We start from the raw sequence: 144,179 nt of genomic DNA on the forward strand, positions 1-144,179 counted from the left end.
TGTAGAAGTTCACTGAGTTGAAATAAAGAAAGCTCTGGAAATCTTATAGAAAACACCCTAGAACTTTTTAGATTTAAGCAATTAAGTCCCTGGTCGGGGAAAACAAAGAATAGGAAGATAACGACGATATTCCGGCAAAGGAGTCGCCGGCATTAGGAAGATTCAGTGGATCAGGGCAAACCTTGGGGTAGCCTTGATTGTGAAGAAAAACAGACGGAAAGTGAACTCCCGTGGCGAACAGGTTCGGTGATAGGAAGTGCTCGACGGTGACGAGGTTCCGTGGGTGACGAAGAAGTTTGTCGGGGAGGGTTGCCGTGGGTGGAAGATGGCCGAAGGAGTAGTCTCCGTGGTGACTCGTGGTGATAGCGGTTGAGCGATCCACGAGGGGTGAGCACTGTTGGATGTCGTGGATCATGGGACGAGACGATAGAGCCGGGTTGGTTCGCTAAGCCGACTTCTCCGTGAACCTCAGGGTTTTCCTGCTCACGGGTTGAACTTCCTCTGCCCACGCACATGCGATGCCAAAGCATGGCCGACCGAACACCTCTGCTCGCACAAGAAGAAACCCTCCTTGACCTGACTGCTCCGGTGCGTGCACTGCCGGCATACTTGCGCAACCATTCGCAAGGCCGCCGCTCCCATTCTGCTCCCACACCATCGGCCTCCAACTTGCTTGCGCGTGGTCCGTTGCTTTGCATACGCACGCGCCTCTGCAAGGGTGAAGGGAGCTCGCCGTGCCTGGCTACTCCGTGGCTCCTCCGAGCTTGTTACGCCCAGCCATCGCCTTCGTTCCGCAGCTTCTCCTTCTGACTCGCCATGCTACACTCCCACCTCCGCCTTCGCGGGGCCCGTGGTCTGCCTGTATTAGGGCCGTGCCTTCCGCTGCTTTCTCCTCGATGGCCTCCAACGTCCATCACGCGCGACCCCGCTGCTCCCGTACGGATCCGCCCGCAGCCGCCGTACTGTAGCTCCTCCCACACCGCGCGTGACCTCCCTGCACACCGTCGTCCTACACGCCGCGCAACTGCTCCTCCTCTTCGTGCTGCTGGACACGCGCTCGCTTCGGCCTCGCCGTGTCACATCTGTACATGTCCGAGCCGCGCGCATCCTTGACCCGCTCCCACTTCGCAGGCTTGGCTTCACTTCTCCCGCAGCTAGCATTTCGTCGAACACCTTGGCTGCGTCCTCGATACGGCCACCGCGTTCCCGCATCCGCACACGCATGCCTGTACGTCGTCGTCCTGCTCGGCCACCTCTCCTGGCGCACAGCCCCTGCACGCACCGCCTGTGTGCCGCTCACGCCGCCAGTTCGGGCCGCCAAGTCCTGCACCTACACACACGCCTACTCAACACCGCGCTGCCCACGTGCTCCATTCGCTGCCTGCTGCGCCCACTCCAGCACCTGCCGCGCGCGCCAATCCCGCGCGCCCACGCTTCTGCTCCGGCTGCCCAACACCTGCACACGCCACCAGCTTCCGCACGCCCGCTCGCTGCTGCCGTCTGAGCCAGCGCCTCCTGGGCTCGCACGCCGCGCCGCCCTGCGCCAGCGCCCGCAGCTAGAGCCGCCCCCGTGCGCGCCGCCTGTGCCGCCGGCTTCCGCGCGCACTTGCCCTGCGTGCCCGCGAGCTCCTGCCGTCGCCTGGGGCTCACCCGAGCGCCCTGTACCAGTGGAAGGAAGAGAGAGGGAGGGGAAAAGAGGATTTGCTAGAGCTGCTGCCGGTGGGGGGAAGGAAAAAGAAGGGAAACGTCAGGATAAGGAAGAGGAGAGAAGAAGAACAGATGGACTTTCCTAAGGGCCTAAATGCAATTTCAGAAAACTGTAGGGTCTTGTTTGTAAAGAAAAATTTCCCATCAATCTAAAACCCGAATGAAGAAATGTCCAAAACGAAAGTTGGAGAGTTTTTCAAACTCTACAACATTGCTTTAGGGCTCAAGTTCAAAAACTCAAAACTTATATTTTCACACGTGAATCTTTGAACAAAAGTCGGATTTGAATTGCTTTTGTCCTAAAGAATGAAACTTTATAAAATCTAGGACCTAAATGCAAGCATTTATGAGACGTCATGATGACAGGGTAGACTCGTCATAATGGTTGGATAGTCATGTCATGATGACTTGCACTTTTTACACTTTTGTCCTGAGTAATTTTGAAAGTTACTTTTGTAAATCAAATACTTACACAAAAGGATTTATACTTTTATAAAATTACATAAACACCCTTATTTTTTTACCATTTTACCCAAAATTTTTACACACTTCAACACACACATTTCTAATACAACTTTTTGGATAAAGATATATTTTTACAAGATATAAAATAAGAAAAACATATTTGCAAAACTACCCTTCACTCATTTTGAGATTACCTCCCATCCAAATACATTTTGCAAAAACAACCCTAGGTTTTTCTATAATTACAAAAATACCCTTTTTACTTGCACTTTTAAATTTTCAAAAGCTTCACATAAACACACACAAGCTTTACACTAACAAACACATATTTCACACTAACAAAATACATGTCTAGCATTACAAGTACACGAACTGTCACATTATAGCCTTCCCCCCTTAAAAAGAATCTCGTCCCGAGATTCGGATAAGTACGCCTAGTGTGGAAAGTGCGTGTACCTTTGGGCGAAGTTAGAAAACCACAGAAATTTTGATTTAGATAGCTTTCAGTTTCCCATGTAGCTTCCTCTTCGGTGTGATGGCTCTATTGGATTTTATACGTTTTAACCACTTTTCTTCTAGTGACCCTTTCCTTTTGATCAAGAACTTTGATAGGATATTCAACATAAGAGAGGTCCGGTTCTACCAATATTTCCTTTTGTTCAATAATTTCTGTTGGAACTCGAATACACTTCTTGAGTTGAGAGACATGAAAGATACCATGGATGGCTGCAAGCGGAGGGGGTAGTCGCAATCTATAGGCCAGGGGTCCGCAAATTTCGGTAATTTCATAAGGACCAACATATCGGGGAGCTAACTTTCCTCTCACTCCAAACCTTTGCACACCCTTGGTTGGTGAAACCCGAAGCCAGACATGATCACCAACTACAAATTGCAAAGGCTTTCTCCTTTTATCAAAATAGCTCTTTTGTCTAGACTGTGCAACTCTTAGATTCTCTTGTATTACTCTTACTTTTTCCTCTGCCTCGATTACCAAGTCTGGTCCAAATATTTTATATTCTCCGGTTTGGGACCAACTCAAAGGAGTTCGACACCTTCAACCATAAAAGGCCTCAAATGGTGCCATTTTCAAACTTGCTTGATAGCTATTGTTGTATGAGAACTCTGCTAGAGGTAAGCATTTGCCCCAACTTTTGTCATAATGGATGACACAAGCTCTAAGCATGTCTTCAAGTATTTCATTTACTCTCTTGGTTTGCCCATCCATTTAAGGATGGTAGGCTGAGCTTCGAATCAGTTTGGTGCCAAGAGAAGCTTGTAAGTGTTCCCAAAAACATGCTACGAATTGAGCACCACGATCTGAAATAATTGTCTTGGGTACTCCATGTAAGCAAACGATGCGATCGAGGTAAATCTTGGTATATTTCTTGGCAATGAAGGTAGTGTGTACCGGAATAAAATGTGCCGTTTTCATGAGTCTATCCACAATAACCCATATGGAATCGTACTTTTGGGAGGTGTTGGGTAATCCAACAATAAAATCCATACTTATGTCTTCCCATTTCCATGATGGTATAGGCAAGGGTTGAAGTGTACTAGCTACTTTCAAGTGGCTAGCTTTAACCCTCTGACATGTGTCACATTCCGAGACATACTTGGCAATTTCCCTTTTCATTCTAGTCCACCAAAAGTTTTGCCTAAGATCTTGATACATTTTGCTACTACCCGGGTGAATAGAGAACTTGGAAAGATGTGCCTCATCAAGAATTTGTTTTCGGAGCTCATGATTCTTTGGAACCACTATGCGAGATTCAAACCATAGAACTCCATTCTTGTCTTGGTGAAAACATTTATATTTCTCCTCTCCTTGAGAGAGTATTTGCTTGATGATTTTAACACCTTTATCATGTAATTGTGCCATGATGATTTGATCATGAAGGGTTGGTTCAACGGAGATATGATTTAAAGTGCCTTGGGGAATCATTTCCAAATTGAGTTTTCTCATCTCATGACATAACGTTCCATTATATAATTCTGTAGTCAAGCAATTGCAATGAACCTTGCGGCTTAGCGGATCTACGACTACATTAGCCTTTCCTGGGTGATAGTGTACCTCAAGATCATAATCTTTGATCAATTCCAACCATCTTCTTTGTCTCATATTCAGTTTGGCTTGGGTGAAGATATATTTGAGACTTTTATGGTCGGTGTAAATATTGCAATGAGTGCCCATAAGATAGTGTCTCCATATCTTTAGAGCATGAGTGACAACTGCTAGCTCGAGATCATGTGTTAGATAATTTTGCTCATGAGGTCAAAGAGCTCTTGAAGCATAGGCAATGACTCGATTGTCTTGCATAAGCACACAACCAAGACCAGGGATGCGTCACAATAAATATTGAATGGCTTGGTGTTATCAGGTTGAGCTAAGACTGGGGCTGTAGTCAGATGTTCCTGAAGAGTGTGAAAAGCTTTTTCACATTTCTCATTCCATAGAAAGTTTACTCCTCTCTTCAATAGTTCATTCATAGGCTTAGCAATTCTGGAGAAGTCCGAAATAAACTGGTGATAATAACTAGCTAAACCAAGAAAATTGCAAATCTGATGGATGGAGATGGGAGGTTTCCAATCCATCACCTCTTGTACTTTGCTAGGATCAACGGCTATGCCTTCGTTGGAAATAGTGTGGCCCAAAAATTTTACACTATCCAGCCAGAATTCACACTTGGAAAACTTAGCATAGATCTGATGGTCTCTGAGACGTTGGAGAACAATGCACAGGTGCTCCGCATGCTCTTCCTCATTTTTGGAATATATCAAGATGTCGTCAATGAAAACCACAATGACTTGTCAAGTTTGGGCATGAATATCGAATTCATAAGATACATGAAGTAGGTAGGAGCATTTGTGAGCCCGAAAGACATGATCAGATACTCATATAGCCCGTATCGTGTGGAAAAGGCAGTCTTAGGGATATCACATGGACGAATCTTCATCTGATGATAGCCAGAGCGAAGATCAATTTTTGAGAAGACTCTAGCTCCCACTAATTGATCGAAGAGAACATCAATGCGGGAAAGTGGATATTTATTTTGATTGTCACTGCATTGAGAGGTCGGTAGTCCACACATAGCTGCTAACTATCATCCTTCTTCTTCACAAATAGGGCTGGGCAACCCCAAGGTGATGCACTAGGACGAATGAAACCTTTATCTAAAAGTTCCTGCAGTTGTAGTTTCAATACGGCCAACTCCTTGGGTGGCATTCTATAGGGTCTTTTTGAGATAGGTGCAGTGCCTGGCTGCAGTTCGATAATGAACTCAATGTCTCTATCCGGTGGCATTCTTGGCAAGTCATCCGGAAAAACATCGGCGAACTCGCGTACCACTGGAATATTTTCTGGTTTGACTCCTTCCATCATTAAAGCACAGGAATTTATGCATTCCCAAGAAGGTAGGTAACGAGTAGTAGCTCCGTGACTGCGTGAGTTTATTTCCACAGCTCGGGAGGAAATATCTAATGTAACACCGTGCAGAGCCATCCAATTCATCCCGAAAATAATGTCCACGCCTTCAAGTGCCGAAAGGATAAGGTCGGTTTTGATAGTTTTACTACCCAACTTGATCAGTATGTGCCTTATTATTTGGTTGGAAGCAATTTTACCACCCGGTGTTGATATCATGTATGACCCTTTTGTGTGACAAAAATCCAAGCCCACTTTTGCACCAAATTTTGCACTAATAAAACTATGGGATGCACCAGAATCAAATAATATAATTGCAGGCTTGTTAGAGAATGTACCCGACATCATTGGTGCACCTTCTGGAAGATCAGCAAGTGTAGTCAAATTGATCCTTCCCTGCTGAACATGAACATTCTATCTTTTGCCCTGTTCTTATTGTTCTGGTTAGAAACTTGCCCTTGATTTGGCTGTCTAGGCTGTGGGCATTCTAGTGCAAAGTGGTTAGAACTCCCACAATTGAAGCAATGACTTGCATTGCTCGGATAAGCTAGCTGCTGAGCAATCGGCCTTAGGCCACTCTACTAAGGCATAGGCGGTCGGGCAACGCCCTGCTGCTGTGGGGGCCTGAAAACCCAACACCCTTGTTGAGGGGCCTTCTGAGGAGCTTTAGAATTAGCATTATGCACCAAATGATACCTCTATGGCAGAGCACTAGAGGGTCCAGCTTGTGCCTTCCTCTTCTTCTCAGCACGGTGAGCCAACATACAGTCTTCCTGAGTGATTGCCAGATTGACTAGCTCATTATAAGTGTCTACCTTGATGGGGTTTAAGCGGTCCTTGAGCTTGGTACTAAAGCCTCTGTGGAAGCGATCACGCTTCTTAGCATCGGAATCAGCGTGATAGCCCATGTACTGACAATGGTTATTGAAAGCCTGGGCATACTGGAGTACAGTACGGGTACTCTGAGTAAGAGCTAGAAATTCATTCAACTTCCTCTCTAGAAGCCCTTCTAAAATATGGTGGGCTCTAAATGCATTCTTGAATTCCTCCCAAGTGACAACATGATCGGTTGGGAGCATGGTGAAATAGTTATCCCACCAAAGGCGCGTGGTACTACGAAGTTGTTGCGCGGCAAAATGAGCCTTATTTGTATCAGAACATGGCACCACAAGTAGAGAAAACTTGGACTTGATTGTGCGAATCCAACCATCCACATCCAAGGGCTCCTCCGTCTTGTGAAACAGAGGGGGCTGAGTGCCCAAGAAGTCCAGGTAGCCAGCAGTCTGAGGTTGGTAGACATTGTGGCCACCCCGCTTCTGCAGAAATTGCTGAAATGCTTGCTTCCCTTGAACAAGCTGGTGGAGCAATTCTGATGTGAACCTACTAGGGTTTGTTCCTGATCTTTCGATGAGAGGCATGGAATAACTCGATTGATGGAGGAGTCAATGTTCACGGCCTGACTACAGCCTCCCAAGGATGCTGCGCCTTAGCAACCGATACACCACCTCCTATGGTTGCCGCGATTTTGTGGAGCGCGACACCCGACCACTAGGGTACTCGTCCTGCAAGCAATCGAAGAACTAGCAAGAACAAGTAGAACAAGTACTAAAAATATGAGATATAATTGAAGGTCTTAAACTGAATCTCAAATATGGTAGGGTTTCGGAAACAAGTAGACGGACGGCTGGATCAACACGCGCGCCTACAAGGAAGTAGCAAAAGCTAAACTTGCATCTAAAAAAACCCGAGTGTTCTTGGCGGCGGCTAAAGGTTATAAAGAAGTCGGAGAACGACCACAAGGGTACTGGTGTCATGTTCCAACCCTAGGATGCGTCCACATTGGACTCAACTTGATACACGGGCCATTGGGCCAAAATAGAGTGACGCAGCACCGTGACTGAAAAGGACTCTGTAGTAAATCGACGATTGCGGTTGACTCCAAATAGATATGGAGGTGATTCTGTATCCTTTGGAAAGTAGATTTGATAAGCTTTCCAAGAAGTACTTGAATGGCCAAAACGGATCCGAATGAAGTCGTGGCGGCCGTCACAAGTTGTGTCTATCCTGCAGTCCGAATCCAGCCTGCGTGATGCCTCTTCCCTTTTGATCCAATCCTTGTTCCTGAGTAAAACAAGAGTGCACATGTCTCCATTGTCTAAATATGATGAACCTGAGCTTAAGAGTGAACTTACTTGATGGGTAAGCCGATGAGCATGAGTGAGAGTAATAGGACCAAGTGGTGTTATCGAACTAGATACCGATGTAGGTGTGGATGTATCGTTGGTGGTGATGTCTTCATCAAACTCGGTCTGCGGCCATTACTTCAGGAGAGATTTGTCTGTGGAACACTAGAAAACCGTGGTTTTGTGTGGAGGACACCGCAATCGATCTGTATTCGTGCGGCACACTACAAAACTGCGGCACCTTGTCTGCAACACACCGCAACCCATTTTTGGCAAGGATGGTGAGAGAAGCTTTCGTAAATGACGGTCATGACCCTGGTCGACCCGCTTGGTCCGTTGCAGCGAACGGGGTCCAGTACGCGGCAGCCCTAGCCTTATCCGCTCACTCCAGCGCTGATGTGAACCCGTTAGGGTTTGTTCCTGATCTTTCGATGAGAGGCGTGGAATAACTCGATTGATAGAGGAGACGACGTTCACGGCCCGACTACAGCCTTCCAAGGATGCTGCGCCTTAGCAACCGATACACCACCTCCTTTGGTTGCCGCGATCTTGTGGAGCGCGACACCCGGCCACTAGGGCACTTGTCCTGCAAGCAATCGAAGAACTAGCAAGAACAAGTAGAACAAGTACTGAAAATTACGAGATGTAATTGAAGGTCTCAAACCGAATCTCAATTATGGAGGGGTTCCGAAAACAAGTGGACGGGCGGCTGGATCAGCACGCGCGTCTACAAGGAAGTAGCAAAAGCTAAACTTGCATCTAACAAAACCCGAGTGTTCTTGACAGCGGCTAAAGGTTATAAAGAAGTGGGAGAACGACCACAAAGGTGCTGGGGTCGTATTCCAACCCTAGGACTCATCCGTCTTGGACTCTACTTGATACACGGCCCGTTGGGCCAAATTAGGGTGACGCAGCACCGTGGCTGAAAAGGACTCTATAGTAAATCTAGGATTGCGGTTGATTCCGAATAGATATTGAGGTGATTCCGGATCCGTTGGAAAGTAGATTTGATAAGCTTTCCAGAAAGTACTTGACCGACCAAAACGGAGTCCGGATGAAGTCGTGGCGGCTGTTACAAGTCGTGTCTGTCCTGCAGTCCGAATCCAGCCTGCGCGATGCCTCTTCCCTTTTGATCCAATCCATGGTTCCTGAGTAAAACAAGAGTGCACGTGTCTCCATTCTCTAAATATGATGAACCTGAGCTTAAGAGTGAACTTACTTGATGGGTAAGCCGACGAGCACGAGCGCGAGTAATAGGTCCAAGAGGTGTTGTTGAAGTAGATACTGGTGTAGGTGTGGATGTATCGTTAGTGGCGATGTCCTCATCATCCTCCCCTTCTTGCATTTGAGTTGTCCTCGACTCAAGCTCATCATCCTCTCCCAAATATGGCTTCAAATCTGCAATGTTAAATGTGGGACTAACCCCAAAATCCACAGGCAGGTCTAGCTTATATGCATTATCATTAATTCGTTCTAGCACTTTAAACGGTCCTTCAGCCTGAGGCATCAACTTAGATTTTCGCAAAGTAGGAAACCTATCCTTTCTCAAGTGCAACCAAACCAAGTCACCAGGTTCAAAAATCAATTGCTTTCTACCTTTATCACCAGCAAGCTTATACTTAGAATTCATGCGCTCAATATTTTCTTTAGTTGTTTCATGCAGTTTTAACATCAGTTCAGCACGTTGCTTAGCATCAAAGTTCAATTTTTCAGAAGTGGGCAAAGGCATTAAATCAATAGGAGCACGAGGAATCAAGCCATAAACAATCTCAAAAGGGCACATCTTTGTAGTAGAATGCATGGAACGATTATAAGCAAACTCAACATGAGGCAAACATTCTTCCCACAACTTAATATTCTTCTTTAAAACAGCCCTTAACATGGTAGACAAGGTTCGATTAAACACTTCAGTTTGACCATCAGTTTGGGGATGACAAGTGGTAGAAAATAGAAGCTTAGTTCCCAATTGTGCCCATAAAGTTCTCCAAAAGTGGCTAAGAAATTTGGCATCACGATCAGAAACAATTGTGTTTGGCACACCATGCAAACGAACAATTTCTCGAAAGAATAAATCAGCAACATGTGTAGCATCATCAGTTTTATGACATGGAATAAAGTGTGCCATCTTGGAAAATCTATCCACAACCACAAAAATGCTATCACGTCCCTTCCTAGTTCTAGGCAATCCCAACACGAAATCCATAGAAATATCCTCCCAAGGAGCACTAGGAACTGGTAAAGGCATATACAAACCATGCGGATTTAAACGGGACTTAGCTTTCTGACATGTAGTGCAGCGTGCAACAAATCGCTCCACATCTCTTCTCATTTTTGGCCAAAAGAAATGACCAGCAAGTACATCCTCTGTCTTCTTTGCTCCAAAATGCCCCATCAAGCCACCACCATGCGCTTCCTGTAACAACAACAAACGAACGGAGCTAGCTGGAATGCATAGCTTGTTAGCTTGAAACACAAACCCATCATTGACGATGAATTTGTTCCATGCTTTTCCATCCTTACAATGCAGCAAAACATCCTTAAAATCAGCATCATTCACATATTGTGTTTTAATTGTGTCCAAACCAAAAATCTTGCAATCAAGTTGTGTCAACAAAGTATATCGCCTAGACAAAGCATCAGCAATGATATTCTCTTTCCCTTTCTTGTGTTTGATGACATAAGGAAAAGATTCAATAAATTCAACCCACTTAGCATGTCTACGGTTCAGTTTTCCTTGACTACGAATATGTTTCAAAGATTCATGATCAGAATGGATAACAAACTCTTTGGGCCACAAATAATGCTGCCATGTTTCTAATGTGCGCACAAGAGCATACAATTCCTTGTCATAAGTAGAATAATTCAGAACAGGTCCGCTCAATTTCTCACTAAAATATGCAACAGGTTTACCATCTTGTAACAAAACACCACCCAAACCAATTCCACTAGCATCACATTCAAGCTCAAAGGTCTTATTAAAATCAGGAAGTTGGAGGAGAGGTGCATGTGTCAACTTATCTTTCAACATGGTGAACGCATTCTCTTGTGTGGTGCCCCAAGAAAAGGGCACCCCCTTCTTCGTAAGCGCATTCAACGGTGCCGCAATGGTGCTGAAATCCTTCACGAAGCGACGATAGAACCCAGCAAGTCCTAGAAAACTCCGCACCTGTGTGATGGTCTTTGGTACAGGCCATCCCTGAATAGCTTCCACCTTAGCTTGATCAACTTCAATTCCCTATGGAGTGACAACATAGCCAAGAAAAGATACTCGATCTGTGCAAAAGACGCACTTCTCAAGGTTACCAAATAAACGTGCATCACGTAAAGCAGTAAAAACAGCACGTAGATGATCAAGATGTGCCTCCATAGATTTGCTGTAAATCAATATATCATCAAAGTAGACCACAACAAATTTGCCAATGAAAGCACGCAGAACCTCGTTCATTAATCGCATGAAGGTGCTAGGTGCATTAGTTAACCCAAAAGGCATGACTAACCACTCATATAACCCGAACTTAGTTTTGAAAGCAGTTTTCCATTCATCTCCCAATTTCATGCGAATCTGGTGGTACCCACTACGCAAATCAACTTTGGTAAACACAACAGCACCACTCAATTCATCAAGCATATCATCCAAACGTGGAATAGGATGTCGGTATCGAATTGTGATATTGTTAATAGCTCTACAATCGACACACATACGCCAAGTTCCATCTTTCTTGGGGACTAAAATAACCGGAACAGCACAAGGACTAAGGGACTCACGTACATAACCTTTGTCGAGTAGTTCTTGCACTTGTCGCTGAATCTCTTTCGTTTCTTCCGGATTGGTCCTGTACGGCGCACGGTTGGGCAGCGATGCACCTGGAATCAGATCAATTTGGTGCTCAATCCCTCGTATTGGTGGCAGCCCCGCTGGTATTTCACTTGGAAACACATCAGAATACTCCTGCAAAACGTTAGCGACAGCAGGGGGCAAAGAGTGCTGCATATCATGAATGGAAATCAAAGTATCTTTGCACACCAAAGCATAGGCAACAGAAGTGGTAGCAATCAAGTCATTAATATCAGATTTAGTAGCAAGCAAGCAAGTCCCTTTCAAGCGTATCTCATCTTGCTTATTAGCAACCGACTTGACAATTTTATTGGTCTCACTTTTAGCTTTGGCAGCTCTAGCAGTATCATCACGCACAATAGCTTCAGGAGACATAGGAAGCAACACAATTTTCTTATCATGGTGCAAGTGCGAAAACTGATTTGATCTACCATAATGCACACAATCCGTATCAAATTGCCAAGGCCTACCGAGCAGAATATGGCAAGCTTGCATAGGCACAACATCGCACTCAACAACATCATGATATGCTCCGATTGCAAAATTAATGCGCACCAGCCTCGTTACCTTAGCCTTACCACTGTTGTTTAGCCATTGAATGTGATATGGGTGTGGGTGTGGTTTGGTGCTGAGTGCAAGCTTCTCCACCAGTTCGCTGCTAGCCAAATTGTTGCAACTACCTCCATCAATAATCATACGACAAGAACGCTCTTTAATGACACACTTAGTTTGAAACAGCGTGTGTCGCTGATTTTGCTCCGCCTTCTCCATTTGTGCACTAAGCACACGCTGCACAATGAGACTCTCGTAGTGTTCGGCTGCCCCTGCATCAATATGTTCGTCTGGTGGTCCCTCATTACCTGCATGGTCAGCAGCAAACAACGCAAGTGTATCGTCATCAAAATCACTAGCAGAGGAATACGCACCATCATCTTTGACCACCGAAACGCGCTTGGTAGGACAGTCACGCTGCACGTGCCCAAAGCCCTTGCACCGATGACACTGGACATCCCTTGTTCTACCCGTGGATGCAACCGAGGAAGCACTAGCGGCTGGTTTCTGGACAGCCTTGGTTGCTGAAGTGATGGGAGGAGTGCGTGGCTTGTCGCTGGATGGAGAAGACGCTGCTGTACGACTCGGTGAAGGAGCTGGTAGAGGTGCACGTCCGCTCATAGAAGTAGTCGTGCGTGGCTGCCATGATGTAGATTTACCTGCAGAAACATTAGACCTAGCACTAGTACGTCGTCCCTGTACCTCCCTTTCAGCTTTACAAGTAAGATGGAACAAACGGGTTACGTTAGTATAATCTTTATACGCAAGAATGTCCTGAATTTCTCTATTTAACCCGCCCAAAAATCTAGCCATAGCAGGTTCCTCACCCTCCACTAAATTACAACGTAGCATTCCCATTTGCAATTCCTGATAATATTCTTCTACAATTCTAGTGCCCTGCCTCAATTGTTGTAACTTATGTAACAGATCACGTGCATAGTAAGAAGGAATGAATCTAGCCCGCATGACCCGTTTCAAAGCATCCCAAGTTTGTGGCATGTCATCAGCATTTTTCTTGCCATGTTCTATCCACCAAACAGAAGCAAAATCAGTGAACTCACTAGTAGCAGCCCTAACACGTGCATTCTCAGGAAAATCATGGCATGCAAACTTTTGATCAACAGCAATTTCCCAAGTAATGTATGCATCAGGGTCATATGTACCATCAAAAGGAGGTATCTTAAATTTAATCTTGCTGAAAGCATCATCATTGTTGCGTACCTCACGGTGGCGAAAACCACCCATACCTCTACGATTAGTGCGTAGCCGGCGGCGATGGCGAGCGTCTTGTTCATCCTGTTCAGTATCAGCAATATATTCATCCGCCCAATCATCACGCTGTTCGTTGGTCTTCGCATGGAGCTCATCAAAACGCCGCAAAAGAGCAGCGAGACTCTTGTCAATGTTGCCGACCGCTGTCTCCAGGCCCGTAAGCTTGGTGTTGGTGGCAATCTGCGTAGCCTCCAATTGTCCAATCTTGTCATTCGTCACCTGCATATCATTATCAAGTCCCTCTGTGTGCCGCTGCACTTGCCTTTCAAAATGTTGTATGATGCCCCTGGTACGTGGAGACTGATGCAAGCTATGATCCTCCTCCTCGGAGCCTGCCATGGTGAGAAAGACAAGGACAACAAGAAAACAAGTGAAGTAGTAAAATCCCTACAGCTAATAGGGTGTAGCTACAGCAAGGCGCTCACTCTCAACCTGTTGCACAAGCTCTTACCAATTCTTACCTTGCTGCTAGGAGGGGACGGCAACCAACAAGTCCGCAACCATGGAATGAAGTGTATCAACGCGGCAGCAACAAGACCTGTGGAGCTGTAGTCGGATATGTGGAGCTGTAGGTGGGCTTGAACAAGGAAGTACTAGCACCACGTTAGTCACAAAGGCAAGCTGAATAATCGTTCATCAGTGGTACTGTGCTGGTCCTAGTCTAGACCGTGCTAGAGACGCGAGCCTGGACACAAAGGAAGTCACAAAGCACCACTCCGAACAGAAGGGAAAAACAAACACAATGAATTAGCCCCTTGCTTCTTTTTTTTCTTTTTTTTTAACAATGATCCTTTTTTTCTTCTTTTTTTTTCTTTTTTTTTCTTTTTTTCAGGGGAACCTCAAAAACAGATGCTATGAACAAAGGAGTACAAGTGAGCAAGTCACCACACACGCTTTTTCCAGAAAGAGTAGGGGTATACAGGTAATTAAAAGATACTCTCTCGCTCTCTCTCTCTCTGGAGTAGGCCGAGACTTAAATATATGTGTGAAGTGTTATTGCTTCTGGTGCACAGTTCGGACTCAGATGCAACCAGCACCGAATTCAACTCAGACTTGATAACAAAGAGGCACTCAGATTCGGCAACCACAAGATGAATAGGCTACCCGAATTCAAATCGGTCTCGGCCAACACGCGCTTAACCGATTCCAAGTCGAACTTGACAACCAAAGTGGTTTCTGATTCGGCCGAAATAGTGATGAAAAAGGTAACGTACGTGACCAAACGTGACAAGAACTCGAAACTCTAAAGGACTACAACTAAGACCAGCAACTCGACACAACCGATGCAACCGAAAACTCAACAAGCCCTAACTAAGCAGTACCAGTAAAGGCTCAAAAGGGTCTATAGGATTGCGGTGGGGGAAAAACAATTCTACTATTTTTGGCTTTTTCTGGACTGTAGGAAAATAAAAATAGCGAAGGATTGGAAGTCTCTCACCGAACAACCTTGCTCTGATTACCAACTGATGTGAACCCGTTAGGGTTTGTTCCTGATCTTTCGATGAGAGGCGTGGAATAACTCGATTGATAGAGGAGACGACGTTCACGGCCCGACTACAGCCTTCCAAGGATGCTGCGCCTTAGCAACCGATACACCACCTCCTTTGGTTGCTGCGATCTTGTGGAGCGCGACACCCGGCCACTAGGGCACTTGTCCTGCAAGCAATCGAAGAACTAGCAAGAACAAGTAGAACAAGTACTGAAAATTATGAGATGTAATTGAAGGTCTCAAACCGAATCTCAATTATGGAGGGGTTCCGAAAATAAGTGGACGGGCGGCTGGATCAGCACGCGCGTCTACAAAGAAGTAGCAAAAGCTAAACTTGCATCTAACAAAACCCGAGTGTTCTTGACAGCGGCTAAAGGTTATAAAGAAGTGGGAGAACGACCACAAGGGTGCTGGGGTCATATTCCAACCCTAGGACTCATCCGTCTTGGACTCTACTTGATACATGGCCCGTTGGGCCAAATTAGGGTGACGCAGCACCGTGGCTGAAAAGGACTCTATAGTAAATCTAGGATTGCGGTTGATTCCGAATATATATTGAGGTGATTCCGGATCCGTTGGAAAGTAGATTTGATAAGCTTTCCAGAAAGTACTTGACCGACCAAAATGGAATCCGGATGAAGTCGTGGCGGCTGTTACAAGTCGTGTCTATCCTGCAGTCCGAATCCAGCCTGCGCGATGCCTCTTCCCTTTTGATCCAATCCATGGTTCCTGAGTAAAACAAGAGTGCACGTGTCTCCATTCTCTAAATATGATGAACCTGAGCTTAAGAGTGAACTTACTTGATGGGTAAGCCGACGAGCACGAGCGCGAGTAATAGGTCCAAGAGGTGTTGTTGAAGTAGATACTGGTGTAGGTGTGGATGTATCGTTAGTGGCGATGTCCTCATCAAGCGCCACCCATCGTCAGCTCGCGTCTGCCGCCCCCCTTCTCCATCTATTCCGCCTCCCCTTCTCCATCGCCACACCCAGCGACTCCACCCATCCTGCCCCCATCTTTCGTTGCACTTTGGGCAATGGTGGAGGAAGGGGGCAACTTCGGTGCTCGCTTGTCAAGCTTCGGGTCCCCGTCGAAGCTGCAGGTAGGGGGCAACTCCGGTGCTCGCTTGTCAAGCTTTGGGTCCCCATCAATGCTGCTGGTAGAGGGCAACTCTGATGGTCGTCTTACAAGCCTGGGCTCCCCATTGAAGCTGGATCTATCATGGGTTCCTGATGGGTAAGCATGATTCTGTTACAGTAGATGTGATATTTTCTCACATAATCTGACTTGAATTCCCTTTTCCATTGGGATTAGAATGGATTCTAGCACTGCTTGCAGAGTTTTAATTCAAGTTCCTAGTTTTTGGGGTGGAGAGGGTGCCGATTGGAATGCAACCAGAGATATTCTATGGATTCGGGACACTAACATTGTATGTTGGATTGATTTCTATTCTGACTTGTGTGAGGAAGTTAAGGTTCGTGCCAATCAGAAGGTATCCATCACTTATTGGGACAAGAATGAAAGGGTGTACAAGGAAATAGAGTCAGATTCAACTTTAATGTTTGCATTTGGCATGTATTGGGATATTAGGAGGCTACCTCTCTATTGCAGTATCGTAGAACCTGTCAAACAACATGAACCATCGAGTGCTAACACTGAAGTGGACCAAAGTGCTAACAATCTGCCAGAGCAACCTGATGAACAGTCTCACAAAGAATCTGACAAAGAACCTGAACCATCGAGTCCTAACATTGAAGTGGACCAAAGCGCTAACAATGTGCCAGAGCAACCTGATGAACAGTCTCACAAAGAACCTGAACCATCGAGTGCTAACTCAGAGCCAGAAAATATATGGGGAGAGGACAATGAAGTGGAGTATGTTGGTGCAGATGATGAGCAGAAGATGTACAAGGCCATGTTGTCAGATGATGAGCAGAGTGATTCTGAGTTCATTCCTGATCCAGATGAGGAGGATCATGATGATTGTGTTAGTGCTGATGAAAAACCTGAGGATGATGTTCTTGTCACTATAACTGACTTAGATAATCCAAAAATTGTTGTGGGTGTTAAATTTGAGAGTGGAGTAATATTTAAGAAGGCTATTAGGCAGTATGGTATTTTACATGAGGTACAAATTGAATCTTATTATAGTGAATCAACTAGGTACAGAGGGTCTTGCAAGGCAAATAAGTACCCCTGGAAGATACATGCATCATAATTGCCGGATGGAAGAACTTGGCAGGTATTTTATTTGTGTGTGGTTATGTTTTTTTGATTCTAGTACTATTCTTGTACTCATACTCATATTCACACTTGAATGCAGATAAAGAACATGGGGAAGCACTACTGCAGCAGTACAGGCAAATTGGAGAAAAATTGCATGGCAAATCAGTTCTGGGTCAGAGATCAGGTTTTGCCGTTGCTAGCAGAGACTCCCACACTAGGTGCTGTCGCCCTCCTTAAGGAGCTAGAAAAGAAGTATCTGATCAAGATTTCTTACAATATAGTTTGGAAAAGAAAACTAGCACTTGATGAGTTGAATGGGAAATGGGATGATGCATTTGCTCATGCATTTGCTTACAAGGCTGAATTAGAGAAGAGATCTCCTGGGAGTGTAGTTGAAATTTAGATAGAGTTGATTGGTTCTAAGATGAGGTTCTCAAAGTTTTTTGTTGCTTTCAAGGCTTGCATTGATGGATTCTTGACAGGTTGCAGACCGTATCTTGGGATTGACTCAACAGTACTAACAGGCACATGGAAGGGTCAACTAGCTTGTGCAGTGGCAATTGATGGACACAATTGGATGTATCGTGTAGCATATGGATTGTTTGAGTCTAAAACCAAATACAACTGGAAGTGGTTCATGGAAAACCTACACAAGGCTATAGGCTCTCCTCCTGGTTTAGTCATCTCAATTGATGCTGGGAAAGGTATCGACCATGCAGTTACTAATGTATTCAACAATGGGGTTGAGCGCCGGGAATGCATGAGGCATTTGTGGAAGAATTTCCAGGCAGATTCCGTGGAGAAGTGTTTAAGAGAAACCTTTATCCGGCTTCAAGGACATATAGAAAGACAGTTCATCTGAGGCATTACAATGAAATGAAAGCAGCATGTCCTGTAGCAATAAAGTGGATTGAAAACACTCACAAGCATGTGTGGGCCAGATGCTATTTCTCAACAACAAGCAAGTGTGATTATGTCACTAATAACATAGCAGAAGTTTTTAATAATTGGATTAAAGATCTCAAGTCTCTGCCACCAAATTGAGTTACTAGATGCCTTCAGGCTGAAGATTTTTGACAAGTTTTATGTCAGAAGGAAGCTTGCTGATAAGTTAGACGGTAAAGTGCTCCCATCTGTTATGAAACAACTATATGCAGATAGTAGGGGACTTGTTGGCTATGTTGTCCACAAGGGTACACAACTCACAGCAGGGATTAGTGGTGGGCACAAGAACCTCACTCCATGGAAACACAGTGTTGATTTAGCTAAGAAGGAGTGCAGCTGCAACAAATGGTCATTAACTGGTTTGCCTTACACTCATGCACTCTGTGCTATAGGTGGTTACAGAAATTTAGAGATTGCTGATTTTGTGGATAAATTTTATTCTGTGGAAAAATTCAAAGCTGCTTATGCTGGGAACATACCTACAATGACAGATAAAAGTGAGTGGGAATAGGTTGATGTTGGTTACAAGTTGTGCCCTCCAATGCTTAACAGATCTGCTGGTAGACCAAGGACAAGAAGGTTCAAGGGGTTTGAGGAAGGCGGCATAGGGAAGAAGATGCACAGATGCAGGAGGTGTGGTCAATTTGGACACCAACAGAGAACTTGTAATGAACCAGTGTATGACTCTGATGACACCACCACCGGCTCCTCCAAAGCCTAAAAGGGTCAGGAACAAGAAAAAAGAGGTAGTGATAGCAGAACCATCAGGTCAACTTTTGATGCTAGAAGAAGCACCACCACCACCCTCCCCTTCTTTCAACAGTCCTGGTGCACTAACAAGAGGGTAAGTAATGTTCTGTCTAGTCTGTTCTTTATTACATACTTTATTACATACTACATGTTCTTGTCCTTTAACAATTGTAACAGTCGGAAAAGAGCACTTATGGAGGAGGGCAGCCCTGCACCAACCAATTTCAGTGGACACCAAAATGTAGCAGTGCACAAGGACAAGAAATGCAAGAGAGGAAACCAGAAGAAAGATGGAAGCAAGTAGTTTACCCAGCCTATGATCTTGGTTAAAGACTTGTGTTATTTCTGTGTACTTTGCTATCTATGGTTCGGAACAACATTCTCTAGGTTTAGAACTTTGTTATCTAAGGGTCAGAAAATTTACCTATGCTATCTATGCGTGTGATGACTATGTATTGTGACGACCGTGTGTCATGACTATGTTATCTTTGCTATCTATGGGTCAGAACATTGTTCATTCAACTTGTTTTCAGACAGACATAACTTAACAATCTTCTCATCCATTTCATTCCATTCAACCAGCAATGACAACATAACATACATTTCACTTCCACAACACCAGTGCCACTATCACAGCTAAAACAAACAAAAGTACATTGAAAGCTTGTTGGTTCATTACAGCAATTTGTTGTCTCAAATCTTTAATATCTTCTTGCAGCTGATTAACCTTCATCTTTATCTCTATGCCAACCTAGACATCAGGATCATGCTGACGATAGCCAATGTTGAAATCTGCTAGGAAACCATTATCACCCAAATACTCCATGAATTCCTCTTCCCACATGAAGAACTTACACTCTGTTGGCAACTACAAAGTGGAGGAAACAAAACTCGTATTAGAACAGAAACTAGAACATAAGGATCGACATCTAAAAATATGAACCAAAACTTCATGAGTACTCAAGCATCGTACCCTCGCATCCTTGGAGGACCGGTAGAACCTTCGGCCTGGGTTGTTGGCTGTGTTTGAGGTGTGCGCAACTACCCTCAAATCAGGGTGGTGTGGGCACTGAATCAACGGCAAGTGGGGGATCTAAACGCTCATAGCCGACCTGCTCTAGTGAGATGAGGTAGCTCGACAAGTGGCCTCCGTCATTTGCGCCGTCAATGGAGTCGAGGGAGCCCGCAGTGGGGTACTTCCTGACGGAGAGGAGATGATTCAGGGCGCCAACCAGGTGGTTCTCGATGTGGAAGAGATGAGGCCGCCGGCGAGATCTGTTGTCGACGTGGAAGAGACGAGGCCGCCAGCGAGATCCGTTGTCGACGTGGAGGAGACGAGGTAGCTGATGAGATCTTGGGTTCGCGGAGAGGAGAAGAGGCAGCCGGTGTCAGGGATAGATCCCCTGGGTACCGCAAGGAAGCTACCCGTAAGGAAAAAGAAGTCTGATTCCTAGTAGAATTCCACTGTAATCCTGTTAGGACTCATACCTTGTAATCCTACTAGGACTCCTACCTTGTAATCCTACTAGGAACCCTGTCCCTTGGGATATATAAAGGAGGGCAGGGATACCTAGATAGGCGAAGAACCAACAGAGAGCAGCCAATAGGCAACTCAACACCCAAACGCAGGGCGCAATATACAACACCCCAAAACAGGACGTAGGGTATTACGCTACTCTAGCGGCCCGAACCTGTCTAAATTTGTGTCTTGTGTCCTTGCGTTCACCTTCAAGTTCCAGATCCAGCGATCCCTCACCAAATAATCACCTACCTTAGGGTATCCCTAGGTAGGCCGACGGTAAAAACACCGATAGCTGGCGCCCACCATGGGGCCGATCATCGTGATCATTGGGCAAATTTGAAGGACCTCTTCATCAATATCAATCCACTCAATGTGGCGGATTGCTACTTCGTACATATGCATCAGCAGATCGATTCATCGAGTTCGAGATCGGATCCTTCAGCGAACGGCTACATCGACCTTGACTCTCGGCTCGACTTCACCTCGCGCTACAACGTCGATGCACCGCAGCCGCCGACCTCAACGACCCGGTTCAACTTCGGCTTGTGCCGCAATGTCCGCACGCAACAGCGATGAGTTCGACTACTTCAACTTCGCGAGGAGGCTCGACGGTCCACCAGCGACTACTTTGACTTCATGAGAAGGCTCGGCGGCCCACTGGCGATCACTTCAACTTTGCGAGGATGATCGGCGGCCCGCCGACGACTACTTCGACTACTCATCTCGACTAGAAACTAGTAGAGGGTGAGCCTCACAGCAACGACTACATCAACTACTCATCTCGACTTGTAAACTAGTCGGAATCGACTTCGACTAGTCGAGCTTCATCAACAAACCATCGTAGCTCCATCAACGAGCTCCACGGCTTCGTTGACATTCGTCCACGAATCAAGCTAAGTGACTTATACCTTTTCCGACTTGTTCTTCACAAGATCGGCTACCTTTTTGGGTACGCCACTCGACGGGCATGAAACCCTTAGGGGCTACACCATGATCGACTACCTATCTGTGTACGTCTCTCAACGAGCATTGAAACCCTCCAAGCTACACATCGCTGACTACTTATCCATGTACATCTCTCGACGGGCATTGAAACCCTCCAGAGCTACACTTCGCCGACTACTTATCCGTGTACATCTCTCGATGGGCATGAAACCCTCCAGAGCTACACTTCGCTGACTACTTATCCGTGTATGACTCTCTATGGGCATTGAAACCCTCCAGAGCTACACTTCGTTGACTACCTTTTGCGCACTGCGCATCCTCTTTGTCGCATGATGACTACTTTCTGCTCATTGTCTCCTCTTAACGGTCGGTAATCTACTCAAGTAGCAAATGCCTTAATCCGTGAAACCTCAACTCTCTAGTCATGACCTAAACGACCCGTCCTGTATGAACGAAGTCTAGCGACCTAAGCGACTTGTACATGCTATGGGCGAAGGCTACACTGGGACCGGGTGAATGTAAAGGGTGGACTACTCGGGAGATTTAAATGGCCTAAAAAAGGGCTCGACACAGCAATTTTACACCGAATAAATTTTGGTGTCTTCACATTATTACTGAGTACTACTCGGTATCTTCGCATTATGCTACATAATGCATGCATTATCTTTTTTTAGATCAAGCTTCGGCAACAACCCTCCAGGCAGCATGGCGTGCCATCACAGTTCTGCTAGTTCCCAGGCTCGGGGGCTGGGCGATGCACACTACTCGACATGGCTCCTTCGGCTCTCCTGGCTCATAAGCTCGGGGGCTGGACGCTGCAAAACTACTCGAAGATAACTCATATGAAGACTGAGAGTGTAGAAGAAACCCTAAGTCACCGCGCGGTTAAATAAACCAACGGGAGGCTCAATTTTGCTGTGTAGAAGGCGAAGAGTTTTTCTCGGGATTTCAGAGTAACACCAATGCCACGATTCTTGGATCCTTTTTCCGAACCTAAGGGTTTTGAATTCAAGGCTCGGGGATTGCAGGATACGTGTCATCGACTATTTATTTTTCGAATATACTCGAAGGATAAGAAAAGAAGATTCAAGACTAATTTGACCCTCAGATTGATTCTTTGATTCAACCTAGGGCTTGGGGGCTACTCCATATGGAGTGCGATTTTCCATCGCACCCCATACGAAAGAAGACTTGAAGCTATTCGGGGCATGAGCACCTCATAGCCTCAATGCAACCGAGAAAGTACTCAAAGAAGACCTTCGAGACGGAGTTTCAGAAGAAGCTGAAGACTACTTCAGAAATACTCGAAATGCTTGCAGTACTCGGCTATGAAGAGCTCGGGGGCTTGTCAGGGATAGATCCCCTGGGTACCGCAAGGAAGCTACCCGTGAGGAAAAAGAAGTCTGATTCCTACTAGGATTCCGCTGTAATCTTATTAGGACTCATACCTTGTAATCCTACTAGGACTCCTACCTTGTAATCCTACTAGGAAATCCATCCCCTGGGATATATAAAGGAGGGCAGGAATACCTAGATAGATGAAGAACCAACAGAGAGCAGCCAACAGGTAACTCAACACCCAAGCGCAGGGCGCAATATACAACCCCCAAAATAGGACATAGGGTATTACGCTACTCTAGCGGCCCGAACCTGTCTAAATTTGTGTCTTGTGTCCTTGCGTTCACCTTCAAGTTCCAGATCCGGCGATCCCTCACCAAATAATCACCTACCTTAGGGTATCCCTAGGTAGGCCGACGGTAAAAACACCGACAGCTGGCGCCCACCATGGGGCCGATCGTCGCGATCATTGGGTGAATTTGAAGGACCTCTTTATCAACATCAATCCACTCAAGGTGGCGGATTGCTACTTCGTACATATGCATCGGCGGTGTCCTCCACACAAAACCACGATTTTCTAGTGTCCCACAGACAAATCTCTCTTACTTTAGCCATGTTGGGCGGTGGTGGCGGCTGCTACGGTTGTCTGCTATCACTAGCACCAAAATCGCTCGAGGTGTAGCGGGTCCCTTGAACCATCTGCAAGGTCCAAATTTTTCATTAGTTTGGGAATCCACAATACCACCAAGGCCGAGTGTCATAAGTGAGGAAGATTTAGAACTCAAGGATTCATAGGTAAACTATGGACAGAATACTGCTGGTTCCAAGAAAAATCATAACTTCGGGTCTGTTCATCCGAACTCGTACAAAACTATGCAGTGATTAGGAAATTTGGTGGCCTACAACTTTGTTATTCAAATACACCTCCTATTACTACATCTCCGATTACTTCAACTACATTTCCGACTACCACGACTACTTCTCCAACTACTACGGCTACATCATCGACTACTTCATCTACATTTTTGGATACAGTCAGACCCGAGCACACGGGACTACCCACATGGCACACTTCTCCTAGGACACGGGATGGGACATGACCCACGCCCCACATATATTGTAACTACTCATAATGCAGTAGGATTACTCGTACAGTAGTTAGACTAGTCGGACTCGGTAGGAAGCTACCCGAGAAGTACTCGGGTAGGACTCCTGGGCCTATACCCTACTAGGACTTCCATGTAAACCTATCCCCCAAGACTATATAAGGGTGGACAGGGACCCCCTCGGGGACAATCACAATCAAAGGCAATACAAACCACACAGGACGTAGGGTATTACGCTCTCGGCGGCCCGAACCTATCTAAAACCTTGTGTTCCTTTGCATCTTTGAGTTCCTGATCTCGGCGACACCCTACCTACAAACTCACCACCTCGGGGGTATCCCTCGGTGGGCGTGGCGATAAAACACCAACAGCTGGTGCGCCAGGTAGGGGTGCTCATCGAAGATCCACTGGAGAACTTGATGGCGTCGATCAACTTCACCAGCGTTGTGCTCGACGAGGGCACGACTTTCATCTTTGGCTCCTAGATCTGCGTCGCCAACGGTTCGGGTGGCTTCAACAACCACCTGACCAACTCCAAGGAGCCGGAGGCTTCTCCATCAACTTCAAGAAGCGATCTAGACGACTTGATCGACAACCTCGACGACATGCTGCTTCCCGATCTGGCCCAGCAGATCGTAAAGATGTCCGTTTTCAACAAGACTTCCACTTGTGATGCACCAGATCAACTCGGGTTGGATTCAACCCGATCTAAAATGACCTCATGATCCAAGTCCCTCAAGATTAAGGATGTGGGTGCCACCGCTTGCTGGGAGGCCCCCATCTACTCAGATTCCGATGAAGAGTACTCCCCGTGCAGTACTACAACTTCAAGCCGGACCTGAAAAGGACTTGGAGATGAGGGAGCCACCGTTTGTGGGGCAGCCCCCACCCTTGAAAACCACTCGCAACCCAATGGTCACACCGAATCTTTTTCGGGTAGCTTTCTGGGTTTAACCATCACTTCAATACCACAAGGACGCTTCATGTACTGGAAGGGCTTTGAGCCCTCCGAACTACTCGATTACGAGTCTCGCCTTGTGGCCTTCACGTAGGAACTACCATTCCAAGAGGGTAGACCTCTTTCTCCTATCACTGAAGAAGGAGAGGGTAGCACAGAGCTACTCGAGTACAGCCTTAGGGCTAACCACTCGCCGGATCATCAAGTCTGCATGGTCTCCCTTTGCAATGTGGAGGAAGATGAGCTGGGCACCCAGTACGACAACGAACAACTCGCGGACATCTCAGCCGATGAGCCCACAGCAGACGTTCCCCAAGATGAAGACGAGGAGCACAGAAAGATCCGGCAGGCAAAAAGCGCCAAGTGCGCTCAATGCAGGCGCAACGCGCAGAACTGCGCCCGCGAACCAAGTGATCTCAACAATGCTTTTGCAGCAGTTGTGGATCATGAGTATAGTATGCCGATTGGAGCCATAGCAGAAGTAGCACTACTAGCTCAACAACTCCCATCTAATCCCCAGATACAAAGGCTCCAGTACTTGACCCAGCGCGCGCTCGTGCAACTCGATGGGCAACATCTAGTGTCCTCCACTCGGAATAAGCTCTCGAGATCTGAGCACCACGATGATACAGTGCCGGTTAGTCGTACCCCTGGTGGAGGCCACGGGAGTCGGAGGAACGACAACCGCCAGCGCAATAAGGGCCCCCCGTCCGCGTGTGGCAACACCGAACAAGAAGTGCAACAACCCCCTCGCAATAAGCGTGGGGCAAAGCACCACGGCCAAGATCCAGTCGAGGCCAACCTCCATGATGCTCCCACGATCGACCTCAGGCAGAAAATTAACAAAGGCCGCGACGCGCAGCTTGTTATTGAAGCAAGGTGAAGGGACCATCCCGGCAGGTACCACAACAATGACGACAGTAACCGATTCCCCGCCTTCACCACCAGCATCACCTACAAGTCCTACCCCAAGGACTTCAAACCAGTCGGAATCCAAAAGTATGACGGTAAGCGGGACCCACGCTAGTGGCTTTGTTGCTACTCCATCGCTATTGAAGTTTCAGTGGATCCAACTCTACAAAAGCTCTCTACTTCCTGGTGGCTCAAGAGCCCGCGCCCCTCACGTGGCTTGAAAGCCTCAAGACAAACTCCATCGACTTGTGGGAAGACCTCAAGTGGGCCTTCATCGACAACTTCCAGGGATCCATGATCAGGGCGGGCACCCGCCATGACTTGTCCCAAGTGAAGCAGAAGATGAACGAGACCCTGAGGTCTTACACACGGTGCTTCTTTGAGACGCGCGCTACCGTCGCCGACATCACCAATGAGGACATCAACCATTGCTTCAACACGGCATCTTCTCAAAAAACACGCACCACGACTTCAGGCGCAACCGCCTGACTACTGCCGTGGAGCTGCGTGACATGATGGCAAGATGGGCTGATCAGGAGGATGAGGAAAATGATCGCTTCCCCAAGCGCAACCATGACAAGCAAGGCAATGGCAATGGCCACTACGACTAAAGCTAGCGGAACCGCTCGGGGAAAACCCAAAAGCGCAAGCCAGACCACGAAGTCGCGGCTGTCGAGCGCAATCCGCATGGCAAGAAGTCGGGGGACAACCACTCGGACTACGAGCAAGTCATGCATAAACAATGCCTAATACACCCGAAGTCGCGGCACATGCTCTTCGAGTGTGTCACCATCCGAAAATCAGTCATGCACCACCCCTCCCCCAAACAGGAAAGTGAAAGGCAAAGGAGGATGATGAAGAAGGGGGTGACAAGTCGGGGGCTCAAGACTTCCAGGATCCGAAAAACGTCATCAATGTCATCTTTGATGGAGACGGGGATTCCCTTCCAAGAGCGCGCAGAAGCTAACCCTGCGCGAAATACTCTCCGTAGAGCCAGCCACAACAAGGCCTCTAAGATACGGCGAGGCCCCAATCTCCTTTTCCACGAACAATCAATGGACCAGCTTCTCCGAGTCGGGAAAATTCCCGCTCGTCCTAGACCCTGTCTTGGCGGGCTCATAACTCACCCAAGTACTCATCGACAGTGGGAGCGGCCTCAACCTGCTTTTCACGAGTACTCTTAAGAAGATAGGACTCGACATCTCCAAGATGCTCAGTCCCAGCAAAGCTCCTTTCTACGGGATCATCCCGAGTAACACGACTACACCACTCGGGTCAGTGATCCTGCCGGTCACCTTCGGGACAAAAGACAACTACTGCACTGAGTACATTAAGTTCAAGGTGGCGGATTTTGACTCATCATACCATGCCATCCTTGGCAGACCGGCATTGGCCAAATTCATGGCCGTGCCCCACTACATCTATCTACTACTCAAGATGCCAGGCGAGACAAGCGTACTCACACTTCGTGGTGACCTGAAGAAGTCATACGATTGAGTATGCCACGACTTCACGCATGCCAGAGCCGTCTATAGAAGTACTCACAGCCGCGCTGAAGCTGACCAACACAGAGATGGAGCTCTCTAACCAACGACCAAGCTAGTCGAGGGTTAAACCTAACCCCAGCGACACTGGCATCAGTACCATCCAGCTGGAAGAAGGCGACCCGTCCAAGACTGCTCTGATTGGAGGCGGCTTAGGCGACAAATAGGAAAGCGCGCTCATCAGCTTCCTTAGGGCCAACCATGACATATTCGCGTGGAAACTAGCGGATATGCTAGGGGTGCCCAAGGAGTTGATCGAGCATTGCTTGAAAGTCGATCCTAAAGCCACTCCAAAGAAGCAATGACTGCGACGTTTCACCCCCAACAAGAGGGAGGCCATCAAGAAAGAATTAGCAAAACTATTCGCGGCTAGTTTTTATTAAGGAAGTATACCACCTCGAGTGGTTAGCTAACCCTGTACTTGTACTCAAAAAGAATAACAATGAATGGAGGATGTGTGTCAATTATAGTGATCTCAATAAACATTGACCGAAGGACCCCTTCACGCTCCCACGCATCAACGAAGTCATCGACTCCATGGCTGGCTGCGTCTTGCTCTCCTTCCTCGATTGCTACTCGGGCTATCATCAAATAGCTCTCAAGGAGGAGGACCAAATCAAAATGGCATTCATCACCCCCTTGAAGAAAACTACCCGAGTAGTACTCGGGTAGGACACCTGAGCTTGTATTTGGCTAGGACTTCCATGTAACCTTGTCCCCCAAGACTATAAAAGGGCGGGCAGGGACCCCCTCCAAACATCACAACACCTAAGGCAATACAAACCACCACAAAGGACGTAGGGTATTACGCTCTCGGTGGCCCGAACCTGTTTAAAGTTTCATGTTCCATGCACCTTTGAGTTCCTAATCTCGGTGACACCCAACCTACAATCTACCACCTCGGGAGTATCCCTCGGTGGGCTTGGATGTTAAACTCTGATAACCTTAGAGTGGTAAGTAGCTGGGAGGACAACGAGCGAGGAAGACTTCTAAAACACTTCTAAACTAACGAGCTAGCCTCACTAGACTAAACCTTGCTTCTAACTTGATATTGGGAACCAAGAGCTTACTTCAGCAGCCAGAGAGAGGAAGGACTGCAGAAAGGGGTGAGAAGGGAGTTTGACAGCAAATAACAACTACTGCTATAAAACACCTGAACGTGGTGTTCTACAAGGGACGGACAGGGCTGTCACCACCTGCTGCCTACCACAACATTCCATGGGGTGGAACAAACTTCCTAGCTAACACTAAGCCAGACACCACGTCTACACTCGGTAGTAGAATTTCTCTTGAGGCCTTCAAGAGAAATCCCCTTCAACCTAGGGAACTGACTTGAGCCCCCTAGTCCGGGCGTGAAAACCCGCAAGGTAAGATCCCGATAAACAAGAAAGAAAACAAAGCCTAAGTTAGTGGAAAGAACTTCCGCACACAAGTTGGATAACTTGGAAAGATAAATGAATGCAAAAAGTAAAGCTAACTCAAAAAGTAAAGGAGATAAATTATATTGATAAAATGTCAAAGGGAAAGATACAAGAGCTTATACCAGACTTTCGATGATGACTCCGGAATCCCAAGACAAGCTCGACTCGACTCTTACTCCTAGACTACTAAACCTAACTCTAGAAAGTGAAACGAGTGAAGAGAACTCCGTGGTGTGTGTGTTACAAGATGATGTGCACCCTATTTATAGTGTAGGAGGACTGATGATGAAGTCATGAAGCGGTTGTCGAAGTTGCATCAATCCTAAGCCGGCCAACCTCATCCAGGCCGGCTGGCCTGGGATGGTGGCCGCGTATCACCGTCTTTCTCCTGGACAATCCCAATGCTCTCCTAGAGGCGGTGGAGGTGGCATTTATCCAAAGCAGATGAGTTGGAGGCCAGCCGGCCTGGTCAAGGCTGGTCGGCCTGACTCCGGCACATTTCGTCCCTCTGTTGCAATGACTTGATGACCAACGCTTGCATGTTGTCCAGGGAGGTGGTTCTTAGAAGTTTGCCCGAGTTTTGCAAGCACGTCGGCCCTTCAATCAATGGGTTAAGCCTTTCGGGTCATTGGATCAAACCAACTTCAAGTGCATGGCTCAGGAGCAAGGTAAGTGTGTTTCCTCACCCCTGGATCAGTGATGTGGCAATCCAAGGAGGTGCCTGGCCAGCCGGCCTATGAGAGGCCGGTTGGCCTGGGATTTTCCCCATTTTGCCTTATTTTTGGTTCACCTGTTCCTGCATTCACAACTCATCCAAAACTTATAGAACTTGTTAGAAATAAATAAAATATGTATGGTACATGGTGCAAAGCTCTATTTATTGCCGAGAAGTTGATGGACAAAGTGTGATTCAATGGCCACCAACACCATCCCTCTCAGGATCCCATCTATCCTGTTCTTTAGTGTGCTGGGCCGTCTGATGTTGGGCAACATGTTGGTCGGAGATCTCGAATGAGTTTGCACCTGGTGAGTTTGAGAGATCTCCCCCACACATGTCCTTGTACCTATTTTTATTTGACAAAGAAAACAAAAAGGGTGGAAACAAAGACTACAGGTTTGAATACCGTGCAGTTCAAATCTTTACTAACTCAAGGCGCATGAAGAGAGTGTGGCGCCTCAAATTTCTTTTTGTTACTATAGTCAATATTTCATTTATTTCTATTTTTCTTTTGTCATGGCAAACTGGGGATGATGGGTAACTTAAACCTAAGCTTAAACAAACTCAAACAACTCAAAAGCATGGACCCCAACATGTTTGCCAATTTTTATTTTCTCATCATTTTTTTCAAAAGATCCTTTTATTTCAAAAAGTTTTTTTATTGTTCACCAAATTTTTATCAGGTAAAGTCGTTTCTTGCTGTCCAAACAAGTTATTCTCCGAATGGGGTGCTACTAAAGCCTTGTGATGACTTTCTTATCATTAGGAACTTAAAAGCCGAATCAGATTGGAGAAAGAACTACAATGACAACAAACAAGTGGGAGGCATGAGGAAATGAAGGATCGGACCAAAGAATTAGACTGCAAATTCGAACAGCCTGTTCGGACCTCCAGGAACTGACAACTTCCACGGGACATAATTCTTTGCTCCGAAGGATGTTGGAGGCTCATGAGCACTTAATGAAAGCACTTGAAGCATACTTTCAGATGGATTAAGAAACACTACTAGATTCCATCGGAGTCACCCAGCAACTATAGAGAGATGTTCGAACCTCCAGTCTTGGGCTGACAGCCTTGTATCAAGTGAAGCCCACTAGGGGCCCATTCTATGTTAGGGTTTCCACCCTCCCACGCCTCCTGTCTGTCTCCCATGTATAAATACATGCTCCAGCAGCCAAGAGAATGTGGGGTTTTGTTTTGTTTTAAGTTTACCTTCAGGTACTTCCTGGTGAGCGTGTGTGTCGATTAGACCACCCGTTTGCTTGATTCAAGACCCCACTTGTGATTCAGTTTTAGCCTTTGGCTTGATTTTCATAAGTTATTTGCTTGTTCATCTTGTTCTTGCTTGTTCTCGGTTGCTAGTAGGTTCAAAGGCATTCTTGGCATAACAAAAACATCACAATCAGAGACGGTGCACCTATTGCTAAGGAGCAGCCCTTGTGGGGGTTGTAGTCGGACAGACAATATCGAATCCACCACGAAATCGAGTTATCCCTATCTCTCATCGAAGATTAGGAACATACCCTAGCGGGTTCTATCATGTGGTACCAGAGCAAGGTTTTTGGTGAGAGTTTCTACCCATACTTTACATTACCTACAGTCCAGAAATCCCAAAAATAGGTTAGATTCAAAAATCCCAGCAACCACTTTGAGCCTTTTCCATCCTACGTGGTTTTTTGCTTGTTGAGTTTTCAGTTGCATGGTTTGGACTAGTAGCCAGTTCCTAATGGTTATTCTTTAGAGTTTTGAATCCTGGTCACATTTTTAGTCACTATGAAATCCACCAGAACCATTCATATTTCCTCTGCCATTTTTCCACAACGAATCCATCTTCCCCAATTAAGCACCAAAAGAAAATAGCTATACATTTTGTGTTTGATGTCCAATTCAAGAGTTTAAATACAATCTGGAAAGCTTATCTTGTGGTCTTTCTAACGGATCTGATCTTGTCTCAAAATTCCTTTTGAGTACTTCACAGTAGTGCTGGATATTAGCGATCTGCTATGTGAAAGAAAGAAAGAGAGAAAGAAAGAGAAATATTTTGGTTGTTGCAACACTTTGAAATATTCAAAGTGTTGAGCTATTTCATCATTTTTTTCAATCTTTGGGACCTTCAAATAAATTCTTATTGTCTTTAAAACACTTCAAATTTGGTTCCATTGCAATGTACATACCTTGCACTCTATTTTCATGCTGACCATGGGCTGACTTTCTTAGCAATATTTCAAAATGTAAGTTGTTGAACATTGTTATGTAGTCACGTTTGTCAATTCATGTGACCCTTCACATTCAATTTCTTTCTTATGGAATTTGAATTCCGTACTTTAAATTTGAGTGCCTTTTGTCGATATCTACTGTTTGACACTCTTCAGAGAGTTTGATATTCAAACTTTTCAAATTTGGTCGAAGTTTCACCAAATTTGACCCAGCTTCACCTTTCTTCACTCTTTTTCCTTTCCACTTTATCTTCTTAACTCTAATTAATTATATTTAATCCATGCTTTTAATAATGTGTGTTGTCACATCTAGTTTGTCAAAGTGAGCTTGCTGGGGGTGCAGAACCAAGTGAGCAACAACCTCTTCTTCGTTTTCTCCATCTGACCGATTTTGATACTCTGTGGGCAAGAAGAAGACCATGTTTATATCGGCTGATGCTCTGGGCTTATTGGCCTTTTTCTTAGGGTACCATATTTTGGTGGCCTCAGCTTCCTGCTCAAGCTGTTCATACGGCCTGAGACGCTGCACTCTCCTTTTTTGGACCTGCTCAAACCTCCAGGACACTACTATGGATTTGATTCAAGAATATACTCGCGACGATACAAAGGCTCATCTGATTCTTCAACTTGGCTATGCTTTCCTGGTCATTCTTTTGGAAAGCTTATCTTTTCATGTACGGAAACCGTTTTTTGTGGCCGATCACGATTATTGTACTCTTCGGACCGCCTATCACGTATCGGCCTTTCTCCTTCCCGAGATCGATACTCGATCCGATCATGGATGGAGCGGTACTGCTTCTCATGGCGATGAGATCTTCCCTGATGTTTGTTCCATTCTGGACGATCCTGAATCGAAGTTAATCTTAGCCCCTGGTTCCAGCAGTAGGCGAAAATGGACAATGCCATTGTGACTCATGATTTCGCCGTTCCACCCCCTGGCATCTCTGATCCCTCTCCTACTGACATTTGTATTTGTTCAACACCATTTGCAACGTTACCCTCGGGTGTCGTGGACCTCTGGAAACTCATTGTCTCATATCGACTATTATTATTAGCATGATAATTGTTGCTCTTGGCTTCATCAACTGAGATTTGAACATCAAGATCAACCGACCCGAACTCTTTGGCAATCTGTTACGTCAATACCTTAGCTTTCCCTTTCTCGAGCTCCATCATGTTGATGTTTGCCGTTGGGAATGAGTGCTGATCAATCATCATCGGCTTCTTGTTTTCATCTATCTAGATCCGTCGGGCATTGCCCGCCACATGGCACGTGCGAGCTGGGCGCCGGGATTGCTTCGGGGTGAAGGGAGATGTGCGGTCGAGGGCTGGTCGGGCGGAGGCTCTTGGCGGCTTGTGGCCGACAGGCATCAGCAGCGACATGGCAATGCCACTCTACCATGGTCAGGAGAGGGAGGAGGAAGGAGAGAGAAGAGAGAGAGAAAGAGTGAGGCTACGGGTTCAAACAAATGTTTCTCAAAAGTTTGCATGGAAACATTGAAATCTACCAACATAAAAGTTGTAGGGAATTTTAAACTCTATGACTTTTGTTTTGGATAAAAGTTCATTTGAGCTTTAGTTTAGAAGTTATTTTCAATTTAAGAATACTAGGATTTCAATTCCTGTTCATCTCATGTGTTTAAAATTTGAATTTGCAAATGGTGTTTGAAGTACACTTTGTAAGGTACTAAAATATGAGTGTGTTTTTTTATACTACATTTGTCATGAAAAGTGAAGCATGAAAGGTTATAAACAATAAAGGAAAAATTCTCACATACACACATACATACACATGCACATACACATTCATACACATGCATATGCACACACATAATTAAATGCATTGTTTCAATGATTCTTGGTTATTATGCATGATGCTATGTTTATATTTTCTTGCTTAGTATTTTAAACATCTAGGGTGTTATAGCCTTCCCCCTTAAAAAGAATCTTGTCCCGAAATTCGGATAAGTACGCCTAGTGTGGAAAGTGCGTGTACCTTTGGGTGAATTTAGAAAACCGTGGAAATTTTGACTTAGATAACTTTCGGTTTCCCAAGTCGCTTCCTCTTTGGTGTGATAGCTCCATTGGATTCTATACATTTTAACGACTTTTCTTCTAGTGATCCTTTCCTTTTGATCAAGAACATTGATAGGGTATTCAACATAAGAGAGGTCCGGTTCTACAAATATTTCCTTTTGTTCAACAATTTCGGTCGAAACACGAATACACTTCTTGAGTTGAGAGACATGAAAGATATCATGGATGGCTGCAAGCGGAGGGGGTAGTCGCACGCTGTAGGCCACGGATCCACAAATTTCCTTGATTTCGTAAGGACTAACAGATCGGGGAGCTAAATTCCCTCTCACTCCAAACCTTTGCACACCCTTGGTTGATGAAACCCGAAGGTAGACATGATCACCAACTTCAAATTGCAAAGGCTTTCTCCTTTTATCAAAACAGCTCTTTTGCCTAGACTATACAACTCTTAGATTCTCTTGTATTACTCTTACTTTTTCCTCCGCCTCGATTACCCAGTCTAGTTCAAATATTTTATGTTCTCCGATTCGGGACCAACTCAAAGGAGTTCGACACCTTCGTCCACACAAGGCCTCAAACGGTGCCATTTTCAAACTTGCTTCATAACTATTGTTATATGAGAACTCTGCTAGAGGTAAGCATTTATCCCAACTTTTGTCATAAAGGATTGTGGCAGAACCGTGTGAATTATTCCGGCTCATGTGCGCTAGTCATCGCTATACAGCCGATACTAACTCAACGCACTTCAAACGGAACAACCCATTGGTCTGTCGGGTCTCCGGCCGATGCAACCACGGTTCAACAGGATCGAAGCAGGTTTACCTCACGCGAAGGCGAGTTTGCAATCACATCACAGCTCACCAACTTTTAATTTATAGAATATTGAACATTATTACAAACCATTTCAAACTTAAGTATACTTATACAAATATTGTTTCGAACGACAAGCTAAACAGCTTCTCCAGGTTCACAGCGGAAGAGAAATTTACGTGCGACTACACACGTCGCGGAGGTTGACACCACACTCAGCCCGAAGTATGACGTCATTCAGGAGGGTCACTGCCAGCCGGGGACAGATCCCACTCCACGGACCAGCCAAACAGAACAGAAGTTGGCCACGCGGAACTATCCGTGGGGTTTCAAAGGTCATACCTGAAAAATAGACTAGCAAGACTGAGTATACTAATACTCAGCAAGACTTAACCGCTTCATGGTATACTGTGGCAGAACCAACCTGAATTATACCGGCTCAAGTACGTGAGTCCACTTACGAGGGCTCCAACGTGCTTCAAACGGTATAATCCCTTGGCCTGTCGGGTAACGTCCCGATAAACCACCGATTTCAGGATCAAACAAGGTACCCTACACGAAGGCGAGTCCAGAGATACAAGGGCCGTCACATTTTACATCACAGGCAGATATATTACATGAGTGTTTAAAAGTAACATAACCTTTCTCACTGGGAAATTATTACAGAACAGCCATAAGTTTTAGTTTAAACAGCGGAAATTAAAGTACGGTATTATACACGTCGTTAGTGCAGATGTCATGCTTGCCCTTGCATGACATCACTCGGAGGGGTCTGCGTTGGCCGGGGACGGGTCCCACTCCACGGACCAACCATCAGGCAGAGGATAGGGCCACGATACAGGCAGAGCTGAGTCGTCAGGAGGATTACCTGAACAAAAGTTATGAAGCAAGACTGAGTATTCTAATACTCAGCAAGACTTACCCGGTCATGGTATACTTAGCCATGTATCTAGACTTATGAAGGTTTATAATGGTTCTGGGTTTAGTTTCAGCTGAAAAGCAACAAAGAGTAGATCCTTATTTTCAGCTTTTAGCTTTCAGATTCTAGTTAATTATCCATCCTAGGTAAGCACCTATAACTACCCAAGCATGGTAAGATCTTTAGCCAAACATCATCTTTGATATTCATGGCATTGCTCTTGTTACTCTATGTGCCAAAGGGATCAAGCAGTCTCAATCTTCGTGAGAAGCGGACGATTCTGAATTGAATTTAACCTTGCAAGGTAAACCTAACTCACACGCTTGGAACATCCAACGATTGTTCCGAAGCAACCGTTTGCCTTTCATTCCGACTCGTGGACAGGTCCACCACAAGCGACTGCAGGACCATACGCACTACCAAAGTGCAGGACATACGTCTGTAGCGCGACTACAAAACCCGTATTCCTAGTTGCCCTTGCAACACGTATTCCCACACATCGAATCAAGTAACCGAAAGAACCAAATACATGTGGTGGGAGGTATGTCCATTCCTCGGGCCGATTGGCTACTAGGCTTACCGTTTACCCATAACTCACGGCATGTGGTTAGTACTTTCAAACGCTTAACCCCGATCACCACACACTACGACCTTATCAAAATTTTAACAACACAGATGGGGTATCATTCCCTTTTAAGATATTGCACATAACCCCGTCCGTGATCCTTATAGTGGTAACAGGAATGTAAGCATTACAACTCCTATATCGCACGAGTGACAGGAAATCACCCGACTTCTACCGGTCCTATTAGCAGAGCATTTACACGGTAAGGACTCAGGTACAGTACATTGGTTCCTAGGATTTATGCGTCTAGGGTTCCAAGCAATTCCTAAGAACGTAATGCAAAGATAGATATAAATAACATAGGTGCAGTGTAAATAAAATAGGGTTTATGTCCGGGGCTTGCCTTCTTGCGTAGAGTTGGGGGCAGTAGGGTCAGGGTTTCCCGAACTTTGGTTCGGAGCTTCAGTTAGATCTTCGACGGTGTCTCCGGGATCTTCAGAAACTCCTGTGACTTGATCTGGGATAAGCTCGTAGTCACCGTCGGCGAGAGTAGTCGAGTCTACATGATATGCAAAGTTGTGAGTTAAGGGATGCAGACTCTTTCATTTTATTTCACAATAAAGTTGCAATCCAAACAATTATCACATAGAAACTCATGAAACAATACGGGTTTAGGCTTGAGTTGTCATTTTTATGTAAATCATGACCATATCATAGTGTTGGGTTTATTAAAAACAGGACTAGCTCATTTGAATTTGAATACAAATATCAAATTTAAATTCAAATCCTAGGTAAAAAGAATTATAAAGTTTTGAAAATTTAAGCATAGATCAATTGCATACTTAATAGATCATGATCAAGAGATCTAATTAGTTAAGCTTTAATAGGTATACTTAGCTAATTCTATTTCAAAACAAATTGAAATGATCAACTTAAAAGGATTCAAGTAATGAAATTAGGTGTAAAAATTTCACATCAATTCATACATCATCTATAGAAATTGTATACCAAAAATCATAATCAACAAAGTCAACATGTAGGAGCTAAGGATATAATAATCCCTTATCTTAGATTTAAAATAGATTCGAAACTATTTAGTTTCATATTAAACTCACTTAACAAAAGTTGTAGAGTTTAAAATCTAGTTTTCAACAAAACTGGTTTTGCAATTTTTGGAATTTTCTATGATTTGTTATGAGTTTTACAAGGCAGCTTGAGCATCACATGAAATAATAGACGCGTTCACACAGAGGCCCCTCCAGGGTACTATTTCATTGAGTCACAGGCTTTGCAAAAACCCTCCTGGAAGTTTGTATCTTCTAACCCGAGGTCCTTACTCCCGGTCAAAGAGGGGGATAGAAGGATTGGCCGGCGTGATTCGTCATCGGCGATCGCCGGCGGTGAGGATGGAGAGGTGGGGAGACACGACCACGTCGGAGCGCACCTGTGGGCAACTGGAATCGGACCGAGGCAAGCTGTGGCGGTGGCTCGACGGAGATCGTGCGGCCGGCGACGGGGAAGAACGGCGGGAAGGGTACTCCGGCGGTCGGAAGGGGCAAGGGAGGAGTCAAGGAGCTTCAGGGTGAGTCGAGGAAGCTCGGAGTGCAAACAATTAAGGTCGGGGGTGGCTGGATGCAGGTGTTCCACGGTGGACAGAACGCGGCGGCGATGGGAATCTTGGGGAGCTCGTCGGGGAGTCAATGTAATGCTTTAGGGATCGAATTGATGGGTCGGAGAGCTTCGTAGCGGTGATGTAGTGCTGGCTAGGGTGCTGTGGTGGCGTGGGAAGGCCTGGGGCGAGCTGCCCACGGTGAGGCCGTGTGTTGCCGGAGTAGGGAACGACGGCGGCAATGGGGAGTGGGGCGGGAACTCAGGGAATGCTAGGGAAAATAGGGAAAAAGAATGTAGGAATGCTGGCGGAGCTAATGCGCGCGAAGGATAAGAGCTTCGAGGCTTGCCCGGGGGCTCTCCACGGCGGCGATGCGGTGGCGGCCGACGGGCACTCGGGCAACCGTGGCGCGCACAGAAGGGGACAGCGGGGAGGAGCTACGGCGGCGGCCAGAAGTAGGATGACGCGTGGGGGATAGGGTGGGCCAGGGATGACCGGCGGCGAGGGCGGAGCAGAGGCCAGGGGAGATGGCCTGCACCGGCGACAGAGCAGAAGCAGAGGGAGCAGAGGGGGTGCAGAGGAAGAAGAAGGGAGGAAAAGGATCCAGGGACCCGTTTGCAAAACTCAAAAATTACAGGGACCCTGTGGTAATCTAATTTTTCCCACTGATCTAGAGGTTTTCTGAGAAAAAGCCCAACATGAAAGTTGTAGAGTTTTTCAAGTTCTACTTATTTGCTTTAAGGCTCAAATTCAAAAACTCAAAGTTTGCAACCTTATAAATTGAATTTTAAGCAAGGTAAAATTTAAATCACCCCTGTCCTTAACAAATGAGATTTTAACCAAAATTTTGATATGTTTGTAAATATTCATGAAATATCATGATGAAAAGTAATTTTACAAATAAACCCTCAGGTAAGCATGAAAGTTACTTTTATTCCTCAACTATTTGCACAAAAGACCCTATAACCTATATTTATTTACACATAGGCCCTTATCCTTACTTAAGGGCTTATTTATCCTTATGATCATATCCAAAGCACACACCTTGCACTTAAAGACCTATAGTGCATGGAAATTTTCAAATACACCCCTAGCCTTATTACAACCCTTAACAACCCTGTCTATTTCACCCAAGGTTTAGTATTTATGAATCTTGTTACCTGGATGTCACATATACTTAGCCATGTAACTAGACTCATGAAGGCTTGAAATGGTTCTGGGTTTAATTTCAGCTGAAAAGCAACAAAGAGTATGATCTAACTTTCATATTTTAGCTTTCGGATTCTAGTTTCATCAACCATTCTAGGTAAGCACCTATACTAGACAAACAGGGTAGAGATTAACATCCATCCAGATTATTCCATGATGGTTACTGTTCTTACTCTATGTGGCAGAAGGAATAAGCAGTCTCAATCTCCACGAGAAACGGACGATTCTGAATCGAATTTCCAAACCTTGCAAGGCAAACCTAACTCAGATGCTTGGAACACCCAATGATCGTTCCGAAGCAACCGTTTGCCTTTCATTCCGACTCGTGGAACAGGGCCACCACAAGCGACTATAGGGCCATACGCATATCCAATGTGCAGGACGTACGTCTGTAGCGCGACTACATGACCGTACTCTTGTCCGCTGTGTGGAACGTACTCCCGCACGTCGGTGCGTGAGAAAAACCAAATTATGAGTGGTGGGAGGTATGTCCACTCCTCAGGCCGATTGGTTACTAGGCTTACCGCTTTACCATATTTCACGGCATGTGGCTAGTACTTTCAAATGCTTAGCCACCACTACCACACACTACGACCTTATCAACTTTTATCAGCATAGACAGGGTAACCTTCCGAGTCATGATACTGCACATGACCCCGTCCATCATCCTTATAGTGATTGCAGAATAGTAAACATTCAACTCCTATATCGCGCGAGTGACAGGAAATCACTCGACTTCTACCGGTCCTATTAGCAAAGCATCTATCCGATAAGGACTCAGGTACAATACATAGGTTCCTAGTATCAATGCATCTAGGGTTCCATTTCAACTCCTAGACTTAATGCAAGATATAACATATACATATAGGATTGCATAAATGTAGTAATTTGAAATACTGGGTTATGCACCGGGGCTTGCCTTCTTGAGCGGGGCTGGGGGCAGAAGTGTCAAAGATTTTCGAACTTTGGTTTGGAGCTTCAGTTAGAGTCTCGATGACGCTCACTGGGTCTTCAGAAAACCCTTGCTCAGTTTCCGGGACTAGCTCGTAGTCTCCGTCGTTGAGTGTCGTTGACTCTACATGATATGCAATGATTTGATTTAGATGGTTCTCGAGTTAAGAGTTTTATTTCACGATAAAGTTGCAATCCAACAGATTAATTCATATAAATTTATGAAGCAAGAGGTTTAAATATAAACTTATTATTGGTATCCTAATTCAATTATCCCAATTAGTTGAATTAATTGAATTAGGTTAACAAGTTTGATTTTTAAATTGAAATTTATAAAGGCTATGGCCTTGAATTTATATGGATAAGCTTATTCCTAGTGGATAAGATTACTATAAATTTTTCATAATTTTCTGAAAATAGACACTAGGGTATTTGAATTTAGTTCAAATGTTAGGTTTAAATTCAAATCTTAGGTAAAACAGTGTTGTAAATCCCTAACATATTCACTATGGACTACTCTATTGTAGATCATCACATGGTAAAAAGATCTATGTATAAAAACCTTAACAACAGGCTTAATTAAATCTAAACTCTTTCAAGCTTGATTTGCATAAGTTTAAATTAACTTAAGCTAGAGTTCAGTACTGTAGTTGAAAATTGCACACAAGCTCACACATAACATTACCAGGTTACACACCAAAAATCACACTCAATAGAGCTAACATGCAAAAGTTATGCTCAAACTACCCTTTTGTTAAACTTTAAAATAACTCAAAAAGCATTTAGTTTTAAACCAAACTTTAGTTACAAAAGTAGTCGAGTTCAACTTCTAGAGTACAACAAAACTAGTTTGACAATTTTTGGAATTTTCTATGTATTCCTATGGATTTTACAAGTGGGCTGATTTGAATTAGAGAGGGGGTACTGCTTTCCTACAGATAGGCCCTTGGAAACATTTGAATTGTTACAAATAGGTCCTTGGCCGGGTGTTACAGATGGGGCAGATCGACGGCGACCAAATCCGGCGAGGGGGCTCACCAGCGGCGAGGGGCGAGTGAGGGGAAATGTTCAGGGACTCACAGCGGTCTCGGGGGTGGCCGGTGTCGGGGAAGAGAGGGGCCGAGGCGGCGTAACGACGACGAACAGGGGCGGGCGGCGGAGGTCCGAGGGATGTCGTCGATGTTCCGGTGACCGGAGGGCAGGAGGGCAGCGGGGAAGTGGCTAGACAGCTTCCACGTGATGATGTGGTGCTAGTGGTGTGCTTGGTCGGGGCTAGGGAGCAGTGGATCGCCAGGACGACGGCAAGGCCGAGCGGCGGCGGGAGCTCGAGCTCACCGGCGTAGCGGTCCGGTCGTTCTGGTGCAGGAGAGTGAAGTTGGGCGGGTTGGTGAGCTTCAGTGGGTGACGGGGATGCTGTTTGTGCACTGGATCGGGGAGGAGAAACGGCGTGGGCGGCTGACGACGGCGGCCAGAGGTTGCGGCGGAGGTCCGGTGAGGTGCGGTGGTCGGGAAAGGAAATGGCAGTGGGAATGTGGGTGCGGGAACGTAAGAGGGAGTGCATTGGGAGCTCCAGGATGCGCTTCAAGTTGAGGAGAGGGCACAGCGAGCGAGAGCTGGTGCTGGCGACCGGCGGCGTGCGTGGCGGCCGCGGGCGGAGCTCGGGCAGAGGCAGGGGCAGCGTGGCGCGTGCAGGAGAAGACAGCGGGGAGAACTAGAGCGGCGGTCGACCGGGGAGCGACGCGTGGGGGCTGCCAGGAATAGGAGGTGACGCCGGTCGGGCTGCAACGACGGCGAGCAGCGGCGGAGAGCAGTTCGGGCGGGTGGCAGAGCGGCGTGGCAAGGCGAGGAGAGGGCCAGCGTGGGGTGGGGATCGGCGGCGCAAACGCTAGTGCGGCACGTGGCGCGGCTTAGAGCGGCGCGGAGGCGGCAGGTGCACAGCACATGGCCGGCGAGGGCGGCGAGGCGTCGGGCGCAGAGAAACAGAGGAGCCGAGGGCTGGAGGTAGATGAAGGGGACCTGTTTGCAATTTCCTGAAAATGCAGGGACCCCACTGTAAAGCCTAGATAACTTTCAAACCATAGCTCAAATGAAAATATGCCCAGAAGCAAAAGTGTAGGGTTTAACAAGATTTACAACTTCGCTTTAAGGTTCAGTTGCAAAAGAGCTAAGGATTTGGAACTAACATAAAACTTGGCAAAGTTTTAAACTTTAATTAAATCCTATTTAAAAACTACACTACACTTGCATCCTTTGAGTAGTTTCACCTATATTTGCGATTTAAAAGCAAGTTCTTGAATTTGGCAAAACAACCTCCGTATATTTTGATTTTTACCTCCCCTTCTCACCCTTTTAACACTTAAGGACCTAATTTTTTTAGAATTGCATAAATATACTTTTTCCCTTTGCATTCAAATTTGAACACACATACACAAGATTAAACATGCACACTTTATACTAGAATTTAGTGTGTTTATAATCCTAATACCTGAATATCATAGCCTTCCCCCCTAAAAAGAATCTCGTCCCGAGATTCCAGAATAGAATGGAATTGGACGATTAGATTTGGGAGTTGGCTTGAAGGAAATCTGGGAAATTTCGTCGAAGATAGGATTCGGTTTCCCAAGTCGCTTCTTCTTCAGTATGATGATCCCACTGAATTTTGAACATCTTGATGGTTTCTCTTCTAGTGCTTCTTTCTTTAGTGTCTAGCACTCTGATTGGATGTTCTGTATAGGTTAGATCAGATTCGATTTCGATGGCTTGGGAATTGATGATTTCAGTAGGAACTTTGACACATTTCCTAAGTTGAGATACATGGAAGATGTCATTGTCAGACCCGGGGCCACGGGGCTGTGTACATCAAGGAGTCCATATTGGGCTAGGGGATAGGACATGTCCTGTACCTTATTTATGTTATATTCTACCCGCATGCGGAGTAGAACTAGTCGATACAGAAGGAAACTACTCGAGTTGTACTTCAGTACGATTCCTAAGCTAGTATCAGGCTAGGATTCATGTAACTCTGTCCCCCCGGATATATAAGGGCGGGCAGGGACCCCCTCAAAACCAAGATCACCAGATCAACATCAAGGCAATACAAACCATCATACAGGACGTAGGGCATTACGCATATTGCAGCCTGAACGTGTCTAAATCTTGTGTTGTCTGCACCTTCGAGTTCCTGATCTCGGCGCATCCCAATCCAAAACCTACCACCTTGGGTATATGTGGCAGAACCAACCTGAATTACACCGGCTCAAGTACGCGAGTCCTCTCTTGAGGGCTACCTCATGCTTCAAACGGTATAATCCCTTGGCCTGTCGGGTAACGTCCTGATAAACCACCGAAAGCAGGATCCAACAAGGTACCTCGCACGAAGGCGAGTCCAGAGATATAAATGCCATTACACTTTACATCACAGGCAGATATATTACATAAGGATATAAAAGTAACATTAGTGTCCAACGAGGGACATTATTACAAAACGGTTTAAGTTTTAAGTCACAGCAGCGGAATTTGAAAACACGAACACTGTACACGTCGTTATTACGGATATCATGCTAGCCCTGGCATGATATCACTCGGCGGAATCTGTGTTGGCCGGGGACGGATCCCACTCCACGGACCAACCATCAGGCAGGGGGTAGGGCCACGGTGTAATGAAAGCTGTCTCATCTGGGAGATTACCTGAAGTAGATAGTCACAAGCAAGATTGAATATGCTAATACTCAGCAAGACTTACCCGCTCATGGTATACTTAGCCATGTACCTAGACTTATGCAGGCTTTTCAGGTTTTGGTTAGAGTTTTCAGCTGAAAAGCAACAAAGAGTAGATCCTTAATTTTAACTTTTAGTTTTCAGGATTCTAGTTGATTAACCATTCTAGGTAAGCACCTATATCTACTCAAACATGGTAGTATCTTTAATCAAATCATCATCTTTGACAATCACATAGTTGCTCTTGTTACTCTATGTGGCAAATGGATTAAGCAGTCTCAATCTCCGCGAGAAACGGACGATTCCTGAATCGAATTTCAAAACCTTGCAAGGGTAAACCTAACACACACGCTTGGAACACCAAAGGGTCGTTCCGTAGCAACCGTTTGCCTTTCATTCCAACTCGTGGATCAGATCCACCACAAGCAACTGTAGGGCCATACGCACTTCCAAAGTGCAGGACGTACGTCTGTAGCGCGACTACAAAACCCGTACTCCTGGTTGCCCAGCAACACGTATTCCTACACGTCGAACCAAGTAACCAAAAGAACCAAATACATGTGGTGGGGGGTATGTCCACTCCTCGGGCCGATTGGTTACTAGGCTTACCGCTTACCATATTTCACGGCATGTGGCTAGTACTTTCAAATGCTTAACCACCGCTACCACACACTGCGGCCTTATCCAGTTCAACAACACAGACGGGGTATCATCTCAAATATGATACTCCACATAATTCCCGTCCATCATCCTTATAGTGATAACAGTAATGTAAACAGTACAGTTCCTATATCGCGCGAGTGACAGGGAATCACCCGACTTTTACCGGTCCTATAAGCAGAGCAGTTATTCGGACTCAAGTTCTAGTGTTCAATACATCGGTTTCCTGGAATTATGCAACTAAGGTTTCCAAACAACTCCTAAGAACTTAATGCATAAAAATATATAAATAGATATAAATTGCAGTATAAATAAAATAGTGGGTTATGTCCGGGGCTTGCCTTCGGAAGCAAAGCTAGGGTCAGACGAGTTAAAAGTTTCCGAACCTTGGTTCGGGGCTTCAGTCACTTCCTCAGTAACTTGGACAGAGTCTTCAGATAGTCCGGGTTCGGGTTCCAAGATCAACTCGTAGTTTCCATCTTCAAGTATCGGCGAGTCTATATGATATGCAAAACTATAAGTTGAAGAATGCGTATTCTTTTATGTTATTTCACAATAAAGTTGCAATCCAAACAAAAGAACATTACATTTTAACAAACAACCTAACTACCCTGTACTGGGCAGTCATTTATCGAGTATCAACCAAACTAACTAGTTACGTTAAGCAACAGGGTGGGTTACCCTAAACATCTATACTAACTTCATTAGGTAGCATGTTTGGTTATTTTAAGCAGGTAACTAATTACACTTTGTACTACGCTTATTTCAACTAATTATTATAAACACCCCTAGGTTTTACTTAATTATGGCTTATTTTGATTAATTAGACAAACTCTAAATTAGGAATATAAACTAAATTAACCTAAGTGGGTTTAATTGAGATAACATTACCCTAATTAATTTTTTTTAAATATTTTGTGCAATAGATAAATCAGAACAAATCACTTAATTAAACAATATGTTTAACTTGAAAGAATTTTTACAAAGCAAGATATTTCAAAACAGGGGCTACAAAAATTACTGAGCATAGATTTGTATTAGATATATTTACTGCGGTTTTATTAAAATTTTATTCTAAAAGGAACTAAGCCACAAAATTAAACAAGATCAAAATTGAAATTTCAAGATGCAATTATAACTGGAGTTTTACACTAAAGTAGGGTTCAAAATTTAAGGACATCATAAACTACTCAAGATTAGTATTCCAGAAAAGTTTCATAATTTTTCATGCATAATAATTATTATTTATGAATTACTTTTGAATTTAAGCTTGAAACTTATAACTCAAGTTATATCAAATTTCTGATTCTCAAATTTTTATGATGGATCATACTTATAAAGATCAAGTTATGGTAGAAATTTCATCCATAAATATGAACAGATGCTTTTGAAATTAACTTGTGAAGGTTTTATTAACATACAACAAAGGTAGCAAAACATTCTAGCTAGAGGGCTGATCCAAGCCTCAAAAATTTACACAAGGCTACTCAAGCCATATGCAACACATGCTCCAAAAATCAACAGCCGGAAGGCTATGGATCACAAGATTTAATTAAAGCATCCCTTTACTTGTATTTAAAATACAGCACAAACTATATATTTTCATAGCATGATTATGAAACAAAATTGTAGAATTCATCACAAGGATCCTAACCCAACAAGTTTGGTATTTTTATGATTTTTCTACACATTCCTATGATTTTCCAAAGGTCAGGTTTTAAATCCATGAAAAAGGACTGAAATCTTGCGTTTAAGCCCTTAGAAAAATTTGAATCCATACAATCGAGTCCATGCTGCCATGGCCGTCGGGGAGAGCTTAGCTCCGGCCGAAATTCGGCGATCCCCGTGGTCGGTGGCGAGGGGCAAGGGAAGAGGAAGTATCAGGGGGCCAAGGGCTACCTGTAGAGGGCCTTGGGTGGAGTGGGGAAGGGCGGTGGCGGTCTGCCCATGGGAGCAGTAGCTCCGGCGAGCGGCGGCCGAGATTCCGGCGAGCTCGGGTGAGGAAGGGTGATGGCGCCTGGCCTAGAAGCTTCAGGGCGAGGAGGGGACCCAATTCCGAGGGTCAATTCTAGGAGAGGGAGGTCGAAGGGGTGAGCTCGGCGTGGAGCAGAAGGGCGGCAGCAATGGAGGGGGCGGCGGTCGTCGGGCACACACGCAGGGGGAGGCTGAGCTGCCGTTTATAGGCCATCAGGAAGGGAAAGAGTGAGAAGGGAGAGCAGCGTTGCGGCCCGGGGCAGCTACATAGGCCCGGCGGATGATGATCAGGAGATCGCCGCGGCCGGTGGTGCTGGCAGTCAGCGGCAGAAGGAGGGGCTATGTGGCGCACGGGGAAGGGGGCAACGGAGAAGTGCTAGGGCGGTGGGAAGGCCCTCAGGCGACGCGTGGGGGACTAGGGAGCAGGGGGTGCTGCACCGGCGGCGAGCGGCGGTGGCAGAGGCGAAGCAGAAGGGGAAGCAGAGCGCCAGAGGAAGAAGAAGCAGGGAGGTGTCAGGGGGACCTTTTTGCAATTTTAGAAAATTCTAAGGACTTCTCTGTAAAGATAAAAATTCCTGTTGATACAAAATCCTAGTGAGAAAAGTGTCTAAAGCAAAGTTGTAAAGCATTTCAAACCCTCCAACAATGCTTTAGGGTTCAAGTTCAAAATCTCAAAGGATATAGTTTTATTTTAAATTTTTGAACCCAACTCAATTATAAAGCTTTTTGTTATAATTCAAACAAATTGCTTTAATGTTTAGGTCCTTTTTGCAAGATTGCATGTAGTGTAATCATGACTAACCTTTTTACACTTTAGCCCTTAAGTAAATCTGAGTTTTACTTTTATATTTCAATCATTTCACATGTAAACCCTTATATCTTTGTGTTAATCACACATAGGTCCTTAGTTTCAAACAAAAGTCTATTTTTCTTAGGTTTTACTTCACTTTTGTACTTTTCTTCTCTATAGTCATTTAGGTTTGACACTTAATAATATATTTACCCAATTACACTCAAGGACTTATATAATTCATAAATTACAAATATACCCCTAGCTCTCTTGTATAACTCACCTACATCATAGCAAGCATACATGTAAGATATCCAAACTTAGTGTCTAGGTTACTAACTACCTGGATGTTATAGTATACCCCACGGTGGGCAGCCGGATAAAACCCGACAGCTGGCGCGCCAGGTAGGGGAGCGCATCAGAGATCCCCTGGAGAACTCGATGGCTTTTTTCAAGTTCCCCAGTCCCGTGCTCCCTGAGGGCACAACTTTTGTTTTTGGCTCATGGGTCTGCGTCGCCAACGGCGCAGGCGGATTCCGTCGGCACATCATCGACGACACCATCAAGCTAAAAACACTCGCCGAAAGGCTCGACAATTTCATCGATAATCTTGATGAGTTGCCGTTTTTTGATTCTGCCAGGGAAACCGAGGCAGAGTCTGTCACTACTGTTCCTTTCCCCGAGTTGGAGAAGGACTTGAACTCTCTGCTCTAGGCTGGGGGTTCCGATGCCACCGCATGTCGGGGGGCTAAGGATCACCTGGCCGCTTGCGGGCTGATGATCACCACCACCTCCGAAGGACGAATCATTCATTGGAAGGGGATGGATTTGTCCGATTTACTCGGGTATGAAGACCGCTTGGTAGCCCACCTTGAACCTCTGCCTTTTCAAGAGGGCAGGGCGTTGGCTACCATCACCGAGGGCTCGACTGAACTAGTTGAAGCCCCCTCTGAAGAACTCGCAACCCGCCAGGTGCTGATGGCGGAGGAGGGGGACGATGATGCCCTCATCCCCATCGGCGCGCTTGACGGGATACTAGAAGACGAAGGCACTGCCGATGCTGTCGACGAGAACGACACCGAACGTGATGCGCGGCGTGCCAGGAACAGAGCTCGTGCGGTTCGTAGAAGGCGGGCCAACGAGCGCATACGTTCTGCACAGCGCGAACTCGACGCTGAATTCGCTGCTGCAGATGAACGGGGTTTCAGGACTCCTGTGGCCAACATCGCTCGGGTAACAGCATTACTCGAGCGAAGTAATGATCCCAACGTTCGACAAGCACTCCGCTACGCCCAACAGGCATGGGTCCAGCTAGACCAACAGGCCCCGGCATCACTCGTCGGGGACGTGCGTGTTGGAGACAGCCGGAGCCAGGCCCCAAGTCGAACAACAGGTAATCGCCTGCGACCCCAACGCAGCAATAACAATGATGGTGCGGGCGGGAGTCAGGTCACCGGAGGGAGGCGGCAGCCACCTCCGGCGAACAACCTGAGGCAGCCCAACCCCCCACATCAACAACCAGACCTTCGCAAGAAGATCAATGAGGGGCGTGATGCCCGGTCAGTCCTCGACTCGAGGCGACGGGAACGCGAGGTAGCCGAGCGGGACGATGCTGACTGTAGCGATCGTTTTCCTGCATTCACTGCGAGATTCAACAGCTACAAGTACCCGGAGGGTTTCAAGCCGATCGGCATCACCAAGTATGACGGTAAGCAGGCCCCCCAACAATGGCTCCGCTGTTACTCTACTGCCATTGAGGTGGCTGGTGGTTCCAACACTACCAAAGTCGTCTACTTCCGATGGCTTTGGAGCCTGCGCCGTTGACCTGGCTGGAAAGCCTCCCAACAACTTCATCGACTCCTGGGAGGGCCTCAAAAAGGTTTTCATCGACAACTTCCAGGGGGCGATAACCCGTGCAGGAACCCGGCACGACCTCGCCCAGTGCAAGCAGGAGCGTAATGAACTCCTCCAATCCTACACCCGTTGTTTCTTCGATGTGCGGGCCACCATCGCCAACATCTCGGAGGAGGACATCATCGACTGCTTCTACAACGGCCTAACAGACCCAGGTATATATCATGATTTTGGGCGTAACAGGCCGAAGACGGTTGCAGGTCTTCGCGACATGATGCACGACTGGTCCGAACAAAAGAAAAGATGCGCGAGAGGTTTCCAAGACGCACCGACCTCAACCAGAAGCACAACAACGACAACCGGGCTGACAAAGGCCAGCGGGACTTTTCGGGTTCTTCCCGAAAACGCAAGCCAGACGATCTCGTTGCGGCTGTGGAATGTCCTTCACGGGGCAAGAAGTCGACCACGCAGGAGCAGTTTGAAAAACTTCTGCAGAAGAAGTACCCGTGGTGCGTCAACTCCAAACACGCAGCGATCGACTGCTTTTAGCTCAAGCGCACCTTTGGCTCCCCTGGAAACGGCAAGAAGAACAAGTCAATGGGCAAAGAGCCCGAAGACGAGGATCAAGAAGATAAATCTGAGATGCCCAAGTTCCAGGATGCCTCCAAGACCGTCAATGTCATCTTTGGTGGTGGTGAAGATTTTTGCTCCAAGCGGGAACAGAAGTTGCTGCTAGGGGAAATTCTATCCATTGAGCCGGCGGTACCACGACCACTCCGATGGTCGGAGGTCCCCATATCTTTTTCCCGTGCTGACCAGTGGACCTGCTTTTTCGAGCCTGGGAAGTTTCCACTGGTGCTGGATCCCGTGGTCGCAGAAGTTAAGCTCACTCGGGTTCTCATCGATGGCGGGAGCGGACTTAATCTTATCTTCGCTAGTACGTTAAAGAAGATGGGTCTGGACCTGACCAACAAGCTTACTCCGAGCAAGTCTCCTTTTTACGGTATTGTTCCTGGCAATGCCGCACACCCGCTTGGAACGGTTGTTCTCCCAATCACTTTCGGGACGAGGGAGAATTACCGAACCGAGTTCATTAAGTTCGAGGTGGCCAACTTCGAATCTTCCTACCATGCTATACTGGGAAGGCCGATGATCGCTAAGTTCATGGCGGTGCCGCATTACGTCTACTTACTTCTCAAGATGCTAGGACACAGCGGCGTGCTCACGCTCCGAGGCAACTTGAAGAAGTCCTATGATTGCAACCAGGAGGCCATCCAGTATGCATCGACTTCCCGCATGCCAGATGCTTCCGGAGAAGTACTCGTGGCCACACAGCAACTTTCTCAAGCCGAGCTGGACATCCCGACGAAGAAGGTGAGCCAATCAGGCGTCAAGTCGACAGGCGATGTGGCCCTCAAGTCGATCCAGCTCCAAGAAGGCGACTCATCCAAGACAGCCATCATCGGCGCAGGCTTGGGTGACAAATAGGAACTCGCGCTCGTCAGCTTCCTACAGGCTAACCGAGACATATTCGCTTGGAAACCATCGGATATGCCATGGGTGCCCAAGGAGCTGATCGAGCATAGTCTTAATGTGTATCCACAAGCTGTGCCAAAGAAGCAACGACTTCGTCGTTTTGCCCCTGATAAACGGGAGGCTATCAAATGGAAATAGCTAAACTCCTCGCGGTCGGATTCATTAAAGAAGTAATCCATCCAGAGTGGGTAGCTAACCCTGTTCTTGTATTGAAAAAGAATAAAGAATGGAGAATGTGTGTCGATTATACCGATCTCAACAAGCATTGCCCGAAGGATCACTTTGGGCTCCCTCACATTGATCAGGTAGTCGACTCAACCGCAGGTTGCGTACTGTTATGTTTCCTTGATTGTTATTCAGGGTACCATCAGATCGCACTCAAGGAAGAAGATCAGATCAAGACCGCGTTTATCACCCCATTTGGAACTTATGCATATAAAACGATGTCCTTCGGGTTGAAGAACGCAGGCGCTACCTATCAGCGTGCAATTCAGATGTGTTTCGCCGATCAGTTACACCGGAACGTGGAGGCCTATGTGGACGACGTGGTCGTGAAGACCAGAAGTCCCGAGGGCCTGATTGCGGATCTGGAGGAAACTTTCGCCAGCCTAAGGAAATACCAATGGAAGCTCAATCCGACCAAGTGTGTTTTCGGCGCCCCATCAGGTAAATTGCTTGGGTTCATAGTCAGTAACCGGGGCATCGAGGCTAACCCTGAAAAGATCACCGCCATCACTGATATGGGGGCACCTGCCACAATCAAGGATGTGCAGAAACTTACAGGGTGCATGGCAGCCCTTAACAGATTCATCTCCCGGCTCGGGGAGAGAGGACTACCCTTTTTCAGACTCTTAAAGTGCCAGGACAAGTTTCACTGGACAGAGGAAGCCGAGCGGGCCCTGCAGGATCTCAAGAAACACCTACAGTCGCCCCCGATCCTCACAGCCCCATTGCCGGGTGAGACCCTCTTACTTTATATTGCGGCGACAACTCACGTTATCAGCAGTGCCATTGTCGTCGAACGCTCCGAGGAGGGCCATGCTTTTGGCGTGCAGAGGCCCGTGTACTTTGTCAGTGAGGTACTCTCGGAGTCTAAGGTGCGGTACCCGGCGGTCCAAAAGCTTCTCTATGGCATATTGATTACTTCAAGGAAATTACGCCACTACTTTGAAGAGTACCATATCACCGTGATCACAGACTTTCCGCTGGCGGATATCCTACACAACCGGGATGCCACGGGTCGTATTTCAAAATGGGCAGTAGAACTGGGGGCTTTGTCGATCGACTTCAAGCCACACACTGCAATCAAGTCCCAAGCTCTAGTCAACTTCATGGTAGAGTGGAGGGAAAATCAAGTTCCAAATCCAGTCGACAAGCCAGAGCATTGGATCATGTACTTCGATGGTTCTCTCAAGCTTGATGGCGGCGGCGCTGGAGTTCTATTGATTTCCCCAAGAGGCGAACAACTCAAGTACGTCCTCCAAATCCTCTGGGAGGTATCCAACAATGAAGCCGAGTATGAAGCCTTGCTTCACGGGCTTCGTTTGGCGACATCTCTAGGGATCAAGCAACTACTTGTATATGGCGATTCACTTTTGGTCATCCAGCAAGTCAACAAGGAGTGGGACTACAACAAGGAGACCATGGAAGCCTATGTACAGGAGGTACGCAAGCTAGAAAACAAATTTTCTGGCCTAGAAGTTCTTCATGTGCTATGGGAGCACAATGTCGCTGCTGATGCCTTATCTAAGCTGGGATCAACCCGAGCACAAGTCCCAACAGGGGTATTCATACAACAGTTGAAGCAACCGTCCATCAGCCCTTCACCACAGGTCTCCTCCGGCACTGGCTCTGTATAGCCAGAACGGGAGGTTATGCTGGTTGGCGAGGACTGGAGAGGACCCTTTATCGACTTCATCCGAGATCTCGTATTACCGGCAGGGATGGACCCCAAGAGCGCTGTTGCCGCCCGCGTCATGCGACGGAACAAGGGGTTCATCCTAGTTGAAGACAAACTTTATCGGTGCAGCGCACGATCTGGAGTACTCATGAAGTGCGTCACAACAGAAGAAGGTCTGGACATATTGCGGGAAATACACGAGGGCGTGTGCGGTAACCATGCAGCGTCCAAGTCACTGGTCGGCAAAGCTTACAGAGCTGGTTTCTGGTGGTCCACCGCCGTGTCCGATGCTGAGGATCTGGTGCGAAGATGTCGGAACTGCCAGTTCTTTGGCAAGCAAACTCATATCCCGGCCCACACCCTCATCACTATACCGCCTTCCTGGCCATTCGCTTGCTGCAGCCTCGACATGATTGGGCCCTTCACAACGGCGCCAGGAGGCTTTACTCATGTTTTGGTGGCTATCGACAAGTTCACCAAGTGGATCGAGTTCAAACCGATCGCCAAACTCACTCCAGACAAGGTGGTCGACTTCATCTCTGATATCTTGCATCGTTTCGGTTTCCCCAACACTATCATCATAGACCTGGGTTCAAATTTTACGGCCAATCAATTCTGGGAATTCTGTGAAAATTCATCCATCGAGGTTAAGTACGTTTCGGTGGCACACCCAAGGGCAAATGGGCAAGTCGAGCGGGCCAACGGCTTGATCATTGACGGCCTCAAGAAGAGACTCTACGACGCCAATACCAAAAAGGGCGGGAAGTGGATACACGAGTTGCCACATGTTATCTGGGGGCTCAGGACTCAGCCGTCCAAAGCCACAAGGCAGACTCCGTTCTTTCTGGTTTACGGCTCCGAGGCGATTCTCCCAGCGGACATCATGTGGAAATCCCCAAGGGTCGAGATGTATAAAGAAGGCGAGGCGGACGAAGCACGACAGCTGGAGCTGGATTCTGTCGAAGAAGCTCGCTGCTCTGCTCTCGTTCAGTCAGCCCGGTACCTACAGGGGATCCGGCGATATCATGATCACAATATTAAGGAACGGTCGTTTAGCATAGGCGACCTCGTCCTTCATCACGTTCAGGATGAGTCGGGTTTGCACAAGCTTAACTCAAGATGGGAGGGACCGTTCATCGTCAAGAGGGTTACAAGACCAGGATCTTATCGACTACAACACCCTGATGGTCAGGATGTACCCACTTCATAGAATATCCAACACCTGCGACGGTTCTACCCCTAAGCAGACTCGCTTTCAATTCCGTTACGCGCCAAGGGCAAATGTTTCTTTTCTGGGTCAATATGGCGGCTTTGTGCAACATGACTCGAAATGTAAATTCTTGAATCCAATGCGGAGGCTTTGGCCACGCTCAAGTTTTATACAAATCGACTACTTGCTACAGGCATATGGGTCGTTGCGATGACAATCGTGTTTTTTCAAACTGGTTAGGCCCGTCTGGCTCGGGTTCTATCTAACTTGTCTGACATGTCCACATAATGTGCTATATCGACTACTCCTGAAGTCGTTGCACTCAGGGTAGTTTTTGACTGTTTGCTACGGGCATCCTAGTCGTCGCGCCACAAACCGCGCGTTCCGGGCACGTTGGATCCCCCCGGTCGGATTTTATCTAGCTTACCCGATGAGCTCAAGTGAAGAGCTATTTCGACTACTCTCTGAGTCGCTGCACTCAGAGGTAGCATGTCCCTGCTACAGAGCAGACGAGGCTCTCTGACTTCATATAAGGCCACAGGAGGACTAAGGTGGTTTCTTATATTACAAATGTCATAAATACTAACAATTCAATCCTGGACCATGTTTTCTACAATTTTTTCAGCTACTGGCCGAACCACTAGCAAGTACTCGTGGAAGTTTTCATCAATACAATCAGCAGCTGTGCTCCCTGCGAGTACTTCTAGCCGAGCCTTTGGCCAGAAGGACTTCAAGGCCTAAAGCATGACCCACGTATGTTGTGGCGGCCTCGGTGACGAAGTTGAGGATCTTTTGCGGTGCCCCGTGAAGTCGATCCAGCAGTGGTGGCTCATCTTCAGCGCCGTCTTCCTGAGGGTCCACCATCTCTACGAGTTCCTGGGCTGCTGCCTTTAAGTCGTCGAGTTCCTTCTAGCGCTGCTCCTTCTCCTCGCCCAGAGTCTTGATCTGCTGGAGGCAGTCGATGAACTGTTTCTCCGTGTCGGCCATAACCTTCTGCAGACTCTCGACTTCATCTGCGCGGCGATTCAGCATGTTCTTCAAATCAGTAAGCAACTCCTCTTTATAATTTAAGAGTTTTTTCAGTTCTGCGGTGATAAGCAGGTTTTAGACCAAGGAGTTATCGACTACGGGTACGATTTCGAGAATGGAATTCGACGTACCTTGATGGGTCTTTCGCTGCTCCGTGAGCTGGCCTTGGAGCTCAGTGAGGGTCCACTCGAAGCCGGCCCGCTCCTGCATTAGTTCGTCAATTCGCTTGGTGGACTCTTCCAGCTTCATAGCCTGCTCATCGGCTTTCTGGCTCAGATCCTGCACATTTACGGACGTCAGAGACAAACAACCCGAGCATGCAGCTATCAGCGATTTAGCCAAGATTTACCAGGGCAAACTTATCAATCGCCTTGATCATTTGTCGCACGCGGCTTAGGTCATCCCCTGGGAGGTGCATCACTTGGAGTGCATCGTTGATCTCTCCTCCAGGGGTTGGTAACACGGTTGCTTCGCCAGAAGTACATGCACCCTCCACGACTGGTGGCTGCGTGGTCTCTGTAAAGGACAGGTGTTTAACACAGCGATGATTACGGCAGAAGGTAGCTGGATCATCTACCTGTAACCTCGGCGGGCGCGGCAACGGTGGCCTTGACTTGCCCATCGCCGCCAGCTTTGCGTTCCGCGTTATGGAGCTCGGGCGGCGGTGAGTCAGCCAAGGCCACATCTGCCCCTTCTGCTGGTTCCGGTGCATCGGCTTGCTCGGGCAAGGGCTCGGGAGCTGGAGGAGCCAACTCGAGTTCTGGCTCGTCCAGCATCACTGCTGCTGCTGATCTGTTCAAGACAATAGTAAAGCATCAATACCGTGATTACCATACATGGCTAAGGGCAAGATCCAGAGCATTACTTACACTTGGGATCGGATTATCGTTGGTTTCCTCAACATTAGTTTCAACAGCCTTTTCACCACGGCGCTTACAGCCGGAGGTGTAGGCGTACCAGCCGTGGGCGCCAGTGGCCCCGGCGTGGCGCTCGCCGCGGTGATGGCCACGGCACTCATTGCCGGTAGCAGGGCTGTCCTGTCCGAGGGCACGAGCTGCTCCGGCGCGGCACCCGCCACGGCGATGGTTAAGTCGTTTGCAGGAGAGGATGACGGGTCCGCCCTAGCAGCTCCCGCAGACACGACTGCTGGTGCATCATCCCCGGTTGAGGGTATTTCGACTACTTTCCGTCGCTGGGGGCTGGGCAAAGAAGACGAAGGACTACAAAACAGTATTATCAGTATTCAGCAGAACAACTCGATAACTTCACAGCTTGATAGGCACTTACCTGGCAAGGTCAGCGGCATCGGCTTTACGTTTCTGCATCTCCCGATGCCGCCGAGGGATCAGAGGCACGTCGTCAGACCACTCCACGGATGATCCGGAGGAGTTGTTTGCTTGTGCCCTTCTCTCGTTTGGCCTGCTACTCTCGGTCGACTCGTTGCCAGCGGTCTTCGCTTTTTCTGCTGCGGTCGCGGCGCTGGGCAACAAGTGATAGGGTCGGGGCAGATCGGGTTGCGGCGGGTAATTCCGGTATAATGCCGTTTGATCCTATGACAAGTTTATCAGTCAGTTATACTTCACAACATCAAAGAAGAAGTCGAGCGGTTGAATACTTACTGATGGTGGCCAGTTCTGGGCTGAAAATCCTGCTGGAACGTATGGGACAGTTTCCACGTCCAGTAGAATTCGCTTGACGCGAACAAGCGCTGCGTCATCTCTAAGCTCCTCTGCGCACATACGAGATGGGTCTTCAGTACCCATGTACTCGAATCCTAATGTGTGGCGCTGTTGGATGGGTTGGATTCGGCGTTTGAAGAATGACATCATTACAGATGCCCCGGTTACCCCCGCCTCCTTGTGTGCGGTGATCAACTCAAGTAGCTCCTTCACCTGGTCCATCTCTGCCTCAGCAGGCTCCAGGGTCCATTCGGGGCGCTGAACAGGAGGTCTGCCTGAACGCGCAGGGAGTTGGGGGGCGTGGTTTGCAATGTAGAACCATTGCTGCTTCCACCCGGGGACATTGGACGGGAATTTGTAAGATATGTATTTCTCACTGGCATGTTGCCTAAGATGGATGCCAGCGCCCCCTATCGCAGATGGATCTTTTGAGGTGGGCTGAGGCTTCATGCGGAAAAGATAGCGGAAAAGAGCCCAATGGGGCTCAATTCCGAGGAAGGCTTCACAGAAGTGGATGAAAATGGAGATGTGGCAAATTGAGTTAGGGTTGAGGTGTTGCAGCTCAATCTCGTAGAAATAAAGAAGGCCACGGAAGAACGAACAAGTGGGGAGGGCCAATCCTCGTTCAGAAAAAAGAACAAAAAGAGACAATCTCGTCTACATTTTCCATGGGGAAGGGTTCGCGAAAGGGAAGGCGCCAATTGATGAGATCCCTTTCTTGAAGAAGGCCCCCCAACACCAAATTTGCGAGATTGTGGCGAGAACACTTACTAATTGTCCACTCGCTGGTTGCCGCTTGCGCTTGTTTCAAGTCCTTCTAGTTGGTTTTCTTCGGCGCCATTTCAAATCTGTTAAGCCACGGGTTGTTCGCACAACGCTCGGGGGCTACGGTCGCAGGCTCAAAGGATTTCGACTACGCAGGGCGGTGGAGGGGTGACGGCATGGTGAGATCTAATTGGGGTTTTGTTTTTTCTCTGGTGGCGATGCAAGATCTGAAGGCACGGAAAAACCCTAACTGACTGCGAGGTTAAATAACCAGCGGTCAGGCAATGGTTTACTGTGCGAAAGGTGAAGCGTCGCACAAGGAGAATACTTGGAACACGAGCGGTTTGTTGGTGGATTTTTTGGGCAGTTACTTGATTAACCATTTTTTCAGGGTTAATTGTCCCGAAAAAAGAGGTTTTTTGAGTTTCGAGTTCAAATTCTACCAATTACATCATCTTGGATTATATTTTCTCAACAGGGAACATTGTTGCCACGACCTTTGGGATCCTTTTTTCCAAAATTCGAGAGATTTGGATTCAAGGCTCTGGAGCTGTGTGATACGTGGCATCGAGTACTTATTTTTCGAAAGTACTCGAAGGATAAGAAGAAAAGAAGACTCAAGACTAATTTGACCCTCAGCCTGATTCTTCGATTCAACCTAAGGCTCGGGGGCTACTCCATATGGAGTGCGATTATTCATCGCACCCCATGTAAAAAGAGAATTCGGGGCATGAGCACCTCATAGCTTCGATGCAGCCAAAGGAGTACTCGAAGAAGGATTTCAACACAGAGCTTCGAAAGAAGTCGAAGATTACTTCAGAAGTACTCGAAGAGTCTGCAGTACTCAGCTACGAAGAGCTCGGGGGCTTGTCAGACCCGGGGCCACGGGGCTGTGTACATCAAGGAGTCCATATTGGGCTAGGGGATAGGACGTGTCCTGTACCTTATTTATATTATATTCTACCCGCATGCGGAGTAGAACTAGTTGATACAGAAGGAAACTACTCGAGTTGTACTTGAGTATGATTCCTAAGCTAGTATCAGGCTAGGATTCATGTAACCCTATCCCCCCGGATATATAAGGGCGGGCAGGGACCCCCTCAAAACCAAGATCACCGGATCAACATCAAGGCAATACAAACCATCATACAGGACGTAGGGCATTACGCATATTGCGGCCTGAACCTGTCTAAATCTTGTGTTGTCTGCACCTTCGAGTTCCTGATCTCGGCGCATCCCAACCCAAAACCTACCACCTTGGGTATACCCCACGGTGGGCAGCCGGATAAAACCCGACAGTCAGGGATGGCCGCTAACTGAGGAGGAAGTTGAAGACGGTAAGCTACGGGTCCACAGATTTCAAGAATTTCAAAGGGTCCGATATATCGAGGGGCAATGTGGCAGAACCAACCTGAATTACACCAGCTCAAGTACGCAAGTCCTCTCTCTCAAGGGCTCCAACATGCTTCAAACGGTGTAATCCCTTGGCCTGTCGGGTAACGTCTTGATAAACCACCGAAAGCAGGATCCAACAAGGTACCTCGCACGAAGGCGAGTCTAGAGATACAATTGCCATCATATTTTACATCACAAGCACTTATATTACAAGAGTTTATAGAATAGCATAAGTTTTAGACTGATAAAAGTTATTACAAACCAGGTTAAACTTCAAGTTCACAACAGCGGAATTCAAAGTACGATAACTGTACATGTCGCCAATATGGACATCATGCTAAGCCATGGCATGACCTCACTCGTTACGGTCGGTGTTGGCCGGGGACGAGTCCCACTCCACGGACCAATCATTAGGCAAAGCATAGTGCCAAGGCATGGCAAGAGTAGGGTCTTCATAGACATTACCTGAAATAAAATCATAACGCAAGGCTGAGTACTCTATTACTCAGCAAGACTTACCCAGTATTGGGTATACTTAGCCCATAACGAGACCATGAAGGCTTTAATAGGGTTTTGGGTTTTATTTCAGCTGAAAGGCAACAAAGAGTAGGTCCTTACTTTCATATTTTAGCTTTAAGATTCTAGTTCCTTTAACCATTCTAAGTGAGCACCTGTAACTACTCAAGCAAGGTAGAGTCTTTTAGACATACACCAGTATTACTCATCAACAACATTACTCTTGTTACTCTATTTGGCAAAAGAGTTAAGCAGTCTTAATCTTCGTGAGAAACGGACGATTCTGAATCGAATTTCAACCCTTGCAAGGTAAACCTAACTCACAAGCTTGGAACACCAATAGGTCGTTCCGAAGCAACCATTTGCCTTTCATTCCGGGTCGTGGAACAAAGCCACCACAAGCGACTATTGGACCATACGCACATCCAATGTGCAGGACATACGTCTGTAGCGCGACTACATGACCGTATTCCCATCTGCTCTGTAGAATATACTCCCACAGTCGGTGCGTGTAAACATAAAATAAAAGTCGAGTGGTGAGGGACGAGTCCACTTGCCGGGCCGATTGGTTACTAGGCTTACCGCTTTCCATATTTCACGGCATGTGGCTAGTACTTTCAAACGCTTAACTACCACTACCACACACTGCGACCTTAACCAAATTCATCAACACAGATGGGGTATCCTTTCTTTCCAAGATGCTACACATAACCCCATCCGTCATCCTTATAGTGATTGCAGAATTGTAATCAATCAATTCCTATATCGCGCGAGTGACCGGAAATCACTCGACTTCTACCGGTCCTATTAGCATAGCACTAGTCAGACTCAGTTTCTAATATTCAGTACATTGGTTCCTAGGAAGATGCATCTATGGTTTCCAGACAACTCCTAAGAACTTAATGCACAAGTATATAAATATATAAAGGTAAATTGCAGTGTAAATAAGATACTGGGTTTATGTCCGGAGCTTGCCTTCGCTGGTGGGGCTGGGGTCAGAGATGTTAATAAATTCTCCCGAACTCAGGTTCGGCGTCTCAGTTATGTCTCCGACAATGTTCCTGGCGTCTTCAGAGACTTCCACTTCGGGTTCCGGGTGAATCTGATAATCACCGTCGGCGAGAAACGTCGAGTCTACATGTGATAAAAATGATGAATCTGATTATCACCGTCGGCGAGAAACGTCGAGTCTACATGTGATAAAAATGATGCAGTTTAGAAAATGCATAGATTGTTACTCCACTTCACAATAAAGTTGCAATCCATCAAACTTAACACTATATACTGGCAAGCAACACAGTTGCCATTTACTGGGCAGTCATTTATCGGGTATTAACCCATATACTTAGTTACATTAAGTGATAGGGGGGTAACTCTAAACATTTAACTAACTACATGAAGTAGCATGGTTGACTATTAAACTAATTACATTTAACACCTTTATTTATTTAACTAGCTAATCACCTTGAATATCCCTAAGTTATTATTTAATATGGATTTACAAATCAAGTTCTATTTATTTTAGTTATTTTACACCTGATCATGGGTTGAAAATTTGTGGGTATGCTACACTATTCTAGAGTAACATCTTAAAATATTTTCATAATTTTCCAGGAATAAAAGCTAGTATAATTGAATTATCTTTGGAAACAAACCAAAAATTCATAACTTGGGATATGGTCTACTATTAATCCTAACATTTTTACTATGGATTACACATTTAAAAAGGAAGTTATGGTAAAAATTTCAAATACAAACACCAAAATAAACACTCTTAATTAAAATTCAAGTGTTTCATCAATATATAATAAAAGTACTCGAATTTCTAAGTAAATTAGCAGTAAAGAACTCGAGATTTTTACACAGAGCTATATACGGCACATACAATCTAAGTTCCAAATTTCAGCTACAACACATGCATATAACATGAGATGAAAATAAAACACTCATTTCTTCGTATTTATTTTATATCGAAAACTATACTCATACAGCTTAAACTTGCTATATAAAAGTAGTCGAATTTAACTTAAGGATTCCAACAAAACTGGTTTGGAATTTTTTGAATTTTCTACAATTTTCCTCACATTTTTGAAGTTCACAGCTTTTGAATTGGGGGGGCTCTGGAAATTTACAGGGACACCCTTAGAACTTTTGAAATCTTCGCACATATGTCCTTGGCTCGTCGGGGAAGAAGGGCAGAGAGGTCGCCGGCCAAATAACGGCGAGGGGAATGGCGGGGGTTGGAGGAGAAGGGGTCAACGAGCTTCAGGAGCTCAAGACGCACCTGCTGGGGGCTTGGAAAAAGGAAGGGGATGATCGGAGGGGGCGTTCCCACGGCGGCCGAGGCAGCAGCGGAGGGGCGCTCATCGGTGAGGGGGTTTCCGGCGAGGAGGGCCAAACTTGGGCTTGACAGCTGCAGGAGGACGAGGGGAAACTATTGGAGTAGTTGAATTGGACGTAGGAGGGTTGGAGGTAAGAGCTCGACGGCGGACAGGAACTTACTGGTGAAGCGGTAACGGCGGCGAGGTAGCTCCGGTGGAGGTCCGGCCACGGGGAGTGGTTTGGGAGCGTCAGGGGAGCGAGGGGAAACTTCCTAGGGGGTTGTGGTGGTGCGGGGAGGATTGGAGTGGGCTGCCAACGGCGAACAGGAGGGCGCCGGAGTTGGAGGAGATGGCGGCGGTGGTGCTCGGGGTTCCGAGCAAGTAGAGAGCAGAAACGGGAATGGAATGGGGAGAGAGGGAGCTAGTGCTGCTCTTGAACCAGAAAAGAGGGGATGAGGGGGAATGCACGGGCAGTGCCACGGCGGCGGCGCCGCGGGACGGCGTGGCACGCGCACAAGAGAGCCAGGGAGGAGGAGCTAGAGCGGTGCTCGGGTTGGGGGCGACGCGTGGAGCGGCTAGGAGCTGGAGGTGGCACCGGGGGGCGGCCGAGGCTCAGCAAATGGCCGGGGAAGCGGCACTAACACCGGCGGCAGAGGAGCAGCGGGCGAAGCAGAGGAGGTGCCAGAGGAGGAAGAAAAGGGAAGGAGGTCCAAGGGGCCTCATTGGAAATTACAAAAACCTCAGGGACTGCACTGTAAATAGAAATTTCCCACTGATCCAGAGCTCTAATGAGGAAATGGTCAAAATAGAAGTTGTAGAACTTTTGAAATCCTATAACTCTGCTTTAGGACTCCAGTTCAGAAACCTAAAGCACAATGTTTTATTTTACCATTTTGCACTCAAATTAATCTTTACATAAGTTTTGTCCTAGTAGTGTAAATTTTATGGACTCTTGGGCTGAGTTGCAATCATTTATGGCTGGTCATGATTGCTTTTCCACTTTTACATTTTAACCCTTGGTAACTTTTGGATATTGCTTTTATATTTCAACTAAGTTACATAAAAGGACTTATATTTTTGTGAAATTACATAATTGCCCTTATTTTCATAACTTCACTCAAATTTCACACAATTCAAACCATACACAACAATTTTTCCTATTGGCTTGCTCTATTTGACATCTAGGGTGTCACAACCTTCCCCCCTAAAAGGAATCTCGTCCCGAGATTACAGGAATGATATGATGAGAGGTTAGATACCTAAGAATTCTTGAGGAAGTCTGGGAAGTTCTTTTGAAGATAGTCTTCGGTTTCCCAGGTAGCCTCTTCTTCTGTATGATGATTCCACTGGATCTTAAACATTTTGACTGTTGCTCTTCTAGTACTTCTTTCCTTGGTATCTAAGATTCTGATTGGAAGTTCCTTATAAGAAAGATCGGATTCGATGTCGATACCTTGCGTATCCACGATTTCGGTAGGAACGCTGATACATTTCTTTAGCTGAGATACATGGAAAATATTATGAATAGCTGCTAGCGGAGGAGGAAGTTGAAGTCGATAAGCTATGGGTCCACAAATTTCAAGGATTTCAAAAGGACCAACGTAGCGAGGAGCGAGTTTGCCCTTGATACCAAATCGTTGAACACCTCGAGTAGGAGACACTCGCAGGTATACAAAATCACCTACTTCAAACTGTATTGGTTTCCTCCTTTTGTCTGCGTAGCTCTTTTGTCTTGATTGAGCTGCTTTAAGGTTATTCCGAATGATTTTTACCTTTTCCTCTGCCTCGTTGACGAGATCAGGTCCAATGATTTCGTGTTCACCAGTCTGAGACCAATTCAAAGGTGTTCTGCATTGGTGACCATATAAGGCTTCAAAAGGAGCCATTTTGATACTTGACTGATAACTGTTATTGTAGGAAAATTCTGCTAAAGCTAAGCATTTGTCCCAATGCTTGTCATACTGGATCACGCAAGCTCAAAGCATATCTTCTAAGATTTGGTTTATCCTTTCTGTTTGCCCATCTGTTTGCGGATGATATGCGGAGCTTCAGATTAACTAGGTTCCAAGAGTTTGTTGAAATTGCTCCCAGAAACGAGCAAAAAATTGTGCTCCACGATCAGAGATGATCATTTTAGGTATCCCATGGAGACGAATGATCTGGTCTAGATATATTTTCGCATACTTCCTAGCAGTGTAAGTGGTATGTACTGGAAGAAAATGAGCAGTTTTAGTTAATCTATCCACAATCACCCAAATAGAATCATGCCTCTGGGAAGTATTGGGTAAACCTACAATAAAATCCATACTGATATCTTTCCATTTCCAATAAGGAATAGGTAGAGGCTGTAGCGTACCAGAAGTCCTTAAGTGACTGGCTTTAACTCTCTGGCAAATATCACACTCGGAGACGTACTTTGCTATTTCTCTTCTCATACGAGTCCACCAGAAATTCTGTTTCAAATCCTGGTACATCTTCGTACTGCCAGGATGCATAGCAAACTTAGATAAATGTGCTTCATCCATTATTTGCTTGCGAAGCTGATGGTTCTTGGGTACAACTATACGTCCCTTAAACCGTAGAATTCCCTTAGAATCCTCTTGGAAACATTTATACTTCTCTTCTCCTTGGGCTAATTGTTGCTTGATAATTTTAACTCCTTTATCATGTTGTTGTGCCATAATGATACTATCTTGAAGTATAGGCTCAATTGCTATATGATTCAGACTGCCTTGAGGAATGATTTCCAAATTAAGCTTCCTCATTTCCCAGCAAAGAGTGTTGCTAAAAACTTCTACTGATAAACAATGACAATGTGACTTGCGGCTAAGTGCATCCGCAACCACATTGGCTTTGCCTGGATGATAGTGTACTTCAAGATCATAATCCTTTATAAGTTCTAACCAACGTCTCTGCCTCATGTTCAAATCTGCTTGTGTAAAGATGTACTTTAGACTCTTATGATCCGTATAAATATTGCACTTGGTACCCATAAGATGATGTCTCCAAAGTTTAAGTGCATGTATAACGGCTGCAATCTCAAGGTCATGAGTAGGATAATTCTACTCATGTGTCCGAAGTGCTCTAGAGGCATATGCAATTACGCGGTTATCCTGCATAAGTACACATCCCAGTCCGGTGCCTGATGCATCACAATAGACGTCAAAAGGTCTGGATGTGTCTAGCTGAGCCAAAACTGGAGCAGTGGTAAGATGTGCTTTTAGAGTGTGAAAAGCTTCTTCACATTTCTCATTCCAGGAGAATTTCACTCCTTTCTTTAACAGCTCAGTCATGGGCTTAGCTGTCCGGGAGAAATCTAGAATGAAACGATGGTAGTAACCAGCAAGACCAAGAAAACTGCGAATTTGATGGACCGAAGTAGGAGGTTTCCAATCCATTACTTCCTGAACTTTGCTCGGGTCAACGGATATACCGTCCTTAGAAATGGTATGACCCAAAAATTTGACGGTACTGAGCCAAAATTCACATTTAGAGAATTTGGCATACAGATGGTGATCTTGCAAACATTGAAGAACAACATGAAGATGTTTAACGTGATCTTCAAGATTTTTGGAATAGATCAAAATATCATCGATAAAAACCACGACGAATTTATCGAGTTCCGGCATGAAGACAGAGTTCATGAGATACATGAAGTATGCCGGTGCATTGGTAAGACCAAAGGACATAACCAGATATTCATAGAGTCCATATCTAGTGGAGAAAACTGTTTTTGGAATATCGCTTGGTCTAATCTTTATCTGATGATACCCAGAGCGAAGGTCAATTTTGGAGAATACCTTGGCTCCGGCTAACTGATCAAACAGGATATCAATGCGTGGAAGAGGATACTTATTTTTAATAATAACCACATTGAGGGGACGATAGTCAACACATAGTCTAAGACTATTATCCTTTTTCTTAACGAACAAGGCAGGGCATCCCCAAGGTGAAGCACTTGGGCGAATATAACCCTTATCCAGGAGTTCTTGAAGTTGAAGTTTTAACTCTGCTAGTTCATTGGGCGGCATACGATAAGCTCTCTTAGAAATGGGGGCTGTGCCAGGTTGTAGCTCTATAACAAATTCAACATCCTTATCTGGGGGCATTCCAGGTAACTCGTCCGGAAAAACATCTGGATATTCACACACAACAGGGATGTCCTCTAATTTGATCCCTTTTATGGCATACACACAAGAGCCGATATACTCCTGTTGTGGAAGATGAAGGATGGTATGTCTATATTCCGGGGAATTTATCTCAACTATTCGAGAAAAGATGTCTAAAGATATCCGATGTCTGGTCATCCAATCCATACCTAGGAGAATATCCATTCCTTCTAGGTTTAATGAAATTAAGGCCGTTCTTATTAAAGTGCTACCCATCTAGATTGGTACATCTCTACAAATTTGATTTGATGCAATTCTACCTCCAGGGGTTGTTATCATATATGTTCCATTAGTGGGGTAGAAATCCAAACCTATTTTGGTCCCAAATCTTGTACTGATAAAACTATGGGTTGCACCAGAATCAAAAAGTATAATAGCAGGGTGATGGTGTAGAGTGAATGTACCCGTCATCACTGGTGCACCTTCCGGAAGTTCTGATAGAGTAGTGAAGTTTACTCTTCCTTGACGGACTTGCATAACCTGCCTCTTGCCCTTGTTCTTGAGGTTGGAGTTGGAAGCTTGTCCAGGGAATGTTTTCTTTGGTTGTGGGCAGTCTTTAACAAAATGTGCCGGACTGCCGCAGTTGAAACACCTATTGATGTTATTCCCTTGATTAAATTGCAGAGGGTTTGGCCTTGGACTGACTGACCGTTGCTGCTGATGAGATTGAGGCACTGGTGGCCTGTTGAATCAGGGCTGCTGAGAAGGTCTAGCTATCCATCTGCCTGTCGGGACATTTCTAGGCGGAGCTCAGGGAGCTGGGTTCTGAATTACCTGATACCTCGAAGATTGTGCATTCGAGGGTCCGGTTGACACTTTCTGCCTTTTCTCAGCACGATGGGCTGAGATACAATCCTCTCGCGTAATGGCCATGTTGACCAATTCATTGAAGTTATCAGCCCTGACTAGATTCAAGCGCTCCTTCAGCTTGGTGTTTAGTCCGCGACGGAACCTATCTCTTTTCTTGGCGTCCGTGTCAGCATGATAGCCTGCGTACTGGCACAGGTGATTGAAAGCTTGTGCGTATTGAAGTACAGTGCGATTTCTTTAGCTTCCACTCAATGAGTCCTTCTGGGATAAGGTGTGCTCTAAAGGCGGCCCTGAATTCTTCCCAAGTAACAACATGTCCATCCGGTTGCATTGCATAGCAGTTGTCCCACCAAATGCGAGCGTTACCACGGCGCTGTTGGGCTGCGAAGAGAGTTTTGTTGGCTTCGGAGCATGGGACAGAAAGTAGTGCAAATTTGGATTCGATGGTACGAAGCCATGCATCTGCGTCAAGGGGTTCTCTTATGGAAGAGCGGGGGCTGCATACTGAAGAAATCCTGATAACCAGCTGATGGATGATCTTCACGTCCACGTTGAGGAGAACGGAACTGATGCTGCTGTGCTTGCACTAACATGTCTAGGAGTTCGGTCTGACGGGACATTACTTCCGCTAGATTTGCCGGTGGCGGAGGTGGTTGTTGTGAACCACTAGCCTGGTCTGGTCTGAATCCCTCTGGGGTTCTGCGTGTAGCGCCAACCATCTGAAATATAAAAGTTGTCCATTAGCATTCACCAATACTTGCTTCTATTTTCAGAAATCACATAGTACTAGCATAACATATACTAAAACAGTGCCAAGGAATAAATCCAATTCACAAAGTATTAACTTCACCATTCAAACCGCATTCAGATTTACATTACCAACTGAAACTTATTCCATATTACGTCACATTGTTCCTCAATACAAACCAAACCGTACATAGGTTTGCCACATATATTACAGCAAGTGGCTCGCAGGTCACCTAACTACTCACTCTCATGTCACACTATGTCACACTATCTACATCTAGGATGCCGTTAACTCAAACGAGACTAGAAGTCATCGAGGTTGCCCACGGATGACTGACTGCCAGAAGAGGAATGATAGGGACTAAGAACAGGATCTCCATGCTCAGAGTCAATTTCGAAGATTCCTTCAACTTCTTCAGGGTCTTCTTCTTCGTCTTCACTCTCAAACTCATCAAAATCAGGCTGCACTGGTTGCTCATGAAGCATGTTGATATGGTCAATAGCTTGGCCAAGATTAAGGTTGAGCTCATGAACTTGTTCCTGGAGGAAGTCAATGACAGTGTCGCGCTGGACAATGAGAGCATCACTCTCAACAATCTGTTCCTCTTAATGCTGAATGGTTTCTTCCCGCTGAGTAATAACCTCTTCTTTCGCCGTGACAGTGGCTTGAAGTCCCTCAATCTGCGTATTCTGTCGGCCAACCTGATTACGATACCCTTGGGCTATGTTGGTCAAGCAATAGATACCGTGCTGCTGAAGTGTCTGGTAATGATACTGTGCATTCAGGAATCTAACCGCAGTGCATAGGGTTTCTCCGGCCAGATTTCCCAATAAATGGTCACAGTATGTCACTCTAAAAGTCCATTCTGGGTCACGAGAATCCATTGCAGGAAATAAACCGATAGGATATCCTGCAACTTCCTCAGGATGTTGATCACAGAAGATTTGAATAGCTTCCATAGCTGCCGCTTCAAAAGTATCGGCGAGGCGTTGACCAATCACATTAACTTCAATAGGCTGCCACAGAGATAAGGTAGGATGTGGAGGAACAGTCATCTTCACCCGACAACGGGAAACACCTTCTTCTTTATACTCTACTCCATCATAAGGTGGAGGCTCGGTGTAGCCAAACACCTGGAGAGATTCCCACAAAAGACGAGGAAAACCCTCCCAATGCAAAGCATTGGTGTGAGCGTGTCCTGCGGAATCCCAAAAGAACCTTGGAAGCTCGGCCATCTGAAACAAGGATTCAAATGGTGAGATTACAAGTTTTCAACCATACACCTTGAGAAGACTGCGGAAAAATGTGAGTTAGACTGATGAATTGATTGGAATGCAACTATCTGGCTGAACATCAGAGGATTATTCTAGATCTTGAGAATGAAATGATAAAAGGCGAATCACTAGAATCTAGGACTGCTGGTATGATTATTGCAAGGCGGCACTAATGATTAACAACACTCTAGTCATCCATAAAACAACAACCATGCCACTCATTCAACCAAATCAAGGAATATGCATGCACAAGCTACACGTCCTCACAACTGAAAATAATTGCCAAATATATTTGGACTTTACGTGATTAGTTTCGGTGGCACAATATAGTCGTCTCTCCCTATAATAACTAGTCGGATATCCTTATTCGTCTTAACCTATTTAACCGTGGTTAGCGTACCTGCAGAAAATATAGTATATCTGAACCTTCCATGCCAGCACTCATGAAAGCGTCCACAAACATTACTGTTCACTATAGAAACAGCATCTGCACAATTACCGCCGTACAGACGACGTTAGCATACGTTATCGAAACAACGTATTCACAGAGATACCGCAAAATGCAGGGATATGAACAACAATCGCCATACCCTGCGCGGAACCATATACTCCCAACATAATCAACCGAAGTTGATATATTGGCAGCATCTCAAGTAGGCCACTGCTTGAGAAACAGCGTTCGGTTCGCATCACCGACGGGAAGGCTAACTCCCCAGTTAGCTGAGGATCCTTACCTTCTTACCTCATCGTCGAAGGCGTCGTTTCAAAATATAAAGTTAATTGTGCATAAATTTAAGGTTTAACAGAAAGTAGTGCTGGAAGTCAGAGTTATGTACATATACTATTGCCACCTATAATTCCCATATTAACATTACCCTAGGGCTTTACGTACTAAGCACAATCCTTAACGAAACCAACGTAGTTTTGCAAAATACTTTGTTGGTTTAATTTTATACTAAAAATATTTTTAAGGTCAACCATATCTCTAGGGTACATTTGTTAGCTCTGATACCAGCTGTGGCAGAACTAACCTGAATTACACCGGCTCAAGTACGCAAGTCCTCTCTCTCAAGGGCTCCAACGTGCTTCAAACGGTGTAATCCCTTGGCCTCTCGGGTAACGTCCTGATAAACCACCGAAAGCAGGATCCAACAAGGTACCTCGCACGAAGGCGAGTCTAGAGATACAATTGCCATCATATTTTACATCACAAGAACTTATATTACAAGAGTTTAGAGAATAGCATAAGTTTTAGACTGATAAAAGTTATTACAAACCAGCTTAAACTTCAAGTTCACAACAGCGGAATTCAAAGTACGATAACTGTACACATTGCCAGTATGGACATCATGCTAAGCCATGGCATGACCTCACTCGTTACAGTCGGTGTTGGCCGGGGACGGGTCCCACTCCACGGACCAACCATCAGGCAAAGCATAGGGCCAAGGCATGGGAAGAGTAGGGTCTTCGGAGACATTACCTGAAATAAAATCATAACGCAAGGCTGAGTACTCTATTACTCAGCAAGGCTTACCCGGTATTGGGTATACTTAGCCCATAACGAGACCATGAAGGCTTTAATAGGGTTTTGGGTTTTATTTCAGCTGAAAAGCAATAAAGAGTAGGTCCTTACTTTCATATTTTAGCTTTAAGATTCTAGTTCCTTTAACCATTCTAAGTGAGCACCTGTAACTACTCAAGCAAGGTAGAGTCTTTTAGACATACACCAGTATTACTCATCAACAACATTACTCTTGTTACTCTATGTGGCAAAAGAGTTAAGCAGTCTCAATCTTCGTGAGAAACGGACGATTCTGAATCGAATTTCAACCCTTGCAAGGTAAACCTAACTCACACGCTTGGAACACCAATAGGTCGTTCCGAAGCAACCGTTTGCCTTTCATTCTGGGTCATGGTACAAAGCCACCAAAAAATTCTCATTTTAAATCCTGGTACATACGAGTCCACCAAGACATACTTTGCAATTTCTCATTTCATACGAGTCCACCAAAAATTCTATTTTAAATCCTGGTACATCTTGGTACTGCCAGGGTGTATAGAAAATTTGGACAAGTGGGCCTCATCCAATATCTGCTTATGAAGCTTATGGTCCTTAGGTACAACAACACGTTCGTTGAACCATAGAACCCCTTCGTGATGTATTTGAAAGCATTTGTACTTTCCTTCTCCTTGTGCTAACTTCTGCTTGATGATTCTGACCCCTTTGTCATGCTATTGTGCCAGAACGATGTTATCCTTAAGCGTAGCTTCAACTGAGAGATGGTTCAAGCTATCTTGGGGAATGATCTCTAGATTAAGCTTTCTCATCTCCCAACAAAGAGTCTCATTGAAAGCCTCAACAGATAAGCAAGAGCAATGCGCCTTGCGGCTAAGTGCATCCGCAACGACGTTGGCCTTGCCTGAATGATAGTGTACTTCTAGATCATAATCTTTGATAAGTTCTAGCCAGCGTCTTTGCCTCATATTTAGATCTGCTTGCATGAAAATATACTTGAGGCTTTTATGGTCAGTATAGATATGGCACTTTGTACCCATCAAATGATGTCTCCAAATTTTGAGTGCATGGACAACAGCTACGAGTTCAAGATCATGGGTAGGATAGTTCTGTTCATGAGTCCTGAGTGCTCGCGATGCATAAGCAATCACTCAGTTGTCCTGCATAAGCACACAACCAAGTCCAATTCCCGAAGCATCACAATAGATGTCAAAAGGTTTTGAAACATCCGGTTGAGCTAGAACTGGGGCAGTAGTGAGATGTGCTCTGAGAGTGTGAAATGCATCTTCACATTTCTGATCCCAGGAGAATTTAACTCCTTTCTTTAGTCGTTCAGTCATGGGCTTGGCTATTTTTGAGAAGTCAGGAATGAAACGTCTATAATAGCCAGCTAGATCAAGGAAACTACGGATTTGATGGACTGACATAGGAGGTTTCCAGTCTAGCACTTCTTGGACTTTACTAGGATCAACGGATATACCATCACTGGGAAATTTAACAGTATCTAGCCAAAACTCGCATTTGGAGAATTTGGCGTACAAGTGGTGGTCTCTTAACCTCTGAAGAACAATGTGAAGATGGTTTGCATGATCTTCCGGATTTTTGGAATAGATCAAAATGTCATCAATGAATACCACTACGAATTGGTCGAGTTCTTGCATGAAGATAGAGTTCATAAGATACATGAAATATGCTAGAGCATTGGTAAGACCGAACGATATGACCAGATATTCGTAGAGTCCATATCTGGTGGAAAAGGCTATTTTTGGAATGTCACTCGGCCTGATCTTGATTTGATGATAGCCGGAACGAAGATCAATCTTAGAGAATACTTTGGCTCCGGCTAACTGGTCAAACAGAATGTCAATGTGGGGCAGAGGATACTTGTTTTGATGGTTACCGCATTGAGGGGATGATAATCTACACATAGCCTTAAGCTATTATCCTTTTTCTTCACAAATAGGGCTGGACAACCCCATGGTGAAGCACTCGAACGGATGTAACCCTTATCAAGGAGGTCCTGGAGTTGGATTTTTAGCTCTGCCAGCTCATTGGGTGGCATACGATAGGGCCTCTTAGATATGGGGGCTGTGCCGGGTTGTAGTTCTATGACAAATTCAATATCCCGGTCCGGGGGCATTCCAGGCAAATCATCTGGAAAGACGTTTGGATATTCGCAAACAATAGGGATGTCCTTTAACCTGATCCCTTCTATAGCATAGGCATAAGAGTTACTGCATTCCCGTTGTGGAAGATAGAGAATAGTAGTTTTCTGATCAGGTGAATCTATTTCCACAGCTCGGGAAGAGATACCTAATGACACTCTGTGCCTAGTCATCCAATCTATACCTAGAAGAACATCCATTCCTTCTAGGTCTAATAACAGTAAATCTGTTTTTATCAAGCTGCTACCCAACTGAATTGGTACCTTCCTATAGATTTGACTTGAGGAAATTTTACCGCCAGGAGTTGCTATCATATAGGTTCTTGGAGTAGGATAGAGATCTAGGCCTATTTTTGTTCCATATTTCGGACTAATAAAACTATGGGTGGCACCAGAATCAAAAAGTATAATCACAGGTTGATGGTTTATAGAGAAAGTACCCGTCATTATTGGCGCACCCTCGGGGAGTTCGGATAAAGTCATGAAGTTCACCCTCCCCTGGCGGACTTGTACCATCTGCTTCTTGCCCTTGCCCTTGTTGTTTAGGTTGGATGTCTGCCCTTGGAAAGATCTTCAGGGTTGGGGGCAATCCTTAATGAAATGGGACGGGCTGCCGCAGTTGAAACAACGATAGTTGTTGTTTCCTTGGTTGGATGGCGGAAAGCTCGGCCGTGGGCCTTGCTGCTGTTGTTGCTGGGGTTGTTGTGTCAGTGGCTGATTGAATTGAGCCTGCTGGGGTGGCCTGGCTACCCATCTGCCTAGTATATTGTTTCGAGGCAGTGCTCGGGTAGCAGTGTTCTAGACCAACCGATACCTTGGCGGTTGCGCAGTTGAGGGTCCAGTGGGTGTCTTCCATTTCTTCTCAGCCTGGTGGGCTGAGATGCAATCCTCCTGGGTAATGGCCATATTGACCAATTCATTGAAGTTGTCGGCCTTTACCAAATTCAATTGTTCCTTAAGCTTGGTATTCAGGCCTCGACGGAAACGATCATGTTTGCGGGCATCAGTGTCCGCATGATAACCCGCGTATTGGCACAGGTGATTGAAGACCTGTGCATATTGCAGAATAGTGCGGGTTCCCTGAGTCAAATTGAGAAATTCATTGAGCTTTCGCTCAATGAGTCCCTCTGGAATGTGATGTGCTCTAAAAGTGGCCCAGAATTCGTCCCATGTGATGACATGACCAGCCGGCTGCATGGCATGGCAATGGTCCCACCATATGCGGGCGGTGCCACGAAGTTGTCGGGCTGCGAAGAGGGCCTTATTCGCATTTGAGCATGGTGCAGATAACAATGCGAACTTGGACTCTAAAGTGCGGAGCCATGTGTCAGCATCAAGGGGCTCGTCTGCTTTATGGAACAGTGGGGGTTGAGTGCTAAGAAAGTCTTGGTAACTAGCCGATGGGGGTTCATCACGACTTCGAGACTGGTGATGAAATTGGCCCATCTGAGCCTGTACTAGCTGGTTCAGATGTTCCGTCTGTCAGGCCATGACTTCTGCTAGATTTGGCGGGGCTGGTGGCGGTTGTTGTGTGGTCTGCCCGGAAACCTTCCGGGGTTCCACGAGTAGCTCCAACCATCTGAAACAAAGGAGATATCCATTATCAACCATATTCTTACTCCTATTTTTAGATGATACACTACCGTTAAACAGATATGTAAGTCACATCTTCTATTTAACCAACTCAAATAGAAAGGCAAGATTTCAATATGAACGACAGGACTCAAGCTTAGATGTCAAGCAGAAACGGATTATCCTTAATATATTACATTAGGGTGGTTCGATTGTGACGGGTCAAGCCATACATACACATGCCATAAATATATTACAGCAAATGGCCTTGGGTCCAGATAGACTACTCACTACCTATGTCACAACATTCTACACTAGGTACATCTGAAAGATCAACGATTTAGATGGACTAAAAAACGTCGAGGTCACCTACAGAGGACTGGCTGCCGGAAGAGGAGTGATCTGGCTAAGGGTTGGGTTCTGGGTTTCCGTGCTCGGAGTCGAGATCAGAAACTCCCTCGATTTCCTCTGGATCTTCTTCTTCGCCTTCAGGTGCTACAGGTACAGCAGGAGGTATTGGCTGTTGCTGAAGTTCATCGATGGGAGCATGGGCGTCGTCAACCTCAAGGATAAGGTCATGAATTTTCTCCTGGAGGAACTTGATAATAGTGTTACGTTGAGTGATTATGGCATCACTCTCATTGATCTGATCCTCCCGGTGAAGAATGGTCTCATCCCGTGTTGCGATAATTTCCTCCTTCTCGGTAACCAAGGCTTGAAGCTCTATTATCTGAGTGACCTGTCGATCAGCATTTCGATAGTGGCCTTGAGCTATACCAGTCAATTGACCCATACCACAGCGTAGCAGAATTTGATAGTGATGTTGAACATTCATAAACTTGATGGTACCACGGAGTGTTTCTTCAGCTGAATCTCCCAACATGTGACCATAATGGGCTATCCTGAAATTCCACTAAGGATCACTAGAATCTATTGCAGGGAATAGGCCGATAGGATACCCTGCAACTTCCATGGGGTGTTGGTTGTAGAAGATGTGGATGGCCTCTAGAGCTGCAGTCTCGATGGTGTCGACGAGACGATAACCAACCACATCAACCTCGATGGGCTGCCACTGAGAACGAAAAGGGTGCTGAGGAATAGTCATCTTAACTCTGCACCGGGGAACACCCTCCTCTCTATACTCCATTCCATCGTACTGGGGAGGCTCGGTGTAGAAGAATAGACTAAGTGATTCCCATAAAAGATGGGAAAACCCTCCCAGTGCAAGGCAGTGGTATGGAGATGCCCTGCGTGATCCCAGAAGATATTTGAAGGAGCCGCCATCTGAAACAAGAATTCAGATGGTGAGATTTGGAAGAATACTGAAAATCCAACTAAGGCTGTCACAAGAATCCTATTAAAACCATACTAAAGATAGACAACACTTTACCTATCCTTAAAAGAACAACACATTCAAGCATTCATTTTGTTTATTAATGGATTATGCATGCACGTACTATTCAACCTCACAACCAAAAACAACTGCCGAATATCTTCGGACTTACGTGGTTAATTTCGGTGGCATAACACATACGTCTCTCACTAATATCTAGTCAATAAGTCCTATCCATCTTAACCTCTTAATCGCGGTTAGTGTACCTGCAGAAGACCACATTTATATAATCTGAATCTTTCATGGTAGCACGACATGAAAGCGTCCCCAAACAGTACTGTTCACTATAGAAATAGCATCTGTACCATTACCGCCGTACAGACAACGTTAACATACGTCATCGGAACAACATATTCACAGGGGTACCATATAAAACGGGGGTATGAACAGCGATCGCCGTACCCTGCGCCGAACCATATACTCCCAATATACTCAACCTAAGTTGATATATTGGCAGCATCTCAAGTAGGCCACTGCTTGAGAAACAGCATTCAGTTTGCATCACCGATGGGAAGGCCAAGCTCCCTCAGTTGGCTGAGGATCCTTACCTTCTTACCTTATCATCGAAGGTGTCGTTACAGAAAGTAAAGTTGGGTTATGCATAAATTTAAGTTTTGACAGAAAGTAGTGCTGCAAGTTAGAGCTATACTCTTTACATATATATATATTAGTAGCCACCTGATTACTCCCATATAAATCCCTAGGGCTTTGCGTTCTAAGCACCATTCTTAACGAATCCAACGTACCTTGTAAATTCATTTGTTAAGCAAGTTTTTATCCTGAAACATTTTTAAGAGCTGCTGTGGTGTAAGAGTAAACCTACAGCTTTGATACCAGCTGTGGCAGAACCGCCTAAATTATTCCGACTCAAGTGCGCTAGTCATCGCTATACAGCCGATACTAACTCAACGCACTTCAAACGGAACAACCCATTGGTCTATCGGGTCTCCGCCTGATGCAACCACGGTTCAACAGGATCGAAGTAGGTTTACCTCGCGCGAAGGCGAGTTTACAATCACATCACAGCTCACCAACTTTTAATTTATAGAATATTGAACATTATTACAAACCGTTTCAAACTTAAGTATACTTATACAAACATTGTTTCGAACGACAAGCTAAACAGCTTGTCCAGGTTCACAGCGGAAGAGAAATTTACGCGCGACTACACACGTCGTGGAGGTTGACACCACACTCAGCCCGAAGTATGACGTCATTCAGGAGGGTCACTGCCAGCCGGGGACGGATCCCACTCCACGGATCAGCCAAACGGAACAGAAGTTGGCCATGCGGAACTATCCGTGGGGTTTTCAAAGGTCATACCTGAAAAATAGACTAGCAAGACTGAGTATACTAATACTCAGCAAGACTTAACCGCTTCATGGTATACTTAGCCATGTAACTAGACTCATGAAGGCTTGAAATGGTTCTGGGTTTAATTTCAGCAGAAAAGCAACAAAGAGTATGATCTAACTTTCATATTTTAGCTTTCAGATTCTAGTTTCATTAACCATTCTAGGTAAGCACCTATACTAGACAAATAGGGTAGAGATTAACATCCATCCAGATTATTCCATGATGGTTACTGTTCTTACTCTATGTGGCAGAAGGAATAAGCAGTCTCAATCTCCGCGAGAAACGGACGATTCTGAATCGAATTTCCAAACCTTGCAAGGCAAATCTAACTCACACGCTTGGAACACCCAATGATCATTCCGAAGCAACCGTTTGCCTTTCATTCCGACTCGTGGAACAGGGCCACCACAAGCGACTGTAGGACCGTACGCACATCCAATGTGCAGGACGTACGTCTGTAGCGCGACTACATGACTGTACTCCTGTCCGCTTTGCGGAACGTACTCCCGCACGTCGGTATGTGAGAAAAACCAAATTATGAGTGGTGGGAGGTATGTCCACTCCTTGGGCCGATTGGTTACTAGGCTTACCGCTTTACCATATTTCACAGCATGTGGCTAGTACTTTCAAATGCTTAGCCACCACTACCACACACTGCGACCTTATCAACTTTTATCAACACAGACGGGGTAACCTTCCGAGTCATGATACTGCACATGACCCCGTCCATCATCCTTATAGTGATTGCAGAATAGTAAACATTCAACTCCTATATCGCGCGAGTGACAGGAAATCACTTGACTTCTACCGGTCCTATTAGCAAAGCATCTATCCGATAAGGACTCAAGCACAATATATAGGTTCCTAGTATCAATGCATCTAGGGTTCCATTTCAACTCCTAGACTTAATGCAAGATATAACATATACATATAGGATTGCATAAATGTAGTAATTTGAAATACTGGGTTATGCACCGGGGCTTGCCTTCTTGAGCGGGGCTGGGGGCAGAAGTGTCAAAGATTTCCGAACTTTAGTTCGGAGCTTCAGTTAGAGTCTCGACAACGCTCACTGGGTCTTCAGAAAACCCTTGCTCAGTTTCCGGGACTAGCTCATAGTCTCCGTCGTTGAGTGTCGTTGACTCTACATGATATGCAATAATTTGATTTAGAAGGTTCTCGAGTTAAGAGTTCTATTTCACAATAAAGTTGCAATCCAACAGATTAATTCACATAAATTCATAAAGCAAGAGATTTAAATATAAACTTATTATTGGTATCCTAATTCAATTATCCCAATTAGTTGAATTAATTGAATTAGGTTAACAAGTTTGATTTTTAATTTGAAATTCATAAAGGCTATGGCCTTGAATATTTGTGGATAAGCTTATTCCTAGTGGATAATCTTACTATGAATTTTTCATAATTTTCCGAAAATAGACACTAGGGTATTTGAATTTAGTTCAAATGTTAGGTTTAAATTGAAATCTTAGGTAAAACATTGTTGTAAATCCCTAACATATTCACTATTGACTACTCTATTGTAGATCATCACATGGTAAAAAGATCTATGTATAAAAACCTTAACAACAGGCTTAATTAAATCTAAACTCTTTCAAGCTTGATTTGCATAAGTTTAAATTAACTTAAGCTAGAGTTCAGTACATTAGTTGAAAATTGCACACAAGCTCACTCATAACATTACCAGGTTACACACCAAAAATTACACTAAATAGATCTAGCATGCAAAAGTTATGCTCAAACTACCCTTTTGTTAAACTTTAAAATAACTCAAAAAGCATTTAGTTTTAAACCAAACTTTAGTAACAAAAGTAGTCGAGTTCAACTTCTAGAGTACAACAAAACTGGTTTGACAATTTTTGGAATTTTCTATGTATTCCTATGGATTTTACAAGTGGGCTGATTTGAATTAGAGAGGGGGTACTGCTTTCCTACAGATAGGCCCTTGGAAACATTTGAATTGTTACAAATAGGTCATTGGCCGGGTGTTACAGATGGGGCAGATCGACAGCGACCAAATCCGGCGAGGGGGCTCACCAGCGGCGAGGGGCGAGTGAGGGGAAATGTTCAGGGACTCACAGCGGTCTCGGGGGTGGCCGGTGTCGGGGAAGAGAGGGGCCGAGGTGGCGTAACGACGACGAACAGGGGCGGGCGGCAGAGGTCCGTGGGATGTCGTCGACGTTCCGGTGACCGGAGGGCAGGAGTGCGGCGGGGAAGTGGCTAGACAGCTTCCACGTGATGATGTGGTGCTGGTGGTGTGCTTGGTCGGGGCTAGGGAGCAGTGGATCGCCGGGACGACGGCAAGGCCGAGCGGCGGCGGGAGCTCGAGCTCACTGGCGTAGCGGTCCGATCGTTCTGGTGCAGGAGAGCGAAATTGGGCGGGTTGGTGAGCTTCAGTGGGTGACGGGGATGCTGTTTGTGCACTGGATCAGGGGGGGGAAACGGCGTGGGCGGCTGACGACGGCGGCCAGAGGTTGCGGCGGAGGTCCGGTGAGGTGCGGTGGTCGGGAAAGGAAATGGCAATGGGAATGTGGGTGCGGGAACGTAAGAGGGAGTGCATTGGGAGCTCCAGGATGCACTTCAAGTTGAGGAGAGGGCACAACGAGCGAGAGCTGGTGCTGGCGGCCGGCGGCATGCGTGGCGGCCGCGGGCGGAGCTCGGGCAGAGGCGGGGGCAGCATGGCGCGTGCAGGAGAAGACAGCGGGGAGAACTAGAGCGGCGGTCGATCGGGGAGCGACGCGTGGGGGCTGCCAGGAACAGGAGGTGACGCTGGTCGGGCTGCAACGACGGCGAGCAGCGGCGGAGAGCAGTTCGGGCGGGTGGCAGAGCGGCGTGGCAAGGCGAGGAGAGGGCCAGCGTGGGGTGGGGATCGGCGGCGCAGACGCTAGGGCGGCACGTGGCGCAGCTTAGAGCGGCGCGGAGGCGGCAGGTGCGCAGCACATGGCCGGCGAGGGCGGCGGGGCGTCGGGCGCAGAGAAACAGAGGAGCCGAGGGCTGGGGGTAGACGAAGGGGACCTGTTTGCAATTTCCTAAAAATGCAGGGACCCCGCTGTAAAGCCTAGATAACTTTCAAACCATAGCTCAAATGAAAATGTGTCCAAAAGCAAAAGTGTAGGGTTCAACAAGATTTACAACTTTGCTTTAAGGTTCAGTTGCAAAAGAGCTAAGGATTTGAAACTAACATAAAACTTGGCAAAGTTTTAAACTTTAATTAAATCCTATTTAAAAACTACACTACACTTGCATCCTTTGAGTAGTTTCACCTATATTTGCAATTGAAAAGCAAGTTCTTGACTTTTGCAAAACAACCTCTATATATTTTGATTTTTACCTCCCCTTCTCACCCTTTCAACACTTAAGGACCTAATTTTTTTTCAGAATTACATAAATATCCTTTTTCCCTTTGCATTCAAATTTGAACACACATACACAATATCAAACATGCACACTTTATACTAGAATTTAGTGTGTTTATAATCCTAATACCTGAATGTCACAAGAATGACATAAGCTCTAAGCATGTCTTCAAGTATTTGATTTACTCTCTAAGTTTGCCCATCCGTTTGAGGATGGTAAGCTAAGCTTCGAATCAGTTTGGTGCCAAAAGAAGCTTGTAAGTGCTCCCAAAAACATGCTACGAATTTAGCACCAAGATCTGAAATAATTGTCTTGGGTGTTCCATGTAGGCAAACGATGCCATCGAGGTAAATCTCGGCATATTTCTTGGCGGCGAAGGTAGTGTGTACCGGAATAAAATTTGCCGTTTGTGTGAGTCTATCCATGATAACCCATATGGAATAGTGCTTTTAGGAGGTATTGGGATTTCCAACAATAAAATCCATACTTACGTCTTCCCATTTCCATGATGTTATAGGCAAGGGTTGAAGTGTACCGGCTACTTTCAAGTGGCTAGCCTTAACCCTCTGATATGTGTCATATTCCGAGACATACTTGGCAATTTCCCTTTTTATTCTAGTCCACTAAAAGTTTTCCCTAAGATCTTGATACATTTTGCTACTACCCGGGTGAATAGAGAACTTGGAAAGATGTGCCTCGTCAAGAATTTATTTTTGGAGCTCATGATTCTTTAGAACCACTATGCAAGATTCAAACCATAGAACTCCATTCTTGTCTTGGCGAAAACATTTATATTTCTCTTCCCCTTGGGAAAGCTTTTGCTTGATGATCTTTACTCCCTCATCATTTAATTGGGCCATGATGATTTGATCATGAAGGATTGGTTCAATAGAGGGGAATCATTTCTAGATTGAGCTTCCCCATCTCATGACAAAGTGTTTCATTATAGAGTTTCACAGTTAAGCAATGGCAATGAGATTTGTGACTGAGTGAATCTGCTACTACACTAGCTTTGCCTGGGTGATAATGCACCTCGAGATCATAATCTTTGATTAACTCCAACCATCTTCTTTGTCTCAAATTCAGATCAGCTTGGGTGAAGATATATCTGGGATTTTTGTGATCTGTGTACATATTGCAATGAATGCCCATAAGATAGTGTCTCTATATCTTTAGAGCATGAATGACAGCTGCTAGCTCGAGATCATGTGTTGGATAATTCTGTTCATGAGGTTGAAGAGCTCGTGAAGCATAGGCAATGACTCGATTGTCTTTCATAAGCACAAAACCAAGACCAGTACCAGATGCATTGCAATAAACATCGAATGGATTGGTGTTTATCAGGTTGAGCTAAGACTGGGGCTGTAGTCAAGTGTTCCCGAAGAGTGTGGAAAGCTTTTTCACAATTCTGGCTCCACACAAATTTTACTCCGTTCTTCAATAGTTCAGCCATAGGCTTAGCAATTCTGGAAAAGTCCGGAATAAAGCGGCGAAATAACCAGCTAAACCAAGAAAACTGCAAATCTGATGGACAGAGGTGGGAGGTTTCCTATCCATCACCTCTTGTACTTTGCTAGGATCAACGGCTATGCCTTCGCTAGAAATAGTGTGGCCCAAAAAATTTACACTATCCAGCTAGAATTCATAGTTGGAAAAGTTAGCATAGAGCTAATGGTCTCTGAGATGTTAAAGAATAATGCGTAGGTGCTCTGCATGCTCTTCTTCATTTTGGAATATATCAGGATGTCGTCAATGAAGAACACAATGAACTTGTCAAGTTCGGGCATGAACTTCTTCTAATGATGGCCAGAGCGAAACTCAATTTTTGAGAAGACTCTAGCTCCCACTAATTGATCGAAGAGAACATCAATGCCAAGAAGTGAATATTTATTTTTGATTGTCACCATAGTGAGAGGTTGGTAGTCCACACATAGCCTCAAACTATCATCCTTCTTCTTCACAAATAGGGCTGGGCAACCCAAAGGTGATGCACTAGGATGAATGAAGCTTTTGTCTAGAAGTTCTCGAAGTTGTATTTTCAGTTCGGCCAACTTCTTGGGTGTCATTCTATAGGGTCTTTGTGAGATAGGTGCAGTGCCTGGCTGCAGTTCGATAATGAACTCAATGACTCTATCCAGTGGCATTCCTAGCAAGTCATCCGGGAAAATATCGGCGAGCTCGCATCACTGGAATATCTTCTAGTCTGACTCCTTCCATCATGAAAGCATAGGAATTTATGCATTCCCTAGAAGGTAGGTAAAGAGTAGTGGCTCTGTGAGTGGGTGAGTTTATTTCCACAGCTCGGGAAAAAATATCTAATGTAAACCCGTGCAGAGCCATCCAATTCATCCCCAAAATAATGTCCTTGCCTTCAAGTGCCAAATGGATAAGGTTGGTTTTACTACCCAACTTGATCGGTACATCCCTTATGACTTGGTTGGAAGAAATTTTACCACCGGTGTTGATATCATGTATGATCCTTTTGTGTGATAAAAATTCAATCCCAATTTTGCACCAAATTTTGCACTAATAAAACTATGGGATGCACCAAAATCAAATAATATAACTGTAGGCTTGTGGTGGGTAGAGAAGGTACCCGACATCGCTGGTGCACCCTCGGGAAGCTCGGCATGTGTGGTGAAATTGATCCTTCCTTGCCTGGTCTGATCAATCTGTCTTTTGCTCTTGTTCTTATTGTTTTGGCTAGAACCCTGACCATGATTTGGCTATCGGGCCTGGGTGCAGTCTTGAGCAAAGTGGTTAGGACTCCCACAAATGAAGCAACATTTTGTTTTTCTCGGACCACCAGGCTATTTGTTACCTAAGGATGTGATTACTGGCATACCTACTGAGCTTTTCTTGGGTGTGGTGCATCTGGCATGGTCCATCTTTTCCTGAACAGGCGAGTGAGTTCTTTCTCTTATGACTGTGTTGGCGTTAGTTCTGGTTTGCCTTCTACCACGTGGAATGAATTCCGTGCATGAAATTTCCCATCCACTTAAGTCTCCATCACAGGTGTTGTGCTTGAGAGTCTGACACTCTACTTGGGGATCCTTAAGTTCCATCGGAAGTCATGATAGTGGCATTCGGGAATCCGAGTAAACATCCCTTGCCTCCTTTATTTCCTCATTGAGCTCTTGATAGCCCGCAACCTGAGGTTGGTGGACATTGCGGCCACCCCGTTGATGGTGTTGCTGCTGCAGGAATTGATGTTGCTTGCTACCCTTGAACAAGCTGGCGGAGCAACTCGGTCTGGGCGGCCATTACTTCAGCCATGTTGGGCGGTGTTGGCGGTTGCTGCGGTTGTCCGCTACCACTAGCACCAAAACCGCTCGGGGTGTTGCGGGCCCCTTGAACCATCTGCCATGTGCAAATTTTTCATTAATTCGGGAATCCACAATACCTCCAAGGCTGAGTGTCATAAGTGCGGAAGATTTAGAACTCAAGCACTCAAAGATAAACTATTGGTAGAATATTGCTGGTTGCAAGAAAATTCGTAATCCCAGTCTGTTCATCCAAATCCTTACAAATTTTGGCAGTGACTAGGAAATTTAGTGGCCTACAACTTTGGTATTCAAATACACCTCCGACTACTACATCTCCGACTACTTCGACTACATTTCTGACTACTACAACTACATCTCTGACTGCTACGGCTACATCATCGACTACTTCGACTACGTCTCCGACTACATCGACTACGTCTCCGACTACATCGACTACTACTATGACTTCTTTGACTACTATGACTTCTTTGACTACATCTCCGACTGCTTCAACTATATCTCCAACTACTATGACTACATCTTTGACCATATTGCAACTTTGACTACTTCGGCTGCATCTCCAACTGCTTCAACTATTTCACTGACTACTATGACTACGTCTCCCACTACTTCAGTTACACCTCCGACTACTACGACTACATATTCGACTCCTTGGACTACATCTATGACTGCTTCAACTACACCTCCAACTACTGCGACTTCATCTTCGACTACTTCAACTACAACTCCGATTGCTTCAACGACATCTCTGATTGCTTCTCTGTTTTGGCAGTTTTTTATTTACAGAGAGCTAGTATTTTGATTACCAAGGAAAATCTACTCAGCCAAAAATTTCCAAATTTGAACAGTAGCTGATTGAGTAAGTTTGCAACGAGTTTGATGTTGAACACTTCTGCAGAAAACTTCAATAAGAAGGTCTAAGGATTTATTTGTAACAGCAGTGCTCAAAACAGGTAGAAAGCTGAGGTGTGGAAGTTTCTAGTGTTGCCCACTGAGTACTAGTCCAAAAATTCTCAAAATTTAGCAGTAGAAAGGGGTGGGAAAAATTTGAATCAACTTTCCCTGTTGAGCTTTTCTTTATATAAGATCATTTCCTAATCCTAATTAATTCATCTATCTAGATATGGCAGAAAAAGATAGATTTCTAGATAGCCCTTAAGTGAGGGCTCAAACATGCTCTAGTGCAACTTACTCCCTTATAAACCCAGGACAACGTTTCATTCAATTTTCATGTATGATCATGATGCATGCACGTCCTATTCATCCTCACAAAGAAAAACAATTGCCAAATAGCGTTGGTCTTACGTGGTTAATTTTGGTGGCATACATAATACGTCTCTCCTTGTAACACCCCAATTTTCAAATTAGGAACTTAAATAAATTTTGCTAGATTCTTTTTAGGATCCCTAAGGTTTTATTTCAAATTCTTTTGATTTTAGAGCATTTACCGTGAATTAACAATAATTTACTTAACCATAAAAAGATATATAAGGAAATATAGGTCTTGTGCTTATCATGCTGCATTGCATTATTTTATTGCTTGTTTTCCATTTGTATTTAAATTTTAAATTCAAATTCAAATGCATTTAAATGCATTTCTTTTTCTCCCTCTCTTTCTCTTTTGGCCCGGCCCATTTCCTTCTTTTCCTCCCTTTTTTTTACCGCACGGCCCAGCCCAGCCAAGTCCACCCCCTCTCCTCTCCCTTCTCTCACTCGCTGTCAGGCGGGCCCCGCCTGTCGGGCTCATCTCCTACCTCGAGCCAGACTCTGGTTTGAACCCGAGTCCGACTGAGGCGCGACGCGCCGTCCTGCCCTAGGCGCGCACGCCATGGGCCCCGGCCCTTGCCCCTATTTAAGGCGCCGCCCCGCACCCGTGGAGCCCATCAAAGCTGCAGGCATGGCCCCTCGCCTCGTAGCCCTAGCCCGCACCGCCGCCTTCACCGCCCGAGCTTGACCGCCCCGTCACCCCAACATTCCACCGCCCCTTCCCGACGGCAAGCCACCGTCGAAGCTCCGCTTCGTGGTAAGGATCACCGCCTACCCTTTTAACTCCGTTTTAACTCCGTTGTGACACTCAGGTATTTAGTGTTGTCACACCCTAAATTTAAGTATGGTGTTATGTGCAATAAGTGGTAAAAGTGTGTTTGAAAAATTAAATGCTAAGAGAAAAGGATTATTTATATAATTATATTTTAATTAAGGTCCTTTTATGCTAAAGGGGTGAACATGGAGGGTAGAATTCAAATGTATGAGGGTTATTTTGCAAAAGTCAAAAACTTGTTTAAATCGCAAAAGTAGGTGAAACTACCCTTTGGATATAAAAGTGGTGTAATTTTAAAATAGGATTTATGCAAAGTTTAGAAATCTTGTTAAATTTCAAATTAGTTGCAAATCCTTAGCTCTTCCATGGATGAACCTTAAAGCAAAGTTGTACATTTTGAACAACCATACACTTTTGCTTTTGGGCCCATCTCCATTTGAGCACTGGTTGGAAAGTTATCTATGCTTTACAGAAGGGTCCCTGCCTTTTTCTGATTTTGCGTTTAGATCCTCCATCGTCTTCCTCGGGTCCCCGATCTCCTCTGTTCCTCTGCGCGCGCGTGACCGCCGCCGCCGGTCGCTTCCCGAGCTTCTGCAGCGCTGCGCCGCCCGTCCACGTGTCACCCCATCCTCCTCCCACCGCCCGTGCTTCCTCCGCTGTTCTCCCCTCGCCTTGCCACGTCGCACCGCCGAGGCCGAACGGCCGCCAAGCATGCCCGGAGGACACGCCGGCGCCGCCCGCTGTCTTGAACTCCACCCGTGACTGCCCTCTCTCTCCCATCAGCTGAGCCGTGCTATCCCCTTCAAAGCCGACCCGAACCCCACCTTCCCTCGCCTGTTTCCACTTCTTCCACCTTACGCCACCGAAGTCCGCCCGTGCTTCCTCGCCGGAATTCGCCGTGACCCCTTCACCCTGTCCAAATCCCCTCGGCCTACCACTTCCCCACCTCCTCCACTAGCCCTCCGACCTGATCCGGTCCAACCCCTGGCCCCCCTTTGCCGGAATCGCCCCCACCCCGAGCCGCCTCTCACCGGAGCCGCCTGAGCTCGACCTCACCGTCGACAACCCGCTTCCACCGCTTCTTCGGCAAATTCAAGTACGGGAATCGCATCCCCATCTCCCCCTGGTGCTCGTGCACGCTTTAGATCCCCATGTTCGCCGGCCCTTCACCGGGAACGGCGATGCGCCGCCACGGCTGCCGCACCTCCCCGTCGCCGGTCGTGTTCCACCGTCGCCAGTCGTGCACCTCCCCTCCCATACAGCTCTCTGGGTCCCGTAGACCCTACCCGACCAGCCCCACCCCGCCGGTGACCTCGCCGCTGGCGAGAACACGCCGGGGCCGAACTGCCAGCCGCCGTCGGGGCCTGGCAGGGGTATAAGTGCAAGAGTTTTTAGTGTCCTAGGACCCAGGCGCAAATATACCGAGGACCCCCCCCCCCTAAGTGATTGTTATTTCATGTGTGTAGAGCAACTGCCTTGTAAAATTCATAGAAAATTGTAGAAAAATCCAAAATTTGCAAAAAACTAATTTTGTTGAAAACTAGATTTCAAACCCTACAACTTTTATTAATGAAGTTTAGTTTGAAACTAAATATTTTTGAATCTATTTTAAACTTAGGTTTAAAAGGTATTTTGTACATAACTTCTACATATTAGCTTTGTTTCTTGTGATTTTTGATATGTAACTTCTATAGGTCATGTGTGAACTTGTGTTGAAGTTTCAAACCTAGTACTATTGTGTAATTTAAATTCTTTTGAATTTGGGTAATTCAAATTTGAGATGATTTGAAATTAACTAAGCATATTCCTTAGGCTTAATTAGTTAGATCTTTTTGTCATAATTTAATGTGTTGATAATTAATCTATATTTAAATTCTCAAGACTTTATAATTCTATTTACCTCAGTTTTGAGTTTAAAATTTGAATTCAAATTCAAATATTCTAGTTCCTGTTTTCCATAAATCCAATACTATAATCATGACTTAAATATGAATGATAATTCAAGACTAAACCCCCTTGTTTCATGAGTTCATGTGTATTAATTATTGGATTGCAACTTTATCATGAAATAAAATCTTTAACTCAAACACCATCTCAAATAAATTGTTGCATATCATGTAGAATCAACAACACTCGACGACGGAGACTATGAGTTGGTCTTGGGACAAGACCAAGGGTTTTCTGAAGACCCGATAAACGTCGCCGAGGATCTAACTGAAGCCCCGAACCAAAGTTCGGAAGTCTCTGATATTTCTGCCCCCAACCCCACTCAAGAAGGCAAGCCCCGATGCATATCCTAATATTTCAATTTATTAAAATTTCATTATTATGCTATATATCTTGCATTACGTCTAGGAGTCGAAATGAAACCCTAGTTGCATAAGATCTTAGGAATCCAATGTAATGTACCCGAGTCCTTATCACGTAGACGCTCTGCTAAATAAAGCCGGTAAAAGTCGAGTGATTTCGTATCACTCGCGTGACATAGGAGTTGCATGTTTACTATTTTGCAATCACTATAAGGATAATGGATAGGGTCAAGTGCGGTATCATGACCTGGAAGTCTACCCTGTCTGTTTTGACAAAAGTTGTTAAGGTCGCAGTGTGTGGTGTGGCAGAAACAACCTGAATTATACCGGCTCAAGTACGCAAGTCCACTCCAGAGGGCTCCAATGTACTTCAAACGGTATAATCCCTTGGCCTGTCGGGTAACGTCCCGATAAACCACCGATACAGGATCAAATAAGGTTACCTCACACGAAGGTGAGTCCAGAGATACAGTCACCATCATATTTTACATCACAGAGAATTACGTTACAAGAGTTTCCAACAGTAGTACGAAGTTTCAAGTTTAGAGAAAACATTACAAACTGTTAAAGTTATGGTTTTTGGCAGCGGAAAACATACGCGATGATTTACAACACATCGTTAAGACGGATGTCATGCTAAACCCGGGCACGACATCACTCGGTATCATCGGTGTTGGCCGGGGACGGATCCCATTCCACGGACCAACCATCTGGAAGAGCACAGGGCCAAGATAGGGGAAGAGTAGGGTCTTCAAAGACTTCACCTGAAAAACATATAACTAGCAAGACTGAGTATACTAATACTCAGCAAGGCTTACCCGGTCATGGTATACATAGCCATGTAACTAGACTTATGAAGGCTTTTAGCTTTGGGTAGAGTTTTCAGCTGAAAAGCATCAAAGAGTAGATCCTTAATGTCAACTTTTAGCTTTCAAGTTCTATGTGATTATTCATTCTAGATAGGCACCTATAGCTATTCAGGCATGGTAGAAACTTTAGCCAAACATCATCTTTGATAACCATAACATTGCTCTTGTTACTCTATGTGGTAAAGGGATCAAGCAGTCTCAATCTTCGTGAGAAGCGGACGATTCTGAATCGAATTCAACCTTGCAAGGTAAACCTAACTCACACGCTTGGAACATCCAATGATGATTCCAAAGCAACCGTTTGCCTTTCATTCCGACTCGTGGACAGGTCCACCACAAGCGACTATGGGACCATACGCACTTCCAAAGTGCAGGACGTACGCCTGTAGGGCGACTACATGTCCGTACTCCTGGTTGCCCTTGCAACACGTATTCCCACACGTCGAACTAAGTAGCCAGAAGAAGCAAGACGAGTGGTGGGAGGTATGTCCACTCCTCGGGCTGATTGGTTACTAGGCTTACCGCTTACCATATTTCGCAGCATGTGGCTAGTACTTTCAAACGCTTAACCCGCACTACCACACACTGCGACCTTATCAAATTCAACAACACAGACGGGGTACCATCTTAACCATGATACCTCACAAAACTCCCGTCCGTCATCCTTATAGTGATAACAGGAATATAAACATTACAACTCCTATATCGCGCGAGTGATAGGAAATCACCCGACTTCTACCGGTCCTATGAGCATAGCAGCTAGTCGGACTCAAGTTCTAGTGTTCAGTACATCGGTTCCTAGAATTATGCAACTAGGGTATCTCATACAATTCCTATGAACGTAATGCATAGTTAGATATAAATAATATAGGTTGTAGTGTAAATAAAGTAGGTGTTATGTCCGGGGCTTGCCTTTACTGGTGGGACTGAAGTCAGGGATGTTAGTATTATTATCTTCCGAACTTTGGTTCGGGGCTTCCGATAATCCCTTGGTGACATTTCCTTGATCTTCAGAAATATCCTCTGCAGACTTCTGGAAGATCTCGTAGGTACCGTTGCAGAAGTAGTCGTATCTACAAGCAATGCAACATTACATTCAAAGTGTGCATATAAAACTATCTTACTTCACGATAAAGTTGCATTCCAACATTCACTTAACATATTACTCGTATAACAATCAAAAAGATCTGAAACTAAACTTAGACAGAGCTTTAGGGGGACAACTAATTAAAATGGGCTATTTGTTGAAGATTATAACAAAGCCGATTGGAAACAACAGGGGTTCAGTCGATAGAACTGGCAAAGGAGGGAGCTATCTACTTTGCCTTAGGAAATCGGCTGGTTTCCGTTTGAAAGAGAAATCGGCAGAAACGGTCTCTGTATATAAGCAGAAGAGGTTAGCCGATTTGAGTTCACCTGGGGTCAAATCGGCTGATATTGGTAGGAATGTTAAAGGTACGGTGCCTCAAGGATAGATCAAGGAAAGATCTTGCCGATTGGATTATCAGCATGTTTCTGGTCTATCCAATTGGTTGGTGCATTGGCCTTGGCCTTAGCCAAAGAGGATGCATCAGGTTTAGCCGATTGATGTGCTTTGGTTGTGTCTAACAGAGGCGTGTCTACTGTGCTATCTTACTGATCTAGGGTTGTGTACTTTGGTCTGGGTAGCCGATTGATAGGTGCACTTGTTTCCTAATTGATTGATGAAAGCATCGATTACTTTAGCAGAGGGGTGATTCCTAAAGCAGCTATGTCTTAACTGAGATGTGCTTAAGTGTTATCCTAGGTAACTAGGTGTGGTTGTATCAGCTCGATTACGTCAGTACAATAATCAATTGACGTACAGCTGATGGGGTCATCTAAACCAAACTCGCTATAAAAACTAAGTGGAATGGAACACTACATTTGGTCTAGGTTGATGGAACCACAAGTGCGGAACTAGACTGAAGAGGATGTGGTTGATGGGTTTGTGCCGACGAGGATATGTTTTACAGATGTGCAGTCGATTGGAGTCTGGTTGAGGGTATGTGACCGATAGGTACATAGCCGATTTCCTAGCCGATAAATCGACTGATAGAAGTGTGCGAATAAGGATAGGAAAACTAAGGGTTGATCGGCTATATTTGACCGATATGGAAAACATTTAGAATCGGCTTGGATCGGCCAATAGCAAGAATCTTAAGATCGTGTGTGCATCTCCAATGCATCGACGATGTGCAACCGATGTAGGACGGAACAAAAGAATTGTATCGGCAGTAGCCGATATTAGAAAGATATCAACCGTATCAGCTAACCAGCCGATGGTAGAAGCATATCAAAAGAAATGCATCGGCTGACAGCTGTTACACAGAAACATCATAGACTCCAAGGAAACGGATGCTGAGCGGCTGAGCTGATAGCCGACGATGAAGCATAGCTGCAGAGATGTATTAGCTAAGTAGCAGATACACACGAACTAACAAGGATCCTTATATGAAAAGGACCTTAAGGAAACAGCAATCAAAGCAAGGACAAAGTCTTGATGGCAGGGATATGAGCACTCGTGTAAAAGGATTAACTAAATGTCACATATCTCTACTTAAGACATACATCCTATGATTTATCTTTCAGCTATAACACATGCATACAATATAAGGTACAATAAAGCACTCATTTCCTAATATTTAACCTAGACCACAAATCAAAACTTTCAACTCAAGATCACAACATAAAACTTGTAGATTTTAACCGAAGGATTCAAACAAAACTGATTTTGTATTTTTATGAGTTTCCTACGAATTTCTATGAAATATAGAAGTTCACTGATTTGAAAATAAAGAAGGCTCTTGGAAATTTTACAGAGAACACCCTAGAACCTTCTAAATCAAAGCAATGAAGTCCCTGGTTGGGAAAAACAGAGAACAGGAAGATAACGACGATGTTCCGGCAAAAGGGGTCGCCGGCATTAGGAAGATTCAGTGAATCAGAGCAAACCTTGGGGTAGCTTTGGTTGTGAAGGAGAACGTGCGGAAAGTGAATTCCCGCGAAGAACAGGATCGGCGATGAGAAGTGCTCGACGGTGACGAGGTTCTGTGGGTGACGAAGAAGCTTGCTAGAGGATTGTAGTGGGTGGAGGATGGCCGGAGAGGTATTCCTCACGGTGATCCGTGGCGACGATAGTCGGCTTTGCCACGGCGACGATGTTCCGGCATACAGGGATTGAAGAGGCTCGATGGGGGTCCAGGAGCTTCTTCGAGGTGCTGTGGTCTTGCTCGGGCGATCAACAAGGGGTAGGAGCTGCTGGAAGTCGTGGATTTATGGGAGAAGTTGATAGAGCTGGATTGGTTCGCTATGCTGACTCCTTCGCGAACCTCAGGGTTCTCCTACTCACGGGTTGAACTTCCTCTACTCACGTACGTGTGCCCCTGAAACACGGCCGGCACACCCGCGTAGCTTCCTGCAGGACTGCCGCGCCTGGTTGCATCTCCTGCGCACTGTTTCTGTACTGCTCTCACACCACTGGCTCTTAACCTGCTCGCGCGTGGCCTGTTGCCTTGCACGTGCATTCGCCTGCGGAATTGAGCCGAGCCGGCCACCAGCAGAATACTCCTGCTCGCACTCACGAATGCGCCGATTCAATTCCGCTCGGACCTCCGGGTCCCGCCCTTTCCATCTGCTGTGACGCCATCAAGACCGGTCTACCATCGCTGCAGGTCTTGCGCTGCGCGTCGAACCCGCGCTGCGTTACTCCTGCCCCGACCGCCTTGCCGCTGCGCAGCTGCTCCTTCCAAATTCGCTGCGCTATAACTGCCGCCTTCGCTTCACCGCTTCTCCTTCCGGCTCGCTTCGCGATAACAGTAGCCGCATCATTATCCGTGGCCTCAGCCGCCCCACGCCGAGCACTCGACGTGGTCGAACCCTGGAAGGAAGCCCTGGACGTCATGCTGTTTGTAGACAAGCTGCTGCCGAACCCACCTCTGCTGCTCCTCTGCTCCCTTGCGCATGCTTCTGCCGCACGCATGTCCACTCCTCGCTACTCCTCCTCCTCTGCTGCCGGACCCGCGCTCGCCTCGGCCTTGCCGTACCTCAGCTCCATCCGTGCACGCCCGTGCCGCGTGCGTCCTTGGTCAGTGTCGCGTGTGTGCCACAATTGCTCGTCTGCACAGGAGGTCGCAGGGAAGTAGACCCAGGATATCGCCGCCGTTTGACCCCGGGTGCCCGCACCGACTCGCGCAGAAGCCCTTCACTGCCACGTCCTGCGCCGCCCGCGTGCCGTAGCTCCTCCCGCGCGTGCACGCCTGCGCGCTCCAGCCCTACACGCCGGGCCGCGCCGTGCCCGCACACGCGCTTGCACCGCGCGCTGCTCTGCTCCGCCGCCGCGCGCCTGCTCCACGCCTCCCGCGCGCCCCGCCAGCACTGCGCCGCCAGCTCCCGCGCACGCCCACGTCACGCGCGCTGCTCCCGCGCCGTCAGCGCTCCAGCGCTACGCTCCGCGCTCGCCAGTCCCAAGTGCCCGTGCCAGCGCCTACCGCGCCCGAGCCGAGCCGCCCCCATGTGCTGTCGCCCGAGCCGCAGCGCTGCGCACCTGGATCCACCCGCGCCGCTTGCGCTCTGCGCCGAGCTGCCCTGCGTCGCCGGCACCCAGCGCCTGCTCCAGCCCAGCCGAGCCACGCCGTTGCCTGGTGGAGGAGAGGGAGAGAGGAAGAAAAGAAGCACTTGGATGGAACTGCCACCGGTGGGGAAAGAAAAAGGGAACGACAGATAAAGAAGAACAGAGGAGAAGGAGAAATGGAGTTCTCCCAAGGACTTATGCGCAAATCTAGAAAACTGCAGGGACCTTTCTGTAAAGCATAATTTCTCATTAATCTAAATCCCTAATGATGAAATGCCCAAAATGAAAGTTGGAGAGTTTTTCAAACTCTACAACATTGCTTTAGGTCTCAAGTTCAAAAACTCAAAGCATACATTTTTACATATTAAATTTTGAAGAAAGGTTGGATTTGAATTAATTTTGTCCTAAAGGGTGTAATTTCATAATATTTAGGACCTAAATGCAAGCATTTATGACATGTCATGATGACTTGCACCTTTTTACAATTTAGCCCTGAGTAACTTTGAAAGTTACTTTGTAATTCAACTTCTTGCATAAAAGCACTTGTACTTTTATAAAATTACATAAATACCCTTATTTCCACAACTTTACCCAAAATTTTTACACACTTCAACACATACATTTCAAATGCAACTTTTGGATAAATACATATTTTTTACAGGAGATAAAGTAAGAAAAAGCATGTTTGCAAAACCACCCTTCACTTATTTTGAAGTTACCTCCTTTCCAATTACATTTTGCAAAAACAACCCTAGTTTTTCCATAATTACAAGAACACCCTTTTTACTTACACTTTAAATTTTCAAAAGCTTCACACAAACACACACAAACTTTACACTAACAAGCACATACTTCACACTAACCAAATATATGTCTAGCATTACAAGTACATGAACTGTCACATGTGGTAGTGGTGGCTAAGCGTTTGAAAGTACTAGCCACATGTCGCGAAATATGGTAAAGCGGTAAGCCTAGTGTGGCAGAACCAACCTGAATTATACCGGCTCAAGTACGCGAGTCCAATCCTGAGGGCTCCAACGTGCTTCAAACGGTATAATCCCTTGGCCTGTCGGGTAACGTCCCGATAAACCACCGATACTCAGGATCAAATAAGGTTACCTCACACGAAGGTGAGTCCAGAGATACAATCACCATCACAATTTACATAACAGGGGATTACATTACAAGAGTTTATAAAAGTAGTACAAAGTTTCAAACTTAGAGAAAACAATACAAACTATTTAAGCTAAGACCTTTAGCAGCGGAAAACATACGCGATGATCTATAGCACGTCGACAAGACGGATGTCATGCTAAGCCCAGGCACGACATCACTCGGTATCACCAATGTTGGCCGAGGACGGATTCCATTCCACGGACCAACCTTCTGGAAGAGCACAGGGCCAAGGCAGGGAAGAGTAGGGTCTTCACAGATGTCACCTGAAAAACATACAACTAGCAAGGCTGAGTATACTAATACTCAGCAAGGCTTACCCGGGATTGGGTATACTTTAGCCCATAACTAGACTCATGCAAGCATTGTAGAGGCTCTGGGTTTATTTTTAGCTGAAAAGCAACAAAGAGTATGAACTAATTTCAAGTTTTAGCTTTCATCTTCTAGTTGAGTATTTATTCTAGATTAGCACCTACACTAAACAAGCAAGGTAGTGATTATCATCCATCAAGATTATCCATCATTAGTTCCACTTTTTACTCAATGTGGTAAAAGGGATAAGCAGTCTCAAGCATCGTGAGAGGCGGACGATTCGAATCGAATTTAACCTTGCAAGGTAAACCTAACTCACACGCTCGGAGTACCGACAGGGTGTTCCAAGCAACCGTTTCCCTCATATTCCGGGTTATGGATCGGGGCCACCACAAGCGACTGCAGGACCGTACGCACACCCAATGTGTACAGGACATACGTCTGTAGCGCGACTACAAAACCCGTATTCCTGTCTGCCTTGCAGAACGTACTCCCACATGTCGGTGCGTGTAAACATAAAATAAAAGTCGAGTGGTGGGAGCGCGTCCATTTGCCGGGCCAATCGGGTACTAGGCTTACCGCTTACCATATTTCGCGGTATGTGGCTAGTACTTTCAAAAACTTAGCCACCACTACCACATGGATCGACCTTATCAACTTTTAACAAAATAGACAGGGTAAACTTCCAGGTCATGACACAGCACATGACCCTGTCCGTCATCCTTATAGTGATTGCAGAAATGTAAACATGCAATTCCTATGTCGCGCGAGTGACAGGAAATCACTCGACTTCTACCGGTCCTATTAGCGGAGCATCTATCCGATAAGGACTCGGAAGCATTACATTGGATTCCTAGGATTCATGCATCTAGGGTTTCACTTCAATTCCTAGACTTAATGCAAAATATAATATAGATAGACATAGATTGCAGTGTAAATAAAGTAGTGGGATATGTCCGGGGCTTGCCTTTACTGGTGGGTCTGAAGTCAGAAATGTTAACATCTTCCGAACTTTGGTTCGGGGCTTGCGATATCCCTTGGTGACATTCACCTGGTCTTTAGAAACATCCTCTGTAGACTTCGGGGAGATCTCGCAGGTACCGTTGCCGAACGTAGTCGTATCTACATGCAATGCAACATTTCATTCAAATGTGCACACAAAACTATTCTATTTCACAACAAAGTTGCAATTCAACACTCATTTAACAAGCTACTCACACAACAATCAAAAGAGATCTGAAACTAAACTTAGGTGAAGTTTTAGGGAGACAACTAATCAGAATCAGCTACATGTTGAGGGTTACAACAGAGCTGATTGGAAACTTAGCCGATTGACGAGTGCATCGGGTTCCTAGGTGATCGATGAAATCATCGATTACCTTGGCAGAAGGATGATTCCTAAAGTAGTTGTCTTAACTGAGATGTGCTTAGGTGTTATTCTAGGTAACTAGGTGTGGTTATATCGACTCGATTACGTCAACACAACAATTGAGTGACGTATAGCCGATTGGAGTGTGGTTGAGGATATATGCCCGATAGATATAGATAGCCGATCTTTCAGTCGATAAATCGACTGATAGGAGTATGTAGATAAGGAAGTGGAAACTAAGGATTGATCGGCCGTGTTTGACCGATATGGAAAAGCAACCAAAATCGGCTTGGGTCGGCCGATGGCAAGAATCTTAAGGTCGTGCGTGCAACTCCGATACATCGTCTAGGTGCAGCCGATGTGGGACAGAACAAAGGAATTGTATCGACAGTAGCCGATATAAGAAGGATAACAACCGTATCAGCTAACCAGCCGTTGGTAGAAACATATCAAAAGAAATGTATCGGCTGACAGCTGTTACGCAGAAACATCATAGGCTCAAGAAAACTGATGCTTAGCGGCTGAACCAAAAGCTGATGTTGAAACGCAGTTGCAGAGATATATAAGCTAAGCAACAGATGCACATAAATTAACAAAGATCCTTATACGAAGAGAATCTTAAGGAAACGGCAATCAAAACAAGGATAACGTCTTAACGGTAAGGATATGAGCACTTCGTGGGAAAGGATTAACTAGATATCGCATATCTCTACTTATGACGTAACTTCTATAGCTTACACTTTAGCTATAATACAAGCATTCAATATAAAGCACAATAAAACATTCATTCCCTAGCATTTGACCTAGACCACACATCAAAGATCTCAACTCAAGATCATAACATAAAACTTGTAGAGTTTGACTTAGGGTTTCAAACAAAACTGATTTTACATTTTTATGAACTTCTTATGAAAATCTATGAAATGTAGAAGTTCATCGATTTGAAATAAAGAAAGCTTTGGAAATTTTATAAAGAACACCCTAGAACTTTCTAAAACGTAGCAATCAAGTCCCTGGTCCGGGAAAACAGATAACAGGATGTTAACGACGATATCCCAGCAAAGGAATCGCTGGCATTAAGAAGATTCAGAGAAACAGGGCAAACCTTGGGGTAATTTCGAATGTGGAGGAAGAATGGGCGGAAAGTGAATTCCCGCGGTGAATAAAATCGGTGATAAGATGAGCTCGGCGATGACGAGATTCCATGGTTGATGAAGAAGTTCGCCGGTCATGCGTTGTACGTCAAACTCGCGTCGCGTTGCTCCCGCCTCGACTTCCGTATAGATGAAGGGAGCTCGTCGTGCCTGGTTGCACCGCATCTCCTCCGAGCTCGTCACGCCCGACTACTGCCTTCACTCAGTAACTCCTCCTTTCTGACTCGCCGCGCCATAAATGCCTCTCCGCCTCCGCGAGGATCGAGGGAGCTCGCCGTGCGTGGCTCCTCTGAGCTCATCGCATCCGGTCGCCACCTCCACACATCATCGCTCTACACGTCGCCGCCCTGCATGGTTATTCTTCTTCCTCCTTCTTCCGTTGTTGGTCACGCGCTCGCTTCGGCTTTGCCGTGCCTTAGCCGCGCGCTGCTCTGCTCTGCCGCGCACGTGTTGCTCCACCCATGCGCTCGCATCTGCACACCGTCGCAACATCCGCCCGACGGCATTCTGCACCCTTGGCGCCTTGCTCAACAACAGGACCCTCGCGTTCTCCAGCACCACGCGTATCCGTATTTCGTCGAACACCTGAGCTGCGTTCTCGATACGGTCGTTCCTGCATTTCGCGTAACAACTTTCCACCGCTACACCTCCTGCGCGTGCCGTTGCTCGGCACGTTGCACTCCAGCATCATCTGCTCGTGCCCATGGGCCTGCTCTGCTCCGGTCGCCCAACAACTGCCCACACCGCCAACTCCCGCACGTCGCCGCGCGCACGCTCGCGCCACTCGCTCGGTGCCGCCCACGTTTCTGCCGCTCCAGCGCCTACACCGGCTCTCCAGCACGCGAGCTCCTGCACCGCCTGAACCATGCCGCTCCAGCTCCCGTGCTCGACTGACGCCAACTCGCCAACATCACGTCGCATCAACTCACGCTTGAGCCGTTCGCGCGTTTTGCTCCGCCAGTGCTCCTCCCAAGCCGCGCGCACCCACGGCCGCCTCGCTCTGGCGCCACCGCGCTCCCACGCCGGGCCGCCCAGCTCACGCACGCGTCGCCACGTCACCTGGATCCGCCACGCTGTGACCCACTGCTCGCCGCCGCTTCAGCTGTTCGGGTCACCAACGCCAGCCACCCGCACCCGCTGCTGCGCTCCAATCCCCGCAACGCACGCGCCGCCTGCTGGTCTGCCTCCTGCGCCGCACCCGGCCCCTCCGTGCACGCGCATTAGCGCCCGCTAGCGCCCGCGCCCGAGCCGCGACTGGCCTGAGTCGCCTGCCACCACCAGCGCCTCCCGCGCGCGTGGGCCGCTCGCCTGCCGCCGAGCCGAGCCGCCGCTCGCCCAGCACCTGCACCGAGCCACCGGGCGCCGGCCCCGCGCGCCCCGCCAGCGCGCGCCGCTTGCTCCCGCGCGCCGCGAACCGCCGCTGCGCCCGCTGGTCCGCACCGCGCTGCGCGCCGCCCGCACGCGCCCGCTACCGCGCCTCCTCGCGCAGCGCCGCCCTGCGCCTGGGCCCACGCCGCGCGCCGCCCCGGCTCGGCGCCCGCCGCTCGCCTGGGCCGCTCGTCCTGCCGCGCGCTGCCCCAGCACCGGCCTCCGCTCGCCAGCCGCCGCGCCGGCCCGCGGCTGGCCGCCCGAGCCGCGCGCGCTCGCGCGCACCCGCGCCGAGCCGCGCCGCCGGCCGCGCAGCGCCCCGCGTGGGGCCGCCTGCGCTGGCGCCCGCAGCTGCTTGGACCGGCCTCCCTCTGCCGCCCGAGACCAAGCGCCTGGCCAGCGCCTGCTGCTCCCTGTGCTGTTTGGTTGGAGGAGAGGAAGGGGAAAAACAGGAAGGGATAGAGATGGAGAAGAGGAAGGGAAAAAAAAGATTGAACAGAGCTGCTGCCGTGGAAAGGAGATAAGGCGCCAGAGATAAGGAAACAGAGGAGAAAGGGGATTGGTTTTCCCCAAGGGCTTATGCGTAAAAACAGAAAACTACGAGGGCCTGACTGTAAAATAAAATTTCCCGTTGATTTAAAACTCAAATGAAGAAATGCCCAAAATGAAAGTTGGAGAGTTTTTCAAACTCTACAACATTGCTTTAGGGCTCAAGTTCAAAAACTCAAAATTTACATTTTTACATGTGAATCTTTGAACAAAAGTCGGATTTGAATTGCTTTTGTCCTAGAAATGTAATTTATAAAATTTCAGGACCTAAATGCAAGCATTTATGACACGTCATAATGACGGGATAGACTCGTCATAATGGTTGGATAGACATGTCATGATGACTTGCATCTTTTACACTTTAGTCCTAAGTAAATTTGAAAGTTACTTTTGTAAATCGAACATTTGCATAAAAGGACTTGTACTTTTATAAAATTACACAAACACCCTTATTTTTACCATTTTACCCAAAATTTTTACATATTTCAACACACGCATTTCCAATGCAACTTTCGAGTAAATAAATATATATATATTTTTACAAAACATAAGGTAAGAAAAACATATTTGCAAAACCACCCTTTACTCATTTCAAAATTATCTTAATACAAATACATTTTACAAAAACAACCTTAGGTTTTTCTGTAATTACAAAAATACCCTTTTTACTTGCACTTTAAATTTTCAAAAGCTTCACATAAACACACATAAGCTTTATACAAACAAACACATATTTCACACTAACAAATTATATGCCTAGTTTACAAACACATGAACTGTCACACCTAGTACCTGAATGGCCCGGCAAATGGACATGTCTCCACCACTCGACTTTTATTTTATGTTTACATGCATCGACGTGTGGGTATGTGTTCTACAAGGCAGACAGGAGTACGATCATGTAGTCGCGCTACAGACGTATGTCCTGCACAATTGGTGTGTGTACGGTCCTGCAGTCGCTTGTGGTGGCCCTGATCCATAACCCGGAATATAAGGGAAATGGTTGCTTCAGAACGATCTTTGGATATTCCAAGCGTGCGAGTTAGGTTTACCCTTGCAAGGTTGAATTCGATTCAGAATCATCCGTTTCTCACGAAGATTGAGACTGCTTATTCCTTCTGCCACATAGAGTAAGAAGTGTAACTAATGATAGAACAATCTTGATGGATGATAATCTCTACCTTGCTTGCTTAGTGTAGGTGCTAACCTAGAATGAATAATCAACTAGAATTTGGAAGCTAAAATTTGAAAGTAGATCATACTCTTTGTTGCTTTTCAGCTGAAAATAAATCCAGAACCATTACAATGCCTTCATGAGTCTAGTTACGGGCTAAAATATACCCAATCTTGGGTAAGCCTTGCTGAGTATTAGATTACTCAGTCTTGCTAGTAACATTTTCAGGTATAATCTTCGAGAACCCCGCAGATAGTTCTGCGTGGCCAATTTCTTTTCCACATGGCTGGTCCGTGGAGTGGGATCCGTCCTCGGCTGGTAGTGACCCTCCTGGGTGACACCAGGCCTTGGGCTGAGCATGGTGTCAACCTTCGCGACGTGTGTAGTCGCGTGTTCTTTTCCTTTCGCTGTGAGCTTGGACAAGCTGTTCGGCTTGTCAGTTTAAACACTGTTTGTATAAGTTTTATTTTAAGTTGAACCAGGTTTGTAATAATACTTGTATATCTGTAAATTAAGTTGATGAGCGGTACTGTGATTGTAAACTCACCTTCGTGTGAGGTAAACCTGCTTCGATCCTGTGGAACCGTGGTTGTATCAGGCGGAGACCCAACAGACCAATGGATTGTTCCGTTTGAAGTGCGTTGAGTTGTTGTCGGCTATATAGCGATGACTAGCGCACTTGAACCGGAATAATTCAGGCGGTTCTGCCACAGCTGGTATCAGAGCTGTAGGTTTATCCTTACGATTGCAGTAGCTCTTACAAAGTGATTTCTGGATAAAATTTGTCCAACAAATGAGTTTACAATGTACGTTGGATCCGTTGAGGTTGGTATTTAGAACGCAAAGCCCTAGGGAAGTATATGGGAATTAACAGGTGGCTACTGGAATATCTATATACGGACAGATAGTTCTGACTTGCAGCACTACTTTCCGTCAAAACTTAAATTCATGCACAACCCAACCTTACTTCCTGTAAGGATCCTCAGCTAACTGGAGAGTTAGCCTTCCCGTCGGTGATGCGAACCGAACACTGTTTCTCAAGCAGTGGCCTACTTGAGATGCTGCCAATATATCAACTTAGGTTGATTATATTGGGAGTGTATGGTTCGGCGCAGGGTATGGCGATCGCTGTTCATACCCTCGCATTTTGCGGTACCCCCGTGAATACGTTGTTTCGATAACGTATGTTAACGTTGTCTGTACGGCGGTAATTATACAGATGCTGTTTCTATAGCGAACAGTACTGTTTGGGGACGCTTTCATGTCGTGCTGCCATGAAAGGTTCATGATATATATATATATATATGCGTTCTTTTGCAGGTACACTAACCACGATTAAGAGGTTAGGACAAGTAGGATTTATCGATTAGTTATTAGGGAGTGTCGTATGTGTTTTGCCACCGAAATTAACCGCGTAAGTCCGAACATATTCGACAGTTGTTTTTGGTTGTGAGGACGAGTAGTACGTCCATGCATAATCCGTTGTCAAACAAAAGAATGCAATGTATGTTTAATACTGTTAAGGATGAATGGTGTGTTGTTTGTCTCTGGAATGAGTAGATAGGGTTCTTATGGTAGTTTTAAGTTGGGTATCTTAAGTACCTTAGGCATCCATCTGATTTCCAGTCTTTGCTATTCTCAGAATTGATTATCTCGTTCCATTTATCTTGTGATTTCTCAGCAAGGTAAAAAGTCTCACCATTTGCATTCTTGTTGCAGATGGCAGCCCCTCCTAACATTTTTTGGGATCCGGCCGGGCATTTCCATACAGATGCCTTGCACTGGGAGGGTTTCCCTCGTCTTCTCTGGGAGTCATTGCGTTCGCTCCTTTATACTGAGCCTCCACAGTACGACGCAGTGGAATATCAGGAGGAGGGTGTTCGCCGACGTCGAGTTAGAATGACTATTCCTCAGCATCCCTTCCGTTCCCAATGGCAGCCTATTGAAGTTGATGTGATGGGCTATCGAATAGTGGACACCATGGAAGGAGCAGCACTAGAAGCCATTTATCTTTTCTGTAAGCAACATCCAAGCGAAGCTGCAGGACAGCCGATCGGTATATTTTCTACCACAGATCCCAAGGACCCAGAGTGGAACCTCAGAGTAGTCCCCGAAGGTCACAGGTTAGAAGGTTCCACGGAGGAAGCACTTCGGGGTACTATGCGGTTTATGGGTGTGCAGCAGCATTATCAACTGTTACTACATCGCGAGATGGGTCAGTTGATCAATACTGCGCGAAGTTACTATAGGGAGGCTGGTAGACAAGTCACCCAAGTTGATCAACTTCGAGCCTTAGTGATCGAGAAAGATGGGATCATCGCTGCTCGAAATGAGACTATTCATCACCGAGAAGACCAAATCAATGAGAGTGATGCGATAATCACCCAACGCAACACGATCATTGAGTTTCTTCAAGAACAGATCCACGACCTCATTCTCGAGGTTGATGATGCCCAAGCCCAGATCATCGAACTCCAACAGCAGCCAGCACCCCCTGCTGTGCCAGTCCCCGAAGAGGAAGAAGAAGATCCTGAAGAAATCGAAGGAGTCTCCGAGATCGATTCTGAGCACGGAGATCCTATTATCAGTCCCCATCATTCTTCTTCAGGCAGTCAGTCATCAGTGGGCAACTTTGATGACTTTTAGTTTGGTTTGAGTTAGTGATGTCTTAGCTATACTTGGTGTAGAAAAATGTGACATTGGCAGTGTGTAGTCTATCTAGATTTAGAACCACTTGTTGTATATGTGGCACGTGTACTTAGGCAATGGTTTGTAGTGACTAAAGTGCGCTGATGTAAGATGTAAGGACCACCAGTGTTTAAGTAGTAATCTAAATCTTGTGTTTTATTATCTTGCTCAATATCCTTGCATCTGATCTGAGTGGATTGAATGGAGCATATGAATTACATTTTTGTTTGATAGTTGTATATCATCTGAAATTGGAGTAAGGATATGGTTGATAATGGATATCTCCTTTGTTTCAGATGGTTGGAGCTACTGCGGAAGGATTCCGGGCAGATCAGGCTAGTGATTCTCAGCAACCACCACCGCCACCTCCAAATCTAGCCGAGGTTATGGCCCGACAAACAGAACTCCTCAACCAGCTTGTGCAGGCTCAGATGGGCCACTTCCATCAGCAATCCCGAGGCTAAGATGAACCCCTGTGGCAAGTTATCAAGACTTTCTCAGTACCCAACCTTCATTATTCCATAAGGCAGACAAGCCTTTGGACGCTGACGCTTGGCTTCGAACAATCGAATCTAAGTTTGCCCTATTGACTGCCCCATGTTCTGATGAGAATAAGGCGCTTTTTGCAGCCCAGCAACTCCGTGGCACAGCTCGTTTATGGTGGGATCATTATCATGCCATGCAGCCTGTTGGTCATGTCGTCACCTGGGACGAGTTTCGGACTGCGTTTCGAGCGCATCATATCCCCGAAGGACTCATTGAGCGAAAGCTCAATGAATTTCTGAACCTGACTCAGGAACCCGCACCGTCATGCAATACGCACAAGTTTTCAACCACTTGTGCCAATATGCGGGAGACCATGCGGACAATGATGCCCGCAAAAGAGATCGTTTTCGCTGAGGCCTAAATACCAAACTCAAAGAACGAGTAAATTTGATAAGGGCCGATAATTTCAATGAACTGGTCAACATGGCCATTACTCAGGAAGATTGGATCTCAGCCCACAGAGCCGAAAAGAAATGGAAGGCACCTACAGGGCCTGCAACTACGCAACCGTCAAGGTATCGGTTGGTCCCGAGTAATGCCCCTCGAGCCCCGCCTCGAGGCAATTTGCCTGGTAGATGGGTAGCTAGACCACCCCAACAGGCACGATTCAACCGACCACCGACACCACAATTTCAGCAACAACCATAGCAAGGTCCGTGGCCGAGCTTTCCGCCAGCCAACCAAGGAAACAGCAACTATCGTTGTTTCAACTGCGGAAGCCCATCCCATTTCATCAAGGATTGCCCTCAACCTAGGAAATCTTTCCAAGGGCAAACCTCCGGTCCAACCAGCAAGAGCAAGGGCAAGAGGCAGGTGGTCCAGGTCCGCCAAGGCAGGGTGAACCTCACCACACTCTCCGAACTCCCCGAAGGGACACCGATAATGACGGGTACATTTTCTATCAACCATCACCCCATTATTGTTATTTTTTATACTGGTGCCACCCATAGCTTTGTCAATGCAAAGTTTGGAACTAAAATAGGCCTAGATCTTTATCCTGTTAGTGGGGTATATATGATAATAACTCCTGGTGGTAGAATCTCCTCAAACCAAGTTTGTAGAAGCGTGCCAATTCAAATGGGTAAAAATCTGATGAGAACAGATTTACTATTACTAGACCTAGAAGGAATGGATGTTCTTTTAGGTATGAATTGGATGACCCAGCATCATGTGTCTTTAGATATCTCTTCTCGAACTGTGAAGATAGATTCACCTGAGTATGAACCTACTATTCTTTATCTTCCACAACAAAGCCACTTTAATCCGTGCACCTATGCTGCATCTGGGATCAAGTTGAAGGATATTCCTATTGTCCGTGAATATCCAGATGTCTTTCCAGATGATTTGCCTGGAATGCCCCCAGATAGAGATATTGAGTTTATCATAGAACTCCAACCTGGCACAGCCCCTATTTCTAAGAGATCTTACCGTATGCCTCCTAACGAGTTGGCCGAGTTAAAAATCCAACTCCAAGACCTCTTAGACAAGGGTTTCATTCATCCAAGTGCCTCACCAAGGGGTTGTCCAGCCTTATTTGTGAAAAAGAAAGACAACAGCTTAAGGCTATGTGTTGACTACCGTCCTCTCAATGCGGTAACTATCAAAAACAAGTATCCCTTACCCCGCATTGATATTCTTTTCGATCAGTTAGCCGGAGCTAAGGTATTCTCTAAGATTGATCTTCGTTCCGGCTATCATCAAATTAAGATCCGGCCCAGTGATATTCCAAAAACAGCTTTCTCCACTCGATATGGTCTATACGAGTATTTGGTCATGTCATTTGGTCTTACCAATGCTCCTGCCCATTTCATGTATCTCATGAATTCTGTCTTCATGCAAGAACTCGACAAATTTGTTGTGGTCTTTATTGATGACATTCTGATCTACTCTAAAAATCCAGAAGATCATGCCAAACACCTTCATGTCATTCTTCAATGACTAAGAGACCACCACTTATACGCCAAATTCTCCAAGTGCGAGTTTTGGTTAGAAACTATGAAATTTCTGGGCCATACCATCTCTAGTGATGGTATATCCATTGACCCCAGCAAAGTACAAGAAGTGATGGATTGGAAACCTCCAACCTCAGTCCATCAGATCCGTAGCTTTCTTGGTCTAGCTGGCTATTATCGTCGCTTCATTCCTGACTTCTCCAGAATAGCCAAACCTATGACCGAACTACTAAAGAAAGGTATCAAATTCTCTTGGGATCAAAAATGTGATGATGCATTCCACGCTCTCAGAAATCATCTTACTACTGCTCCAGTCTTAGCTCAACCAGATGTATCAAAACCTTTTGACATCTATTATGATGCATCAGGAACCGGACTTGGTTGTGTGCTTATGCAAAACAACCGAGTAATTGCATATGCATCACGAGCACTCAGGGTTCATGAACAGAACTACCCTACCCATGATCTTGAACTCGCAGCTGTTATTCATGCCTTGAAGATCTGGAGACATCATCTCATGGGTGCGAAGTGTCATATATACACCGATCACAAAAGCCTCAAGTATATCTTTACACAAGCAGATTTGAATATGAGGGAAAGGCGCTGGCTAGAACTTATCAAAGATTACGATTTGGAGGTACATTATCATCCAGGCAAGGCTAATGTCATTGCGGATGCACTCAGTCGTAAGGCACGTTGCTCTTGCTCATCTGCAGAAGCTTTCAATGAGACTCTCTGCTGGGAAATGAGAAAGCTTAATCTAGAAATCCTTCCTCAAGGTGACTTAAACCATCTCTCGGTTGAAGCCACACTTAAGGATAGCGTTGTTCTAGCTCAACAGCGCAATAAAGGAGTCGGAATTATTAAGCAGAAGATAACCCAAGGAGAAGGAAAGTATAAATGCTTCCGAGTAGATCCAAAAGGAGTTTTATGGTTCAACAAATGTATCGTTGTACCTAAAGACCATAAACTTCATAAACAAATAATGGACGAGGCCCACCTATCCAAATTTTCTATGCACCCTGGCAGTACGAAGATGTACCAGGATCTGAAATAGAACTTTTGGTGGACTCGTATGAAACGAGAAATTGCCAAGTACGTCTCCGAATGTGATGTCTGCCAAAGAGTCAAGGCCAGTCATTTGAAGACTGCTGGTATACTTCAACCTCTACCTATTCCCTCTTGGAAATGGGAGGATATCAGTATGGACTTTATTGTCAGTTTGCCCAATACTTCTCTGAGGCATGATTCTATTTGGGTAATCATTGATCGATTTACCAAAACTGCACATTTCCTTCCCGTACATACTACTTATAATGCCAAGAAGTATGCCGAGATTTACTTGGATCAAATTGTTCGTCTTCATGGAATACCTAAGACGGTCATTTCCGATTGTGGAGCGCAATTTATTGCTCAGTTCTGGGAGCAACTCCAAGATGCTCTTGGAACTAAGTTAATTCGAAGCTCCGCGTATCACCCTCAAACAGATGGACAGACAGAAAGAGTAAATCAGATCTTGGAAGATATGCTCAAAGCCTGTGTCCTCCAATATGATAAGAATTGGGATAAATGCCTACCACTAGCAGAATTCTTGTACAACAACAGCTATCAGACCAGTCTCAAAATGGCCCCGTTCGAAGCATTGTACGATCGCTGGTGCCGAACCCCTTTGAGTTGGTCACAAACCGGCGAACGTAAAATTTCTGGACCCGATCTAGTTATTGAAGCAGAGGATAAGGTAAAAGTTATACAAGATAATCTAAAGGCAGCCCAATCTCGGCAGAAAAGCTATGCTGATATACGAAGAAGAATATTACAGTTTCAAGTCGGAGACTTCGTATATCTTCGAGTATCTCCTACTCGAGGTATTCAAAGGTTCGGCGTAAAAGGGAAACTTGCTCCTCGATACATCGGACCCTTTGAAATCCTTGAAATCTGTGGACCCGTAGCTTACCGCCTTCAACTTCTTTTTTAGTTGGCAGCTGTTCATAACATCTTCCATGTATCCCAACTTAGAAAGTGTGTTAAAATTCCTACCGAGATCATCGATTCCCAAGCCATCGAAATCGAACCTGATCTGACTTATACAAAACATCCCCTTAGAGTGCTGGAAACCAAAGAAAGGAGCACTAGAAGGGAGACCATCAGAATGTACAAGATTCAGTGGAACCATCATACAGAAGAAGAAGCAACATGGGAAACTGAATCCTATCTTCAACACAATTTCCCAGATTTCCTTCAAGCCAACCTCCGGACTTAATCATTCAAATCTATTCTGTTTCGGAATCTCGGGACGAGATTCTTTTTAGGGGGGAAGGCTGTGACACTCAGGTAATTAGTGTTGTCATACCCTAAATTTAAGTATGGTGTTATGTTCAATAAGTGGTAAAAGTGTGTTTGAAAAATTAAATGCTAAGAGAAAAGGATTATTTATATAATTATATTTTAATTAAGGTCCTTTTATGCTAAAGGGGTGAATATGGAGGGTAGAATTCAAATGTATGAGGGTTATTTTGCAAAAGTCAAAAACTTGTGTTTAAATCGCAAAAGTAGGTGAAACTACCCTTTGGATATAAATGTGGTGTAATTTTAAAATAGGATTTATGCAAAGTTTAGAAATCTTGTTAAATTTCAAATTAGTTGCAAATCCTTAGCTCTTCCGTGGATGAACCTTAAAGCAAAGTTGTACATTTTGAAAAACCATACACTTTTGCTTTTGGGCCCATCTCCATTTGAGCACTGGTTGGAAAGTTATCTATGCTTTACAGAAGGGTCCCTGCCTTTTTCTGATTTTGCGTTTAGATCCTCCATCATCTTCCTCGGGTCCCCGATCTCCGCCGCCGGCCGCTTCCCGAGCTTCTGCAGCACTGCGCCGCCCATCCACGCGTCACCCCATCCTCCTCCCACCGCCCGTGCTGCCTCCGCTGTTCTCCCCTCGCCTTGCCACGTCGCACCGCCGAGGCCGAACGGCCGCCACGCATGCCCGGAGGACACGCCGGCGCCGCCCGCGTCTTGAGCTCCGCCCGTGACTGCCCTCTCTCCCATCAGCTGAGCCGTGCTATCCCCTTCAAAGCCGACCCGAACCCCACCTTCCCTCGCCTGTTTCCTCTTCTTCCTCCTTGCGCCACCAAAGTCCGCCCGTGCTTCCCGATCTCCTCCACTAGCCCTCCGACCTGATCTGGTCCAACCCTCGGCCCCCCTTCGCCGGAATCGCCCCCACCCCGAGCCGCCTCTCACCGGAGCCGCCCGAGCTCGACCTCACCGTCGACAACCCGCTTCCACCGCTTCTTCGGCAAATTCAAGTACGGGAATCGCATCCCCATCTCCCCCTGGTGCTCGTGCGCGCTTTAGATCCCCATGTTCGCCGGCCCTTCACTGGGAACGGCGACGCGCCGCCACGGCCGCCGCACCTCCCCGTCGCCGGTCGTGTTCCACCGACGCCTATCGTGCACCTCCCCTCCCATACAGCTCTCTGGGTCCCGTAGACCCTGCCCGACCAGCCCCTCCCCGCCGGTAACCTCGCCGTTGGCGAGAACGCGCCGGGGCCGAACGGCCGGCCGCCATCGGGGCCTGGCAGGGGCATAAGTGCAAGAGTTTTTAGTGTCCCAAGGACCCAGGCGCAAATATACCGAGGACCCCCACTAAGTGATTGTTATTTCATGTGTGTAGAGCAACTGCCTTGTAAAATTCGTAGAAAATTGTAGAAAAATCCAAAATTTGCAAAAAACTAATTTTGTTGAAAACTAGATTTCAAACCCTACAACTTTTATTAATGAAGTTTAGTTTGAAACTAAATATTTTTGAATCTATTTTAAACTTAGGGTTAAAAGGTATTTTGTACATAACTTCTACATATTAGCTTTGTTTCTTGTGATTTTTGATATGTAACTTCTATAGGTCATGTGTGAACTTGTGTTGAAGTTTCAAACCTAGTACTGCTGTGTAATTTAAATTCTTTTGAATTTGGGTAATTCAAATTTGAGATGATTTGAAATTAACTAAGCATATTCCTTAGGCTTAATTAGTTAGATCTTTTTGTCATAATTTAATATGTTGATAATTAATCTATATTTAAATTCTCAAGACTTTATAATTCTATTTACCTCAGTTTTGAGTTTAAAATTTGAATTCAAATTCAAATGTTCTAGTTCCTGTTTTCCATAAATCCAATACTATAATCATGACTTAAATATGAATGATAATTCAAGACTAAACCCCCTTGTTTCATGAGTTCATGTGTATTAATTATTGGACTGCAACTTTATCGTGAAATAAAATCTTTAACTCAAACACCATCTCAAATAAATTGTTGCATATCATGTAGAATCAACGACGCTCGACGACGGAGACTATGAGTTGGTCTTGGAACAAGACCAAGGGTTTTCTGAAGACCCGATAAACATCGCCGAGGATCTAACTGAAGCCCCGAACCAAAGTTCGGTAAGTCTCTGATATTTCTGCCTCCAACCCCACTCAAGAAGGTAAGCCCCGATACATATCCTAATATTTCAATTTATTACAATTTCATTATTATGCTATATATCTTGCATTACGTCTAGGAGTCGAAATGAAACCCTAGTTGCATAAGATCTTAGGAATCCAATGTAATGTACCCGAGTCCTTATCGCGTAGACGCTCTGATAAATAGGGCCGGTAAAAGTCGAGTGATTTCCTGTCACTCGCGCGACATAGGAGTCGCATGTTTACTATTTTGCAATCACTATAAGGATAATGGACAGGGTCAAGTGCGGTATCATGACCTGGAAGTCTACCCTGTCTGTTTTGACAAAAGTTGTTAAGGTCGCAGTGTGTGGTAGTGGTGGCTAAGCGTTTGAAAGTACTAGCCACATGCCGTGAAATATGGTAAAGCGGTAAGCCTAGTACCTGAATGGCCTGGCAAATGGACATGTCTCCACCACTCGACTTTTATTTTATGTTTAAACGCACCAACGTGTGGATGTGCGTTCTGCAAGGCAGACATGAGTACGATCATGTAGTCGCGCTACAGACGTATGTCCTGCACAATTGGTGTGTGTACGGTCCTGCAGTCGCTTGTGGTGGCCCTGATCCATAACCCGGAATATAAGGGAAACGGTTGCTTCGGAACGATCTTTGGATATTCCAAGCATGTGAGTTAGGTTTACCCTTGCAAGGTTGAATTCGATTCAGAATCCTCCGTTTCTCACAAAGATTGAGACTGCTTATTCCTTCTGCCACATAGAGTAAGAAGTGTAACTAATGATAGAACAATCTTAATGGATGATAATCTCTACCTTGCTTGCTTAGTGTAGGTGCTAACCTAGAATGAATAATCAACTAGAATTTGGAAGCTAAATTTGAAAGTAGATCATACTCTTTGTTGCTTTTCAGCTGAAAATAAATCCAGAACCATTACAATGCCTTCATGAGTCTAGTTACGGGCTAAAGTATACCCAATCTCGGGTAAGCCTTGCTGAGTATTAGATTACTCAGTCTTGCTAGTAACATTTTCAGGTATAATCTTTGAGAACCCGGCAGATAGTTCTGCGTTGCCAACTTCTTTTCCACATGGCTGGTCCGTGGAGTGGGATCCGTCCCCAGCTGGTAGTGACCCTCCTGGGTGACACCAGGCCTAGGGCTGAGTATGGTGTCAACCTTCGCGACGTGTGTAGTCGCGTGTTCTTTTCCTTCCGCTGTGAGCTTGGACAAGCTATTCGGCTTGTCAGTTTAAACACTGTTTGTATAAGTTTTATTTTAAGTTGAACCAGGTTTGTAATAATACTTGTATATCTATAAATTAAGTTGATGAGCGGTACTGTGATTGTAAACTCACCTTCGTGTGAGGTAAACCTGCTTCGATCCTGTGGAACCATGGTTGTATCGGGCGGAGACCCGACAGACCAATGGATTGTTCCATTTGAAGTGCGTTGAGTTGTTGTCGGCTATATAGAGATGACTAGCGCACTTGACCGGAATAATTCAGGCGGTTCTGCCACATCCGTTTTCATTAATTCTCGCGCTCACACGACCATTGCGACGTATACAGTTTATAACGTTGTTTTGCTCTGTTTATATTGTTTGGTGTACTATTTCTTATTTACTGTACTTGTTTGTTTGTATGTACTTATGTGTTGCAATAGACGGTGCGCAGTTCAAGGGTCCGCAAGCGCAAGGCTTTGAAGATGTCCCTGAGCAGCAGCAGTACTTTGACGAAGGCAAGTAGTCCTTGATCATATTCCGGTCCTAATAACTTTCTAAATACACACATTTACTTTATATGCATGCATGTATCTATAATATGATGGATCCCAAACTAAGGATGTGCCTAGTTTCTTTTGAACTTCCTTGATTAAACCTGGAATGTTATATTTATGTTGTAGCTACGCTAGTTGCTTTTACTTAGACCTTGGTTGGATAACCTGAAAATCATGCTACACTGGTTTTACTCATGTTCTGTAATACTTTTATGGTGATAATTAAGATTATTGCATTAATTGGAACATGGAGAACCACCTAGGAAAATAGTGCAACCACAATATTATATGGCTCTGGTCTTGGCTGATTAATTAGAAATACTAGCTTATGACAATCTTACCGAAAGGGCAAGAGGGGTTGCATCGTCGAGGTATAGCTCGGTCCTCTTGAGGCTTTATGATACGTGGTCCTTGGCTAAGGCACTTTCTCATTAGGGAGGGTTATGACCGCTTTGACTTGAAACCTTAGCGGATTGTCATAAGTTAGGGAATCTTTATAAAGGCCTCGTGGTGAATCTGTGCCACTCACCTCGGAAGTGTTTTAAGGGCCTTGCAAACCCGGGCATTAAGGGAACACGAGTTATGGTGTACAGCCTCTGCAAAGTGAAAACTGATATATCAGCCGTGCTCACATTAAGAGCGGCTTGGACCCTCACATGATAATTGAACTTAAAAGATGATCTAAATTGATGTTCTTTATTCATGATGTTGTTACTTATCTTTTTTATTTATTTAAGGGTTGGTATATACTTACACTTAGTTAATGCTTGCTAAATAAAACTCGGTCAACTAAAAATGCTTATCGCAGTCAAACCATGTCAGCTTTTCCTCGATTTTTGCCTTGAATGTCATATAATTTACTCCACTTGCTCAGTACCAACCATAAGTGTACTCACGCTTGCTTTATTAAAACCAATGTTTCTCAGAACAAGATAATTATCCGGAGTTCCCTGAAGATTTTGAGGAGTTCTAGGCATATGTCTCCCAGTCATCTGCCTGTGAAGTTGAAGTCCGCTGCTAGTTATAAGCGTTAATTTATTCGCTTAAGATTAAGACTTTCGGTCATGTAATAAAATACTATAATACTCTCTTTCGTTATGACATTATTTTGGGTATACACTTATAATGTCTATCATATGTGTGAAACTTGATCCTGGCGCACATATGAGATGCTTTCGATTTTTTCCAAAACCGCGTGTGACACTCCTTATATAAACTAGCCAAATTTTTCTAACCATTCTTAGCTTAATGTAATCGTAGTTAGTGTACCTGCAGAATATTGACAGAATATAAATTGAACCTTTCGTGCTAGCACTCATGAAAGCATCCACATTCATTACTGTTCACTGTAGAAACAACATCCGTACAATTCCCGCCATACAGACAACGTTAGCATACGCTACCAAGATAGCGTATTCACGGGGGTACCGTCATGTAATGAGACAGGGGTATGAACAGCAATCGCCATACCCTGCACCAAACCTTTACTCCCAATATAATCAACGAATAGTTGGTATATTGGCAGCACCTCAAGTAAGCCACTGCTTGAGGGCAGTGTCCGGTAAGCTCTCTCAGTTGACTGAGGATCCTTACCTTCTTACCTTAGCGATGAGCGCGTCGTTACAGAACTTAAAGGTCGATTGTGCACAACAGTAAGTTTTGATAGAAAGTAATATGTTGGAAGTCAATTATAATAAACATAAGTTAGATAGCCACCTAGTCATATTCCCATAATCCCCTAGGGCTTTACGAACTAGGCGTCATCCTTAACGAACCAACGCATTTTTGCAAACGCAATTTTGTTGTCAAGTTTTAAGAAAACTAAGGCTCGGTATACTATCTGATGTATGCATTTTGGCTCCGATACCAGCTGTGGCAGAACCACCCGAATTAATCTGGCTTAAGTGCACTAACCATCACCATAAAGGTAATTCGGGCTAACACGCACTTAAAACAAAGTAAAAGGACAGTCTGTCGGGTAACATCCCGATGCAAGCACTAGAACTTCGATCGAAATAATGCATCCATAGAACCCACACGAAGGTGAGCCAAGAGATTACAACAATCCAGAAATTTTATATGCTAGAGTTCAATAGGTTACAAACCAAGTTCAAAAATATTCATAAACAAGTACTTTCAGAGTTCAACAGTGCAGCAAAAAATAAGCAAAAGTTCTAACGATGATACAAGATATCATGGTGAAGCCCGTACATGAAATCATTCAGTGTTATCATCGTTGGCCGGGAACGCATCCCATTCCATCGCCCAACCAGAAGGAAGAGTACACAGCCAAGTTAAACTAGCAACCATGATCTCACCTGAAAATAAAGCCACAAGCAAGGCTAAGTATACTAATACTCAGCAAGGCTTATCCAACTAGTGGTATATACTTAGCCTACTACTAGACATGCAAGGCTTTTGACTGAGGGTGATTTTTGCCAAAAAGTATCTAAGAGTGAGTCCTTACTTTCAAGTTTTAGCATCAAGTTCTAGTTGATTAACCATTCTAGGTAAGCAACTCTCCGAATCACGCATGGTGGAAAAATAATTAATTGAGCATCCAACCAAATTAATCATCATCATTGTTCCTCTTTTTACTCTATGTGGTAAAAGGGTTAAGCAGTCTCAATGGCCGCAAGAAGCAGACGATTCGAATCGAATTTTTTAACCTTGCAAGGGTAAAATTAAAAAACGCCACGTGGTTACTCACAAAGTCACACGTGCAACTTTTCCCCTTTCTTTTCGGGTTGTGGATTAGGGCCACCCCCCTTGAGTACAGATGTTCATGTACCACGAACGAAGCCGGGCCATGGCTGCTCTTCCACTCACCATGTGCCCAAGGGAACGAAGTCAAGAGGGCGAGGATAAAGTCCACTCGCCGGATCAATCAGGTACTTAAGCTTACCGATTACCATATTCTCGACATGTGGTTAGTATGTTCAAAAACATAACTACCACTACCACACACCGCGATCTTGGCATTTTCGCTAAACAAACGGGGCCTCAATCTTCAAATGGAATATCGTAACATAGCCCCGTCCGTTGACCTTATGATTCCCACATAAGTGAAACAAGCAACTCCTATATCTCGCGAGTGACAGAAAATCACTTGACTTTTCCCGGAGTCCTATTAATATGGCAATCTAGCAATCGGCACAGGCTAGTGTGCATATCGTAGGTACTAGGATCATGCAACTAAGGTTTCAATCAACTCCTACAAACTTAATGCACAATAACATACTTCCAGTAAGACTGCGTTTACTAGTTCCCGACTCGTACTCTATGTTACTGAAGGGGCCTCGCTCCCACACTTCCAGTAATGCTACGTTTACTAGTTCTCGACTAGTACTCTATGTTATTAACGGAGTCTCGCTCCCATAATTCCAATAACGTTACGTTTACTAGTTCCCGACTAGTACTCTATGTTACTGAATGGGCCTTGCTCCCATACTTCCAGTAACGCTGCGTTTACTAGTTCCCGGCTGGTACTCTATGTTACTAAAGGGACCTCGCTCCCATACTTCCAGTAACACTCTATTTACTAGTTACCAACTAGTACTACGAGCCGAAGCACAAAGACTACTTGCGACCGACTCCGACTACTTCGAGTACTAGCCTAATGGTTTGTAGGAACCAACAGCATGAGTCACTGTGAGAAAGTCCAAGAGGCTCCCACGCCTATGAAAGCAATCTAGAGTATCGCACAGTGCGAGTAAACCTTGATTCGCTTATTCTCCCTGTATGGGACTTTACGCTAGACAATAAGTCATCGACTACCTCTAGACGCATGGCCTTCTGAGCAGTTCCGTATTGGGTGTCCCGTATTCTCTACCTAAGTCCTATGATTTTCGGTATTACTCTACGAGTAAGCACACCGAACACATCAACAGGTAACAACAAATAAAATATATATACATTACACGGACAGGTTGTTCAGTGATTACATATCATGTTCACTCCTGCTCCAGGCTATCTATTAACTTTTGAGCCACTGGCTTTGCTTCCTCAACAAACTCCAAGAATCTCTCCTCAGAGCAGTCGGCTGCCATTGCATCTGCCAGTGGACTCAGATTGGCCTTTGGCCAGTAGGACTTTACAAGCCCAAGAATGTGCGCAACATAAGTTCTGGTGGTCTCCGAGATGTATCTATCAATTTTCTATGGGGATTCACGGAGTCACTCCTGTAGCATCCTCTCACTGATTACCCCCTCTTCTGGAGAATCCACCATGTCTAGGACTATTTACGCCGCACTCTTGAGCTCTTCAAGTTCTTTATCTTTCAGCTCCTTCTCAGCAGCCATATCCCGGATCTGTGTCGCACACTCTATGAGTTGCATATCTACATCTTGGAGCACTTTGATCAGTTTCTCTGCATCATCTGAATGACAGTACACAAGATTCTTCAAGTCAATGATCTCGTCATCCTTATTTCTTATTATATTATTAAGTTCTGCAAGCAAAAGATGATGAAGAAGTACCTGTACAAGTTCAAATACTACCTTCCACGTGTGTCAAAACAAGATAAAGCACTCGATAGAGTGTCACCTCAGTGAGTTTTGGCTTGCAGACTGTTCTTTTTCTTAAGATCTTCAATCTCCTTCTTCAGCAGCCAGACCTCTTGAGTACGCTCATGTTTGATGGTATCGACTTGATTCCTCAACTTGATGTTCTTGTAAATTTGCTCGCCAATCTGGCGATCTTTCTCCTGCAACTGGTGGAATCCGTCTTCGACAGCTCAAGGCTTGTCCGACTTCTTCCTGGAGCGGTTGGCCAATTCCTGGCCAACAAAAGGAAACAATTAGACAAGATCAAGCATGTTGATAAAGGCAGTCATCTCCGGTCCAGGAAGCTTACCGTGGAAAACTTATACAGATCCTTAAATGTATCCTGGAACTACTTCAGTTTTGCCGATGTAAGCGTCGAATCTTAAATCAGCTCACACGGAACGGCGTACTGCCACTTCGGCGGATTTACCAAAATGCTGCCTGAAGAAGTACTCGCAACACCTTGTCATTGAGGTGCAGGCTGCTGCTGCTAGATATCTGTTACCTCACCCGTAAGGATCAGAAGAATTCAGGCAAAGTAGATCCTACAGGCGAGGGCGGCTACATGAACTTACCAGTGGGAATCTCTTGGGACTCCTCTTCAGCTTCGGTCCTCTCCAACTTGGGTGGTTCGACTTGAATGTCGGACCCTCTAGCCTCTGTGACGACAGGCTCTGGGGGCTCCTGCGGCACTGATGACTCGACAAGCATGATTGTTACTGGTACCGCACTCGATGCTACGACATTCGACTCCTTCTCTGGCTTGAGGGCTGGAGTTTCCATAGTGGCATTGCCAGGCTCCTCCAAGCCCAGAGCAGAGGAAGGGCTACATACAAGAAGCAGCAACATCATTTACGATAATGGACCTAGAATTTACAAGTGAGAGCACTCGGGTACTTACAGTGTGGACTTCTTTATTCATAACTTTCTCCTTTTGAGTGGCCTGGATGCTGGGACAGGACCCAGCGCGGGCCGTGATTGCCCCAGCGTGGCCCCAACAGAACCTGACGACGGGTCCACTATGACGGAGGGCACGCTCTTCTTCCTCATAGTATCATCCCCGGCAGCTTCCTCGGCCCTTTGCTTTGAGTGCTTGGGGTTTGAGGGGCTAGCAGAGCAAAATCAAGAAAAAGGAAGAATTCAACAAAACTCAACAATTGCAAATTGAGCAAAAGTACTCGCGAGTTCTGGAAAAGCTCTTACCTGGGTGTTTCTTCATCATCACCACCTGGCGAAGCACTTGCCCTGCACTTCTTAGCAGTAACCCGTGACTTCTTTGGGTGACTTGGCAAAAGATCACCACCAAGAGAGCTTGCGCCTTCCTAGGAGGTCATTGTGGATTTGCCCTTGATCACCTCAGCCACGGTGTGGTCATTATCAGTTTCATCACCCTCTTCTTCCTCGCTTGATGCTGCGATGGCAAGAGGACGGGTGGAAGGCATCAAGTGGCTTGGTCGCTCGATGTCTGGCATAGGAGGCATGCTCCTATACACATTTACATCATCCTGCAGTAATATTCCAAGATTTGTCAATGCACAAGCAGATTAAAGGATATCAGTAGTACTCAACAGAATGATACGACTACTTACCCCTACCTGTTTGGGAGAATGTTTCACCAACTAGAGGCTTGGCACATACGGGATGATTTCAACGCTCATGAGCACCCGGCTTACTCGCAACAGGGCTTCACCTTTCTCAATGCACTATGCAGAAAACTGAGATAGATCTACGATGCCAAGGTACTCAAAGCCAAAGTGCGTTCTTTTCTGCAGAGGCTGGATCCCCCTGCCCGGCCACATATACATCACTGACACTCCAGTAACTCTAGCATCTCTGTGCTTGTTGATCATTCTGAGCAGCTCCTCGATTTGGCTCATATCATGGCACGCCATTGTCCACTCGCCATGGATCTTGAGTGCCCTGGCAGTCCTTTCGAGAAGTGAGGGATGATGGTTTCCCATGTAAAACCACCACTCCCTCCACCAAGACAAACTAGTTGGGAACTTGTAGGGGATGTACTTCTTTTCCATCCCCTGCCTCAGTTGCAATACAGCACCACCAACTTCATACATGAAACTCTCACTGGGTTGTGGTTTGAGATGGAAGAGGTAGCAAAAGAGGTCGAAGTGGGGTTCTATCCCCAAGAAGGCTTCATAAAAATGAACAAAGATGGAAATGTGGAGAATAGAATTGGGGTTGAGATGATAGAGTAGGATTCCATAGTGCAAGAGAAGGCCACGAAAGAAATCAGATGTAGGAAGGGCCAATCCGCGCTAAAAAAAATTGAAAAAAAAACAATCTCCTCATCCCCTTCATATGGTCTCTTGTCACTAGTGGCGGAGCGCCATTGGGTTATCTCCTTGGGCTGCAGCAGGCATTCATCTACCATCTTTTTCAGATCAGCTTTGGACAACTTACTTATTCTCCACCCATCCCCAGTGGTGGCGGCAGGCTTGGATTCCTTCCCTTTCCCCTTGGAGGCGCCTTTTTTTCCCACCATTCTTGATGTCACGAGATTTTTCACTCGCATACACTCGGGGGGCTAAGGATGGAGGTGGCGGAGACGCGCTTTGGGGAAGCAGGGACTCTCAGCGACTACTTTCTGCACAGGGAAGGAGTTGGAAATAACTAAGATCTAATTCTGAAAGCAGCGGCAGCTGCAGAACAGACGAAGATGAAAGGCCAAAGCAGTGTGAATGCAAGCAAAAGGGTGAGTAAACGCTAAGTTACCGCACGGTTAAATAACCAGCAGTGGCCCCGCAATTACTATGTGGAATGCGAAGGGTGTTTTCCCTCGTGATAAGATTTATTTTGAGCAGAAATCTTGGGTTACTTGTGGCAGAACCAACCTGAATTATACCAGCTCAAGCACGCGAGTCCACTCTAGAGGGCTCCAACGTACTTCAAACGGTATAATCCCTTGGTCTATCGGGTAGCATCCCGATAAACTACCGATACAGGATCAAATAAGGTTACCTCACACGAAGTTGAGTCCAGAGATACAGTCACCATCATTTTTACATCACAGGGAAATTATTTTACAAAAGTTTACACAAGTAGTACAAAGTTCCACACTTAGCAAAAATATTACAAGGTTTGCAGAAACAGCAAAGGTTCAAACTAGGAGTCATTATTACAAACCAGTTTTAAAGTTCAAGTTCTAGCAGCGGAATTTAAAGTACGATAACTATACACGTCGCTAGTAAGGACGTCATGCTAAGCCATGGCATAACATCACTCGTTATGATCAGGGTTGGCCGGGGAAGGGTCCCACTCCACGGACCAACCATCAGGCAAAGCATAAGGCCAAGGCATGGGGTAAGTAGGGCCTTCAAAGATATTACCTAAAATAAACACATATAGCAAGACTGAGTACTCTAATACTCAGCAAGGCTTACCCGGAGATTTGGATATACTTATCCCATAACTAGACTATGAAGGCTTTAATGAGGAGGTAAGTTTTGTTTCAGCCGAAAAGCAACAAAGAGTAGGTCCTTATATTCATATTTTAGCTTTCAGATTCTAGTTTCTTTAACCATTCTAAGTAAGCACCTGTAACTACTCAAGCAAGGTAGAGTCTTTTAAACATACACCAGTATTTCTCATTAATAACATTACTCTTGTTACTCTATGTGGCAAAAGAGTTAAGCAGTCTCAATCTTCATGAGAAATGGACGATTCTAAATCGAATTTCAACCCTTGCAAGGTAAACCTAACTGACACGCTTGGAACACCAACAGGTCGTTCCGAAGCAACCGTTTGCCTTTCATTCCGGGTCATGGAACAAAGCCACCACAAATGACTGCTGGACCGTACGCACATCCAATGTGCAGGACATACGTCTGTAGCGCGACTACATGACCGTATTCCCGTCTGCTTTACAGAACATACTCCCACAGTCGGTGCGTGTAAACATAAAATAAAAGTCGAGTGGTGGGGGACGAGTCCACTTGCCGGGCCGATTGGTTACTAGGCTTACCGCTTACCATATTTCGCGGCATGTGGCTAGTACTTTTAAATGCTTAACTGCCACTACCACACACTGCGACCTTAACCAAATTCATCAACACAGACGGGGTATTCTTTCTGTCCAAGATGCTACTTATAACCCCGTCCGTCATCCTTATAGTGATTGCAGAATTGTAATCAATCAATTCCTATATCACGCGAGTGACAGGAAATCACTCGACTTCTACCGGTCCTATTAGCATAGCACTAGTCGGACTCAGTTTCTAACATTCAGTACATTGGTTCCTAGGGAGATGCATCTACGGTTTCCAAACAACACCTAAGAACTTAATGCACAAGTATATAAATATATATAGAGGTAAATTGCAGTGTAAATAAGATATTGGGTTTATGTCCGGGGCTTGCCTTCACTGGCGGGGCTGGGGTCAGAAATGTTAATAATTTCTTCCGAACTCGGGTTGGGGCTTCGATTGATTCTCCGATGATGTTCCCAGCGTCCTCAGAGACTTCTCTTTTGGATTCCGGAAAGATCTGATAATCACCGTCGGCAAGAAACGTCGAGTCTACATATGATGAAAAAGATGCAATTAAGAAAATGCGTAGATTGTCATTCTACTTCACGACAAAATTACAAGCCAAGAACATAACATCATATAATAGCAAACAACACAATTGCCCCTTACTGGGCAGTCATTTATCGAGTATTAAATAAATTACTGAGTTACATTAAGTAACAGGGTCATCTACCCCAAACATTTAGCTAACTACAAGAAGTAACATGGTTGACTACTAAACTAATTACACTTAACATTTTTATTTAATTAACTAGCTAATCACTTGAAAAACCCTAAGTTATTATTTAATATAGATCTACTAATCAAGTTTTATTTATTTTAGCTATTTTACACCTAATCATAGGTTGAAATTTTGTAGTTATGCTACACTACTTAGGAACAACATCTTAGAATATTTTCATAATTTTCCAGGAATAAAAGCTAGTATAAAGAATTATCTTTAGAAACAAACCAAAAATTCATAACTTGGGGTATGACCTTTTATTAATCCTAATATTTTTACCATGAATTACACATCAAAAAAGGAGGTTATGGTAAAAATTTCAAATATAAACATCAACAGAAACACCCTTAATTAAAAATTTAAGCATTTCATCAACATATAACAAAAAGTACTCGAAATCTAAGCAAATTAACAGTAAAGTACTCGAACTTTTTACACAGAGCTATACATAGCACATACAATCTAAGTTCCAAATTTTAGCTATAACACATGCCTACAACATGAGATACAAATAAAACACTTATTTTCTAGTATTTAATCTACAACATAAATTATACATATATAGCTCAAGTTCATTACACAAAAGTAGTCGAATTTAGCTCAAGGATACCAACAAAACTGGTTTGGCATTTTTCTGAATTTTCTACAATTTTTTATGAATTTTTGAAGTTCACAGCTTTTGAATTTGGGGGGGCTCTGGAATTTTACAGGGACACCCTTAACAATTTTGAAATCCTTGCACTTATACCCTTGGCTCATCGGGGAAGAAGGGCAGAGGGGGTGCCGGCCAAATTTTGGCAAGGGGACGATGAGGGGTCGGAGGAGAAGTGGTCAGCGAGCACCAGGAGGTCAAGGCGCAACTGTCACAGGTCTTGGAAAAAGAAAGGGATGGCCGGAAGGGGCGTCTCCACGGCGGCCGAGACGGCGGCGGAAGGGTGCTCATCGGCGACGGGATTCCCGGTGAGGAGGAGGACCAAGCTTGGGCTAGAGAGCTGCAGCAGGGCAAGGGGAAGCTAATGGGGTAGTCGAATTGGACAGAGGAGGGGTGGAGGTAGGGGTTCGACGGCGGACAGGAGCTTACCGGCGGAAGGAGAACGGCGGCGAGGTAGCTCCGGTGGAGGTCCGGCCACGGGGAATGGTTCGGGAGCTTTAGTGGAGCAAGGGGAAACTTCCTAAGGTGTTGTGGTGGTGCGGGGACGATTGGAGGGGGTTGCCCACGGCGAACAGAAGGGCGCCGGAGATGGAGGAGATGGCGGCGGTGGTGCTCGGGGTTCCGGGCAATCAAAGAGCAGAAACGGGGAATAGAGGAGATGGCTAGATGCTGGAGGTGGCGCCGGGGAGCGACCGAGGCGCAGCACATGGCCGGGGAAACGGTGCTGACACTGTCAGACCCGGGGCCACGGGGCTGTGTACATCAAGGAGTCCATATTGGGCTAGGGGATAGGACGTGTCCTGTACCTTATTTATGTTATATTCTACCCGCATGCGGAGTAGAACTAGTCGATACAGAAGGAAACTACTCGATTTGTACTTGAGTACGATTCCTACGCTAGTATCAGGCTAGGATTCATGTAACCCTGTCCCCCCGGATATATAAGTGCGGGCAGGGACCCCTTCAAAACCAAGATCACCAGATCAACATCAAGGCAATACAAACCATCATAATGGACGTAGGGCATTACGCATATTGCGGCCTGAACCTGTCGAAATCTTGTGTTGTTTGCACCTTTGAGTTCCTGATCTCGGCGCATCCCAACCCAAAACCTACCACCTTGGGTATACCCCTCGGTAGGTAGCCGGATAAAACCCGACAGCTGGCGCGCCAGGTAGGGGAGCGCATCAGAGATCCCCTGGAGAACTTGATGGCTTTTTTCAAGTTCCCTAGTCCCGTGCTCCCTGAGGGCATAACTTTTGTTTTTGGCTCATGGGTCTGCGTCGCCAACGGCGCAGGCGGATTCCGTCGGCACATCATCGACAACACCATCAAGCTAAAAACACTCGCCAAAAGGCTCGACAATTTCGTTGATAATCTCGACGAGTTGCCGTTTTTTGATTCTCCCAGGGAAACCGAGGTAGAGTCTGTCACTACTGTTCCTTTCCCCGCGTTGGCGAAGGACTTGAACTCTCTGCTCCAGGCTGGGGGTTCCGACGCCACCGCATGTCGGGGGGCTAAGGATCACCTGGCCGCTTGCGGGCTGATGATCACCACCACCTCCGAAGGACGAATCGTTCATTGGAAGGGGATGGATTTGTCCGATTTACTCGGGTATGAAGACCGCTTGGTAGCCCACCTTGAACCTCTGCCTTTTCAAGAGGGCAGGGCGTTGGCTACCATCACCGAGGGCTCGACTGAACTAGTTGAAGCCCCCTCTGAAGAACTCGCAACCCGCCAGGTGCTGATGGCGGAGGAGGGGGATGATGATGCCCTCATCCCCATCGGCGCGCTTGACGGGATACCAGAAGACGAAGGCACTGCCGATGCTGTCGACGAGAACGACGCCGAACGTGATGCGCGGCGTGCCAGGAACTGAGCTCGTGCGGTTCGTAGAAGGCAGGCCAACGAGCGCATACGTTCTGCACAGCGCGAACTCGACGCTGAATTCGCTGCTGCAGATGAACGGGGTTTCAGGACTCCTGTGGCCAACATCGCTCGGGTAACAGCGTTACTCGAGCGAAGTAATGATCCCAACGTTCGACAAGCACTCCGCTACGCCCAACGGGCATGGGTCCAGCTAGACCAACAGGCCCCGGCATCACTCGTCGGGGACGTGCGTGTTGGAGACAGCCGGAGCCGGGCCCCAAGTCGAACAACAGGTAATCGCCTGCGACCCCAACGCAGCAATAACAATGATGGTGCGGGCGGGAGTCAGGTCATCGGAGGGAGGCGGCAGCCACCTCCGGCGAACAACCTGAGGCAGCCCAACCCCCCACATCAACAACCAGACCTTCGACAGAAGATCAATGAGGGGCGCGACGCCAGGTCAGTCCTCGACTCGAGGCGACGGGAACGCGAGGTAGCCGAGCGGGACGATGCTGACTGCAGCGATCGTTTTCCTGCGTTCACTGCGAGATTCAATAGCTACAAGTACCCGAAGGGTTTCAAGCCGATCGGCATCACCAAGTATGACGGTAAGCAGGCCCCCCAACAATGGCTCCGCTGTTACTCTACTGCCATTGAGGTGGCTGGTGGTCCAACACTACCAAAGTCGTCTACTTCCCGAAGGCTTTGGAGCCTGCGCCGTTGACCTGGTTGGAAAGCCTCCCCAACGACTCCATCGACTCCTGGGAGGGCCTCAAAAAGGTTTTCATCGACAACTTCCAGGGGGCGATAACCCGTGCAAGAACCCGGCACGACCTCGCCCAGCGCAAGCAGGAGCGTAATGAACTCCTCCGATCCTACACCCGCCGTTTCTTCCATGTGCGGGCCACCATCGCCAACATCTCGGAGGAGGACATCATCGACTGCTTCTACAACGGCCTAACAGACCCAGGTATATATCGTGATTTTGGGCGTAATAGGCCGAAGACGGTTGCAAGTCTTCGCGACATGATGCACGACTAGTCCGAACAAGAAGAAAAGATGCGCGAGAGGTTTCCAAGACGCACTGACCTCAACCAGAAGCGCAACAACGACAACCGGGCTGACAAAGGCTAGCGGGACTTTTCGGGTTCTTCCCGAAAACGCAAGCCAGATGATCTTGTCGCGGCTGTGGAACGTCCTTCGTGGGGCAAGAAGTCGACCACGCAGGAGCAGTTTGAAAAACTTCTGCAGAAGAAGTGCCCGTGGTGCGTAAACTCCAAACACGCAGCGATCGACTGCTTTCAGCTCAAGCGCACCTTTGGCTCCCCTGGAAACGGCAAGAAGAACAAGTCAACGGGCAAAGAGCCCGAAGACGAGGATCAAGAAGATAAGTCTGAGACGCCCAAGTTCCAGGATGCCTCTAAGACCGTCAATGTCATCTTTGGTGGTGATGAAGATTTTTGCTCCAAGCGGAAACAGAAGTTGCTGCTACGGGAAATTCTATCCATTGAGCCGGCGGTACCACGACCACTCCGATGGTCGGAGGTCCCCATATCTTTTTCTCGTGCTGACCAGTGGACCAGCTTTTCCGAGCCTGGGAAGTTTCCACTGGTGCTGGATCCCGTGGTCGCAGAAGTTAAGCTCACTCGGGTTCTTATCGATGGTTGGAGCGGACCTAATCTTATCTTCGCCAGTACGCTGAAGAAGATGGGTCTGGACCTGACCAACAAGCTTACTCCGAGCAAGGCTCCTTTTTACGGTATTGTCCCTGTCAATGCCGCGCACCCGCTTGGAACAGTCGTTCTCCCAGTCACCTTCGGGACGAGGGAGAATTACCGAACCGAGTTCATCAAGTTCGAGGTGGCCAACTTCGAATCTTCCTACCATGCTATACTGGGGAGGCCGGTGCTCGCTCAGTTCATGGCGGTGCCGCATTACGTCTATTTACTTCTCAAGATGCCAGGACGCAGCGGTGTGCTCACGCTCCGAGACGACTTGAAGAAGTCCTATGATTGCAACCAGGAGGCCATCCAGTATGCATCGACTTCCCACGCGCCAGATGCTTCCGGAGAAGTACTCGCGGCCGCACAGCAACTTTCTCAAGCCGAGCTGGACATCCCGACGAAGAAGGCGAGCCAATCAGGCATCAAGTCGACAAGCGATGTGGCCCTCAAGTCGATCCAGCTCCAAGAAGGCAACCCATCCAAGACAGCCATCATCGGCGCGGACTTGGGTGACAAATAGGAACTCGCGCTCATCAGCTTCCTGCGGGCTAACCGAGACATATTCGCTTGGAAACCATCGGATATGCCAGGGGTGCCCAAGGAGCTGATCGAGCATAGTCTTAATGTGTATCCACAAGCTGTGCCAAAGAAGCAACGACTTCATCGTTTTGCCCCTGATAAACGGGAGGCTATCAAACGGGAAATAGCTAAACTCCTCGCGGCCAGATTCATTAAAGAAGTAATCCATCCAGAGTGGGTAGCTAACCCTGTTCTTGTATTGAAAAAGAATAAAGAATGGAGAATGTGTGTCGATTATACCGATCTCAACAAGCATTGCCCGAAGGATCACTTTGGGCTCCCTCGCATCGATCAGGTAGTCGACTCAACCGCAGGTTGTGTACTGTTATGTTTCCTTGATTGTTATTCAGGGTACCATCAGATCGCACTCAAGGAAGAAGATCAGATCAAGACCGCGTTTATCACCCCATTTGGAACTTATGCATATAAAACCATGTCCTTCGGGTTGAAGAACGCAGGCGCTACCTATCAGCGCACAATTCAGATGTGTTTCACCGATCAGTTACACCAGAACCTGGAGGCCTATGTGGACGACGTGGTCGTGAAGACCAGAAGTCCCGAGGGCCTGATCGCGGATCTGGAGGAAACTTTTGCCAGCCAAAGGAAATACCGATGGAAGCTCAATCCGACCAAGTGTGTTTTCAGCGTCCCATCGGGTAAATTGCTTGGGTTCATAGTCAGTAACCGGGGCATCGAGGCCAACCCTAAAAAGATCACCGCCATCACTGATATGGGGGCACCTGCCACAATCAAGGATGTGCAGAAACTTACAGGGTGCATGGCAGCTCTTAACAGATTCATCTCCCGGCACGGGGAGAGAGGACTACCCTTTTTCAGACTCTTAAAGCGTCAGGACAAGTTTCACTGGACAGAGGAAGCCGAGCGGGCCCTGCAGGATCTCAAGCAACACCTACAGTCGCCTCCGATCCTCACAGCTCCATTGCCGGGTGAGACCCTCTTACTTTATATTGCGGCGACAACCCACGTTATCAGCAGTGCCATTGTCGTCGAACGCTCCGAGGAGGGCCATGCTTTTGGCGTGCAGAGGCCCGTGTACTTTGTCAGTGAAGTACTCTCAGAGTCTAAGGTGCGGTACCCGGCAGTCCAGAAGCTTCTCTACGGCACACTAATCACTTCAAGGAAATTACGCCACTACTTCGAAGAGTACCAGATCACTGTGATCACAAACTACCCGCTGGTGGATATCCTACATAACCAGGATGCCACGGGTCGTATTTTAAAGTGGGCAGTAGAACTGGGGGCTTTGTCGATCGACTTCAAGCCACGTACTGCAATCAAGTCCCAAGCTCTCGTCGACTTCATGGCAGAGTGGAGGGAAAATCAAGTTCCAAATCCAGTGGACAAGCCAGAGCATTGGACCATGTACTTCGATGGTTCTCTCAAGCTCGATGGCGGTGGCGCTGGAGTCTTACTCATTTCCCCATGAGGCGAACAACTCAAATACGTTCAACAAATCCTCTGGGAGGTATCCAACAATGAAGCCGAGTATGAAGCCTTGCTTCACGGGCTTCGTTTGGCGATATCACTAGGGATCAAGCGACTACTCGTATATGGCGATTCACTTTTGGTCGTTCAGCAAGTCAATAAGGAGTGGGACTACAACAAGGAGACCTTGGAAGCCTATGTATAGGAGGTACGCAAGCTAGAAAACAAATTTTCTGGCCTAGAAGTTCATCATGTACTGCGGGAGCACAACGTTGCCGCTGATGCCCTGTCTAAGCTGGGATCAACCCGAGCTCAAGTCCCAGCAGGGGTATTCGTACAAGAGTTGAAGCAACCGTCCATCAGCCCTTCACCACAGGTCTCCACCGGCATTGGCTCTGTACAGCCAGAACGGGAGGTTATGCTGGTTGGTGAGGACTGGAGAGGACCCTTTATCGACTTTATCCGAGATCTCGTATTACCGGCAGGGATGGACCCCAAGAGCGCTGCTGTCGCCCGCGTCATGCGACGGAGCAAGGGTTTCGTCCTAGTCGAAGACAAACTTTATTGGCGCGGCGCACGATCTGGAGTACTCATGAAGTGCGTCACAACAGAAGAAGGTCTGGACATATTGCGGGAAATACACGAGGGCGTGTGTGGTAACCATGCAGCGTCCAAGTCACTGGTCGGCAAAGCTTACAGAGCCAGTTTCTGGTGGCCCACCGCCGTGTCCGATGCTGAGGATCTGGTACGAAGATGTCGGAACTGCCAGTTCTTTGGCAAGCAAACTCATGTCCCGGCCCACACCCTCATTACTATACCGCCTTCCTGGCCGTTTGCTTGCTAGAGCCTAGACATGATTGGGCCCTTCACAACGGCGCCGGAGGCTTTACTCATGTTTTGGTGGCTATCGACAAGTTCACCAAGTGGATCGAGTTCAAACCGATCGCCAAACTCACTCCAGACAAGGTGGTCGACTTCATCTCTGATATCTTGCAACGTTTCGGCTTTCCCAACACTATCATCACAGATTTAGGTTCAAATTTCACGGCCAACCAATTCTGGGAATTCTGTGAAAATTCATCCATCGAGGTCAAGTACGTTTCGGTGGCACATCCAAGGGCAAATGGGCAAGTCGAGCGAGCAAACGGCTTGATCATTGACAGCCTCAAGAAGAGACTCTACAACGCCAATAACAAGAAAGGCGGGAAGTGGATTCACGAGTTGCCACATGTCATCTGGGGGCTCAGGACTCAACCGTCCAAAGCCACAGGGCAGACCCCGTTCTTTCTTGTCTACGGCTCCGAGGCGATTCTTCCAGCAGACATCATGTGGAAATCCCTAAGGGTCGAGATGTATAAAGAAGGCGAGGTGGACGAAGCACGACAGCTGGAGCTGGATTCTGTCGAAGAGGCTCGCTACTCTGCTCTCGTTCAGTCAGCCTGTTACCTACAGGGGATCCGGCGATATCATGATCACAATATTAAGGAACGGTCGTTTAGCATAGGCGACCTCGTCCTTCGTCGCGTTCAGGATGAGTCGGGTTTGCACAAGCTTAACTCATGATGGGAAGGACCGTTCATCGTCAGGAGGATTACAAGACCAGGATCTTATCGACTACAACACCCCGACGGTCAGGATGTACCCAATTCATGGAATATTCAACACCTGCGACGGTTCTACCCCTAAGCAGACTCGTTTTTAATTCCTGTGCGCACCAAGGGCACATTTTTTCTTTTCTGGGTCAATATGGCGGCTTTGTGCCACATGACCTGAAATGTAAGTTCTTGAATACAATGCGGAGGCTTTGGCCACGCTCAAGTTTTATACAAATCGACTACTTGCTACAGGCATATGGGTCGTCGCGATGACAATCGTGTTTTTTCAAACTGGTTAGGCCCGTCTGGCTCGGGTTCTATCTAACTTGTTTGACATGTCCACATAATGGGCTATATCGACTACTCCTGAAGTTGTTGCACTCAGGGTAGTTTTCGACTGTTTGCTACGGGCATCCTAGTCGTCGCGCCACAAACCGCGCGTTCCGGGCACGTTGGATCCCCCCGGTCGGATTTTATCTAGCTTACCCGATGAGCCCAAGTGAAGAGCTATTTCGACTACTCTCTGAGTCGCTGCACTCAGAGGTAGCATGTCCCTGCTACAGAGCAGACGAGGCTCTCAGACTTCATATAAGGCCACAGGAGGACTAAGGTGGTTTCTTATATTACAAATGTCATAAATACTAACGGTTCAATCCTGGACCATGTTTTCTACAATTTTTTCAGCTACTGGCCGGACCTCTAGCAACTACTCGCGGAAGTTTTCATCAGTACAATTAGCAGCTGTGCCCCCTACGAGTACTTCTAGCCGAGCCTTTGGCCAGAAGGACTTCACAAGGCCTAAAGCATGACCCACGTATGTTGTGGCGGCCTCGGTGACGAAGTTGAGGATCTTTTGCGGTGCCCCGCGAAGTCAATCCAGCAGTGGTGGCTCATCTTCAGCGCCGTCTTCCCGAGGGTCCACCATCTCCACGAGTTCCTGGGCTGCTGCCTTTAAGTCGTCTAGTTCCTTCTGGCGCTGCTCCTTCTCCTCGCCTAGAGTCTTGATCTGCTGAAGGCAGTCGACGAACTGTTTCTCTGTGTCGGCCATCACCTTCCGCAGACTCTCGACTTCAGTTGCGCGGCGATTCAGCATGTTCTTCAAATCAGTAAGCAAATCCTCTTTATAATTTAAGAGTTTTTTAAGTTCTGCGGGGATAAACAGGTTTCAGACCAAGGAGTTATCGACTACAGATACGATTTCGAGAATGGAATTCGACGTACCTTGATGGGTCCTTCGCTGCTCCATGAGTCGGCCTTAGAGCTCAGTGATGGTCTGCTCGAAGCCGGCCCGCTCCTGCATTAGTTCATCAATTCGCTTGGCAGACTCTTCCAGCTTCATAGCCTGCTCATCGGCTTTCTGGCTCATATCCTGCACGTTTCCGGACGTCAGAGACAAACAACTCGAGCATGCAACTATCAGCTATCTAGCCAAGATTTACCAGGGCAAACTTATCAATCGCCTTGATCATTTGTCGCACGCGGCTTAGGTCGTCCCCTGGGAGGTGCATCACTTGGAGTGCGTCGTTGATTTCTCCTCCAGGGGTTGGTAACACGGTTGCTTCGCCAGAAGTACATACACCCTCCAAGACTGACGGCTGCGTGGTCTCTGCAAAGGACAGGTGTTTAACACAGTGATGATTACGGCAGAAGGCAGCTGGATCATCTACCTGTAGCCTCGGCAGGCGCGGCAACGGCGGCCTCGACTTGCTCATCGCCGCCAGCTTCGCGTTCCGCGTGATGGAGCTCGGGCGGCGGTGAGTCAGCCAAGGCCACATCTGCCCCTTCTGCTGGTTCCGGTGCGTCGGCTTGCTCGGGCAAGGGCTCGGGAGCTGGAGGAGCCAACTTGAGTTCTGGCTCGTCCAGCATCACTGCTGCTGTTGATCTGTTCAAGACAATAGTAAAGCATCAATACTGTGATTACCATACATGGCTAAGGGCAAGATCCAGAGCATTACTTACACTTGGGATCGGATTATCGTTGGTTTCCTCAACATTAGTTTCAACGGCCTTTTCACCACGGCGCTTACAGCCGGAGGTGTAGGCGTACCAGCCGTGGGCGCCAGTGGCCCCGGCGTGGTGCTCGCCGCGGTGATGGCCACGGCACTCATTGCCGGTAGCAGGGCTGTCCTGTCCGAGGGCGCGAGCTGCTCCGGTGCGGCACCGCCACGGCGATGGTTACGTCGTTTGCAGGAGAGGATGACGGGTCCACCCAGCAGCTCCCGCAGACACGACTGCTGGTGCATCATCCCCGGTTGAGGGTATTTCGACTACTTTCCGTCGCTGGGGGCTGGGCAAAGAAGACGAAGGACTACAAACAGTATTATCAGTATTCAGCAGAACAACTCAATAACTTCATAGCTTGATAGGCACTTACCTGGCAAGGTCAGTGGCGCCGGCTTTATGTTTCTGCATCTCCCGACGCCGCCGAGGGATCAGAGGCGTGTCGTCGGACCACTCCACGGATGATCCGGAGGAGTTGTTTGCTTGTGCCCTTCTCTCGTTTGGCCTGCTGCTCTCGGTCAACTCGTTGCAGCGGTCTTCGCTTTTTCTGCTGCGGCCGCGGCGCTGGGCAACAAGTGATAGGGTCGGGGCAGATCGGGTTGCGGCGGTATTCCGGTATAACGCCGTTTGATCCTATGACAAGTTTATCAGTCAGTTATACTTCACAACATCAAAGAAGAAGTCGAGCGGTTGAATACTTACTGATGTGGCCGGTTCTGGGCTGAAATCCTGCTGGAACGTATGGGACGGTTTCCACGTCCAGTAGAAATTCGCTTGACGCGAACAAGCGCTGTGTCGTCTCCGAGCTCCTCTGTGCACATACGAGATGGGTCTTGAGTACCCATGTACTCGAATCCTAATGTGTGGCACTGTTGGATGGGTTGGATTCGGCGTTTGAAGAATGACATCATTACAAATGCCCGGTTACCCCCGCCTCCTTGTGTGCGGTGAATCAACTCAAGCAGCTCCTTCACCTGGTCCATCTCTGCCTCAGCAGGCTCCAGGGTCCATTCGGGGCGCTGAACAGGAGGTCTGCCTAAACGCCAGGGAGTTGGGGGGCGTGGTTTGCAATGTAGAACCATTGCTGCTTCCACCCGGGGACATTGGACGGGAATTTGTAAGATATGTATTTCTCACTGGCATGTTGCCTAAGCTGGATGCCAGCACCCCCTATCGCAGATGGATCTTTTTCAGGTGGGCTGAGGCTTCATGCGGAAAAGATAGCGGAAAAGAGCCCAATGGGGCTCAATTCCGAGGAGGCTTCACAGAAGTGGATGAAAAATGGAGATGTGGCCAAATTTGAGTTAGGGTTGAGGTGTTGCAGCTCAATCCCGTAGAAATAAAGAAGGCCATGGAAGAACGAACAAGTGGGGAGGGCCAATCCCCGTTCAGAAAAAGAACAAAAAGAAACAATCTCGTCGACATTTTCCATGGGGAAGGGGTCGCGAAAGGGAAGGCGCCAATTGATGAGATCCTTTCTTGAAGAAGGCCCCCCAACACCAATTTGCGAGATTGTGGCGAGAACACTTACTAATTGTCCACTCGCTGGTTGCCGCTTGCGCTTCTTTCAAAGTCCTTCTGGTTGGTTTTCTTCGGCGCCATTTCGAATCTGTTAAGCCACGGGTTGTTCGCACAACGCTCGGGGGCTACGGTCGCAGGCTCGAAGGATTTCGACTACGCAGGGCGGTGGAGGGGTGACGGCACGGTGAGATCTAATTGGGGTTTTGTTTTTTCTCTGATGGCGATGCAAGATCTGAAGGCACGAAAAAACCCTAACTGACTGCGAGGTTAAATAACCAGCGGTCAGGCAATGGTTTATTATGCGAAAGGTGAAGCGTCGCACAAGGAGAATACTTGGAACACGAGCGGTTTTTTGGTGGATTTGTTGAGCAGTTATTTGATTAACCATTTTTTCAGGGTTAATTGTCCCGAAAAAAGAGGTTTTTCAAATTTTGAGTTCAATTTCTGCCAATTACATCATCTTGAACTATATTTTCTCAACAGGGAACATTGTTGCCACGACCTTTGGGATCCTTTTTTCCAAAATTCGAGAGATTTGGATTCAAGGCTCGGGGGCTGTGTGATACGTGGCATCGACTACTTATTTTTCGAAAGTACTCGAAGGATAAGAAGAAAAGAAGACTCAAGACTAATTTGACCCTCAGCCTGATTCTTCGATTCAACCTAAGGCTCGGAGGCTACTCCATATGGAGTGCGATTATTTATCGCACCCCATGTAAAAAGAGGAATTCGGGGCATGAGCACCTCATAGCTTCGATGCAGCCAAAGGAGTACTCGAAGAAGGATTTCAACACAGAGCTTCAAAAGAAGTCGAAGATTACTTCAGAAGTACTCGAAGAGTCTGCAGTACTCAGCTACGAAGAGCTCGGGGGCTTGTCAGACCCGGGGCCACGCGGCTGTGTACATCAAGGAGTCCATATTGGGCTAGGGGATAGGACGTGTCCTGTACCTTATTTATGTTATATTCTACCCGCATGCGGAGTAGAACTAGTCGATACAGAAGGAAACTACTCGATTTGTACTTGAGTACGATTCCTAAGCTAGTATCAGGCTAGGATTCATGTAACCCTGTCCCCCCGGATATATAAGGGCGGGCAGGGACCCCTTCAAAACCAAGATCACCAGATCAACATCAAGGCAATACAAACCATCATACAGGACGTAGGGCATTACGCATATTGCGGCCTGAACCTGTCTAAATCTTGTGTTGTTTGCACCTTCGAGTTCCTGATTTCGGCGCATCCCAACCCAAAACTTACCACCTTGGGTATACCCCTCGGTGGGCAGCCAGATAAAACCCGACAGACACCGGCGGCAGGGGTGCAGCGGCGGAGCAGAGGAGTTGCCAGAGGAGGAAGAAGAGAGGAGGAGGTCCGAGGGACTTGGCTGGAAATTGCAAAAACCTCAGGGACTTAACTGTAAACAGAAAATTTTCCACTGATCCAAAGCCCTAATGAGAAAATAGTTAAAACAGAAGTTGTAGAACTTTTCAAGACCTATAACTTTGCTTTAGGGCTCAAGTTCAGAAACCTAAAGCACACTGAATTATTTTACCATTTTGCACTCAAAATAAACTTTACATAAAACTTGTCCTAGTAAAGTAATTTTTCTGAACTCTTGGGCTTATCTGCAAGCATTTAAGGCTGGTCATGATGACACTCACCTTTTTCACTTTGACCCTTAGTAATTTTTGGAAAGTTACTTTATACTCCAACTAAGTTACATAAAAGGACTTGTATTTTCATAAATTTACACAATTACCCTTATTTTCACAACTTTGCTAGATTTCCACACAAATTAATTCACACCAAATATTATTTCTATTGGTTTGATCTATTTGACACCTAGGGTGTCACATTACTCTGGGAAAGTTATTTTTTAACCTTTTTTTAGGGATGTTATCCCGAAAAAAAGGGATTTTCAAATTTATGAACCAATTTACTCATTTTAACCATCAAATCAAACTCTTAATTTTTTCCACAGTCCATGCCATGACTCTTTGGATCCTTTTTTCCAAACCTTGGGATTTGGATATAAGGCTCCGGGGCTGCGGGATACATGCCATTGATGGAATATTTTTCAAATTTTTAATGATAAGAGCAGAAGATTCAAGACTAATTTGACCCTCAGTCTGATTCTTCGATTCAACCTAAGGCTCAGGGGCTACTCCATATGTAGTGCGAGTTTAATCGCACCCCATATAAAAGAAGACTTAAAAAGTACTCGGGGCATGAGCACCTCACAGCCTTGATGCAGCCAAGAAAGTACTCGGAAGACACATTCAACACGGAGTTTGAGAGAACTCGAAGACGCCTTCAGAAGTACTCGGAAGCCTGTAGTACTCGACTACGAACAGCTCGGGGGCTTGTCAGACCCGAGGGCACAGGACTGTGCACATGGCGTACATATTCTAGGATAAGGGATAAGACATGGCCCACATCCTACACGAGTTGTAACTACTCGTACAGGAGTACAACTAGTCGGAATGAAAGAAAACTACCCGAGTAGTACTCGGGTAGGACTCCTGAGCTTGTATTTGGCTAGAACTTCCATGTAACGCTGTCCCCCTAGACTATATAAGGGCGGGCAGGGACCCCCTCCAAACATCACAACACTTAAGGCAATACAAACCACCACAAAGGACGTAGGGTATTACGCTCTCAGCGGTCCGAACCTGTCTAAAGTTTCATGTTATTGCACCTTTGAGTTCCCGATCTCGGCGACACCCCACCTACAATCTACCACCTCGGGGGTATCCCTCAGTGGGCTTGGAGGTTAAACTCTGATAACCTTAGAGCGGTAAGTAGCTGGGAGGACAACGAGCGAGGAAGACTCCTAAAACACTTCTAAACTAACGAGCTAGCCTCACTAGACTAAACCTTGCTTCTAACTTGATATCGGGAACCAAGAGCTTACTTTGGCGGCCAGAGAGATGAAGGACTGCAGAAAGGGGTGAGAGGGGAGTCTGACAGCAAACAATAACAACTGCTATGAAAACACCCGAACGTGGTGGACTACAAGGGACGGATAGGGCTGTCACCACCTGCCACCTACCAAACTGTTCCATGGGGTGAAACAAACTTCCTAGCTAACACTAAGCCAAACACCACGTCTGCACACAGTAGTAGGACTTCTCTTGAGGCCTTCAAGAGAAATCCCCTTCAACCTAGGGAACTGACTTAAGCCCCCGAGTCCGGGCGAGAAAACCCGTAAGGTAAGATCCCGATAAACAAGAAAGAAAACAAAGCTTAAGTTAGTGGAAAGAACTACCACACACAAGTTGGATAACTTGGAAAGATAAATAAATGCGGAAAGTAAAGCTAACTCGAAAAGTAAAGAAGATAAATTATATTGATAAAATATCAAAGAGAAAGATACAAGAGCTTATACCAGACTTCCAATGATGACTCCAGAATCCCGAGACAAGCTCAACTCGACTCTAACTCCCAGACTACTAAACCTAACTCTAGAAAGTCAAATGAGTGAATAGAACTCCTTGGTGTGTGTGTTACAAGCTGATGTGCACCCCTATTTATGGTGTAGGAGGGCTGACAATGAAGTCGGTGAAGCGGTTGTGGAGTTGCGTCAATCCTAAGCCGGCCGACCACATCCAGGCCGGCTGGCCAGGGATGGTGGCCGCATGTCACCGCCTTTTTCCTGGACAATCCCGATGCTCTCCTAGAGGCGCTGGAGATGGCGTTTATCAGAAGCAGATCAGTTGGATGCTAGCCGGCCTGGTCAAGGCTGGTCTGCCTGACTCTGGCACGTTTCATCCCTCTGTTGCACCGACTAGATGACCAACGCTTGCATGTTGTCCAGGGAGGTGGTTCTCAAAAGTTTGCCCGAGTTTTTGCATGCAGGTGGGCCCTTCAATCCATGGGTTAAGCCTTTCGGATCATTGGATCAAGCCGACTTCAAGTGCATGGCTCAGGAGCAAGGTAAGTGTGTTTCCTCGCCCCTGCATCAGTGATGTGGCAATCCGAGGAGGTGCCGGGCTGGCCGGCCTAGGAGAGACCGGTTGGCCTGGGATTTTCCCCATTTTGCCTCATTTTTGGTTCACTTGTTCCTGCATTCACAACTCATCCAAAACTTGTAGAACTTGTCATAAATAAAAAAAATATGTCTGGAACATGGTGTAAAGCTCTATTTATTGCCGAGAAGTTGACAGACAAAGTGTGATTCAATGGCCATCAACACCATCCCTCTCTGGGTCCCATCTGTCCTGTTCTCTAGTGTGCTGGGCCGTCTGATGTTCGGCAACATATTGGTCGGAGATCTCGAATGAGTTAGCACCTGGTGAGTTTGAGAGATCTCCCACACACATGTCCTTGTACCTGTTTTTATTTGACAAAGAAAATAAAAAGGGTGGAAATAAAGACTACAGGTTTGAATACCGGGGAGTTCAAATCTTTATTAACTCAAGTGGCATGAAGAGAGTGTGGCGCCTCAAATTTCTTTTGTTTACTATTATCATTATTTTATTTATTTCTCTTTTTTCTTTTGTCTTGGCAAACTGTGCATGATGGGTAACTTAAACAAAAGCTTAAACAAACCCAAACAACTCAAAAGCATGGACCCCAACATGTTTGCCATTTTTTATTTTGTCATCATTTTTTTCGAAAGATCCTTTTATTTCAAAAAGTTTTTTTATTGTTCACCAAATTTCTATCTTTTCAGCATAGCTCACACAAGTCCGAGATGAAACTACATGAACATGAACAAAGGGGCATTTCGCAATGTACTCACGGTGAACCTTGAAAGGTGATATGTGCCTCCCTTGCTTGTTGTGCATTTTTTTTTTATTGAAGCGTGATGAGGACATCCCTATCATTGGTACAACCACGCCTACTACACAGCGAGGACCAATTACTCGAGCATGAGCACTACAATGATAACAAACAAGTGGGAGGCATGAGGAAATGAAGGATCGAACCAAAGAATCAGACTGCAAATTCGGACAGCCTGTTCGGACCTCCACGAACTGACAACTTCCACGGGACATAATTCTTTGCTCCGAATTTTGTTGGAGGCTCATGAGCACTTCATAGAAAGCACTTAAAGCCTACTTTTAGATGGATTAAGAAACACTGCCAGATTCCATCAAAATCACCCAGCAACTACAGAGAGAAGTTCGGACCTCCAGTTTTGGGCTGACATCCTTGTATCAAGTGAAGCCCACTAGGGGCCCATCCTATGTTAGGGTTTCCACCCTCCCATGCCTCCTGTCTATCTCCCATGTATAAATACATGCTCCAGCAGCCAAGAGAAGGTGGGGTTTTGTTTCGTTTTAAGTTTACCCTCAGCTACTTCCTGATGAGCGCGTGTGTCGATTAGACGACCCGTTTGCTTGATTCAAGACCCCAACTCGTGATTCAGTTTCAGCCTTTGGCTTGATTTTTATGAGTTATTTGCTTGTTCATCTTGTTATTGCTTGTTCTCAGTTGCTAGAAGGTTCAAAGGTGTTCTTGGCATAGCAAAAACATCACAATCAGAGACGGTGTACCTATTGCTAAGGCGCAGCCCTTGTGGGGGTTGTAGTCGGACAGCCAATGTCGAATCCACCATCAAATCGAGTTATCCCCAGCGCAAATTATCCCCAGCTCTCATCGAAGATCAGGAACATACCCTAACGGGTTCTATCATGTGGTATCAGAGCAAGATTTTTGGTGAGAGTTTCTACCCATACTTTACATTACCTATAGTCCAGAAATACCAAAAATAGGTTAGATTCAAAAATCCCAGCAACTACTTTGAGCCTTTGCCGTCCTACATGGTTTTTTTTCTTCTTGAGTTTTCAATTGCATTGTTTGGACTAGTTGCCGGTTCCTAGTGGTTATTCTTTAGAGTTTTGAGTTCTGGTCACATTTTTAGTCACCACGAAATCCACCAGAACTATTCATATTTTCTCTGCCATTTTGCCACCATGAATCCATCTTCCCCAATTAAGCACCAGAAGAAAATAGCTATACATTTTGTGTTTGGTGTCCAATTCAAGAGTTTAAATACAATCTGGAAAGCTTATCTTGTGGTCTTTCAAATGGAGCTGACCTCATCTCCAAATTCCTTTTGAGTGCTTCGCAATAGCGCTGGATATTAGCGATCTGCTATGTGAAACTAAAGACATCAATCTGATTTCAAAGGGTTGTGTGTAGCAATCCCCTTATTTGGGTTGTTGCAACACTGAACGGAAGAGTTTAGGATTTTAAAGAAAAAGAAAGAAAGTAAGAAAGAAAGAAAGAAAGAAAGAGAAATATTTTGGTTGTTGCAACACTTTAAAATATTCAAAGTGTTGAGCTGTTTCATCATTTTTTTTCAATCTTTGGGATCTTCAAATAAATTCTTATTGTCTTCAAAATACTTCAAATTTGGTTCCACTGTGATGTGAACCCGTTAGGGTTTGTTCCTGATCTTTCGATGAGAGGCGTGGGATAACTCGATTGATGGAGGAGACTACGTTCACGGTCCGACTACAGCCTTCCAAGGATGCTGCGCCTTAGCAACCGATATACCACCTCCTATGGTTGCCTCGATCTTGTGGAGCGCGACCCCCGGCCACTAGGGCACGCGATCTTGTGGAGCGCGACCCCCGGCCACTAGGGCACTCATCCTGCAAGCAATCGAAGAACCAGCAAGAACAAGTAGAACAAGTACTGAAATTACGAGATGTAACTGAAGGTCTCAAACTGAATCTCAATTATGGTGGGGTTCCGAAAACAAGTGGACGGACGGCTGGATCAGCACGCGCATCTACAAGGAAGTAGCAAAAAGCTAAACTTGCATCTAACAAAAACCCGAGTGTTCTTGACGGCGGCTAAAGGTTATAAAGAAGTGGGAGAATAACCACAAGGGTGTTGGGATCGTGTTCCAACCCTAGGACGCATCCGACTTGGACTCAACTTGATACACGGCCCGTTGAGCCAAATTAGGGTGACGCAGCACCGTGGCTGAAAAGGACTCTATAGTAAATCGAAGATTGCGGTTGACTGCAAATAGATATGGAGGTGATTCTGGATCCTTTGGAAAGTAGATTTGATAAGCTTTCCAGGAAGTATCTGAGCTTAAGAGTGAACTTACCTGATGGGTAAGCAGACGAGCATGAGCGTGAGTAATAGGACCAAAAGGTGTGGTCGAAGTAGATACTGGTGAAGTGTGGATGTATAGTTGGTGGTGATGTCCTCATCACACTGCAAAGTACATACCTTGTACTCTATTTTCATGCTGACCATGGACTGACTTTCTTAGCAATATTTCAAAATGTAAGCTCTTGAACATTGCTATGTAGTCACGTTTGTCAATTCATGTGACCCTTCAAATTCAATTTCTTTCTTATGGAATTTGAATTCCATACTTTAAATTTGAGTGCCTTTTGTCGATATCTGCTGTTTGACACTTCAAAGAATTTGATATTCAAAGAGTTTGACCAAATTTGACCCAATTTGACTTTTCTTCACTCCTTTTCCTTTCGTCTTCTTTTCTCCTTTCCTCTTTATCTTCTTAACCCTAATTACTTAGATTTAATCCATGCTTTTAATAATGTGTGTTGTCATATCTGGTTTGTCAAAGTGAGCTTGCTGGGGGTGCAGAACCAAGTGCGCAACAACCTCTTCTTCGTTTTCTCCATCTGACTGATTTTGATACTCCGTGGGCAAGAAGAAGACCATGTTTATATCGGCCGATGCTCTAGGCTTACTGGTCTTTTTCTTAGGGTACCAGATTTTGGTGGCCTCAGCTTCCTGCTCATGCTGTTCATACTGCCTGAGACGCTGCACTCTCCTTTTTTGGACATGGTCAAACCTCCAGGACACTACTGCGGATTTGATTCAGGAATATACTCGCGATGATACGAAGGCCCATCTGATTCTTCAACTCGGCTATGCTTTGCCGATCGTTCTTTCGGAAAGCTTATCTTTTCATGTACCAAAACCCTTTTTTGTGGCCGATCACGATGATCGTACTCTTCAGACCGCCTATCACATATAGGCCTTTCTCCATCCTAAGATCGATACTCGATCCGATCATGGATGGAGCGGTACTACTTCTCATGGCCATGAGATCTTCCGTGACATTTGTTGCTTTCTAGACAATCCTGAATCAAAGTTAATCTTAGCCCCTGGTTCCAACAATAGGCCGAAAAAGGACAATGCCATTATGACTCATGATTTCACCGTTCCGCCTCCTGGCGTCTCTGATCCCTCTCCTGCTGACATTAGAATTTGTTCAACAACATTTGCAGAATTACCCTCGGGTGTCGTGTACCTCTGGAAACTCATTGTCTCATAGCGACTATTATTATTAGCACGATAATTGTTGCTCTTGACTTGATCGACTGAGATTTGAACATCAAGATCAATCAACCCGGACTCTTTGGCCATCTGTGACTTCAATACCTTAGCTTTCCCTTTCTCAAGCTCCACCATGTTGATGTTTGGCCAGCGAGTGCTGATCAATTATCATTAGCTTCTTGTTTTTCTTCTATCTAGATCCTCCCTTGTTCAATAGCCGATTGGATTTGCTGCCGGAAAACCTTGCATTCACTAGTACCATGGGAATTGGAATTATGCCATTTGCAATACTTTTTATCCTTCAATTCCTCAGCCGATGGAATATTATGATCCGGAGAGAGATGAATTTGCTTCTCCCTTAGCAGGAAATCAAATACCTTGCTTATTCACGTCAAAGTTGTATTTCTCTATACTGGCCTTAACCCACAGGCAAGACATCGGCTTTTTATTCCTATTCCATTTAGCCAAGCCAACTTCAACTTCCTCCTCGGAATCAACTCCTTGGATCCTATATGAGCAACCTTCTTCTAGTATCGGCTACTTCTAGAATCCTGATAGCGGCTCTCATGGGATGATACTCTCTGAATGATGTGCCCAAGGGTTTCAAATTCTTGGGCAGAGTTGTGGCAGAACTGTCTGAATTATTCCGGCTCAAGTGCGCTAGTCATCACTATGCAGGCGATACTAACTCAACGCACTTCAAACGAAACAACCCATTGGTCTGTCGGGTCACCGTCCGATACAACCACGGTTCAACAGGATCGAAGTAGGTTTACCTCGCACGAAGGCGAGTTTACAATCACACCAAAGCTCACAAACTTTTAGTCCACAGAATAATTAAACATTATTACAAACTGGTTTCGAAACTTAAAGTAACTTAAACAGACATTGTTTAAAACAACAAGCTAAACAGCTTGTCCAGAGTCACGGCGGAAGAAAGTTGGCACCATGCTTCACCCTAAACATGGCGTCATTCCGGAGGGTCATTGCCAGCCAGGGTCGGATCCCACTCCAAGGACCAGCCAAACGGAACAGAGAAAGGCCAGGCTGGACTATCCGTTTGGTTCACACCGGTCATACCTGAAAAGCAGACTAGCAAGACTGAGTATACTAATACTCAGCAAGACTTAACCGAGCTTGGGTATACTTAGCCCATAACTAAATCATGAAGGGTTGAGAGGTTCTTGTTTTCTTTTTGCTGAAAAGCAACTAAGAGTATGATCTAGTTTTCATGTTTTAGCTTTAAGATTCTAGTGTCATTAATCATTCTAGGTAAGCGCCTATACTAGACAAGCAAGGTAGAGATTAGCATCCATCAAGATTATTGCAACAATAGTTACTGTTCTTACTCTATGTGGCAGAAGGAATAAGCAGCCTCAATTTCCGCGAAAAACGGACGATTCTGAATCGAGTTTCATAATCTTGCAAGGGTAAACCTAACTCACATGCTTGGAACATCCAATGATCGTTCCAAAGCAACCGTTTGCCTTTCATTCCGACTCGTGGATTAGGGCCACCACAAGCGACTGTAGGACCATACGCACATTCAATGTGCAGGACATACGTCTGTAGCACGACTACATGACCGTACTCCTGTCCGCTATGCAGAACGTATTCACGCACGTCGGTGCGTGTACGAAAAACCAAATTACGAGTGGTGGGAGGTATGTCCACTCCTCGGGCCGATTGGTTACTAGGCTTACCGCTTTCCATATTTCGCGGCATGTGGCTAGTACTTTCAAACGCTTAGCCAAAGCTACCACACACTGTGATCTTATCAACACAGACGGGGTAACCTTTCAAGTCATGATACTGCACATGACCCCGTCCATCATCCTTATAGTGATTGCAGAATAGTAAACATTCAACTCCTATATCGCGCGAGTGACAGGAAATCACTCGACTTCTGCCGGTCCTATTAGCAAAGCATCTATTCGATAAGGACTCAGGCACAATACATAGGTTCCTAATATCCATGCATCTAGGGTTCTATATCAACTCCTAGACTTAATGCATAATATAGATATAAGTATAAAACTGGATAAGTGTAGTAATTTAAAATACTGGGTTATGCATTGGGGCTTGCCTTCTTGAGCAGGGTGGAGGTCAGGGATGTCAGAGACTTCTGAACCTTGGTTCGGGGCTTCAGTTAAATTCTCGACGACGTTCACTGGGTCTTCAGAAAATCCTTGCTCGTGTTCCGAGACTAGCTCGTAGTCTCCGTGGTCGAGTGTCGCTGACTCTACATGATATGCAATAATTTGAATTAGGTGGTTCTTGAGTTAAGAATTTTACTTCACGATAAAATTGCAATCTAACAAATTGATATACACAATTTCATAAAGCGAGAGATTTAAATATAAACCTACTATTGGTATCTTTATTCAATTAGTTGAATTAATTGAATTAGGTTAACAAGTTTGATTTTTATTTTGAAATCCACAAAGGCTATAGCCTTGAATTTTTGTGGATAAGTTTTCTTCTAGTACAAGAGCTTACTATGAAATTTTCATAATTTTCTGAAAACAAAAACTAAAGCATTTGAATTTAGTTCAAATATCAAGTTTAAATTCAAATCTTAGGCAAAACAGTGCTACAAATTCTTGAAAAATTTACTATCAACTATTTTATTACAGAACATCACATGGTAATAAGATCTAAGCATAAAAAACTTAGTAACATGCTTGAATAAATTTAAACCATTTCAAGCATGATTTACATAAATTTAAATTATTTCAAGCTAGGGTTCAATACTGTAGGTGACATTTTTACACCAGCTTATTCATACCCTAAACAGGCTACATACCAAAAATCACAAACAATAGAGCTAGCATGCAAAAGTTATGCTCAAGATACCCTTTTGTTAAACTTTAAAATAACTAAAAAAATATTTTGGTTTACACTGCACTTCAGTAATAAAAGTTGTAGAGCTAAACTTCTAGAGTACAATAAAATTGGTTTGGCCATTTTTGGATTTTTCTACAAATTCCTATGGATTTTCCAAGTTGGCTGATTTGAATTGGGGGGTTTCTGATTTTCTACAAAAAGGCCCCTGGAAAGATTTAAATCTTTGCAATTGGATCCTTGGCCGGGTTACACAAGGATGCCGATCGGTGGCGATCAAATTCCAGCGAGGGGGCTCACCGGCGGCGAGGGGAAAGTGGGGGAAAAGATTCAGGAGCTCACGGCGGTCACGGGGGTGGCCGGTGTTGGAGAAGAGAGGGACCGAGGCGGCGGTTCGACGGCGAGCAGGGGCGAGCAGTGGTGCTCCGAGGGGCGGCGATGGCGTTTCGGTGGCCGGAGGGCAGGAGAGCGGTGGGGAAGTAGCTAGGAAGCTTCCTCGGGGTGATGTGGTGCTGGTGGTGTGCTTGGCCGGGGCTAAGAGGCAGTGGATCGTCGGAACGACGGCGAGACCGAGCGGCGGCGGAAGCTCGAGCTCACCGGCACGGTGGTCCGGTCGATCTAGTGCGGGAGAGCGGAATTGGGCAGGCCTGTGAGCATCAATGGGTGGCGGGGGTGCTACTGGAGCACTGGATCGGGGGTGGGAGGCGGCAGAGGCGGCTGTCGATGGCGAGCCGAGGCAGCGGCGGAGCTCCGGCGAGAGTACTTGAGCGGAGGAAGAAAGGAGAGGCAATGCGGTGCAGTGGAGTGTGTAAAAGAAGTTGAGAGGGACTCCTAGGCGAGCTTTAAGGCCAAGAGGAGCACAGCACAGGTGTAGCAGCTGCTGGCAAGCTCGGCGGCGTGCGTGGCGGCTTGGGCGACGGCGGCGCGACGTGGAGGAGCAGGGAGAGGGCCAGCGCGGGGTGGGGAGCGGCGGGCGTGGTGCTGGAGCGGCACGTGGTGTAGAGAAGAGCGGCGTGGGGTAGCTGGGGCTTGGAAAATTGGCTGGTGAGGGCAACGGGGTCGGCGCAGAGAGAAACAGAGAGAGGAGGACTGCAGGTATTTGCAATTCTCCAAAAGTGCAGGGCATCCATTATAAAGCAGAGTTAACTTTCAAACCATAGCTCAAATGAAAATATGCCCAAAAGCAAAAGTGTAGAGCTCAGCAAGATCTACAACTTTTCTTTAAGGTTCAGTTACAAAAGAGTTAAGGATTTGAATCTAATTTAAAACTTGGCAAAGCTTTAAACTTCGGAGAAATCCTATTTAAAATCTACACTCCACTTGAATCCTTAGGGTAGTTTCACCTCTATTTGTGGTTTAAAAGTAAGTTTTTACCTTTTTGCAAAACAACCTTCA

Source organism: Panicum hallii, chromosome 1 (genome assembly GCF_002211085.1).
Source record: "Panicum hallii strain FIL2 chromosome 1, PHallii_v3.1, whole genome shotgun sequence".
NCBI lineage: Eukaryota > Viridiplantae > Streptophyta > Magnoliopsida > Poales > Poaceae > Panicum > Panicum hallii.